The 144,179-nt window shown below is 45.6% G+C and overlaps 1 protein-coding gene across 4 annotated transcripts; it reads left to right on the top strand.

Annotated features, from left to right (window-relative positions):
* The first annotated feature begins 29,956 nt into the window (after positions 1 to 29,956).
* Positions 29,957 to 117,361, top strand: LOC147111071 (monoacylglycerol lipase abhd6-A-like). Of its 4 annotated transcripts, none has more exons than XM_086001560.1 (9): positions 29,957 to 30,256; positions 83,345 to 83,479; positions 90,669 to 90,825; positions 95,845 to 95,958; positions 99,091 to 99,223; positions 103,142 to 103,299; positions 108,968 to 109,022; positions 114,809 to 114,909; positions 115,902 to 117,361. In XM_086001560.1, exons 2-9 carry the CDS (start codon positions 83,361 to 83,363, stop codon positions 116,082 to 116,084), a joined length of 1,020 nt encoding a protein of 339 aa, XP_085857686.1. In that variant the 5' UTR covers positions 29,957 to 30,256; positions 83,345 to 83,360; the 3' UTR covers positions 116,085 to 117,361. The 4 variants fall into 4 exon arrangements, with proteins under 4 accessions (XP_085857686.1, XP_085857687.1, XP_085857685.1 ...); XM_086001559.1 differs by lacking the exon at positions 29,957 to 30,256 and adding an exon at positions 82,182 to 82,399; XM_086001561.1 differs by lacking the exon at positions 83,345 to 83,479 and having other exon boundaries at positions 29,958 to 30,256.
* Positions 117,362 to 144,179: the final 26,818 nt, after the last annotated feature.

Below are 144,179 nucleotides of genomic sequence, written 5' to 3'. Positions count from 1 at the left end.
GAACTTACCATTACAAATCTCACACCCAAAGACTCTGGTGAATATAGCTGCAAATCAAGTAATGCACAGACCGCAGCCACACTCACAGTTGAAGCTCCAAAAATAGAAATAATAGACCATTTGGAGGACGTAGATACTGAGGAGGACAGCAATCTAGGATATTCTTGTGAGTTGTCCCATGATGATGAAGAGGATGACTCATCTGAACCATTAACACCCCTTCCAGGTCACACACGTGGTCCCTCTGAACTGAGCCAAATCAGTCTGGAAGTAGGAAAACTTCCCAAGGTACTCGAGCCTTTAGAAGTCAGCAAGGCTGGTTCTGAAGTTACGAAAGTTCAAGCTGTTAAGTCCAGTGAAGGACTATTGGATGAGTCACCCCAGCAACGTGCACCTACTACACCACCGAGAACTACTACACCACCGAGGCGTTATCCGGACCGAGTCAGGAAGCGCAGGAGGCGCCTCCACAGAGACTGAATCTGTGAACTGTTTCCCGCAGAGACTGAATCTGTGAACTGTTTCCCGCAGAGACTGAATCTGTGAACTGTTTTTACATAAAGTTGGATATATATGTATGATGTTATGTTTAATGGGGAATAGGTATATTGTAAGCTAAAAAGGGAGGATTGTAGTGTATGTAACCGTTCCACCTTTAAGAGAACTATTGTATGTAACCGTCCACCTTTAAGGGAACTATTTTAACGGTTGCACTACTTTATCTTGGCTGCTGTATACTGTAATACCGGCGGTGACCACACCGGTATATAAGTGCTGTGTAATGATTTATTGGGCAGATCCGCCCTGACCTTCAACTAGTAAAGTCCTGTTAAAGTTTACTCTTGTGGTCTGTGTAGTAATTCGCAATATAACACACAGACTTAACAGTGACGTCACCAGAAAGTGGGTAAGTGATTGGTTGGTAAGTATTTCTCCCTTTTTAAGCTTAAATCTCTTTGGTTTATAGTTCCTAAGGTGTGATATTCACCATTTAGAATCGGGGCAGAGGGTATTTAAGAATAATATTAATAAATTTAATTAATTACATAGAATGGGAGATCAGGTGATGTGTTGCTGCTGCAATATGTGGGAGCTGGTGGACACCATTGATGCTCACGGTGATCACATTTGCAGTAAGTGTTGGCTGCTCGAGGAATTCCGGCTCCGTGTTGAAGAGCTGGAGTCCGAGCTTCAAACACTGAGACACATCAGGGAGGGGGAGAGTTACCTGGACTCTGTGTATCACGAGGTATTCACACCAATTAGATTAATTAATTCAGATGTAGTCCGTGGCCAGGGTCAGGATGGTGTGACTAGAAGTGAGGCAGGTACGGAGATCCAGGAGGTAGTGTTGGAGGAGCCGCAGCCCTTGCACTTGTCCAACAGGTTCGAGGCTCTTACTCCCTGTGAGGATGGGAACAGGGACTGCGGGGAGGATGAGCAACCTGGCCACAGCACCATAGAGCGGGGGGCCATTCAAGTGGGGGGAGTTAAAAGAAATGTTGTAGTGGTAGGGGATAGTATCGTTAGGGGGGATAGATAGAGTTCTTTGCAGCCGAGAGCGAGAGTCCCGAAGGCTGTGTTGCCTGCCCGGTACCAGGGTTAAGGACATCTCCTCTGGACTGGAGAGAAACTTGCAGTGGGAGGGGGAGGATCCAGTTGTCGTGGTCCATGTTGGTACCAACGACATAGATAGGACAAGGAAGGAGGTTCTGCTGAGGGAGTTTGAGCAGCTAGGGGCCAAATTAAAAAGCAGAACCACAAGGGTATTACCTGAGCCACGAGCGAATTTGGCTAGGACAAATAAAATTAGAGAGGTAAATGCGTGGCTCAAAGACTGGTGTGGGAGAAATGGGTTTTGCTTCCTGGGACACTGGCACCAGTACTGGGGCAGGAGGGAGCTGTTCCGTTGGGACGGGCTTCACTTGGCCAGTGCTGGGACTAGAGTCCTGGCGGATCATATAACTAGGGCTGTAGAGAGGGCTTTAAACTAACTAGTGGGGGGGAGGTTCCTAGAGAGCAAATAATAAAAATGACAACAGAGAAGGTCATAGACTTAGGTAGCAGTGGGGAAATTAAAAACCAGAGCGTGTCAGGAAGGGGCAGAAGGTATGGAGTAAAAGGTAAAGTAATAAAAAGGGCAAAAGCAGGAACTAAGTGTCACAAAACATCTTTGAAAGTTCTCTATCTGAATGCACGTAGCATTCGTAACAAAATAGACGAGTTAATGGCACAAATAACTACATATGGGTATGATCTTGTGGCCATTACAGAAACATGGCTGCAGGGTGACAATGCCTGGGAATTAAACATACCAGGTTATTTAACGATCAGGAAGGACAGGCAGGAAGGAAGGGGAGGTGGGGTGGCTATGTTAATAAAGGAAGGAATCACTGTAATACAGAGAAATGATATTGGGTCAAAAGATCAGGATAATGAAACAGTTTGGGTGGAGGTAAGGAATAATAAGGGGAAAAAAACACTAGTGAGCGTAGTCTATAGACCTCCGAACAGTGGCAACTCTGTTGGACGGAGTATCAATCAGGAAATAGTTGAGGCTTGTAATAAGGGAACATCTATAATTATGGGGGATTTTAACTATCATATTAATTGGACAAATCAAATTGGGCAGGGCTGCCTTGAGGATGAGTTCATTGAGTGTATTAGGGATGGGTTTCTTGAGCAGTATGTAACTGAACCGACCAGGGGGCAAGCAACCTTAGATCTGGTCCTGTGTAACGAGACAGGATTAATTAAAAATGTCCTAGTAAAGGATCCCCTTGGAATGAGTGACCATAACATGGTTGAATTCCATATTCAATTAGAGGGTGAGAAGGGTGGATCTCAAACAAGCGTGCTGAGCTTGAATAAAGGAGACTATGAAGGTATGAGAGCGGAATTGATTAGAGTGGACTGGGAAAATAGATTAAAGGGTAAGACGGTACATGCTCAGTGGTGTACATTTAAGGAGTTATTTTACAACTTCCAAAAAATATATATTCCACTGAGGAAAAAAGGGTGTAAAAGAAAAGATAGCCATCCATGGCTAAGTAAAGTAATTAAGGATAGTATCCGACTAAAAACAAGGGCATATAAGGTAGCCAAATCTAGTGGGACGATGGAAGATTGGGAAGTCTTTAAAAGACAGCAAAAAATAACGAAAAGATTGATTAAGAAAGGGAAGATAGATTATGAAAGTAAATTAGCAAAAAATATAAAAACAGACAGTAAAAGTTTCTATAGTTATATAAAAAGAAAAAAGGTGGCTAAAGTAAATATTGGTCCCTTAGAGGATGAGACCGGGAAATTAATGGTGGGAAACATGGACATGGCAAAAACACTGAACAATTATTTTGTATCAGTCTTTACAGTAGAGGACACTAAGAATATCCCAACACTGGACAAACAGGGGGCTCTGGGGGGGAGGAACTAAATACGATTAAAATCACTAAGGAAGTGGTACTTGGTAAAATAATGGGACTCAAGGCGGATAAATCACCTGGACCTCATGGCTTACATCCTAGGGTCTTGAGGGAAGTGGCGGTAGGGATTGTGGATGCATTGGTAATAATTTTCCAAAACTCCCTGGACTCGGCAAAGGTCCCGGCAGACTGGAAAACTGCTAATGTAACACCCTTATTTAAAAAGGGCAGTAGACAGAAGGCTGGAAACTATAGACCGGTTAGCCTAACATCTGTGGTAGGTAAAATTTTGGAGTCCATTATTAAGGAGACAGTAACAGGACATTTGGATAATCATAATTTAATAGGACAAAGTCAGCATGGTTTTATGAAGGGGAAGTCATGTTTGACAAATTTGCTGGAGTTCTTTGAGGATGTAACATACAGGGTGGATAAAGGGGAACCAGTGGATGTAGTGTATTTAGACTTCCAAAAGGCATTTGACAAGGTGCCACACAAAAGATTATTGCTTAAGATAAAAAATCACGGGATTGGGGGTAATATTCTGGCATGGATAGAGGATTGGCTATCTAACAGAAGGCAGAGAGTTGGGATAAATGGTTCATTCTCAGACTGGCAATTAGTAACTAGTGGTGTTCCGCAGGGGTCAGTGCTGGGTCCCCAACTCTTTACAATCTATATTAACGATTTGGAGGAGGGGACCGAGTGTAACATATCAAAGTTTGCAGATGATACAAAGATGGGAGGGAAAGTAGTGAGTGAGGAGGACATAAAAAACCTGCAAGGGGACATCGACAGGCTAAGTAAGTGGGCAGAGATTTGGCAGATGGAATACAATACTGGAAAGTGTGAGGTTATGCACTTTGGCAGGAAAAATCGTAGAGCAAGTTATTATCTTAATGGCAAGAAACTGGAAAGTACTGAAGTACAAAGGGATCTGGGGGTCCTGGTGCACGAAACTCAAAAGGTTAGTATGCAGGTGCAGCAAGTGATTAAGAAGGCCAATGGAATGTTGGCTTTCATTGCTAGGGGGATAGAATATAAAAATAGGGAGGTATTGCTTCAGTTGTACAAGGTATTGGTGAGACCGCACCTGGAATACTGCGTACAGTTTTGGTGTCCATACTTAAGAAAGGACATACTTGCTCTCGAGTCAGTACAAAGAAGGTTCACTCGGTTAATCCCGGGGATGAGGGGATGGACATATGAGGAGAGGTTGAGTAGATTGGGACTCTACTCATTGGAGTTCAGAAGAATGAGAGGCGATCTTATTGAAACATATAAAATTGTGAAGGGGTTGGATCGGGTGGATGCGGGGAGGATGTTCCCGATGATGGGTGAAACTAGAACTAGGGGGCATAGTCTTAGAATAAGGGGCTGCTCTTTCAAAACTGAGATGAGGAGGAACTACTTCACTCAGAGGGTGGTAGGTCCATGGAGTGTGCTGCCCCAAAAAGCTGTAGAAGCTACATCATTACATAAATTTAAAACAGAAATAGACAGTTTCCTAGAAGTAAAGGGAATTAAGGGTTACGGGGAACGGGCAGGAATTTGGACATGAGTCTAGGTTCGGATCGGTCATGGCCCTGTGGGTAGCGGAGCGGGCCCAGGGGCCGTGTAGCCTGATCCTGCTCCTATTTCGTGTGTCTAATTCTGTTAGATTCAGGAGATGGTTCTGTGATAGTGGATTGGCGGTTAGGATCAGATCAGCCATGATCTTATTGAATGGCGGAGCAGGCTCGAGGGGCCGATTGGCCTACTCCTGCTCCTATTTCTTATGTTCTTATGTTCTTATGAGCTTCCTCAACATGAGTGAGCAGCAGTGCCAAAGGAGGCTGAGACTTTCGCGAGAGGTAGTCGCTGACATCTGCACAATGCTGCACCAAGACCTGCAGCCCAGAGGAGCGGGTGGACACTCCTTACCAGTGGCTGTCAAAGTCACCACCGCACTCAACTTCTTTGCTTCAGGGTCCTTCCAGGGATCATCAGCAGACATCAGTGGCATTTCCCATTCGGCCGCACATAATTATATCATGCAGGTTACCGATGCCCTCTTTGCCTTGTTGCACAATTACATCCACTTCTCCACAGATGAAGCGTTACTGCGCGTGCGGTTGGCTTTGCAAATATGGCAGGCTTCCCAAGGGTGCAGGGCATCGTAGACTGCACACATGTGGCCATTAGGGCACCCCATCACAACCCAGCTGTATTTGTGAACCGCAAGGGCTTCCACTCCCTTAACGTCCAACTGGTGTGTAGCCACAGGAAGAACATTATGCATGTTTGCGCCAAGTTCCCTGGCAGTTGCTATGACCCGTTCATCCTGCAGCAGTCCACTGTGCCTCAGCTGTTCAATCCGCAAACCCAACTTTCCGGATGGTTACTTGGAGACAAGGGCTATCCCCTGAAGATGTGGCTAATAACACCGATGAGGAGGCCATCAAACGAAGCTGAGGAGTGCTTCAATGCGAGCCACATTTCCACCAGAAGCACCATAGAGCAAACCATCAGCATGCTCAAAATACACTTCAGATGCCTCGACAGATCTGGTGAAGCCCTGCAGTATGCACCAGCCAGAGTGTCCAGAATCATCGTGGTCTGCTGTGCCTTGCACAACATCACAGAGCAGCGTGGCTTACCGCTGTCTGAGGAACAAGTGGCTCAGTGCACAGCCTCCTCCTCCTCCTCCTCAGAGGAGGAGCCAAATGAGGCAGCAGATGAGGAAGACCTTGCGGAGACGGATGTGCCAGTGCCACCAGCACATGAGCACATTGCTGGCCATGAGGCAAGGGATACACTTATCCATGCCAGATTCATGTAACTTTATGCAGCAAACACATGTGGCTGGCACATGGAAATAAGTGTTTGCGCGACCTTCATTATACACCATACAGCTTCTTACTTCTTAGGCAGTCCCTCAGAACTGAGGATGACTTGCTTCCACATTAAAAATGAGCTCGCAGGTGACTGATTAGTCCAATGCGGGACCTACAGTCTCTGTCACAGGTGGGGCAGACGGTGGTTGAAGGGGCAGGTGGGTGGGGTGCTTGGGTTGACGTGCGCCCCTGGCGCTGCTTGCGCTTGGCTTCCGCTTGCTCCCGGCAAAGAGACTCAAGGTGTTCAGTGCCTTCCCGGATGCTTCTCCTCCACTTTGTGTGGTCTTGGGCCAGGGATTCCCAGGTGTCGGTGGGGATGTTGCACTTTTTCAAGGAGGCTTTGAGGGTGTTCTTGAAGCGTTTCCTCTGCCCACCTGGGGCTCTCTTGTCGTGCCGGAGCTCCGAGTAGAGCACTTGTTTTGGGAGTCTCATATCGGGCATGCGGACAATGTGACCTGTCCATCGGAGCTGATTGAGCGTGGTCAGAGCTTCGATGCTGGGGATGTTGGCCTGAGCAAGAACACTGATGTTGGTGCGCCTATCCTGCCAATGGATTTGCAGGATCTTGCGGAGGCAGCGTTGGTGGTACCTCTCCAGTGCTTTGAGGTGCCTGCTGTACATGGTCCATGTCTCTGAGGCATACAGCAGGGCAGGTATCACTGCTGCCCTGTAGACCATGAGCTTAGTGCCGGGTTTGAGGTCCTGGTCTTCAAACACTCTCTTCCTCAGGTGACCGAAGGCTGCACTGGCACACTGAAGGCAGTGTTGGACTTCGTCATCGATGTCTGCCCTTGTTGACAGTAGGCTCCCGAGGTATGGAAAGTGGTCCACATTGTCCAAGGCCTTGTCGTGGATTTTGATAATCGGGGGGCAGCACTGTGTGGTGGGGGCAGGTTGGTAGAGGACCTTTTACGGATGTTTAGTGTAAGGCCCATGCTCTCATATGCTTCAGTGAAGGTGTTTACAATGGTTTGGAGTTCGACCTCCGAGTGAGCGCAGGCGCAAGCATCGTCTGCATACTGTAATTCGACAAAAGAGGATGGGACGACCTTGGATCTGAACTGGAGGCGACGAAGGTTGAACATTTTCCCGTTTGTTCTGTAAATTAGCTCCACTCCAGTGGGTAGCTTACTGAGGGTGAGATGGAGCATTGCAGCAAGGAAGATTGAGAAGAGCGTTGGTGCGATGACACAGCCATGCTTGACCCCGGTTCGTACGTGAATTGGGTTTGTGGTGGAACTGTTGGTCAGGATCATGGCTTGCATGTTGTCGTGAAGCAGGTGGAGGATAGTGACAAACTTTTGAGGGCAGCCGAATTTGAGGAGGACACTCCATAATCCCTCACAGTTGAGTGTCGAAGGCCTTTGTGAGATCAAAGAAGGCCATGTACAGTGGTTGGTGCTGTTCCCGGCATTTCTCTTGTAATTGACGTGCGGTGAAGCTCATGTCCATTGTGCCCCTTAGTGGGCGGAATCCGCATTGCGACTCTGGGAGGAGCTCTTCGGCCACTGGGAGAAGACGATTGAGGAGGATTCTTGCGATGACTTTCCCTGTGGCAGATAGCAGGGAAACTCCTCTGTAATTACCGCAATCGGACTTGTCACCTTTCGTGAAGATGGTCACAATTACGGCGTCTCTGAGATCCCCTGGCATGCTCTCCTCCTTCCAGATAAGAGAAATGAGTTCATGAATTTGTGCCAGTAGTGCTTCTCTGCCATGCTTTAGTGCCTCGGCGGGGATTCCATCTGCTCCTGAGGCCTTGTTGTTCTTCAGTTGTCGGATGGCCTTTTCAACCTCATGCCGGGCTGGGGTTGTGCTGAGATGGTGGCGGGTAGCATGCTGTGGGATGGAGTTGAGGACACTCGTGTCAAAGACAGAGTCATGGTTAAGGAGATCTTCGAAGTGCTCCTTCCAGCGAGCACTGACTGCTTCCCTGTCCTTGATGAGTACCTCCCCGTTCTTGGCCCGCAGTGGGGAAGGGCCTTGGGTGCTTGGGCCATAGATGGTCTTGACTGCGCTAAAGAATCCATGCACGTCATGGTTGTCGGCTAGCTGCTGGATCTCCTGCGCTTTCTCCACCCACCATCTGTTCTTTAGGTCACGAGTTTTTTGTTGGACCTCAGCCTTCAGGCTTCTGTAGAGCTGCTTTCTTGCTCTCGAGTTCTGTTGCTGTTTCCAGATCAGGAATGCCTTGCGTTTGCGGCTTATTAGCTCCTGGATCTCCTGGTCATTCTGTTTGAACCAGTCTTGGTGTTTCCTGGTTGAGTGACCAAGCATCTCTTCACAGGTGCTGATTATGGAGGCCTTGAGTGCAGACCAGACGCGGTGGGCACTCTGTGTCTCTGCATCACTGGGAGTCGTCAGGTTGTTTGTGAGGTGTAGGCTGAATAGGGCTTTCTTCGCGGGGTCTTTGAGTGCTCCAGCGTTAATTTTCCTGCGGCATTGTTTCTGTTGCCACCGCTGTTTTGGGGCTACATTGATGGAGATGACAGAGTGGTCTGTCCAGCAGTTATCAGCTCCTGTCATGGCGCGGGTGATGCGGACGTCCTTGCGGTCCCTCGCTCGGACGATGATGTAGTCCAGCAGATGCCAGTGCTTGGAACGAGGGTGCTGCCATGAGGCCTTGTACTTGTCTCTCTGACGGAACAAGGTGTTGGTTACAGCATCTGTACAATAAACTGTGCATTCCTATCACTCTCCTCACCATTACTACAGATGAAAGGCGCCCTGACCCCTCACTGTGCAACCTCCATTTCTGAGCACATATAGGCCAACTCTTTGAATCTTTGACATCGCATTTCTTTAATACAATTGAGATAACGATGAAAACATAACTTTGTATGATATCAAAACACCCAAGTGACTACCCTTGTGACTATTTGTGTGTTAACTTTCTCTTACGCGTGCTTCTAGGTGGTGCTTCCCCTGTGGCTTCAGCAGATGTAGAGGCAGCTTGCTCACTTCTCTGCTGCGCCTGCTCCGACGCATTTGGCGGGTGTCCTCTGGGTTTGGGAGCCTGGGAGTGCTCCGCAACAGTCTGCTCCTCCTGCGGCTGTGCAGGGGCAGAAACGGCCATCTCAGTTGGATGAGGAATCTGGGGCTCTGACCGAGGGCTCCGCAGTGGCATGGGAGTGTGAGCGCTTGGAGAGGAGCCCACACTTCTTTGTTGTCGACCACCAACATCCCTCTCATGGGTCACCCACACTTCACTGCTAGCAAGTAGCTGGAGAGCACCTTGCTGCACATCAGTGGGGCCATGAGGACCCGTCTCTGTACTGACAGTCCTCATAACAAGGACACCCATGCACCTCTAGTTTCTCTCCTCAATAGATGCCCATCTATCCTCCATAGATGACCATCTATTTAGAAGTGTTACCATGTTCTGCTGTGTCTGGCGATTTATGTCTTTCATGGAGGTTGCCATCCTTTCCATGGCGGCACCTACATTTGCCATTGAGTGCACCACGGCATTGCTCATGTTTGACATGGACTCCTCCATTCTCTGCACACTCGCAGTTACCGTGGTTGCAAACCCTGTCAGAGACTCCTGCACTTGTTGCTGAATCTCCAGCACTGCTCTCTTTCTGGATGGCCCCAGAGGCACAGAGTCCACATGCAGCTGAGCAGACCCCCTGTGGCCTCCGCCGAGGACTCTCCACTGTTGTCCCTGTCTCCGCCATCTGCTGATGCTCACTTGGGAGCTGTGATACACCAGGTGACAACACTACTCTATCTCGCAAAGGACCCACCAAGGTGTGTGTCTCTGCGCTGGTGATGGGTGCACTCATTTCTGCTGACGTTGCTCCCTCAAAGGCTGCAGCTTCCTCTGAGGAGTCGTCCAGCTCTTTCTCCTGGACAGTGTGGAGGGGGGCTCTCGATGCTCCTGTGGGGGAGTAAAGGCATGAGTTAGACATGTGATATTTACATAGCAGACACATCCCATTGTGCAGATGATCAGAACTCAATCTGTATGAACATGAGATGCCATATCCGTCACTCATGAAATCTAAATGAGAAAGTTGCAAATCTATTCTGTGACCAGCTTGCTCTACTGCACCCGTCTCTCCACCCCCCACTTCCAACTCCTCTGCACTCCGACGATCTCGATAGCAGCCTCCACAGCGTTGGTTAAATGTACCATGGAAGGTGGGCCTCCTCCAGTCCTCCCGCTCTCCCTCTTATTGTGGGCTCTCTTTTCCTGCAATGAGGGACACAAGTGGAGATTGAGCAAGAATGTTGGAGTGAGTGTAGAGAATCCATAGCATAGATGCTTAGAGGGAGACAAAGATGGAGTGAGGTGCCAATACCAAGGGCCCTTCCTGTGTGCTGTCAGTTGTCATTGCATAACAGAGAGAGTGAGTGTGAGGGGTATGGTGAAGTGATTCTGTACATAGAGAGAGAGGGATGGTTAAGGGTGCAAGGGATGTAAGGGTAATTGAGAAGTGCAGGAGTAGGTTGACAATGCAGAGTGCTGCTGATGAAGAGATGGGGAGCAGATTGAAGGTAAGTGTGATGTTATACTCACTTTTGCTGAGCGTAGCAGATCATTGAACCTTTTCCTGCACTGAACCCAGGTGTGTGAACACAACGACCTGGCGCTAACCTCCTCAGGCTATCTTGGTTTGCTGAGGAAGCTTCCTCCATCCATTGGAGGGAAACAGAACCTCCTTGTGCCCTCTTACTCCCTCCATAAGAGCATGGAGGGAGTCATCATCAAAGCGGGGAGAAGCCTTGGTTCTTGCAGCAGTCATCTCGCAAACAATATCACTGAGGAGCATCCGAAAGTTAATAAAACCCAAAGGCTGCATGGCCCCCTTAAATGCAGCTGAATCGAAGACTTCAGCAGAGGCGAGCAGCAGACCTGAACCCACTGACTGGGCTGGGTAATGCGCTCGGTGGGCTTAATAAGCCCAGTTAAATGAAAATCCTTATCTCAGTGTAGCTGAAATTGGCAGCGGGACCGGAACCCACCGACCAGCGAACCCGACGCGAACCCTCCTCCGCTGGGAAAATCCAGCCCTCCGTGTTTTTCTGTTACCATCTAGATGCCTACTATATAGTGATATACTTCTGTTGCAATAGGAATGAATCCTTTTCAGTGTGTGTTCAAAGTTTCATGAATTCACTGAGTTCAAGAATTGATTAGATGATCAATCCCCACAGGAAACACCTACAGCTCTAAAGCTTTATATTTGTCACTTATTTAATAGGTTGTGGGTTCACTACCAAAAGCAGTGAAAAGTGTTTTAGCTATAGGTGTAACCACTGCCCTCTTCCAGAATTCCAGAAAGAACAGACTTTTGACTGAAAAACTGAATTTAACAGGTTTGTAAAGGAAATTCAACGGGAGATCGCAGTTATACAAAGATGGCAAACACTATTGTTAAAGCGAAATATTTTGCAACAAAATCTTTTTTTTTACTTAGCAATTGGCGCAGAAGGGGAGTGAATCCCCGAGCGAGAATGACAGTAACTTTTAAGTATCATAATGTAAGATAGCAAATTATCATAATTGTTTCGACAATTTTCCTGGTGTTTCTTATTTGTGTGCATTCTAGAGAATATATAGGGAAAACATTAAGTAATTATAGAAAAATTTCAAGACAATGGCCTAGAATTTCAGTATAGCCAGTTTTGGGGCGCTAACGTTAGCGCCCGCCCCAAAGTAGCGCCCCGTTGCCGGAAATTCAGTGGCTTCGCCCTAAGAGGTTGGTGGAGCGCTAAAAGAGGCGTTCCACTACTATCTTTAGGCGCTAAGCCGGCGGTGCAGAGGGATAGCGCCGAGGCGGGGCGCAGCGCGGGTGCGGTCATTTTTTGATTGACAGCAGACCCCGTGGCGCCGACCAGCTCTTAAAGGGGGAAGGGACGATTTGGCCTGCTGCCACGCCCTGCACACTGCAGCTTTGCAAACAGGCCTCAACACTGCTGCTCAGCCCCAGGGAGTCATGGCAACGCCAGAGAAGGCCCGTAAGCGTGCCCTGCGCTTCTCAGAGGGTGATCTGGAAATAATGGTCACAGCTCTGGAGCAGAGGCGCAGGATCTTGTTCCCAGAGAGTGGGAGGAATCCGAACCACCACGAATACACCAGAGCCTGGAAGCAGATCGCCCACAGGGTGACGTTCACCGGCAATGCCCCCAGGACCCACAAACAATGTCGTAAAAAATACAACGACCTGACCAGGATTGTCAGGGTGAGTACCCTTTCCAGTCTCCTCCTCATTCTTGCATGTACACCTGACATGATGGGCAAAGGGAGCTGAAAGTCCTAATGGCCAGCCCTCAGCCAGCAGCATTGGGACAGTCATGAGCATCAATTGCCCATTCTGCACTCTACACTCTGGCCAAGCTATTCCACCATGGGAGGCAGTGCACAGTACATCAGGGCTACACTCTGGCCAAGCTCTTCCACCATGGGAGGCAGTGCACAGTACATCAGGGCTACACTCTGGCCAAGCTATTCCACCATGGGAGGCAGTGCACACGACATCAGGGCTACACTGCGCACTTACAGCCCGCCCTTTCTCTTGCAGGCTAAAGTTGCCTATAATCGCCAGGCCCATGCCAGGGCCAGGGGAGGCCGCGCCAAGCTGCAGAAGCTCACTCGCCTGGAGGAGCGCGTGTGTGTGCTCATGGGAGCCCGGCTGATCGTGCCCACAGCGTGCGGAGTAGCCGACCCTCCACTGCCCGGCAATGGTAAGGACCTCGCCTTTTGGCCCTCTCGCGTCGCACTTGCGCATCCGAGCTACCTCCTTTGCCACTGTCCCACCAATGCGCTGAATGCCACCAGTCCTAACTCCCTCGCTGACGCCGTCTCCTCACTCTGAAGCTACTCTTGTGCATTCCTGCTTTCAGCTGGTGACGACCAGGACCCTGAAGCTGCCAGTGACAGCCCCTCCGAGCAGGAGGAGGAGGAGGAGGAGCAAGAGCAAGCCGGACTATCGGGGGAACACTCAGGTCCCGCAGGAGAGGACGAAATGCTTGACACGTCCTCACTGGACGAGTGCCTGGACGAACTGTCGCAGGGGAATGCAGCTTCTGGGACCAGTGGCGTCCAGCCACCCAGGAGCCGTGCGCGTGGCCCGCGGCCTTCCCCCCAAAGGGGGGAAGGATCAGAGGGGAGTGCTGTTGATCGGCACACTCGCCGCCACCAACGTGGCAAGGTTCCCCTAGTTCGGTCCCCTCCTCCCCAGCGGGAGAGTCGCGACTCCAGTCCGGACACCTTCACCTCGGAGGTGGCGCGGAAGCTGGACAAGATGGCCGAGGATTCGGACCGGCGCCACACGGAGCTCATGAGCGTGGTGGGGCACATGCCTGAGGCCATCGAGTCGCTGGCGACCAGTGTGCGCGAGTTCGGGGCATCAACTGCCGCGAGTGGCCGCATGCTGACTGATGCCGTCAAGACCCTGGCGGGTGTGATGCGGGCGCACACCAGGACAACAGGGGCACTCACTGCTGCCACACGCGCTGTGTCAGGCAGGCATCGCCAGGGCAGCCGCCGCGCTGGAGCATCCCAGCGAGCCGCCCCTCGGCTGATTGTTGCGGATCCTGCAGTGCGGGCCTGTCCGAGTGCCAGCGCGCCACAGCACCAGCCAGCGCATCCTAGACACCAGCTGGCCCACATTGCGCCATCCGTCGCCGCCATTCCCCCACTGGGGCATCAAGGGCAAGCGGCTGGAGCTGATGTTGGCCAGGCTCAGGTGCGCCACTCAGCAGACGGCCCCTCGAGGCCCAAAGGCCGTGTAGGCCGCCCCCCAGCGGCATCTGGCGGAAGGACATCTGAGCCTCAGGCGCCTTCCCCCAGCCTCGCAGCAGCCACTGGGCAGAGCTTGCGAAGGAGCAGCAGGCCGGGCAGGGGAGGCAAAAGGCTGGGCAAGGTCTCGCCCTCGCGGGCCACTCAGTAGAGGGTGTGGCCAGCTTTCGTTTTATATGGCGGTGGCCATCTTTCTTTTGCCCATGGTTGTTTGGTTCGTGGGCTTATTTTTTGCGTTAGGCCGAGGTTGAGGCCCGGTTTGAACAAATGTGGAGTGACTCCTCCCCAGTTTGTGGGAGTGAGTCGTTTGTTGGGCTTTTTGTGGGGCCCGTTGATTGTTTTTGGGGATTCATGTGGGAAGGGGATTTCATTTTTGCGTAATAAATAACTATGTTTATTCATACAGTCTCCATGGTTGTTCTTCTTAGTGTTTGATGGCTTCGCCGGCTGAGGGCTTGCGGAGCGGCTGCATTCATCTTCCCTCATGGCCCCAAGGCATTCCCTGACAGGGGGCTTAGAAGTACCATGTAATAAGGTGGCGTCGCGCGGCCCTTGGCCCTGGTCGCTCCCTCCTGGGAACGTACTCCTGCTCCTCCTCCTCCTCCTCATGCTCCTCCTGCTCCTCCTCCTGAGGTGCTGCTCCAACGTCAGGTGGCAGTGCCTGAGTCCTGCGGATAGCCAGGTTGTGTAGCATGCAGCAAACTACCACAAATTGGGAGACCCGGTCCGGCGAATACTGGAGAGCTCCTCCGGAGCGATCAAGGCAGCGGAACCACTGCTTGAGGACCCCAATAGTTTGCTCGATGATGTTGTGGGTGGTTTGATGGCTCTCGTTGTAGGCCTCTTCAGCAGCGGTCCTGGGCGCGCGGAGCGGGGTCATGAGCCAGGTACACAAAGGATAGCCTTTGTCCCCGAGTAGCCATCCTCTTGGGGGAGGCTGTGCCTCGAACATGTCATGCACAGTACTCTGCCGCAGGATAAAGGCATCGTGGCTGCTGCCTGGGAAGCTGGCATTGACAGCCATGATGCGCTGCTTGTGGTCACACACCAGCTGCACATTCAGAGAATGGTAGCCCTTCCTGTTGCGATACTGCTCGCCATGCTCCAGAGGGGCCCGCAAAGCCACATGCGTACAGTCAATGGCGCCCTGCACCAAGGGGAAGTCCCCGAGTCTGGCAAATCCCAATGCGCGCAGATGTTGGCTCTCCAGGGCCATGGGGAAGGAGATGAATTGGCTTCTCCTTCTGAACAGTGCTTCGGTCACCTGGCGGATGCAGCGATGCGCGCCGTACTGGGAGATGTTTGCTATGTCCCCAGCAGCGGATTGGAAGGAGCCGGTGGCATAGAAGTTCAATGCCACCGTCACCTTCACTTCCACCGACAGAGACGTCCTGCACCTGAGCTTTGGCCGCAGATCTCTGCGAAGCAGGTGGCAGATCTCTGCAATCACCTCCTTTCGGAATCGGAGCCTTCTAACACATCGCAAGGCACTCATGTTTAGGTAGGAGCGCTGCTGGCGGTATAGTCTGACTGGGTAAGGCCTACGTGGCCGACGCCTGTAGCCCCCTCTGCCTCTAGCCAGGGCTGCCCCTCTCACAATGCGTCTGCGAGCCCTACGGACATGGCGCTGCAGCTCCGCGTTGGCACCCCATGCAACCCCCATCAAATCCTGGCAAACACTCAAATTTCCAAAAGGCCACTTGCAGCGCTCTGGCCTGAGTCCAAAAATACCTGAGCTGTTGCTGCTTGAAACCGGTTAGCTATCCTCCTTGTTGTGTGTCCAGAAATGCGTTGCACAAGAGTGTTTGCTGAAAAATGGCTGGCCTTTATACTGGAGGGCACGTCCCCTTTAATTTGCGCCCCCCGGGGCCCGCGCTGGTTGTGTTGCGTTCCTTTTTTCAAACGCTCCGGCCGCCAGCCGCACAATGGGGCGGTCCGACTGAAGTTTGGAATCGGGGCGGCCAAAGGGCGTTGCACGAGGATGTGACATCATTTTCTGCGCGTGCATCCGGGCGGGCGCTAAAGTTTGCGCCGGCGCTAACGGCCAACTTAATTTGGGGCGAGGCGCAACCTGCGCTGCGCCCGGGCGCTACACGCATAGCGCCCGAAAATCACTTCTCTTAAGGCGCTAACTGCTGGCGCAAGCAACTGAAATTCTAGGCCAATGTGTATTATAAAGGAAAAACCTTTTCATGAAATGTTATACCTGAAGTGCCTTTTTCTTTGTTTGAAGTAGGACACCAAAATAGTGCTTTTTTTTGTAGATTAACCATACAGGGACAGGTTATAGCCCAACAGTTTTATTTGAAATCACAAGCTTTCGGAGCGCTGCTCCTTCATCAGGTGAAGTGGAGAGATGCGTAAAGACACAGCTTATATAGTCAGAGAATAATGCCAGATGATTACAGGTAATCTTTCTAACTGCCATTTATCACACCTCGGCAGAGAGTTAATCACAGCGATCAAAGGTGTGAATGGTGTCCAAACAGGTTAGTCAGGAAAACATTACATCAAAGAACAATGAGGTGGGGTCACAAGGGGTCAAATGTTGCAGATGCTGGGGTCTGTTTGAAAAACAAAAAACAGACAAAAAAACATTTTTTTTTGCTGGAAATCACAGCAGGTCCGGCCGCATCTGTGTAGAGAGAACAAGCCAACGACGACTTGAGTCTGGGTGACCCTACGTCAGGTGGGGTTACATGTAGCGTGACATGAACCCAAGATCGCGGTTGAGGCCATCCTCATGAGTGCAGAACTTGGCTATCAGTTTCTGCTCGACGATTTTGCATTGTCGTGTGTCTCGAAGGCCGCCTTGGAGAATGCTTACCCGAAAATCGGAGGTTGAATGTCCCTGGCTGCTGAAGTGTTCCCCGACTGGGAGGGAACACTCCTGCCTGGCGATTGTTGCACGGTGTCCGTTCATCCGTTGTCGCAGTGTCTGCATGGTCTCGCCGATGTACCATGCTCCAGGGCATCCTTTCCTGCAACGTATGAGGTAGACAACGTTGGCCGAGTCACATGAGTATGTACCATGTACCTGGTGGGTGGTGTCCTCACGTGTGATGATGGTATCTGCGTTGATGATCTGGCATGTCTTGCAGAGGTTGCCGTGGCAGGGTTGTGTGGTGTCGTGGTCGCTGTTCTCCTGAAAGCTGGGTAATTTGCTGCGAACGATGGTCTGTTTGAGGTTAGGCGGCTGTTTGAAGGCGAGTAGTGGAGGTGTGGGGATGGCCTTAGCGAGGTATTCATCATCATCGATGACATGTTGAAGGCTGCGAAGAACGTGGCGTAGTTTCTCCGCTCCGGGGAAGTACTGGACGACGAAGGGTACTCTATTGGTTGTGTCCCGTGTTTGTCTTCTGACACCATTCACACCTTTGATCGCTGTGATTATCTCTCTGCCGAGGTGTGATACATAGATACATAGATACATAGAAGATAGGAGCAGGAGTAGGCCATTCGGCCCTTCGTGCCTGCTCCGCCATTTAATGAGATCATGGCTGATCCTTTAATTCAGTATCCCGTCCCCGCCTTCTCTCCGTAACCCTTAACCCCTTTTGCCCGTAGAAATATATCTAATTCCCTCTTAAATATATTTAATGAGCTGGCGTACACTGCCCTCTGTGGCAATGAGTTCCACAGGTTCACCACTCTCTGAGTGAAGAAATTCCCCCTCATCTCTGTCCTAAATGGTTTAGCCCTTATCCTTAAATTATGTCCTCTAGTTCTGTTCTCACCCGCCAAGGGAAACATTCCTTCTGCATCCAGTCTGTCTAGACCTGTCAGAATTTTATACACTTCTATGAGGTCCCCTCTCAATCTTCTAAACTCCAGTGTGTACATCCCTAAACTACATAGTCTCTCCTCATAGGTCATTCCCGCCATTCCTGGTATCAGCCTGGTGAATCGCCGCTGCACCCCCTCCATGGCAAGAACATCCTTCCTCAGATGAGGCGACCAAAACTGTACACAGTACTCGAGGTGTGGTCTCACCAGTGCCCTGTACAGCTGCAGCAAGGTATCCCTGTTCCTGTATTCTAACCCTTTTGCTATGAAGGCCAGCATACCGTTTGCCTTCTTGACCGCCTGTTGCACCTGCATGCTCGCCTTCAGTGACTGGTGTACAAGAACACCCAGGTCTCTCTGTACTTCCCCCTCTCCCAATCTATTGCCATTTAAATAATAATTTGCCCTCCCGTTCCTGCACCCAAGGTGGATAACTTCGCACTTGTCCACATTATAGTGCATCTGCCATTTATCCGCCCAATCGCCCAGTCTGTCCAAATCGCTCTGGAGCTTCCTGGTCTCTTCCTCTGAGCCCACCCCACCTCCTAGTTTAGTGTCGTCTGCAAATTTGGAAATGCTGCATCCGACTCCCTGATCCAGGTCATTAATGTAAATTGTGAACAGCTGGGGGCCCAGGACAGATCCCTGTGGTACCCCACTTGTTACTGCCTGCCATTCAGAAAATGAGCCGTTTATTCCAACTCTCTGTTTTCTATCTGACAGCCAGTTCCCTATCCACGCCAAAACTTTCCCCTTTATCCCATGAGCCTCAATTTTCCATGCTAATCTTTTATGTGGGACCTTATCGAAGGCCTTTTGGAAGTCCAGGTACACCACATCTACTGGCTCTCCCCCATCTATTCTACCAGTTACTCCCTCAAAAAATTCCAATAGATTAGTCAAGCACGATTTACCCTTTGTAAATCCATGTTGACTCTGTCCTATCCTGTCCCCATTTGCTAAGTGCTCCGCTATTTCATCCTTAATGATGGACTCCAGCATTTTGCCCACAACTGATGTAAGGCTTACAGGTCTGTAATTACCTGCTTTTTCCCTACCCCCCTTTTTGAATAGTGGGGTAACGTTAGCTACCCTCCAATCCATCGGCACTGTTCCCGAGTCTAATGAATTCTGAAAAATCATCCTTAGTGCATCCGCTATCTCTAGGGCGGTTAGAAAGATTACCTGTAATCATCTGGCATTATTCTCTGACTATATAAGCTGTGTCTTTATGCATCTCTCCACTTCACCTGACGAAGGAGCAGCGCTCCGAAAACTTGTGATTTCAAATAAAACTGTTGGACTATAACCTGGTGTTGTGTGACTTCTTACATTTGTCCACCCCAGTCCAACTCCGGCATCTCCACACCATGGCAACCATACAGGGGTTCCTGCGATTTCTCCTGAAGTTCATTAGTGTTCTGATCTTCCAGTGATGATGATGTAACCAATATGTCTTTTTCATCTTTCTCTTCAAACACCACTGTGGTGACTTTGAGGGTGCCTTGGGCTGTGACTGACCCGGACTTCCTGAAACTCGCTATTGAAAGCAAGGTGAGAATACAACAACAATTGCAGGGGCTCAAGAGAACTCATGGAAATACTGCACTAAATACTCAGTACTCACACAGCTGCTTTATAACCTACAAGTAGGAAAGGGTTTGTTCACAGTACTTTTGCTGAGAGTTTAGTTTCTACGCTTTGGAGGTTTTCTGAACCACATCAAGATGGATGGCGCCTTGGCTGTCTTAGATTGGACCTTGGACGAGAAGCAATATGACCAGCGCTAGCAGCAGCAGTCTGCTGTTGAGAGACCTGCAGCTGGACATCAGAGAGGGGAACAACAGAGGGGTGCAACTCGCAGGAGGCACTACCCGCAACACAGGGTCTACAGGCAAAGGCCGAGTTTACTTGACATGTCAGAACAGCAGTGCCTCAGGAGGCTCAGGTTGTCGTGTCAGGTGATGTCAGACATCTGCAGCCTCCTAGAAGATGACCTGCTGCCTGCTGGACCTGGTGGCCACGTGTTACCAGTGGCTGTCAAAGTCACCACCACCCTCAACATTTTTACCTACGGATCCTTCCAGGGCTCTGCCGGAGACATATCCAGGATCTCTCAGTCGGTGGCCCACAAAGGCATTAAGACAGGTGACTGTTTGCCAGAGCCAGCAATTTTGTGAACTTCACCTGCGATGACGCCAGTCAGAATGAGCGAGCGCTCGGTTTACATCTCTAGCTGGCTTCCTACAAGTGCAGGGCTTGTGCATTGAGTGGTGCTGGAGTTTTGCTAAGTGGGAGAAAAATCATTTAAGTGTATTTTGTGAATTTTAGTGTGTTAAGAAGTCAATTATTTGAAGTAAGTTAAATTTTTTAAGGGTTTTGTAAACTCTTGGGCAGTTTAAACCGGAAGTAGAATCCGGGTATAAAAGGGGAGGGGCTAGTGCAGTGCACGGAGTGCCTTGTGCATTGAGTGGTGCTGGAGTTTTGCTAAGTGGGAGAAAAATAATTTAAGTGTATTTTGTGAATTTTAGTGTGTTAAGAAGTCAATTATTTGAAGTAAGTTTAATTTTTTAAGGGTTTTTTAAACTCTTGGGCAGTTTAAACCGGAAGTAGAATCCGGGTATAAAAGGGGAGGGGCTAGTGCAGTGCACGGAGTGCCTTGTGCATTGAGTGGTGCTGGAGTTTTGCTAAGTGGGAGAGTTCAGATAAGTGGGAGGTGAGGGTGTGTTTTTTGCTCTGTTTTGTTCCCCACTCCCAGGCTTGGACAACACTGCGGAGGCGGAGCAGCGAGACGAGTCAACCAAACAGGCCCCACAGACAGTATTCAAGGAGGAGGTTGGTGATCAGCTGGTTGGTTGGTTTTCTTCCTTCTCTTTTTTATACCTTTAAGTTGGTAAGTCCTTTGAATAGTGGTGTGACATTATCATCTATATCCGGGCAGGGTCTTCATAACTAATAATAAGAAATTTAATTAATTATATAGAATGGAGCAGGTGATGTGTTACTGTTGCGAGATGTGGGAGCCGGTGGTCCCCATTGAGGCTCACGGTGATTACATCTGCGACAAGTGTTTGCTGCTAGAGGAACTCAAGTTCCATGTTATGGAGCTTGAGACCGAGCTTCAGACACTGCGACACATCAGGGAGGGGGAGAAGTTCCTGGACTCTATGTTTCAGGAGGTGGTCACACCTATGAAGTTAATTACTGCAAATGTAGTCCGTGGTCAGGGACAGGACGGTGTGACTACGAGTGAGGAAGGTACAGGGATCCAGGATGTAGTGTTGAAGGAGACGCAGCCCTTGTTCTTGTCCAGCAGGATCGAGGTTCTTACTCCCTGTGAGGGCGGGAGCGGGGACTGCAGGGAGGATGAGCAACCTGGCCACAGCACCGTGGTACAGGGGGCCATTCAAGTGGAGGGAGTAAAAACAAATGTTGTAGTGGTAGGGGATAGTATCATTAGGGGGATAGATAGGGTTCTCTGCAGTCAAGAGCGGGAGTCCCGAAGGCTGTGTTGCCTGCCCGGTGCCAGGGTTAAGGACATCTCTTCTGGGCTGGGAAGAAATTTGGAGTGGGAGGGGGAGGATCCAGTTGTCGTGGTCCATGTTGGTACAAACGATGTAGATAGGACAAGGAAGACGGTTCTGTTAAAGGAGTATGAGCAGCTAGGGGTCAAATTAAAAAACAGAACCTCAAGGGTAATAATCTCTGGGTTATTACCTGAGCCACGAGCGAATATGGCTAGGATAAATAAAATTAAAGAGTTAAATGCGTGGCTCAAAGACTGGTGTGGGAGAAATGGGTTTTGCTTCTTGGGACACTGGCACCAATACTGGGACAGGAGGGAGCTGTTCCGTTGGGACGGACTCCACTTGGCCAGTGCTGGGACTAGAGTCCTGGCGAATCATATAACTAGGGCTGTAGAGAGGGCTTTAAACTAATTAGTGGGGGGGGAGGTTTCTAGAGAGCAAATAATAGAAATGACAACAGAGAAGGTCATAGACTTAGGTAGCAGTGGGGGAATTAAAAAACAGAATGTGTCAGGAAGGGACAGAAGGTATGGAGCAAAAAGTAAAGTACTAAAAAGGGAAAAATCAGGAACGAAGTGTTACAAAACATATTTGAAAGTTCTTTATCTGAATGCACGTAGCATTCGTAACAAAATGAATGAGTTAACGGCACAAATAACGACATATGGGTATGATCTTGTGGCCATTACAGAAACATGGCTGCAGGGTGACCATGACTGGGAATTAAACATACCAGGTTATTTAACAATCAGCAAGGACAGGCAGGAAGGGAGAGGAGGTGGGGTGGCTATGTTAATAAAGGAAGGAATCACTATAATACAGAGAAATGATATTGGGTCAAAGGAGCAGGGTAGTGAAACAGTTTGGGTGGAGATAAGGAATAATAAGGGGAAAAAAACACTAGTGGGTGTAGTCTATAGGCCTCCGAACAGTTGCAACTCTGTTGGACGGAGTATTAATCAGGAAATAGTTGAGGCTTGTAATAAGGGAACAGCTATAATTATGGGGGATTTTAATTATCATATTAACTGGACAAATCAAATTGGGCAGGGCTGCCTTGAGGATGAGTTCATTGAGTGTATTAGGGATGGGTTTCTTGAGCAGTATGTAACTGAACCGACCAGGGGGCAAGCAACCTTAGATTTGGTCCTGTGTAATGAGACAGGATTAATTAAAAATGTCCTAGTAAAGGATCCCCTTGGAATGAGTGACCATAACATGGTTGAATTCCATATTCAATTAGAGGGTGAGAAGGTTGGATCTCAAACAAGCGTGCTGAGCTTGAATAAAGGAGACTATGAAGGTATGAGAGCGGAATTGATTAGAGTGGACTGGGAAAATAGATTAAAGGGTAAGACGGTACATGATCAGTGGTGTACATTTAAGGAGTTATTTTACAACTTCCAAAAAATATATATTCCACTGAGGAAAAAAGGGTGTAAAAGAAAAGATAGCCATCCGTGGCTAAGTAAAGTAATTAAGGATAGTATCCGACTAAAAACAAGGGCATATAAGGTAGCCAAATCTAGTGGGAGGATGGAAGATTGGGAAGTCTTTAAAAGACAGCAAAAAATAACTAAAAGATTGATTAAGAAAGGGAAGATAGATTATGAAAGTAAATTAGCAAAAAATATAAAAACAGACAGTAAAAGTTTCTATAGTTATATAAAAAGAAAAAAGGTGGCTAAAGTAAATATTGGTCCCTTAGAGGATGAGACCGGGAAATTAATGGTGGGAAACATGGACATGGCAAAAACACTGAACAATTATTTTGTATCAGTCTTTACAGTAGAGGACACTAAGAATATCCCAACACTGGACAAACAGGGGGCTCTGGGGGGGAGGAACTAAATACGATTAAAATCACTAAGGAAGTGGTACTTGGTAAAATAATGGGACTCTAGGCGGATAAATCCCCTGGACCTGATGGCTTGCATCCTAGGGTTTTGAGGGAAGTAGCGGTAGGGATTGTGGATGCATTGGTAATAATTTTCCAAAACTCACTGGACTCAGCAAAGGTCCCGGCAGATTGGAAAACTGCTAATGTAACACCCTTATTTAAAAAGGGTAGTAGGCAGAAGGCTGGAAACTATAGACCTGTTAGCCTAACATCTGTGGTTGGTAAAATGTTAGAGTCCATTATTAAGGAGACAGTAACGGGACATTTGGATAAACATAATTTAATAGGACAAACTCAGCATGGTTTCATGAAGGGGAAGTCATGTTTGACAAATTTGCTGGAGTTTTTTGAGGAAGTAACATACAGGGTGGATAAAGGGGAACCAGTGGACGTAGTGTATTTAGACTTCCAAAAGGCATTTGACAAGGTGCCACACAAAAGATTATTGCTCAAGATAAAAAATCACGGGATTGGGGGTAATATTCTGGCCTGGGTGGAGGATTGGCTCTCTAACAGAAAGCAGAGAGTTGGGATAAATGGTTCGTTCTCAGATTGGCAACCAGTAACTAGTGGTGTTCCGCAGGGGTCAGTGCTGGGTCCCCAACTCTTTACAATCTATATTAACGATTTGGAGGAGGGGACCGAGTGTAACATATCAAAGTTTGCAGATGATACAAAGATGGGACGGAAAGTAGTGAGTGAGGAGGACATAAAAAACCTGCAAAGGGACATAGACAGGCTAAGTAAGTGGGCAGAGATTTGGCAGATGGAATACAATACTGGAAAGTGTGAGGTTATGCACTTTGGCAGGAAAAATCATAGAGCAAGTTATTATCTTAATGGCAAGAAACTGGAAAGTACTGTAGTACAAAGGGATCTGGGGGTCCTGGTGCACGAAACTCAAAAAGTTAGTATGCAGGTGCAGCAAGTGATCAAGAAGGCCAATGGAATGTTGGCTTTTATTGCTAGGGGGATGGAATATAAAAACAGGGAGGTATTGCTGCAGTTGTACAAGGTATTGGTGAGACCGCACCTGGAATACTGCATACAGTTTTGGTGTCCATACTTAAGAAAAGACATACTTGCTCTTGAGTCAGTACAAAGAAGGTTCACTCGGTTAATCCCGGGGATGACGGGGTGGTCATATGAGGAGAGGTTGAGTAGATTGGGACTCTACTCATTGGAGTTCAGAAGAATGAGAAGCGATCTTATTGAAACATATAAGATTGTGAAGGGGCTTGATCGGGTGGATGCGGTGAGGATGTTCCCAATGATGGGTGAAACTAGAACTAGGGGGCATAATCTTAAAATAAGGGGCTGCTCTTTCAAAACTGAGATGAGGAGAAACTTCTTCACTCAGAGGGTGGTAGGTTTGTGGAATTTGCTGCCCCAGAAAGCTGTGGAAGCTACATCATTAAATAAATTTAAAACAGAAATAGATAGTTTCCTAGAAGTAAAGGGAATTAAGGGTTACGGGGAGCGGGCAGGAAATTGGACATGAGTCTAGGTTCGGAATGGTCATGGCCCTGTGGGTAGTGGAGTGGGCCCAGGGGCCGTGTAGCCTGGTTCTGCTCCTACTGTGTTCTAATTCTGTGTTAGATTTCAGGAGATGGTTTTATTCCTGTTCCTGGCTGGGGTGGAGATCGCCTTTATAGAAGGTAAGTACTGTAGAAAATATATGGACATAGTGATCTCCTGGAAGAATTTCGATCGCCTAGATGGGTCGGAGAGGAATTTCCAAGATTTTTTTCTCCCAAATTGGCCATTGGGTCTTTATCTGGTTTTTCGCCTCTCCCGGGAGATCACATGGGTTCGGGTGGATGCACAGTGATAGAAGATTTGAGGTTAGGATCAGATCAGCCATGATCTTATTGAATGGTGGAGCAGGCTCGAGGGGCCGATTGGCCTACTCCTGCTCCTATTTCTTATGTTCTTATGTTCACAGATGGCAATCCACACAGCCCCAGATCAACCAGGAATATTCGTCAACCGCAAGGGCTTCCACTCCATCAATGTGCAGCTGGTGAGCAACCACAAAAAGATATTTCCACAGGTGTGTGCAAGATTCCCGGGGAGCTGCCATGATGCTTTCGTCTTGTGGCAGCCCAAGCTCCCTAATGTCTTCGGACCTGCCAGCAGACTTAAGGGGTGGCTGCAAGGAGACAAGGGATATACATTTCAAACTTGGCTGATGATACCCGTCAGAAACCTGACCCATGAAGCCCAACGAGCTACAATAAATGACATATGACCACCAGATGTGTGATCGAACAAGCCATCAGCATGCTGAAGATGCGCTGCAGGTGCCTAGACAGCTCTGGAGGCGCCCTTCAATACGCACCAGCTCGGGTGTCCAGAATGGTCACGGTGTGCTGCGCTCTGCACAAGATTGCGCTGTAGCGAGGATTGGGCCTGCACGAGAACCAAGGCGCAGAGCGCAGATCGTCTGCAGACGATTCTGAGGAGGAGGAGGAAAACGAGGGGGAGGAAGGTGATGAGGGCAATGGGGCAGCAGCTGGACCGGTTTCAGAAGCATATGCAACAGCCACTCTTCTGCATCCCCCCCAGTACCACTGACATAATGCAGTCCTGCAAACGACCAACCACCCCTTGCACATCCCCCCATTAGTCCCCGTCAATTCATGTCTTCCCATTTACCATCAAGTCAATTAAAAGACGACTTGCCATTGAATGTGCAACTGTACTCACCTTTCCTGACCTGCTTAGGCCATTAAAGTGCTTTCTGCACTGAATCCATGAGCGTGGCACCACGCTCCTGCTGCTGACCTCCTGGGCCACTTCCAGCCACGCCTTCTTTGTAGCAGCAGCAGGTTTCTTCCTCCCATTGCCAGGGAAGAGTATCTCTCGCCAACTCCTCACTGCCCCTGGCAGCACATCAAGGGAGGCGTTATTGAAGCGGGGCGCAGTCCTTGACCATTCCGAACCCATTCTCACAGTTCATCTTCTCTTGCTTCCAACTCCCTACTCCTCCAAATACCATCTTTGGATTAGCCCTTCAAATACGCCAGTTGAGATCGTGTCATGTGGGTCCTAATCACGCCTGCTGCCACGCAATCAACGTCAAACCTGAAAGTAAAATGATAATGAGGTAGCTGCATTCAAATGCCACTGACAGATGCGCTGAAGTCACTTCTGGGTTTCTCACACAATAGTGGACCCCCCCATTCACAACCCACCTCCGAGTTATTATCAGGGCTGTAATGTCTGTTATATTTTCAGTATTTTAATTATGCAGCAAGATTGCTAGCGTGACACTTTCGTGGTGGCACTGGAAGTCCAGGCCCAAGATTACATTAACACAGAGTTCTGGCATCACGAGGAGTTTAAAATCCTTGTAGTCCGTGCCTTTTACAGTCAGTGTTACCACACAGTAGCCCAAAATATCCGAAGTGTGGGGCTTAGCAGCCATAGCAATTCTGCTCCGTGTAGGGGTTACCGTTAATGAGTGCCGCCGTACCAGGCTAGGGTGGATAAAACTCTCGGTACTCCCACAGTCAATTAAACATTTCGTTAAATTCCCGTTTACCTGTATGTCCATCATGGATTTTGTCAACGGGTGTGGCCTGGATTGATCCACCGTGATCGAAGCCACTGTTGGGCCCTGGGCGGCCGTTGAGTCGGGAAAAGATGGCGGATCCCAAGATGGCGGCCCGCACGGCACGCACGAGGTGGTGACGGAGTTGGAAATCGGATTCCCCCTGCAGACTTTGCTAAAATGCCCCTTTTTCTTACATTTGAAGCATGTAGCGTCCTTCGCTGGGCATCGTTGTCTGGGGTGCTTGGCCTGGCCGCAGAAGTAGCATTTCGGGCCTCGAGACATTGCCGCTGTAGTAGGACTCCTGGGTGAACTTCTGTGTGGGGACTCCGGCGGCGTAGAGCTGGTCTGAGACCTGGATGGGGAAGATGGCTGATTCCAAGATGGCGGCCCCCTCGGCGCGCACGAGGCGGTGAGGGCCGCATGGCCGGAAGAATAAGAGTCAGAGTTTTTCTGGGCCACGTCCAGCGATCGCGCAGTGGCCACTGCCTTTTTTAAGTCCAGGACCTCCTTCTCCAGCAGTCTTTGCCGGATACAATTCGATTTGAGGCCCGTGATGAAGGAATCGCGGACCAATTCGTCAGAGTACGCGTTGGCCGTCACGGCCTTGCAGTTACAGTCCCGGACCAGGTCCTTTAGGCCCTGTAAGAAATCGTCCATTGATTCCTCTGGTCGCTGCCTGCGTGTAGCCAGCAGATGTCTGGCGTACACTTCGTTTACCGGCCTCTGGTATTGGGCCTTCAGGATAGTGATGGCCTCCGTGTAAGAGGTGGCGTCCCGGATGAACGAATAAATCCGATGACTTACGCGAGTAGTCAGTAGACTCAGTTTATCTACCTCGCTAGCGGATGAGGCCCCCGCGAAGAGTTCGAAGCATTTGAGCCAGTGTCCAAATTGATTTGATGCTTCAGCAGAATGTGGATCCAAGTCCAGACGCTCTGGTTTTAGGAGTCGATCCATCCTAGTATTCTTTAGTGATTAAAATTGATGGGCCTTCAATAACCACAAAACTAGAAGTTATAGACTTAAACAAGTTGGCTTTTAATCACTAAGATCAGAGCTAACATCTCAACACGCCAACTGGTTCACAGGAATGAGTCATACAGATCCTGGGATCTTTATGTAAGAGAAGTCAGGGGCGGAGCCAAGAGCCAAGACCTGGAACCTCCCAGGTTAGTCGGGAAAGAGGAAGTGAAACTATACACAGTGGGGGAGGGTAATATACATGAGTGCAAAACGAATACAGGATCAAGACAAACAGATTTCATTACAGTAGCCATATGCACCGTGAAGCTGAATACTTGATGTGAACTTAGGATTTGAACACAGTCACTCTAAGGAAAACATTAAACTGTTTTATGAAGTTTAAATTAAAACATTCCTCACAATGCATCAAATAATATTCACTAGATCTTTCTTAAGAAAATTTAATATTATTACTTTGTTATATTTTGGAGTTTCTTTAATCTTTTTTAACCTAGATTTTGTTTTTGGATTGAATGAGAGTAAAGTTTAACTTTGGCAGAGGCACAAAACCGGCGATGGCGGATCAGCACCTGATTTTCCTCTCCATTGACTTGCAACAAACAGAAAATTTGGGGGTGGGGTTGAGGGTATAACAAGCAGTCAGTTCACCACCACCTGTTTTGTGCCCTGACCAAAGTTGAATTTTACCACACCACATGTCTCAAAATTCTCTTATAGATGAGTCCTATCTCCCTATATCCCAGAGAGCACATATTCACTTACCCACATATAGCGGGGAATTTTAACCCCCAAAAATGGGTGGGTTGGGGTCTGGTGGGAGTGTTAAAGGGTTAAAAAACTGAATCCTCATCCCAACCCGCTTCCAGCCCGCCCACTTCTGGTTTTAACGGAGGCAGGATGGAGGGGTGGGGGGCAGCCAACCCGCTCCCAGAAGGCGGGTTGTCTATTTAAATATTATAATGAGGCTGGTGTGCCTCATGGTGATCCACCATTACAAATTTAACTCTGGCTGGTCGGGTTTCCCGGGCCTTGGGGAACCCGACAGCTAAAGGGAGGCGAGGACTGCTGGATCCAGTGTCCCTGCCTCACCAACACCCCAGCGATCGGAAACCCCCACGACTCTTCCGATTTTCCCCAATCCCCTCCCCCCCCCACGAGGCCTCCGATCTTCCCCCGACTTCTCCCCTGAAGCCTCCGATTCCCCCTCCAGCCCCCGATCGCCTTCACAGTTATCTCCCTCCGGCCCCAATGCTCCTCCGGCCCCCAACCACCATCCCCCCCAGATGTTCCTTCGGCCCCGATCCTCCTCCAGCTCGATTCATCACCCGCCCACCCCCTCCCTCTTCTCTGCGGCCTAGTGCCACAGGCCTAGCCACCCGACAGCCAGTCAGCCTCTCTATCTGGCTGGCTGCAGGCCAGAAACAGAGCTTTGAAATGTTAATCAGGTCCTGCCATTAAATTCAGCAGGGCCTGCAGGAAACCCATTCTCCCAGGTTTCCTGACCGCTTTCTAGCCCCCGCCCCTCCCTACCCGCCTCCAGATTAAAATTCCAGCCATATTGTCAGAAAGTGTATTTAGTGGGTTTGTGAACCTGTTATAAATTGGTTAGGGCTAGGCTTCCAACATCAGCCATGGTCAAATTGAATGACAGAACAGGCTTGAGGGGCTGAATGGCCTACTCCTGTTCCTATGCAACATTGGGTGGCATTTCCCGAAACAAGACCTCGCCAACCCAAACCCATTGTCTCATTCAGCTCCAACCACTGGTCCTTCAGAAACCCTCTCTGTTGAAAGCAGCTGATACATCTTGCGTACTCTGGGCTGGTTTATTGCTGCCTGGCACCCAGCGGCCAGGTAGTAGTATAGTGGACTGTAGTGAAAGCCGGAATATTGGGCCACAATAATGACGGCTTTCAAAGCAAGGATAACACGAGGAAAAAATACGTTGCCGAACTGAAGACTGTCACTCGTTAAGAATAACCCGCTCGGTTTGGCTAAAGATGTGACATACTTTGATGTACGACAGATTAAAAAATAAACATAGTTTGCAATGTGTTGTCACTCTAACCCGAGCATTAATGTCACTCCGAACACCAGGCTGATTGACGGCTCTGGCTCGGGAATCAGCAAATGGAATAAAGATTAAATGGGGAATTTGGAACCAACCAGGATTGATTGAAACACAGACGCGAGTGACGCGCCGAGCTCCTGGGCCGGGAGCGGGCGGTGTTTGTGGAAAGGAGCGGACGCGGCACCTTGTGCGCCCGGGGATGGGGCTCCGTGCAGCCGGGAGATAAAAACACTGGCCGTGGTGCGGCATTCAATCCACCTACAACATTAGTTCTGCCCCGGAAGTGTTTTGAAATTATTGCAAGACATTATCATCAACCAGGAGCAATTTACCGAGTCGGACTCTGGAGCCGGCTTCGCTGCAGTGATCTGACAGAAAGCGGTTAGTGCCTTTATATTGCTGACTACACCACACAATGGTTGGTGTCCTTATATTACTGGCTGCAAAACACAATATTACTGACTACAAAACACAATATTACTGACTGCACAGCAGAATGGTTAGTGTCTGCATTTTTGACTACACCGCACAATGTTAACACTAGGGGGTTAAATCCTTCCACAGACAAACATATCATTGGAGTCTCTAAGGACAGGGTGCGACAGGCTGGTTTAGTGTGTTCCGAAATAAAAACAGAAAATGCTGGAAATACTCAGCATGTCAGTCAGCATTCGTGGAGAGAGAAACAGAGTTACGTTTCAGGTCGTTGACCCCTTCCTCACTGACCCCTGAAACGCTAACTCTGTTTCTCTCTCCACGAATGCTGCCTGACATGCTGAGTATTTCCAGCATTTTCTGTTTTTATTTCAAATTTCCAGCATCCGCAGTATTTTGCTTTTGTATTAGTGTGTTCCGAGTTTAATGTGCTTGTGTAACCCATGCTCCTGTTCGACTGTTCCAATTGCGGTTATTTCCGTGTGTTGACATCGTTGTGTCAATCTCATGCTTGCTGTTGGGAGGTACAGTATTTGTATTGTCGTTTGAATGTCGGCCACCAGCACCTGTTTTCGGTCTATGACATTTATGTTTGTGCTGGATTGTCGAATTATTAAAGAAGGACAGCGTTGTCAATACAGTGCCACAAACTGCAAAATCAAAAAAGGAGTTCGCGCAGATCCACGTGTACTCCTAATTTAAGGAGTCACTGTTTGTATCCTGATGTGCAAATTGTTACCCGATCCCATTTCTGTTCCTTAGAATTACACCAGTGACGTTGCAGTCATTTCTATTAGATGAATGTCTGCATCTTAGCAACATTGGCCCACACACATTGCATTCAAGGAATTCAGTGTTTAGGCTTTATGAGAACTTGCAACTAAGTCTACAGTTATACTGCAGCTACTAGTGAGACCTTGGTTTCCTTGTGTCCATTCGCATGCGTGTTTTGGCTGGACCCGAGCCCATCACTTCTATTTCCACTTTTCTGTTTCTTTTCTCTTTACCCCTCTCTCCTCTCCTAGACCCCTCTTTACCCCTCCTAGACCCCTCTCTCCTCTCCTAGACCCCTCTCTCTCCTCTCCTAGACCCCTCTCTCCTCTCCTAGACCCCCCTCTCCTGTCCGTCATGCCTCTTTCCCATTTCTCCCCTCTCTCGGGTACCTCTGCTTCCCTTCCCCCCATCCCTACCCCAACCCTTCAGCACTCCCTCAACCTTCCGACTCTCCTGCTGCTGTCTCGGGCTTGACTCCGTCTTGGATAAGCCTCCAGCTTCCCTCCATCTGTGTCTCTCTTGCCATCCTCCAATGGGCCCATTGAGGCATTTGTCGCTGCCTCCTTACGAGCAGCAACCCCAACTGCCCCACCCTACTCTCTCGCCGACCTTCCCACCCAGTGCGCCCGCTGGGGGCTAATCTTGCCAATCTTTTGTCCAACTCACCCCCTCCCAGTGCTGACCCTGTGGACTCTGCCAGCAGATCAGCTATCACCACCTCTCTCCGCATCTCCCTCCACACTGTCTGTTCATTTGTGAACAAGGCCCTTGCCATCCAGGAGCTTATTGTGGATGATTGCATCAACATCATGGCCTTGATGGAAACCTGGCTGAGGGGTGATGACACCTTCCCCCTAAATGAAGCCTCCCTGCCTGCCTATACCTTCCAGCACTTGCCCGTCCAGACTGCCACGGTGGTGGTGTGGCTCTCATCACCAAATCACCCCTTGGTCTGGCTCCCTACTCTGGCACTTTCTTCTTTGAGCATCTTACCTTGTTCCACCCCTCTCACCTTTCATTTAAAATCCTCATTCTCTATTGCCCACCCAAGTACCATGACAATTTTCTCACCAAGATATCTTCACTGCTTTCCTCCCTCAGCCTCTGCACTGAGCGACTTCTCATCCTCGGTGATATCAACCTCCATCTCAATTCATCATGCTCTCTCTCTCTCTCTCTTCTCTGAGTTCACTGCCCTCCTATCCTCCCTTAATTCCTTCCTCGATATAAACTCCCCTACCCATATTCACAGCCACCCCCTTGACCTTGCCTTCTCTCGTGGCCTTGCTACTCTCATTGTGTCAATTGCAGATAAGGCCATCCCTGATCACTTCCTTGTATTGCCCTCCATCTCCATCCCCTTCCCATCTCAACCCTACTTCCTTCCGTGTCTGCCCCTGAAAAAACTCTCTCCCAATTCACTTACAACTGCACTTTCAAAATCCCAACTGTCTAGCCTTTGGCCCTCCATTCACCACGACATTTCTGCAGCTACCGATCTGCTCAGCCATACCCTCACCACCACCTTTGATGCCCTGGTCCCCATTAAAACCATTTCTCTCTCACCCTGGTCGTTCCCCTGGTACAGCCTTCATCTCCGCTTCTTTAAGTCCAAGGGACGCTATTAAATCCGTGTGTTAATGGAGACACGGAATGCAGGAGTTGGTTTAACAAGTCTTTACTGAATGGAGACAATCTGGAAACTAAAACAACAGAAGCCTGCCAGGGCCTTTTATACAGGGATGGTCACTGCCGGTACTGCAGTCTGAGACCAGTTATTCCCTTAAAGGGACATGCACAACAATTCCTCCCCTTTTAGATAAACAGTACATAACATTCATTTAACAACTAAATAATAACTAATTACAATTACGGTTGCTAGATACATTAGTTGAAGTTAAGCAATTATAAGTTCAGTCTTTGAGGAGGCTTCCTGATTCTGTCTGGGTAACGCCTCTTTGGGATATCAGGTTCTTCTGGCAAGGTTGAGTCGGGATCAATGTCGTTGTTTGGTTCGTCTGCTTCCAATATCACCGATTCTGCGGTAGATGCAATTGGTACTTCAGTTTCATCGCCAGGTGTATCGGATTGTGGTGTGGAGTTGAGGTTTTCCAGTGACTGTAGAATCTGGTCAACATGGCGTCTTACAATGCTTTCTCCAACGTCCACGGTATACATTAGAGGTCCTTGCCGTGTACAGATCGTTCCTGGCTGCCATTTCTCTGTGCGGCAGTCCTGGGCCAAAACTGGTTGACCTATCTTAAAACTCTTGGTCGGCCTTTCATTCATATTCTGAAACTGCCTGTTCTCCACATCTCTTCTGACGTTTGGCTTAACCAAATCCAAGTGGCATCGTAGTCTTCGACTGAAGAACATCATGGCTGGAGTTTGGTTGGTAACCGCATGTGTCGCATTCCGGTAGGCAAACAAGAAGTTATCCACCTTGTGTTGTAGGGGTATATCTTCATTACACATTGCCTTGATAGCCTTCTTATTGTCGTTGGTCTTCTTCTCAGACCTGCAAACTCGTGCAATGTGTCCCATCTTTCCGCATTGCCTGCATATTTTGTCCTTGGACCAGAAGTCCTTCTGGTCATGGTTTGTTCTGCCGCAGCGATAACATTTTGCAAATCCCCGTGTCATTTCATGGGTGCCGTATTCCTGTGGCTTTTGTTGTATTTCCGCAGCTCCTCTTGCTGCTGCTTCGTACGATACTGCCACGCTGAAAGCCTTATCTAGCGTCAGCTCTTTCTCTGAGAGTAACCTCTTCTGGGTTCCTTCACTCAGGAGTCTACAGACAAATTTGTCCCGTAAGGTATCTGCCAGTCCTGCTCCGAACTGGCAGTGCTTTGATAGCTTGCGTAGTTCCGTAAGGTAGTCAGCATTGCTCTCATTTTTATGCTGATTTCTCCTGTGGAATTTAAATCTTTCTGCTATCAGCAGCGGTGTAGGATTTAGGTGTTCCTGTAGGATAGCAACAATTTCGTTAAAACTCTTCGCCTTCGGTTTGGCGTCAGGTCCCGCAATAGGCTGTACGTTCTTGCGCCCATTAAATTTAGCAATACCGATGCCTTTTTCCCCTCGGCTATTTCGTTTGCCTCGCAATATACCTCGACTCTTTCCACATACGTGGTCCAGTCTTCTATTGCATTATCGAAGGCAGTGATATCGCCAGTCTTTGGCATCTTGAAAATCTAAGATGGCGTCTCCCGTGCTTTTCCTTTGTCTCCGATGGATCAAAATGGCGCCTCCCGCGCTTTTCCTCCTTCCCCGCCGAGTTAAGATGGCGCCTCCCGCGCTTTCCCGCCGCTGCCGCTGTTGTCAACGCCGCTCTCCGCGGTATTTTTATTTTTAACCGTTCCTGTCGTGGAGCGGACCCTCTGGGACACTTCCCTCCCTCTTCTTAGGTCCGAACGCTGCCCTGTGTGCTCCACCCTCTCTTTGCTTCCCGACTCGCTGCCCGGCCCCGTTGCAGAGCCACCCGATCGAGCTCTAGCCTGCCGCAGCCCAGGAAGGATCAGTGCACTACCTGCCACCAGCCCGATTAGCTGGGAAACCACAGACTGGGGAACCAAGCCTGGCTCTTGACAGTCTCCCCTACAAGTTTTCAATCCGATGATTTGGAGGACGGTTGCCCACGGTCGACGCCCGTTTCTCGAGTTTCTTTGGATTTTTTTTTTCTTGCTTCGACCTTCAATAACGTCGTCTGAGGTGCTGCCGAGTTGCAGGTATGTTCGTTTCTTACTCGTCGCCAGTATTAAATCCGTGTGTTAATGGAGACACGGAATGCAGGAGTTGGTTTAACAAGTCTTTACTGAATGGAGACAATCTGGAAACTGAAACTACAGAAGCCTGCTAGGGCCTTTTATACAGGGATGGTCACTGCCAGTACTGCAGTCTGAGACCAGTTATTCCCTTAAAGGGATATACACAACAGACGCAGACTTGAACGTATATGGCAGACAACTGGTTTAACCATACATCACCAGATCTGGCTGGACCACATAAAGCACTATCGGGTCCTGCTCTCCATTGCCAAAACTGCTCACTATTCCAAGATCATCCTGGAATTCAAAGATAACCCCCCCCCCCCCCCCCCCCCCCCCCCCCCCATCCCGCTGGCTTCTTGTCTCCACTACAAACCGCTCCCGCACCGTTATCTTTGGTGTCCCCCAAGTATCTATCCTTGGCATGCTGCCCCTCGGCAACATCATCCGAAAACAGAGTTAGCTTCCACATATACACTGACAACACCCAGCTCTACCTCACCACCACCTTTCTTAACCTCTTCACTGTCTCTAAATTGTCAGACTGCTTGTCCGACATCCAGTATTAGATGAGCAGAAATATCCTCCAACTAAATATTGGAAAGACTGAAGCCATTGTCTTTGGTCCCCACCGCAAACTCCCTTCCCTAACCACCTACTCCATCCCACTCCCTGGCAACTTTGAGGCTGAACCAGACTGTTTGCAACCTTGGTGTCATATTTGATCCTGAGATGAGCTTCTGACCACATATCCGTGCCATCACGAAGACTGCCTATTTCTACCTCTGTAACATCGCCCGACTCCACCCCGCCTCAGCTCATCTGCTGCTGAAACCCTCATCCATGCCTTTGTTACCTCCTAGACTTGACTATTCCAATGCACACCTGGCCAGACTCCCATCTTTCACCCTCTATAAACTTGAGGTTATCCAAAACTCGGCTGCTCGTATCCTAACTCGCACCAAGTCCCATTCACCCATCACCCCAGCATTGGCTCCCAGTTGAGCAACACCTTGATTTTTAAAATTCTCATTCTTGTTTTCAAATCCCTCCATGGCCTCACCCCTCCCTATCTCTGTAATCTCCTCCAGTCCTACAACCCCCCCCCCCCCCCCCCCCGAGATATCTGCACTCCTCCAATTCTGGCCTATTGAGCATCTCCAATTTTAATCACTCCACTATTGGCGGCCGTGCCTTCAGCTGCCGAGGCCCTAAGCTCTGGAATTTCCTCCCTAAATCTCTCTACCTCTCTTTCCTGCTTGAAGACACTCCTTAAAACCTACTTCCATCTGCCCTAATATCTTCTCCTAGTGGCTTGTGTGTCAAATTTTGTTTGATAACCCTCCTGTGAAACGTCTTGGGACTTTTGACTGCATTAAAGGTGCTATATGAATGCAAGTTGTTGTTGGTTTCAATGAATATGGGCAACCCCTTGTTATGTTGCACACTGAACTCTGTTTGACTGTGCTAAGATGTAACAACATTGAAGCTTAGATTCATGAGCTGTGCTTTTTTCTGACTAACTTTTAACATTGGGTGATAATGGAACAAAGTCTATCATTAAAATAACTCGAGGTTTTAGAAGTTTCCACCAGATCCAACGGGCTGGAGCTATACTGCAGCTGGAGTGAACTAACCCCAGTGTGAGATAGCTTATTGGAGAGGAGCCACACCTGGCTTTAGTGGGCTAAGGAGTCATATTGTGATTATGCTGCCACTCATCATATTGATGCACACTTGGAAGCAACATGCATATACCCAAAAGTAGCAAGATAACTGCACCCTAGAACATCTTTCTCGGCTCTCAACATTTTCCTACCTCTTAAATTTCATTGGAATTTTTTGAGGGCTTTATGTGAGCAAAATATGTATGCATTAAATCAGAGGAATACAGAGGTAGAATAACATTACAAAGTAACAATCACTTGTTTGGATCTTATACAATGCACCATACTAAAAAAAAATCTGAAACACTTTCCAAAATAACCCTTCATTTCAAAAAGTGTGATGAGCGATTTAGTAAATATGTAGACCAAGATTCACTTGTTTCTAACCATTTGTCTTTGAAGCAAATTTCATTTCAATTTAAGCACAAAGCAACAAAAGATGAACACTTAGATTTTCACTAATTTCATTGCATCAGGAATGTTGCTCCATTCAGTTACAAGGCAATTGAAACAGGTCTTGAGTGAAATTTATTCCTGTACTAATGCAGTTTTACTATATTCACATTCACTTTTAAATAGGTATCTAATTGGCCAATCCAATTGTATAAACACTGTTGATGAATGGAGTATGCAGAAGTGTGCATGTACAGCAAAAAATTATTGGATGTAGGGGAGCTTTGATGTTGAAGTATCTGTTCCATAATAATTGGAAGACTAGTTGATTTTTAAACACTACATGAATCTAATGTAAACATGCGATTCATGATCTTCCATCTGTTCAGTTCACTGACTGAACCAGTTGTTTCAGCTGACAAATATCAGCCATTCCCTCCAGCAACAAAATAGAGTGACATCTTATATGGAGAACAGAAGTTACTTAGAAGAAGACTTGTATCTCACTATACCATTGATGACAAAAGCAAAACAAAGGCAGGGCTGTCATTTTCTTATCACAATAATGTGTGTAGCTCCTGTTATATCAGGGTTACACAACCATTCAAACATACTTAGACACCACTCTAAAGCTAGGATACTGCAATATTCAAAAGTAAACATGTGTAATTTAAAAATGTTAATAGTTAAGTTGTTTCAATTAGCTTAATTCTGGCTAAGTTGTAGCGTGTGAATATCTTGCTTGAATCATCAGTTTCTCTCATTAATAGTCTAGAAATGATTGCCTTTGGATGATTAGATTGCTGAAACTGTTTTATGACTGAAATTATAGCAATGGAGGAAATCTGCATGACTTGATGGTAAGTTCCTAAAGTATTAAAAATTAAATGTTGAGGAGGCCTTTAATCAAGTTAAATGGAAATGTCTCCAGTTCACACTTAAAGCTAGTATTGACTTGAACTTTTGTTGGATGCATCTAGGGACCTCTAGTCCCTAGATTGGGCTTACTGCAAGATCAACCATTTTCTGTTCTCTATGTAGAGTAATTTCCTTTGCTTATTTGTTTTAGCAACGGATGACCATTGTCACTTTGAACAGGGCAATAAATGCTGGCTTTGCTAGCGATGCCCACATCCCATAAACTAACAATTTAAAAAAATTATGTACATGCCAACCTGGGCAACAAGTAAAAGCTGATGAACAGCTTCAAAAAAAAAAAAAAAAAGCTGACGGAGTCTCAGAAAAGATGACAAATTAAAACCGCGCTGAATATCGACCTATGAAAGCTTATTGCGGCACAAGCTTGTCTCAACGCCAGCTCTGGGTATACCCAACATTCCTTGGGTATTGAAGATACTAAAACTTGTGATAACTTTTTTTCATTTGTTCCAAACAAATTATATGAGCTATAAATACTGGTGTTGCTATCGATGCACACATCCCGAGAATGATTTTTTTAAATGCTAAAATGTACTAATTCTAAAATGTACTAATTAACCAGTGTAGAACTGAGAGGATGGAGAAAAGCACCAGTGTGTTCTGAGAGGCGAGGAAGAGGAATGAACTATTATGTATATGTGTAGGTCCTTTCTACTTCTAAATTAGATTTTTAAGCCAATGTTTATACAATTGTGTCATTGTAACATGGAGGAACTATTCTCCCAATCTCCCAGCGCACAGAAGTACTCTTCATCACTCCCACCCCCAGTTCATGCTGGAACTCTTCTCTCATTGCCCTTCAGTTCATGTCAACATCCTACTTCCCTCTTTCATCTCATGCTGCCCCTCCTCTCCCCCCTCTGTAATTCATGCTTCACCTTCCATCCAGTTCACCTTCCTCTGGGCTGGAGAGAAACTTGGAGTGGGAGGGGGAGGATCCAGTTGTCGTGTTCCATGTTGGTACCAACGACATAGATAGGACAAGGAAGGAGGTTCTGCTGAGGGAGTTTGAGCAGCTAGGGACCAAATTAAAAAGCAGAACCACAAGGGTAATAATCTCTGGATTACTACCTGAGCCACGTGCAAATTTGGCTAGGGTAAATAAAATTAGAGAGTTAAATGCGTGGCTCAAAGCCTGGTGTGGGAGAAATGGGTTTTGCTTCCTGGGACACTGGCATCAGTACTGGGACAGGAGAGAGCTGTTCCGTTGGGACGGACTTCACTTGGCCAGTGCTGGGACTAGAGTCCTGGCGAATCAAATAACTAGGGCTGTAGCGAGGGCTTTAAACTAATTAGTGGGGGGGAGGTTTTAAGAGAGTGAAAAATAAAAATGACAGCGGAGAAGGCAATAGAGCAAGGTAGCAGTGGGGGAATTAAAAACCAGAGCGTGTCAGGAAGGGACAGAATGTATAATGATAAAGGTAAAGTAGTAAAAGGGGTAAAAGCAGGAATAAATTGTCAGAAAACATATTTGAAAGTTCTTTATCTGAATGCACGCAGCATTCGTAACAAAATTGACGAGTTGACGGTACAAATAACTACACATGGGTATGATCTGGTGGCCATTACGGAAATATGGCTGCAAGATAATCATGACTGGGAACTAAACATACAAGGGTATTTGACAATTAGGAAGGACAGACAGGAAGGAAAGGGAGGTGGGGTTGCTATGTTAATCAAGGATGGAATCGCTGCAATAGTCAGAAATGATATTGGGTCAAAGGATCAGGATAGTGAAATAGTTTGGGTGGAGATAAGGAATAAGAAGGGGAAAAAGTCACTAGTGGGCGTAGTCTATAGGCCTCCTAACAGTTGCAACTCTGTTGGTCGGAGTATAAATCAGGAAATAGTTGGGGCTTGTAATAAGGGAACAGCTATAATCATGGGGGATTTTAACTTTCATATTGACTGGACTAATCAAATTGGGCATGGCAGCCTTGAGGAAGAGTTCATAGTGTATTAGGGACGGGTTCCTTGAGCAGTATGTAACTGAACCAACCAGGGGGCAGGCAATCTTAGATCTGGTCCTGTGTAATGAGACAGGATTAATAAAAAATGTCCTAGTAAAGGATCCCCTTGGAAAGAGTGACCATAATATGGTTGAATTCCAAATTCAGTTTGAGGGTGAGAGTTGGATCTCAAACCAGCATACTGAGCTTAAATAAAGGAGACTATGAAGGTATGAGAGTAGAATTGACTAAAGTGGACTGGGAAAACAGATTAAAGTGTAAGATGGTACAAGAGCAGTGGTCTACATTCAAGGAGATATTTCACATCTTTCAAGATAAATATATTCCACTGAGGAAAAAGGGGAGTAAAAGAAAAGACAGCCATCCGTGGCTTAGTAAAGTAATAAAGGATAGTATCCGACTGAAAACAAGGGCATATAAAGTAGCCAAATCTAGTGGGAGGATAGAAGATTGGGAAGCATTTAAAAGCCAGCAAACAATAACTAAAAGATTAATTAAGAAAGGGAAGATAGATTATGAAAGTAAACTAGCAAAAAATATAAAAACAGATAGCAAGAGTTTCTACAGCTATATAAAAAGAAAAAGGGTGGCTAAAGTGAACGTTGGTCCCTTAGAGGATGGGACCGGGAAACTAGTGGTGGGGAACATGGAGATGGCAAAGACGCTGAACAAATATTTTGTATCAGTCTTTACAGTAGAGGACACTAAAAATATCCCAACACTGGATAAACAGGGGGCAATGGTGGGGGGGAGGAGCTAAAGACGATTAAAATCACTAAGGAGATGGTACTCAGTAAAATAATGGGACTTAAGGCGGATAAATCCCCTGAACCTGATGGCCTACATCCTAGGGTCTTGAGAGGAGTGGCGGTAGGGATTGTGGATGCATTGGTGATTATTTTCCAGAACTCCCTGGACTCAGGAAAGGTCCCGGCAGATTGGAAAACTGCTAATGTAACACCCTTATTTAAGAAGGGAAGTAGACAAAAAGCTGGAAACTATAGACCAGTTAGCCTAACATCTGTGGTTGGCAAAATGTTGGAGTCCATTATTAAGGAAACAGTAACAGAGCATTTGGATAAACATAATTTAATAGGACAGAGTCAGCATGGTTTTATGAAGGGGAAGTCATGTTTGACAAATTTGCTCGAATTCTTTGAGGATGTAACATACAGGGTGGATAAAGGGGAACCAGTGGATGTAGTGTATTTGGACTTCCAAAAGGCATTTGACAAGGTTCCACACAAAAGATTACTGATCAAGATAAGAAATCATGGGATTGGGGGTAATATACTGGCATGGGTGGAAGGTTGACTATCTAACAGAAAACAAAGAGTTGGGATAAATGGTTCATTCTCGGGCTGGCAATCAGTAACTAGTGGTGTTCCACAGGGGTCAGTGCTGGGACACCAACTCTTTACAATCTACATTAACGATTTGGAGGAAGGGACTGAGTGCAACATATTCAAGTTTGCCGACGATACAAAGATGGGAGGGAAAGCAGTGAGTGAGGAGGACATAAAAAACCTGCAAAAGGACATAGACAGGCTAAGTGAGTGGGCAGAGATTTGGCAGATGCAATATAATGTTGGAAAGTGTGAGGTTATGCACTTTGGCAGAAAAAATCAAAGAGCAAGTTATCTAAATGGAGAGAAAGTGCTACAGTACAAAGGGATCTGGGGGTCCTGATGCATGAAACACAAAAAGTTAGTATGCAGGTGCAGCAGGTGATCAGGAAGGCCAATGGAATCTTGGCTTTTATTGCAAGGGGGATGGAGTATAAAAACAGGGAAGTCTTGCTGCAGTTATACAGGGTATTGGTGAGGCCACACCTGGAATACTGCGTGCAGTTTTGGTTTCCATATTTAAGAAAAGATATACTTGCTCTCGAGGCGGTTCAGAGAAGGTTCACTCGGTTGATTCCGGAGATGAGGGGGTTGACGTATGAGGAAAGGTTGAGTAGGTTGGGACTCTACTCATTGGAGTTCAGAAGAATGAGAAGTGATCTTATCGAAACATATAAGATTGTGAGGGGGCTTGATCGGGTGGATGCGGTGAGGATGTTTCCACTGATGGGTGAGACTAGAACTAGGGGGCATAATCTAAGAATAAGGGGCTGCCCTTTCAAAACTGAGATGAGGAGAAACTTCTTCACTCAGAGGGTAGTAAATCTATGGAATTTGCTACCCCAGAGAGCTGTGGAAGCTGCAACATTAAATAAATTTAAAATGGAGATAGACAGTTTCCTAGCAGATAAGGGAATTAGGGGTTACGGGGAGAGGGCAGGGAAGTGGACGTGAGTCTAGATTCGGATCAGCCATGATCCTATTGAATGGCGGAGCAGGCCCGAGGGGCCGTATGGCCTACTCCTGCTCCTACTTCTTATGTTATGTTCATACTGGCACTCTTCGCCCCCTTTCCCCATCCCCCTCAGTTCATGTTGGCACTCCTCCACCTTCAATTCAAGCTGACACCTGTTTTTCCCTTCCTCACCTCTCGGATCACACTGGTGCTTTTCTCTATCCTCTCCCAGTTCTACGCTAGCTGATTAATAAGTTTTTCTGTACTTAAAAAAACAAAAAAAACAAAACATTCTCTGGATGTATGGATCGCAAGCATAGCCGGCATTTATTGTCCATCCCTAGTTGCCGTGCAAAGGTGGTGGAGGCCTGCCGCCTTCTTCTTCTCTGGCTGTGTGGTGAAAGTGCTTCCACTGCTGTCGGATAGGGAGTTTTGCAGGATTTTGACCCCGTGACAATGAAGGAACAGTGATTATGTCCAAGTAAGGATGGTGTATGACCTGGAGGTGATGGTGTTCCTATGCATCTGCTGCCCTTGGCCTTCTAGGTGGTGGAGGTCATGGGTTTGGCAGGTGCTGTCGAAGAAGCCTTAGTGAGTTGCTGCAGTGCATCTTGTAAATGGTACACATTGCAGCCACGGTACAAAAGGCAAAATACTGCAGATGCTGGAAATCTGAAATATAAATAGAAAATGCTGGAAATACTCAGCAGGCCAGGCAGCATCTGTGGAGGGAGTCTCTCCACAGATGCTGCCCGGCCTGCTGAGTATTTCTGCATTTTCTGTTTATATTGCAGCCATGATACACTGGTTGTGGAGGGGTTGGATGTTTAAACTAGTGGATCAACTGCCGATCAAGCGGACTGCTTTGTCCTAGATGGTGTCGAACTTCTCGAGTGTTGTTGCAGCTGCATCCTTCTCGGCAAGTAGAGGGTATTCCATCACATTCCTGATGTGATTCGTAGGTGGTAGAGAGGCTTTGGGCAGTTAGGAGGTGAGCCACGTGTCATAGAATACCCAGCCTCTGACCTGCTCTAATAGCCACGGCTCTTCTGTGGTTGGTCCAGTTGAGATTCTGTTCAATGGCGACCCCCAAGATGTTGATGGTGGGGGACTTGCTGCATGCAAGCATAGACTACTTCCATGTGAGGAATTTCAAATGGAGCTGAACACTTTGCAATCATCAGCAAACAGCAATCAAGTTCATTGATGAACCCGCTGTAGATAGTTGGGCCGAGGACGCTGCCCTGATGAACCCCTGCAGTGATATCCTGGGACATTTCAGACTGCTTGATTGGCAACTCGTCCATTAGCCTAACCATCCACCCCCTCCACAACCAGCGTACTATGGCTGCAGTGAGTACTATCTACAAGATGCACTGCAGCAACTCGCCAAGGCTTCTTTGGCATCATCTCGCGACTTCCGCCACCTAGTTTGGCCTCCAACAACCGTCTTCCTTTGTGCCAGGTCTGACTCCAGTTACTGGTGAATTTCCCCCGATTCCCATTGACTTCAATTTTACTAGGGCTCCTTGGTGCCACACTCGGTCAAATGCTGCCTTGATGTCGAGGGAATGCACTCTCACCTCGCCTCTGAAATTCAAGTCTTGACCAAAGCTGTAATGAGGTCGAAGCCGAGGAGAATGCGTATGCAGAAAATGCATATCTGATGAGTCTAACTGCATAAAAAGGAAAAGGTGAGCCAAGTGATTACTCTGTGCACATCCTCTCGATTTAGAATAATTGGATTACCATAACCTGCTTAAGGAAGAACATTTGGTGCAAGCTGCTTTACTCTATAAACCACCCAACACATATCGATAAACACAAAGGAAAGCAGTAGACTGGTAACTAGTTACTCAAATGTCTTTAGATACATGAGAAGTGAGATGGGTTGGATTGAATATTCTGAATAATATGTTTTCAAGTGCACTTTCTGAATATAATTTTTTAATCTTTTAAAAATTATTTTGCCACTAGATGAAACTGTTGTAACTATTGGCTGATATAACATGATTCTTACTAGAAATGAGGAATACATTTTTGGTGTAATTTGGAACCAAGAGGGAACAAAATATTGGGTCTGACTGTCACCATAAGTGTTTTCTAACTTGGACATTTAAATCATGATTGCTCAAGGTGAATGACGTTGTCCAGGATGTGAACATCAGTGTGCTTTTGCCCTTCAGAATGATGTACAACTGTAGGTGATTGGGGTAAAGAAATTCTGCAATGCTTCAGGTCAGCTGGAAGTATAGTGAACAGTGAGGAGGATAGGGATAGACTTCAAGAGGACATATAGACAGACTGGTGGAATGGGCGGACATGTGGCAGATAAAGTTTAATGCAGAAAAGTGCGAAGTGATGCATTTTGGTAGGAAGAACGAGGAGAGGCAATATAAACTAAAGGATACAATTCTAAACGGGGTGCAGGAACAGGGAGGCCTGCGGGTATATGTGCACAAGTTGTTGAAGGTGGCAGGGCAGGTTGAGAAAGCGGTTAAAAAAACATACGGGATCCTGGGCTTTATAAATAGAGGCTTAGGCCCTGAATTTGCGGTCGGAGGCTTCCCATGGGGAAATGCCGCCGATCTGCAAATAAAATGCCCGAGTACCTGGGGCCTCGGTATCCACGGAGACTCGTGGTCCTGGGGTTCCCTGGGTACCCGCGGGCAGAGGCCCATGTATCGCGGGGGCGCAGGCAGTCCGTGAGCGCCCCTGGGATCACGTGGGCCGGACCAACAAATGACAGAAGGGAATCCCCATTCATGCTTATGGGAATTCTGTATAGAAACATAGAAGATAGGAGCAGGAGTAGGTCATTCGGCCCTTCGAGCCTGCTCCGCCATTCAGTGAGATCATGGCTGATCATCCAAATTCAGTACCCTGTCCCTGCCTTCTCCCCATATCCCTTGATCCCTTTAGCCTCAAGAAATATATCCAATTCTTTCTTGAATATATTTAATGAACTGGCCTCCACCGCCCTCTGTGGCAGAGAATTCCACAGGTTCACCACTCTCTGGGTGAAGAAATTCCTCCTAATTTCAGTCCTAAATGGCTTACCCCTTATCCTTAGACTATGACCCCTGGTTCTGGACTCCCCGGCCATCAGAAACATCGTTCCTGCATCTAGTCTGTCCAGACCTGACAGAATTTTATAGGTTTCGATGAGATACCCTCTCAATCTTCTAAACTCCAGTGAGTATAAGCCCAATCGACACAATCTCTCCTCATACGTCATTCCTGCCATCCCAGGTATCAGCCTGGTGAATCTTCGCTGCACTCCCTCCATGGCAAGAACGTCCTTCCTCAGGTAAGGTGACCAAAACTGCGCACAATACTCAAGGTGCGGTCTCACCAAGGCCCTGTACAACTGTAGCAAGACATCCTTGTTCTTGTACTCGAACCCTCTTGCTACGAAGGCCAACATACCATTTGCCTTCTTAACCACCTGATGCACCTGCATGCTTATCTTCAGCGACTGGTGCACAAGAACACCCAGGTCTCTTTGCACTTCCCCTTCTCCCAATCTATTGCCATTCAAATAATAATCTGCCTTCCTGTTTTTGCCACCAAAGTGGATAACCTCACATTTATCCACATTATAGTGCATTTGCCATGTTTCTGCCCAATCACCCAACCTGTCCAAATCGTAGTGGAGTTTCACGACATCCTCCTCACAGCTTACCCTCCCACCCAGCTTTGTGTCGTCTGCAAATTTGGAGATATTACATCCAATTCCCTCGTCCAGATCATTAATATATATTGTGAACAGCTGGGGTCCTAGGACCGATCCTTGCGGTACCCCACTAGTCACTGCCTGCCACTCGGAAAACGATCCGTTTATTCCAACTCTTTGCTTTCTGTCTGCCAACCAGTTCTCTATCCAAGTCAATACCTTGCCCCCAATCCCATGTGCCTTAATTTTGCATGCTAATCTCTTATGTGGGACCTTATCGAAAGCCTTCTGAAAGTCCAAATACACCACATCCACTGGTTCTCCCTTATCTATTTTACCAGTTGCAACCTCAAAAAATTCCAGTAGATTAGTCAAGCATGATTTACCTTTTGTAAATCCATGTTGACTTTGTCCGATCCTGTCACTGCTTTCCAAGTGCTCTGCTATTACATCTTTTATAATAGACTCTAGCATTTTCCCCACTACCAATGTCAGGCTTACCGGTCTATAATTCCCCGCCTTTTCTCTACCACCTTTTTTGAATAGTGGGGTAACATTAGCTACCCTCCAATCCTTGGGTAGCGTTCCAGAGTCTATCGAGTTCTGGAAGATGACCAGCAATGCATCTACTATCTCTAGGGCCACCCCCTTAAGTACCCTGGGATGTAGACCATCAGGCCCTGGGGATTTATCGGCCTTCAGTCCCATCAATTTTCCTAACACCATTTCCCTACAAATACTGATTTCTTTCAGTTCCTCCCTTTCATCAGACCCTATGTTCCCCGGCATCTCTGGGAGGTTATTTGTGTCCTCCTTTGTGAAGACAGAACCAAAGTATGTATTTAGTTGGTCTGCCATGTCCTTGTTTCCCATTATAAATTCCCCTGATTCTGACTGTAAGGGACCTACGCTTGACTTCACCAATCTTTTTCTCTTCACATATCTATAAAAGCTTTTACAGTCAGTTTTTATGTTCCCAGCTAGCTTACTCTCTCATTCTATTTTCCCTTTCTTAATTAATCCCTTTGTCCTCCTTTGACTCCTAAACTGCTCCCAATCCTCAGGTTTACTGCTTTTTCTGGCCAATTTATATGTGCTCCCCTTGGATCTTATGCTATCCCTAATTTCCCTTGTTAGCCACGGTTGAGTCACCTTTTTTGTTTTATTTTTATGCCAAACTGGGATGAACAAATTCTGTAGCTCATCCATTTGCTCTTTGAATGTACGGAATCCCCATAAGCATGAATGGGAATACCCCCAAAAATACACCTAGACATCAAATAATTTTTTTAAAAAACTATCACATATTTAAAATTAATTAAAATTGCATTTAATTAAATATTTAAAACAAAAATTTAATTTTTTGAAAAATAAGTTTACATGTTTAAAAGGGGCTAAAAAATAAACTTACCTTATTTAACAAGTTTTTAAATGTATAAATTATTGATAAAATTTTATTTTTCTGTTTTTTAAAACTCTTACGCTGGTAAAAGCAGACCTTACGCCTGCTTTTACCAGGTGTAAGAATTTCATGAGCCAACTCTCCGCCCACGGATGCCCTTCTCCCGGGGATGCGGCTGTTCTGTCAAGAGAATTCTTGACAGCTCAAGTTCCGGATTTTAGCGCATGCCCAAACCCGGAACTTGTGCGGCCCCTAAGGGCGTGTGCGCACCTCGTACGCACCTGTAGGTGCCGCAACTTATGGCCCATAAGGTACAAAAGCAAGGAAGTTATGATGAACCTTTATAAAACACTGGTTTGGCCACAACTGGAGTATTGTGTCCAATTCTGGGCACCGCACTTTAGGAAGGATGTGAAGACTTTAGAGACGGTGCAGAAAAGATTTACGAGAATGATTCCAGGGATGAGGGACTTCAGTTACGTGGATAGACTGGAGAAGCTGGGGTTGTTCTCCTTAAAACAGACAAGGTTGAGAGGAGATTTGATAGAGGTGCTCAAAATCACGAGGGGTCTAGACAGAGTAGATAGAGAGAAACTGTTCCCATTGGCAGAAGGGTCGAGAACCAGAGGACACAGATTTAAGGTGATTGGCAGAAGGTCCAAAGGCGACATGAGGAAAAACATTTTTACACAGCGAGTGGTTAGGATCTGGCTGCACTGCCTGAGAGGGTGGTGCAGGCAGATTCAATCGTGACTTTCAAAAGGGAATTGGATAAGTACCTGAAGGAAAAAAAATTGCAGGGCTACAGGGAAAGGGCAGGGGAGTGGGACGAGCTGAAGTGCTCATGCAGAGAGCCAACACGGGCTCGACGGGTTGAATGGCCTCCTTCTGTGCTGTAACCATTCTATGATTTAAAAGTAGTGTGAATCCATCCATTGATGGTATTTTGCATATTTGCCCCCACGTATTGAATAAAATTCGAGCTGGAAGTGCCTTTGAGGCCAACCATTTTAGAATCAAAGTCTAGATCTTAAATAATTTTCCAACTTATTTCAAAATCTTAATCCTAGAAACTGACAGTCAATTAAACTTGTTTGAGCTGCATTCTTGTTTTTAATTTGCCTGCTTTTGCACTTATTGAGGGGGATGAAATACCTGCTGTTGCCACGACTAGTGTGTAAAATGGGGAGTATCACGTTGTACTCAGACTATGTTTTTGCTAAAATGAGAGAAGACAGAAATTGCACCCCCATTATTGAGTCACCGTCTGTATCCAGACTTCCTTCAGTGCTGTTTTCCAGCTGATGGGAAGTCATCAGTGTGATCTGGGGTGACCAAACCTCCACTTTCTTCTTCCCTCTAATGAAGCTTCTGGCCTCTGTTTGGGATCTCATCCTGTGGAGAAATTTTAAGTGCCAATCTGACCTAATCACCCCATAGTTCTTTTTAATAATTTTTAAAAAAGAAACGTTAGCTAATCTCCTGTGTTGCAAGCCGGAAGTCAAGACCAAGTGAAGTATTTGGGGTTAGAGGGTGGGGGGGGGGGGGCTGCTATCTGGACTAGGACAGGGAGGGGAGGGGAGAGGTAGAGGATGGGGGAAATGGACAGGGGGAGCGGAGGGTACAGGGAGGAAGAAAGGATGGAGAAAAGGGGCAATGTAGAAGGAACGGGAGGAGGGAATAGGTGAAGGCAAGGGGGAATGAGGGAGGGTAGGAGGAGAACGGGGAAAGGGGGGTAAATGGCGGGGAAGGTGAAGGGGGCTGAGGAGAAGGAGATTGGGGGATATGGAGGTGAGAGGCAGAAGGGAAGGGAATAGGGATGTTTGAATGATTATTGGTGGGGAGAACCAGTTCCTTAGGGCTTTTGATGTTCTGTGGAGGAGGCACTAGTAGGCCAGGGACAATTCCGTACCACATTGAAGGGGAAGGGGTTCCGGGTGTGATGAAATATTCCATTCATCACTGCCTGTGACTGTGGTCGGTTTCAGTGTCATTTCCCTTCCCCCAGTCCTCATTGTATTGTTTATTGGAATGTGCTGGAATGTGCTGTGTGTGTAGGGCTCCGCCCATACCTGGCCCCTTTTGTAAGCTAGCTCAGTCTGGCCTCAGTCTCCAGAAGGAAGATACCTCTCTCTCTTACGTGTTACTTTCTAAGTTAATAAAAGCCTTGTTTTGTTTCGCTAACATCGAGTCTCGGAATTATTGAGGCACATCACCGGGTGATTTCCCTATTTGGAGGGTAGGAAGGGAGTTAGTGTGGAATAGTTTTGATCCCCCTGCACATGGGTGGTGGGCGGGGGTGATAAAATGCAAATCTTTGGGAAAAGGGGCTGGGAGCCAATGGCTGAAATGCTACTAAGTGGGGAGGTGGATTCATTGTCAATGGGGGAGGGTGGGATAGGATGGACTGTTCAGTGGGGGAGCGCTGGGGTTCATGTCATAAATATTACAGTGGAAAGAACCAAATGATGTGAAGTGGGAGGGGGGGTGGGGGTTGTGTAATGTTACTCTGAGGGGGAAGAGACCTTGGGTAACAGCTTTGCTCCATGCAGACAAATTACATATTGAAGCATTGGTATTGAAGTGATGTATAAATAGGAGGCCTCACCCACTGAGAGCACATATTGGACTCAAAGGTCTGAACATTACTCATATATTCTCAACAAAGCATTTATAAGGGGGGAGGTGCATTGATGCCATAATTGTGCCTATTTGTACAGTAGTTTAGTATGCTTCAGAACTGGGTTCAGACATAGGGTGAGGAGGTACAACTTGACAGGCGTCCACAGGGGTTATCTGGCTTTTTCTATGCACAGCTGGGGTCCAATGTGCTGTCATTAGCAACCAGCTGTCGCTCCATCTGCAAGGCTACATTGTGGGGTTAAGAGGGGACTTGTTGTATGAGCCTCTCGACAGGGGGTCTAGACTGCTTGATACTGTTCCGGTTCCAGCTGGACACCTCACGTCGCACTGTCTGACTGGCACATATCCCACGGGTGTTTAATCCACATGTGTTTTTTTTTTTGGCAGGGATACGTTTTTACCATAGTAAGGGGATGCTGCATCTTCTTGGCACTAGCAGTGTGATGTGAGAGCTCAGGGAGATGAGGCATCCCTGTCTGGTTACTTGTTGGCGGGGGATTGCACAGTAGGTGTGGCTGTTGGTACATATTGCAGAATTATGGTATGAATAGAAGGTCCCGATCCAATTTCTAAAGCCTGTGCTAAATGCCGTTCTCTTCCCCCATCGAATGCCTTCTTTGTATCCAGGGAGAGCACCAGTGCAGGGATTCTGGTGCGATTGCAGTGGTGGACCACATTAAATAGCTGCCTGTAATTAATTATAGGAAACTCTCGTTTAAACGGCACCTAAATATCCGGAATTCTCTATTAACCAGCAAAATTCATACTCCGAAAACAACACCTCAATAACCGGAAATGTTGCAGAGTCCGAGTCTCCCGCGGTGGCCGAGTCAGTGGGGGTAGTTCTCCAAACTGCCACTACTCGGCTTCTTGGCGCTGTCGGAAGTCCGAACACCTCAATAACAGGAGTCTGACTCTCCCACACTGCCAGTAGTCTCTTCCGATCCGCCATTTTTCTGTTTACTGTACAAGTTTTGTTTTACTGTTAAGTAATTAAAGAGTTATGATTACCCTCAACTGGCTGTACTGTACTTAATCAAGCATCTTCCACCATCCATTTAACACAACATTCTGTAGGTGAGTACTCAATTACTGTATACTGCACATTTCTTGATTTGTTTTATTTTTGTTTGTTAAAAATAGCCTTGGTAGATAACCCTCTTTGTCATTCGGAATTTTTAATCAACCGGCACCATCCTGGTCCCGTCGGTGCCGGATACCAAAGAGTTTCCTGTAGTATTCTATTATTTTATAGTTATTATTGAGCAGGCTTTTTTTCCAAATATTTATTCTTCAGTTGTGGGCAGTACAGGTAAGGCATCCATAGTTGTCCTGACGGTGTTAGGAGTTAATGTGGGACTAGAGGCACGTGTAGGCCAGAGTGGATAGACTGGCCGGCTCCTGAGCAACATTAGTGAACCAGTTGGATTTTTAAAACAGTACAGTTTGCATGATCATTTTTCTGGTGCTAACCCACAAATGACCAGATTTGTTAAATTCAATTTCACATCTTGTATTTGAACTCATCATGACTGTACCATAACAGTCCAGTACCACAACTATTAGGCTACTACTCCTAGCAAGCAGTGCCGTGGGATCTTTCACATCTACAGTATACTTGACAATGTACTTCCTCAGCAAGTGTCAGCCTAGAGTATGTACGCAAGTACTTTACTGGAGCTTGAACCCATGGCCTTCTGACTCGGAGGCAAGAGTGTTACTACTGAGCCAAACTGACTCTTGTGTGTCTGTAGAATGCACATGAGATGTACTCTTTGCCTTTCTTGTGTATCAGTCTGATTGTGGCTGTCCTGAGTATACCTGAAAGGGCACTTATGGCTTGTATGTGATGGAATAGGTTCAACAGCATTGATGTAGCTCCAGGATTAGAACTTTATAGAATTCATTGGGGAGCCCATCAGGCCTCAGTGCTTTGCGAGGCTGCAGCCCATTTGTTGCTGCAATCTTGCAAAATAACACTGACCCCTGTTACTATATGTGACCAATCCCACTGCCTCACTAGCTGTCATCTTCCAACTAATCCAGGAGTTTTGCCAACTTTTAGGTCACAAACTTAATTATGCCAAAATAGAGGTCATGACTTTCTCACAAGGCATTCATGCACAAATACAAATACAGACATTCTACCCCTTTGCCTGGCCAATCACAGGATTCAGATACCTGAGCTGAACAATAACTCCTACACTTTGACCCTGTACAAGAGGAACTATGTTCCACTCAGAGTAAGACCTAGATACAGTAGATGGAGTAACCTTCCAATATCAGGCGGGATAGTGCAATAATAATGAAGGTGCTGCTGTGGCTCAGCTGCCTGTTCCTAGTGCTACTTATTGGGATACTGGCCTAACCGTTCTATGATTTGGACAGATGTATAGTGTGGTTCTTTTGAGCAGTTAAATGACAGTCCCATCTGTCCAGGTTGATGTATATCCTCTGACTGGAAGGTAATTGCTCTTGTACAAATGTAGAATTATTGTTATGTCCAGATATCTGAACAAAGATGCCTGCAATTTCCCAAGCTCCAGAGAGAACTGGTTCTCTCAACCCTTAAATGCAATTAGTGGGCAGGCCAGCTTGGGTTTTATGGCTTGGAATGCAGAATCTATGACTAAGTACAGAGGCTGAGATCTCCCAACCTGCCCCGCAGTCTAACGTGCCCTTCATACATCCTCACAAGCAGTCAGAGAGTGTGAAGAATCATTCTATAGTTACACCAAAGTTATCAAATTGGAAAGAAACATGTGCAAGACTGTCAATTCCACTGGGTCTGTTAGCCCTTTCCCTAATCTGGCACAACAAAAAACTTCCAGATGGACTGATCACAAGTGAATTCATACCCTTGGAGTGAAGTGTTGGTCAATTTCTTTACAAAGATATGGTCTTATCCTTTCAGCAATTAATGGACAAATCCCACCTAACTCAGCAAAAGATGCTCTGGTTCCTCCAAATCAAACACCTCTTCTAAGGACCAGAAAACCTTGCAAACTTCAGTGAGACCCAACCCTTCTAGAGCCAGTTATTCTCAGTCGTCGAAGTACCAGTGAACTATATCTCTGCCATGTACACTGTGCTCACCTCCATATTGATAAAATCTATGGAAATGTAAGAGGAGGTGTAAGTCACCAACTAGAAGAAAATCTGGGACTAAACCCCTTGCAGCAAAGTACGTGAAGATCAACTCGTACACCAAATGTAAGCTTAATAGATTCTGCCACTCCTGTCAGATGAGTATTGTAGAGGATATGTCCTGAATGGCACATTTGTACACATCATCTGATCCTGATGCTGAATCCAACCATTTTGAGAAACAACCTGAATGGAGTGCCATAATACCCATGATCAGCATTGACAGTCCCTCAGATGCGCTGTGCTGTCGACTTCATCTGTCCCCAGGGGTGTGAGGTCTACCTGAGATACTGATTAGCACAACTCATAGAGGCACATTTTTAAATGTCGGTAGAAAAGTGTTATAAATCTGGATTTTGAGCCCAAGCCTACAAATGTGGATCATGCAAGTTGAATTTGAAGCTTGGAAATATGAGTTTGCTGTCGGTAGGATCTCAGTTATCCTGTATATTGTAATTGAGCTTCATTCTCAATATAAAATACATTTGCAGTATGATAGACCATTTTAGCACTAGATTAATTTACCAAATGTATATTCCACTTGTGTTGTGGTAGTTTGGACTATTGTGACTGCCCGAAGCATATGCCAAGAAAATCGCAACTCCATGAATTCAGAAACTATAAATGTGTGATTTTTCAGAAACTGTCACACATTAGGGTACAAAGGATATATAAGCTCAAACATTATGGTCCATGTGTGGCCTTTACAATAACCAGAGCTACACAGTGATTAAGTTTAATGAGATGTTAAAGTAACCTATGGAGAAAAAATGAACTGTTATCTGACCTTTGCGAATAAATGAAGTGTTGAACTGAGGTACATAAAATAACAAAAATTAAGATTAGTCTTTGCAGAGGTGAGCTGTGAAGCAGTTCTTCTGCCTTGCTATTGTGTGTGAACTTCAAAACAGGACCACAAACTCCTTGGTTCAATTCCTTGTCTGTGCTGAATTATCTAGTGTAAATACACTTAAAACATCGCCCACACTACACTCTCCTCTAACATTCACACTGGGAGCCAGTCTCCGTAGGTGCATTGGCTTCGCTATTTCGTGAAGGCCCTCCATAACACTGCATACAGCCAACGATATGGCTTCTTCCCACTTCCTCCTTTGCAATGCTTCAGTTTAATCTTCAGGCTGCAGGATTTCCAGAATCAAACAGCTAGGACTCCCCAATAACACTCTGCCACCAGTCTATGTTGTCAAACAAATCTTCCTTTATTGAGTCCACCCATTTGCTTTCTGTGGGACCTGTAAAAGTGACCTGACACCTGCTCCCTTTTCCTAATGGCAGAATTGTAGACCAACATTTTCATGGCTCTCCATGTCATTGGGGTAAGGAAGCCAGGTTTGATGACAGTATGGACTGCAGTTGACGGCGGGAAGCAGGTCTTTCTCCATTGGCCGCACTCACTTATTAAAATGCTATTTTTTAAACAAATACTAGTTCTGCACTGTTGCTTGTGGCTGAGATTCAGGCCAGACAGATTGTGTTGGATGCGGGGGCTGAGCAAGAGGATGGGGTTAAGGTGGGGTGGGAGCAAGTGACTGATCAGGGCCAAGATTCATCAGCAAAAAGGAAAGGTCAAGGCTGGTTGTAGGAAGCCCGGATTGAGTGGCAGGAAACCGACGAGCAGGCTTTTTTTATAATGCTGGGCTGGTTGTGAAGTGATGAACTGCCATGGGAGCCGCATCTTGGAGAAAAATGTTCGTAACCAACCAGAAACAGTGCACCAATCTAAGAGCTCAAACATGAGCCTCCAGACAGTAAACACTACAAACACACAAAAATGGTCTTTCTGTACCAGATATCCTTGATGAATGTGAGCATGAGAGGCAATGTGCTCCCATATATTAGTGAAGCAGCCACTCATTGATGATTGACAAACTATTCTCCTTTCCATTTTCTTTTGCTTTTAGTGCAGAACTTCCTGCTCTCTGCCCAATAATTTCACACAGTAATTTGCAGAAATTGGTAACTGAGTGTATAGGTGGCCATGAGCACCCTGTGACCTCATACCACCACCCTGTGGCACTAATTATTGGTTCTCCATGTTGCTGCAGCACCATTCTATCTATGGCTCTCCGAGCTCATCTTGTCCATGAGACCCACCTCAACCCTATTCCCACCAAATTCCCTTCCTGGTTCCTATATTAGTGTCAGCTGTGACTCAGTAGGTAGCACACTCTCCTCGGAGTCAAGAAGTTTGTGGGTTCAAGTCCTACTCCAGGGACCTGAGCACATAAATCTAGGCTGACACTCCAGTACAGTGCTGAGGGAGTGCTGCACTGTTGGAGGTGCCATCTTTCGGAGGAGACGTTAAACCGAGGCCCTGTCTGCTCTCTCGGGTGGACTATTTCGAAGAAGAGCAAGGGAGTTATCCCTGGTGTCCTGGCCAATATTTATCCCTCAATCAACATAACAAAAACAGATTATCTGGCCATTATCACATTGCTGTTTGTGGGAGCTTGCTGTGCGCAAATTGGCTGCTGCGCTTTCCCACATTACAACAGTGATTCCACTTCAAAAGTACTTAATTGGTTGTCAAGTGCTTTGGGACACCCGGTGGTCGTGAAAGGCGCTATATAAATGCAAGTCGTTCTTTTATTAGTTGATGTTGTTAACGGCTCCCTCTCCTCGGGTACTGTACTCCCCTTCAAATCTCCCCTCAAAAAAAAAAAAAATCCCTTGACCCCCTCTGTCCTTGCAAACTACTGCCTCATCTCCAACCTCCCTTTTCCTCTCAAGTCCTTGAACAGGTTGTCACCTCCTAAATCCGTGCCCATCTTTCCCACAATTCTATGTTTGAATCCCTCCAGTCCGGTTTCCACTCCTGCCACTGTACTGAAACAGCCCTTATCAAAGTCACAAATGATATGCTATGTAACTGTGATCATGGTAAACTATCCCCCCTCATCCTTCTTGACCTGTCTGTAGCCTTTGCCATGGTTGATCGCACCATCTTCCTCCAACGCCTTGCCTCTTGTCCAGCTAGGTGGGACTGCCCTCGTCTGGTTCCATACTTCTCTACCCAGTCGTAGACAGAGAATCACCAGCAACGGCTTCTCTTCCCACTCCCGCACCATTGCCTTTGGTGTCTCCCAAGGATCTATCCTTGTCTTGCTTCTATTTCTCATCTACATGCTGCCCTTTGGTGACATCATCCAAAAACACAATGTCAGGTTCCACATGTACGCTGTCGACACCCAGCTCTACCTCACCACCACCTCGCTTAACCTCTCCACTGTCTCTGATTTGTCACCCTGTTTGTCAGACATCAAATACTGGATGAACAGAAATTTCCCCCAACTAAATATTGGGAAGACTGAAGCCATTGTCTTCGGTTCCTGCCATAAACTCCATTCCCTAGCCACCGATTCCATTCCTCTCCCTGATCACTGTTGGAGGTTGAACCAGACCGTTCGCAACCTTGGCGTCCTAAGTGACCAAGAGATCAGCTTCTAACCGCATATCTAACCGCATATCTGCTCTATCACCAAGACCGCTGACTTCCATCTCCGTAACATTCCCCAACTCCACCCCTGCCTCAGCTTATCTGCTGCTGAAACCCTCATCCATGCTTTTGTTCCCTCTAGACTTGACTCTCCTGGCCAGCCTGCCATCTTCCACCCTCCATACACTTGAACTCATCCTGAACTCTGCTGCCCTAACATTAAGTCCCGTTCACCCAGCACCCCTGTGCTTCCTGCCCTACATTGGCTCCCAGTCTGGCAACGCCTCGATTTAAAAATTCTCTTCCATGTTTTCAAATCGCTCCATGGCCTTGCCCCACCCTATCTCTCTAACCTCCTCCAACCCTACAATCCTCCGAGATCTCTGCACCCCTCCAATTCTGGCCACTTGGGCGTCCCCAATTTTAATTGCTCCACCAATGGTGCCAGTGCCTTCAGCTGCCAAGGCCCTAAGATCTGGAACACCTTCCCTAAGCCTCTCCACCTCTCTCTCCTTTTAAGATGCTCCTTAAAACCTACATCTTTATCCAGGTTTTTGGTCACACGTCCTAATATCTCATGTGGCTTGGTGTTTGATAATGCTCCTGTGAAGCACCTTGGGACGTTTTACTACGTTAAAGGCGCTTCATAATATAAATATATAAGTTGCTGTCAGTTTAAACCACAACAATTTGTTTTCGATAGGGACAGAAGGAAAAGACCTAGCTATGGCAGTAATGCATTAAGATTCTTCCACTGTATTTATCACTGATTACTGTTCATTCTACTATCGATGTGGTTAGCAAGGTGCCAATAAAAATGACTACTTGCCCCATACCTTTTCTGACATGTTAATTAGTGTAACTGAAGTCATGGGATTGAGTTTGAAGCATTCTCTTCATAATTGGATGGTTATTGTGTTGGCTGTATGGAAATCTGTTGTGTACTTTTAAATATTAAACTGACTACATGGAACAATGGTTCTAACGGAGGGTTGCACCTGAAACCTTGACTTCGTTGGTAATGTGCCTTTTCCCATTACAGATGCTGACTGATCTGCTGTGTATTTGCAGCATTTTCTGTTTTTGTTGTAGAACTAGTACCACTCTTCATCTCCTTGTTAATTGGTACTTTAATTTCTCTCCACGGATGTTGCCTGACCTGCTGAGTTTTTCCAGCATTTTCTGTTGTTATTTCGGATTTCCAACATCTGCAGTATTTTGCTATCGTACTCATTACTCACCTCTGGCCACCAGGACGTTGCACAAGTACTTTCGGGCAGTTTCTCTATTGCTGCTAAAAACTTCAGGCATTAAAATTCCTGGGTTGGGGGAGGGCATAGGTCAAGATTTGTGCCTTTTGTGGGGGCAGGAATTTCTGACGGGGCCGATTTACCCGGGGCTGTGGCTCCACTGGAGATGCACCCTGGCAGAAATTTCATTCGGTTTCAGGGTGGGCTGAGGAAGTGACCACCCTCACAGTGGCAGCCACAGGCAAATGATGGAGTTCGGAGGGATGATATCAGCTGTCCCAAATTCCAGGACTTCTGCCTTCCCATCCATGGGAATGTGTGCCACTGTTTAAAGGTGCAGTTTCCTAGGACCTGTTCATCAAGGCTGAAGTACTTTTGTTAAAAAGTCTTTGCTCACTGAAATGACTTGTGGAGGCTTTTAACGATAGCTTGGGACCCACTGCAGGTATTGTAAAAAAAAATTCACTCTTCTACTCGGGAAGCCTTCCCCTACCACTGGGAAACACTATTTCAAGAGAATTATTCACTGAGGATCTAAGTTCAGCACAATGGGCTTCCTCATGGGAATCCCACTTTACATTATCTATATGCTGGAGGAAGAGGAACAACAGAAGATGCATCTTTGTTTCTTGGCTATCAAACTAATGTACAAAGATCATCAGATTATTTTTTAATCACTGGCCGAGATGTTAGTACTTTACTTTAATTTTGTACATTCATTATATTTATAACAACACTGAAAAGCGGAGTTGATGGCCATTTCCATTATTTAGACCTACTGATGTGAAAATCAAACCCAGTGGGGGAAAAAGTCATCAAATTCGATTGTGAATAACAAAGAAGTTCAAATTCAGTGATTTTTAAATTGATGGGGGGAAAAAAATGTCCAAATGTAATGGCATAACAAATAAATCTCGTGCCAGTTAACTGAAGAATTGCTGAAGCAGAAGATTTGGCTGAAAGTGTGGTTCCAGACTGAAGCAATAGCTCCCATGATGGCCCAGCTGAAGTAGCCTTTCAGACCAGGAGAGTTCCAGGTTTGATCCCAGATCTGTGCTGAGTTAGCCAGCATGGCAGTTGGGGAGGTCCAAATAGCTCCAGCAATTTAAAACGTTAGCAAAATCTAAACATGTAATCGAATTCTAGAAGGTTCTGTGGGGAAGATTATAAGGCTTCCCTTGAGAAGGGGAGATGTTATTTGGCAAATGGATTGCTGACCTAGAATAATGAATGTAAGAAGTCACACAACACCAGGTTATAGTCCAACAGCTTTATTTGAAATCACAAGCTTTTGGAGCGCTGCTCCTTCGTCAGTACTTCACCTGACGAAGGAGCAGCGCTCCGAAAGCTTGTGATTTCAAATAAAGCTGTTGGACTATAACCTGGTGTTGTGTGACTTCTTACATTTGTCCACCCCAGTCCAACTCCGGCATCTCCACACCATAGAATAATGAAGGTTACTGCAGTTTGATAGAGAATTTCATAATGGGATGTTTTCATGTGAGAGGTTTCTGCTACATGCTGTTGCCCACCACTTAATGGACCAGGTGATGGTGCTCTGTGTGTTGCTGCATTTTTGTTACACTTTGAAGCTCCTGGGGATTTGGTGCTTAAATTATTGAAAAGGAGGCCTGTATCCATGTGGGTTGATGAACTGAGCCAATGTGACCATCTGGTAAGTAAGAAATGTCATGTGCATTTATCCTTGAATCCAGGTTTTGGCATTGGTGTCACTCTGATGTCAAAAGAAAAACGACAAGCCACAAAACGTTGACGGAATGAATCCATCCCAGACACTGTATTCGGCAGATCTTCAGTTTAATCTGGTATAAATACCTGATATCACTGTAAACAGCTCCCAACATTCTGGTACACTGTAGAAGTGATTCCTTAACATATCTGGCTACATAGCAGAACATGTAAAGTCTTTGTCTCTTTATTCAAGATTAATCTACTCATTTATCTATTTAGAGCCATAGAATTATACAGCCGAGGAAGCAATTCGGCCCATCGTGTCTATGCCAGCTCATTGCTAGAGCAATCTAAAACTAATTACTCTCCTCCATTCTCTCCCCATAGCCCTGCATCTTCCTCTGCCTAAAATATTTGTCTAATTTTCCCTCAATATATACAATTGTCTCTGCTTAAAGCATTCCATGGTCCATTAACCCTTTGAGTAAAGACATTTCTCCTAATTTCTCTCATCCCTCTCGGTGACCATCTTAAATTGATGACCCCTTGTCACTGACTCCCCAAACTGAGGAAATAGCCTTTCTTTTATTGTATATTCTAAAGATTTGGCTGTATCAGTGTATGTTAAAGTAATACCAATTGTCTATGGAATTACTATGTTTCTGGAGGGAAATCCAATGAGTAAAAAAGATAAATAACAACAGAAAATGCTGGAAAAACTCAGCAGGTCAGGCAACATCCGTGGACAGAAATTTGAGTTGACGTTTCGGGTCGAACCCTTCTTCAAAACTGGACAGAAAAGATAGATCGGAGGCAGGGCTGCGATCGGACAAAAGAATAAAAGAAACAAAAGAAGTAAAAAAGAGACAATAAAAGGTGTTGGAAGCTAGACGAGATGGTAATAGGCTGAGATTGGGTGTAAAGTGTACTGGCAGGGCAAGGGATAGCTGCCAGGTGTGAGAGCGAAACAAAAGGAAAGGGGGGGGGGGGAAAGGAGTGGAAAAATTACAAGAAAAAATGAAATAGGGGCCGAGGTTATGATCTGAAATTGTTGAACTCGATATTGAGTCCGGATGGCTGCAGAGTGCCTAATCGGAAGATGAGATGCTGTTCCTCGAGTTTACGTTGAGCTTCCGTGGAACAATACAAGAGGCCAAGGACGGTGAGGTCCGAGTGGGAATGGAGCGTTGAATTAAAATGACAGGCGACCGGAAGCTCGGGGTCACCCTTACGGACTGAACGGAGGTGTTCCGCAAAGCGGTCACCCAATCTGCGTTTGGTCTCCCCAATGTAGAGGAGACCGCATCGTGAGCAGTGAATACAGTATACTAGATTGCGAGAAGTACAAGTAAATCACTGTTTCACCTGGAAGGGGTGTTTGGGGCCCTGGACAGTGGGAAGGGGGGAGGTATAGGGGCAGGTGTTATATCTCCTCCGCTTGCACGGAAGATATATTGAATGAGAGAATGGCCAGTCTAGAGGGCGGAGCATTGGACTCCGAATGCAGTTTTAATTAGTATTCAAACTGAATTACAACCAGTGGTCGAGCCTCTACAGTTTTTTGATTGAGTAACTCAGTGGACAAAGGAACTGAATTCCAGAGGGGAGGTGAGAGTGACAGCCCTTGACATCAAGGCAGCATTTGACTGAATGCAGCATCAAGGAGCCCGAGTAAAACTGACGTCAATGGGAATTGGGGGGAAAACGCTCCACTGGCTGGAGTCATACCTAGCACAAAGGAAGATGGTTGTGGTGGTTGGAGGTCAATCATCACAGCCCCAGGACATCGCTGCAGGTGTTCCTCAGGGCAGTGTCCTAGGCCCAACCATCTTCAACTGCTTCATCAATAATCTTTCCTCCAACATAAGGTCAGAAATGGGGATGTTTGCTGATGACTGCACAGTGTTCAGCGCCATTCACAACTCCTCAGATAATCAAGACCTGGATGACATTCAGACTTGGGCTGATAAGTGGCAGGTAACATTCGTGCCACACAAGTGCCAGGCAATGACTATCTCCAACAAACGAGAGTCTAACCACCGCCCCTTGATATTCAACGGCATTACCATCGCCAAATCCCCCACCATCAACATCCTGGGGGTCACCATTGACCAGAAACTTAACTGAACCAGCCACATAAATACTGTGGCAACAAGAGCAGGTCAGAGGCTAGGTATTCTGCAGCGCGTGTCTCACCTCCTGACTCCTCACCATCTACAAGGCACAAGTAAGCAGTGTGATGGAATACTCTCCACTTGCCTGGATAAGTGCAGCTCCAACAACACTCAGGAAGCTTGACACCATCCAGGACAAAGCAGCCCGCTTGATTGGCACCCCATCCATCACCTTAAATATTCACGCCCTCCACCACCGGTGTACCGTGACCGCAGTGTGTATCATCTACAAGATGCACTGCAGCAACTCGCCAAGGCTTCTTCGGCAGCACCTCCCAAAGCCATGACCTCTACCAGCTAGAAGGACAAGGGCAGCAGGCGCATGGGAACACCACCACCTCCAAGTCACACACTATCCTGACTTGGAAATATATCACCGTTCCTTCATCGTCGCTGGGTCAAAATCCTGGAACTGCCTCCCTAACAGCACTGTGGGAGTACCTTCACCACACGGACTGCAGCGGTTCAAGAAGGCGGCTCACCACCACCTTCTCGAGAGCAATTAGGGATGGGCAATAAATGTTGGCCTTGCCAGTGACGCCCACATCCCATGAACAAATAAAGAAAAAAGAAAAAGTGACAGGACCCGATATGCTGTCTAGTGGCGCACCTTCTTTAGGCTGATAACAAGGCAGCATTGAGGATGGCCAGAACCTGGACCCAACTGAAAGAAGCATGGTGTCAGTGGAGAATAAAGGAAGGAAAAGAAAAGCGAAGACAGCAAATGATTTCAAATCAAAGTGAAAGACACCTGTAATTACTGTGGATGTACAGAAAGATGTGAACAAGTGACTGGGAGTCAATTTTGAAGAGTTTATGTTCCATAAATATAGTTTCCAATTATTTTCTGACAATTCCTTGCCTGCTGGAGGTTTTCTTTTCGGTTGCTGGGTGAGTTAGGAGAAACTAGGCTGCTTTTAAAATGCTCGGGACGTTGTAGCCCACAGACTTCCTTGCAGCAGATTCTTGCTGCTATAACGCATGCCTTGGTTTTTTTTTTACTTTATGCCAATACTTATTGAATGAAAACATGGACTTTTACTCCCTCATTTGTGCTGCCTAATAACCTAGTGGGTGATCTCTGGTCACTGCTTTAAAAATGTGAATTTTTCAAAGCCTCCGAAGTGGCAAATTGTGAATTGCACACAGGACGTGGGATTAGGGTGGAGTTTCCACCTTTGCGTGTTACACTGCATTTACAGCAAATCTTTTTGGAACAGTGTTGAAAATCTAAAAAGATTACATGCTTTCGAAATAAATTGAACTGTGATGTGAATCCAGTGTCTCCAATCTTCCTTTTGTAGTTGAATTACAGAACACTCCTGCTGTACTGAAATTATTACTCCCCTATAATGAGCGTCTGAATGCTGATCTTTTGAGTTATTAATTATGTAGCCGATGGAGCAGTGGAGCTGGTCCTGAGCGCTGGGGGTTCCAATCAAAAACAAAATGGTCAATTTTACTGATTTGTCTTCCTAGCGTAGACCATCACCCGCTGGAAGTATCAGGAATTGGGGCACGAAGGTTAATGGAGGGAAACCTCACACACAGCCCACTGAAGGCTATCCCTGAATTTCTGAAGCTCAGTGTTCGGAGTTTGTAAAATTCCCCCTTCAATCTCGGCCCGTGGACTGACTGAATCTCAAATTCCATTTTGAACTTGTAAATCTAGTAAAGGAGGTCGTCAGTAAGTCTGACTTTATTTCTGTTTTTTTGTTTGCCTTCTCCAGCATTGCCAGGTTCAGTTCTTTTGGACATGAGGTTTTTTGAGGAGAGGAAGGCATAAATCTGCAGGTTGTGTGCTGTCATTTTAATGACTGCAATGCTGTGTGTGCTGGGGACAGTGAATGACATTTTCACTGTTGTGAAACATTGGTGGTAGGGACTGTAGAAAATATACACATATTTGCTGTCTTCCCCTTTATTGCTACTTTTTCTAAAGTCCCTATTTATATGATAGTACTTAAAAAGAAATTGTTGCTTTTCTTTGCTTCCTCTCTGAAGGTACTGATTCATGTTGAGGTCATGGTTCAACAGGCACTGATTGTTCTCCAGTACCTTGCCCATGAGTGAGCCTTTTGTGTTGGCCGGCTACTGAGCCTCTGCAGGAGCATTACAGCTGAGCCTGATTCTGTTCTCGCCTGATGCCAACAAGGGCACTTTCCATTTGGAGTCACTGGAGGAGGCCCAGGTGAAGGAATCCTGGCGCTCTTTTTTTTCCTCTCCTCACCTAAAGCATGGCAAGACCAGCATCCCCCTACTGCTTCCTCCGCTAACTAGACCAGAGATTGAACTTGGACTTTCCTGGCCTGTATAGCTCATTTCCACTCTAGGCAGTGCTGTTGCCAACCGAGCTATGGGGACAGTATCCCCTTTTATTGCAAATATCAACCTTGTGACTTTTTACACCTTTGTGCCACTTTTTCTCCCATTTAGTTGCAGGTCTACAGCATTTTTTAAATGGTGAGTCAGAATTAGTGATGATAAATTGCAGAAATTTAAACTGCAGAAACATGCATAATATTGATTCTATTATAAAATGGAGCATTGATAGGCAAGCTACATCCTGCAAGAGCGAAATCTTGTAATTGTCACTGTTTGGGTTGCCAAACTGAAAGAGGCAGTAAAAGGAATCGGCTACATTTCCAAGCACAATCAAAAATTGTAAGCACTGTACACTGGTGGGGGAGGGGGGAAGGTATCCTAGAGATTCGGAGCTGATGTTTGTAGGTTCCAAGTATCTGATTTTGTGAAAAGCTGTAGAGGTCACATCAAGATTGCAGTTACGCTGGTTTCATGCACGTATTCTTTAGAAGTATCCATCTTTTTTATATTGGCTGTGTCCAGTTCACTTTTTTTCTCCCCCAGACCCATAAACAGGTTCTGTCTGTGTGAAAAGAACTCATCTGCTGACAAATATCACAGTGTGGATGCTCTTACTTTGTTTCTGTGTTGCTAGGATACAAGGTTGCTAAGGAGAATGGCAATGCGGGACTTCAGAAGACTGCCGCAGTGAAATTTCGAGCTGCCCTTACAGAATTGCTGAACTGTGTAAAACAGTGTCTCCTAAACTAGGAGATTTAGGATGCCTGCGCTCAGTAGTGTCCTTGCTAACATTTTAGACATTAAATTTGTAATATAGATGACATTTCCTCACATTCATTATTGCATTTAAAAGCTGATTGGCTTGGTGTTACTATAGTTAGTATCATTGATCTGTGTCAGACTTGTGCAAGGTAACAGATGTCTTACTAGAGATCAGTAATAAAATCCAAATTGTCATTTGCCTTTAATTTTTGATTTTTGTGCCAATAACATGGTGGCAAATGACAACAATTAAATAGATCCCCAGTCCAATTTAAATAAGCAGAGACGCCAGGACTACCTTAACAAGGATCTGCATTTACATTCCCTTTTAATGTGACTTCATGCAGTTTGTTAGTTGTTGCTAACACTCTCTGACCTAGAAATTCAGCTGCGCAGTGCCTGTTTTTCTCCGATAGATAGTTTGGCTGCAGTCATGGTTGGTCTCATCGGGCTTCTTTTGGGGCTGGGAGGAGGAGGACACTGCGCAGGAGGCCATATCCACGGTGGGTATTCAGGGAGCACGTCTCCTACATTTAAGTTTACTTAAGAGCAATGTCTGAGGGGCCTTCGGTTTAACCAAGGAGGTTGTCACTGAGCTCTCTCACCTGCTGCAGCCACAACTTGAGTCTTGCACCAGGGCATGGACAGCACTGCCTGTGGCGGTCACGGTCACCGTGGCCCTCAACTTTTATGCCATGGGCTCCTTTCAGGCTGCAACTTCTCCCAGTTCACAGAACACTGATGTATCTGGGAGGTCACCGAGGCACCCTAAACTAGGAGAAACGCCAACATCTCCTTTCCTATGGACAGAGCGAAGCAAGCCGAGACAGCACTAGGCATTGCCCACATGACAGGCTTCCCCAGGGTGCCATAGACTGAAACCCACATTGCCGTGCGTGCTCCTCATCACCAGCCTGGCATCCTTATCAATTGTAAGGGATTCCACTCGGCGACCATCAGTGCCCCTCTATGCCAGAGCTCTGAGACCAGTTCATCAAGGAGTGCTTCACCTAAATCAGCCCTCCTATTCTCAATACACCAACAGTCCCACAATCCTTACCACTTTCCTTACAACCTTCCTTCAGATCAAATTTATGGGTCTTGCCCTCACTTCACTCGAAAGATAAACACTAAATACAGAACAAAAAACAAATTTATCAATCAACTCATTTACATCTCTACTTAATAGTTAACAGAAATAATTAAGAATCACCCTTGTGTCGGTCTTGCGTGCTCCTTTCCCTATCCTAATGCTCCTATGAGCTGTTTCCCCTGTGGCTACAGCTTGGGAGATGGAAGGCTGCTGAGCTTCCATTGAGGACAATTCAGTTGGGTGTGGAGGATAACCATGAGCAGCTCTGGGCTTGGAGGGCCCGGCTGCAGACTGCAGCATCTCGGAGTGGGCCAGGGCAGCCTGGCCCGGCTGGCTGTATGGCAGTAACAAGGGCACTGGCACAGTGGGCGGTGGGGGAGCAGGCAAGCTGTCATTCTGAGAAGACAGCACATGCCTCACCCCTGGAGCCAAGGCCACTGTCCTTGGATAGCACCTCGGCACTCCTAGGGTTCCTATGGGAGAATGAAGTGCAGGACTGCTGTGACACTTTGGAGGTCTCTGTCAACATTGGCCCTCAGAGCCAAGATGCCAGTCTCCGTCAGCAGAGGTTCCATCATGGTTTTTTTTTCCGTTCGTGGGATATGGGCGTTGCTGACAAGGCCAGCATTTATTGCCCATTCCTAGTTGCCCTCGAGAAGGTGGTGGTGAGCCGCCGCCTTGAACAGCTGCAGTCAGTGTGGTGAAGGTACTCCCACAATGCTGTTAGGGCGGGAGTTCCAGGATTTTGACCCAGCAACGATGAAGGATCGGCGATATACTTCAAAGTCAGGATGGTGTGTGACTTGGAGGGGAACTTGGAGGTGGTGGTGTTCCCATGTGCCTGCAGCCCTTGTCCTTCTAGGCGGTAGAGATCGTGGGTTTGAGAGGTGCTGTCGAAGAAGCCTTGGCGAGTTGCTGCAGTGCATCTTGTCGATGGTACACACTGCAGCCACGGTACGCCTGTGCTGGAGGGGGTGCCAATCAAGCGGGCTGCTTTGACTTGGATGGTGTCGAGCTTCTTGAGTGTTGTTGGAGCTGCACTCATCCAGGCAAGTGGAGAGTATTGCATCACACTCCTGACTTGTGCCTTGTAGATGGTGGAAAGGCTTTGGGGAGTCAGGAGGTGAGACACTCACTGCAGAACACCCAGCCTTTTACCTGCTCTTGTTGCCACAGTATTTATGTGGCTGGTCCAATTAAGTTTCTGGTCAATGGTGGATATTGATGGTGTTTCCCTGGTATCTGCAGCCAGATTACACCTCTGCTTTAAGAAGTTCTAACTGCAGTTTCAGTGTCATCCTAGATGCCCGATATCCACCCCCTCTACAGTGGCTGCAGTGTGTACCATCGACAAGATGCACTGCAGCAACTCGCCAAGGCTTCTTCGACAGCACCCCTCAAACCCACGATCTCTACCGCCTAGAAGGACAAGGGCTGCAGGCACATGGGAACACCACCACCTCCAAGTTCCCCTCCAAGTCACACACCATCCTGACTTTGAAGTATATCGCCGATCCTTCATCGTTGCTGGGTCAAAATGTAGCCAATGAGTCGCGCAGGTAGTGTGGCTGCACGCCTGCGTGATTAAAATGATCAGGCAGCACAAATATTGTAATAGGCACGTGCAGTGCATGCCAGCATTCCCTGTAAAGTGCGCGGCCCCGCACTGCTCCAGGGCACCCGCGCAACTGGCTTGCCGGCATTTCAGTGTAAAAACTGCGCATGCGCGGTATTTTGAGTGGCCCGCATAGCCTCTTAAAGGGGCCACGCAGGGCCAAAAAAAATTACAGGGAACATAGGTGCACGCTGTGCGCCAGATTCCAGGCGCAATCAGATTTCTAGGCCTCTTAGTTCATACACACTGCTGAATAAATACTAAATTCACAGCTCTCCTTGCAAGGTTCACTTAAGGACATCTGACAAGTGTTATAGATCTACAGTTAAGTGCATAATCAATCTCATTCTTCGCTTCATGACTGCACCGCAAACTGTAATTTATTCATTTAATGAAAAGCAAGCGTATGTGGAATAATTTTATTTAAACCTGACGTTACATTCTGATGACGGTGATGCACACATTGTTATCAGGACAGTGCAGCAGCTTGTGGCCACGGACCAGAGACTGGACTGCATGTGACTATCTGGTATTGCAAAGTTATTGCAGACTGCTTCAAGAGACCTGCACTGTGCTGCAGTGCTGCTGACGATCCTCTTGCTGCTGGACAGGTACAGGTCTGTGAATACTATTGAATCCTGGCATTATTGACATTTACTGTCAGAACTCTGTTCAATCAGAATAAAAGGATCTGCTGGAGTGGAAGAGTTCTGTTGTTGCATGATATCTCCAACGCAGGGTTTTTGGAGCACAGTGTGCTGGTGAGTCTGCCCAGGAGGTGCCTACAAACAGATGAGGATGTCACATTTAAAACATGTCTTTGGGAAGACAAAAGGATAATGTTAAAGCAATTGTCAATCTTATTATTATGAACTTGCTACAATTTACTGCAGTCAGATATCATAAGTTGTTGTAAGTTTATGCCAGTTCCTAATGACGTCGTAATAATATTACAACAGTGCAGATTAGTTCTTTCAAATTGATTCATTACAAATATAATTAGCAAAGTCTGAAGTAAATGGATTTCCCCAAGGCCAGTTAGTATGTACAGGTTGCAGTGCTGTACATGTCATCAATTCGGTTGCCCATGTCCCATTTTAAAGGTGGTGATTTGGGCGGGGGGGCTCCCTAATAGCTCTGGAGTGAAATCCTGAGTTATTCAAAGCAAAAGGATCCCTAGTTTGTGCTCCGGAATCGGGAGCACAACAGTTGACGTCGGCAACCTTGGTCAGGGAATTGAAAAAGATCAGGCTAGGAAAGGGAAGGCAGTTCTTGTGTCTGATCACTGTCGTGACCCAGCAGTAACGGTTAGGATGTAGCCTTTGGGCGAGGTTAGGATTGTACTTGACTGTGATGGCACCTCAATGAAATAGATGCTAACACTCACTTTCTAAGCTCACTCCTGCAAAATGGGCAATTGGATGAGCAGTGACGTAACTGCTGGCACATGAGTCCCTACTTTCCCAGGAGGAAGGGACAAAAAAAAATAAAGTTGGTGACATTGTGAAGTACATAAAGTATGGAATGATAAATGGCCATTCTGTGTACAATTTGGTTTCATGGACTCTGCCCAATTTATTTAATCTGGGGGAAAGATCTGCAAATTTTTCCCAGTTCCCAAAAGGTAAACATGCATAACTCCAGAATGTTTATTCAGCCTTCCAACCTACATTGTTTAAATTTTATTGCTCGCTTTCCGTTATCCCGGAACCCAAGGACTGTATATTCAACTGTTGAAGGAAAACGGAAGTAATGTCCATCTTTTATCAAAATTTATGATCCACAAACAGAATCATGGCAATGAACGGATTAAGGATGTGATTCCTGAGAAGCCGATCACAGTGCAGCTGCGATAATAATCCTTTAACACTTCTCTAGCAGCTCATAAGCCACTTAACTAGTATAACCGGCAGCTCTGGAGCATGATATTTTTCTGATAAATGTATTGATATTCATTTCTAAAACCACATTTTGCCATCCAGGTCCTGGTCTCTGTTGTAATGGAGAAACATATGCAGATTTTTGGTGGAGAGAACAACTTGCATTTATATAGTGCCATTAACATATAAAATCATCCCCAAAGTTCCTTACAGAGGGTATATTTTTTTAAATGGACACTGAGAAGTGGGAGAGTTCGGAGAGGTGATGGAAAGCTTGGTTGAAAAGATGAGTTTTAAGAAGGCTTTTAAGAGTGGAGAGGATGGTTTAAGGGGCGAGATCTAGAGAGTAGATCCAAGGTGACTGAAGGCTCTGCTATCAATGATGGGTTGCAAGAAGGAATGACAGATTTCGAGAGCCTAAGGTTACAAGAGACAATGTAAGGCTGAAGGAGGTTGCAGTGGTAGTGAGGTGAGGCCATGTCAGAGTTTAAAGGCGAGGACAAGGAGTTAAATTTCAATGCATGTGGGATATGGCCCCTGACATAAACTCCGTTCCCTAGCCATTGATTGCATCCCCATCCTTGACTCGGGCTGAACCAGACTGTTTGCAATCTCTGTGTCCTATTTGAGCCTGAGCTGAGTTTCCAACCCTATATCCTGTCCATCACAATGAGTGCCTACTTCCACCTCCATAATATCGCACATCTCCGCTTCTGCCTCAGTCCATCTATACCAATGCTTTCCTGGCTGGACGCCCATCTTTCACCCTACATAAACTTCAGCTCATCCAAAACTCTGCTGCCCGTATCCTAAATCGCACCAAATCCCGTTCACTCATCAGCCCTGTGCTCGCTGATCTACCAACGGCTCTATTTTAAGATTCTCATCCTCCTGTTTAAGTCCCTTCATGGCCTCACCCTTCCTCGTCTCTATAACCTTCTCCAGCCCGACAACCTCCCCAAACTCTCCATTTCCCCAATGGTAGCTGTGCCTTCAACTTCCTAGGCTGAAAGCTCTAGAATTCAATGCCAAAGCCCCTCCTCTTCTCATTTACCTTTAAGACCCTCCTTAAAATCCACCTCTTTGACCAAACTTTTGATCACTCCTTCAAATATCTCCTTTATCTCGGAATTTATTTATTTCCGATTACACCTCTGTGATGCACTGTGGGACATATTTTTACATTAAAGGAGTGCTATAATTGCAAGTTGTTATTGTTGATGTGTCTGTGTATAATAAGACACAGACTGCAGGAGAAACGGTACAACAGGTGTTTACCCAACGTGGCTCACAGTGGAACTGACTGTACAGATTACTACTCAGTGCTATATACAGGTGTGGTCACTGCCGGTACTTACAGTATACATGAGCTGTAAAAAGTAGTTCCCCCCCCCCCCCCCCCTTAAAGGTATATACATTACAATTCCTCCCCTTTTAGATTAACAGTACCATAACACTCATTTAACAATTAAATATCAAACTAATTACAATTAACACTTTTAACATGCAACATTAGCTGAAAATAGTCTATTTATATATTCAGTCTTTGGGGAGGCTTCCTGATCCTTTCTGGATAGCGCCTTTCCCGAGTGTCTTGCTCTTGGTGCGGAGGCGATTCTGGCCCCCTGTTGTCGGTTGGTTCATCAGCTTCCGATGCTACTGTTTCTGGGGTAGATGCGACCTGTACGTCGGGGTCATCACCAGGTACGTATGGGCGAGGCATGGGGTTGACTTGTTCCTGTGACTCTAGGATCTGGTCAGCATGGCATCTCACGATGCTCTCCCCAACGTCCACTGTGTACATTAGTGGGCCCTGCCGTGTGCATATCGTTCCTGGCTGCCATTTTTCTGTTCGGTAGTCGCAGGCCAAGACTGGTTGCCCTACATTGAAGCTCCTTGTTGGCTTCTCATGGATGTGCTGGAATTGCTTACTCTCAACATCTCTTCGTACGTTTGGTCTGAGCAAATCCAGGCGAGATCTTAGCCTTCGGTTAAAGAACATCATGGCTGGGGCCTGGTTGGTGACTGCATGTGTCGCATTCTGGCAGGCGAACAGGAAATTGTCCACCTTGTGCTGCAGTGGAATGTTGTCATTGTACATAGCCTTTATTGCCTTCTTAAAGGTTTGTACAAACCTCTCAGCCAATCCATTTGTGGCTGGATGATACGGGGCGGATGTGTAATGCCTTACCCCATTCTTTTTCAAGAACCTCCGGAACTCTTTGTACACAAACTGTGGTCCGTTGTCGGAGCAAGCCATTCCTGGCAAAAATGGTCCGTAGGACTGCAATAGTTTTCTCCGTGGTGGTGGAGGACATTTTGATGACCTCAGGCCATTTCGAGTGCGCATCCACGGCTATTAAAAACATTGAGTCCATGAATGGACCAGCAAAATCAATATGCACCCGTTGCCATGGAGATGAGGGCCACTCCCATGGGTGTAGAGGGGCCTGTGGTGGTGCATTTTGGACTTTCTGGCATCCTGAGCAGCTCTTGGTCAGGTCCTCGATTTGTTTATCGATTCCCGGCCACCACACATAAGCCCTGGCTAGGCTTTTCATTTTTACCCCTCCCAGATGACCCTCCTGAAGCTCATTGAGCACTCTATCCCTTAACTTGGGTGGAATTACCACTCGGGATCCACACATCAAGGTCCCCCGGCACACTGGCAGCTGTTCTCTCCTTGTCGAGAATGCTGGCAACAGTGAGTCGCCATGTGCTGGCCATCCCTTCACCGTCAAATCATATACCCGAGACAGTGTCGGGTCATTTCGGGTTTCCTTTTCGATACAAGCGTTAGTTACCGGTAGGTATTCAACTATAGTCGAATGGAATATTTCGACAGGAACCACTGCTGGTGCTTCCTCCGCAGTAGGCAGTGGCAGGCGTGATAGCCCATCAGCATTTCCATGCTGTTTCGTGCCCTTATATTCAATCTCAGTGGTGCGCCCCTAGAAAAAGTGACCATCTTTGTAGTCGTTGCGCAGTCATCACCGGAACGCCCTTCTTCGGATTAAAAATGGAGACAAGAGGCTGGTGATCAGTCAGCAAGGTGAATTTCTGCCCGTGCAGATAGTGATTGAACTTTTTCACTCCCCACACTAGGCTGAGGGCCTCCCTGTCAATCTGGGCGTAGTTACGCTCGGCTGAGGTTAGTGATCGTGACGCAAAGGCTATTGGCCTCTCTGAGCCGACCGAGAATTTGTGCGACAGCACCGCTCCAATGCCGTAGGGTGACGCATCACATGCCAACCGAATTGGTAATGCTGGGTTGTAATGGGCCAATACCTCTTTCGATGTGATTAGTGTTTTGCTCTTCTGGAAAGCTCATCTACATTCGTCACTCCACTTCCATGGCACCCCAGTTTGCAGTAGGGTGTTCAGTGGGTGTAGTATTGTAGACAAATTTGGCAAGAACTTATGGTAGTAGTTTACCAGCCCGAGGAACGACCTCAGTTGTGACGCATTTTCCGGTGCTGGAGCCTTGACTACTGCCTCAATCTTCTCTGGGGACTTATGTAACCCCTCATTATCGATTAACGTGGCCACAATACGAGATCTGTTTTCTAAAAAACTCGCATTTGGGGTGGTTAGCTCGGAGCCCATATTCCTGCAATCTAGTGAGCACTTGCTCCAGGCTGGCAAGGTGATCACTGTCATTTTTGCCCGTGACCAGGATGTCGTCCAAATAACACTGGGTCCCTGGGATCCCTTGCAGGACTTGTTCCATTGCCCTCTGCTAAATAGCCGGAGCTGATGCTACCCCGAATACCAGCCGGTTGTATTGGTAGAGACCTTTATGGGTGTTGATTGTGAGGTATTTTTTTGATGCTTCTACCTCCATTTGCAGATACGCCTGGGCCAGATCAATCTTAGTGAAGCGTTTCCCTCCAGATAGCGAGGCGAAAATATCTTCAATCTGCAGAAGTGGATATTGTATGGTGTGAAGGACCGGGTTCACTGTTACCTTAAAGTTCCCACAGATGCGAACCTTCCTTGGTTCCCCAGGCGTGCTGCTCAATGACTTTTTCATCACAGGGACGATGGGTGTAGCCCACTCGCTCCAGTCTACCTTGGACAGTACACCTGAACGTTCCAGACTCTCCAGCTCTGCTTCGACGGCTGGGCGGATCGCATAAGGTCTGGCCTTAAAAAAATTTTGGACTTGCGTTTTCTTCAATTTTAATCGTCGCTGTCATGCCTTTTAGTGTTCCGAGTCCTTGCTGGAACACTTATTTCGCGTCAGTTAGGATCTTTGACAGTCGCCCAGGTGTGACGTCGTCATCCTTTTTGTCAGCCACAGTCAGTGCCTGTATGGAATGCCAATCCAGTTGTATTTTCCGGATCCATTCACGTCCCAGTAATGGTGGTCCTCCATCTTGCAATACATACAGGTCTAGTTTTGGTGTTTCCTTACCGTTATATATAACGGTCACCCTTATTTTTCCTTTGGGGTAGACTTTTTGCCCCGTGTACATCTTCAAAATAATTTTTGTGTCTCTCAAGGGTATGTGTGAGAATAGCCGCTCGTAGTCCCGTCAGTTTATGACTGTTAGGGCTGATCCTGTGTCCAATTCCATCTTTACCTGGACTCCTATCTTGAAAGTGACCCAAATGGTTCGGTGATCCTCCGTTGTGATCACAGTATGTAGTTTCAGACAACTCAGTTCCCTGCTTTCGGAGTCGTTATCACTCTTTTGTTCGTCTGAACTATTCTCTGTCATCTTATGTACCACCTTGTACTTTCCTTTGGTAGGTTTCTTATTGCTGGTTTTCTTTCCCGACCTGCAGACTCGTGCTATGTGTCCTACTTTTCCACACTGTCTGCACACTTTGTCTTTGAACCAGCAATCATTCTGGTCGTGTGTTGTTCTGCCGCAGCGATAGCACTTCTCTGTTCCATATGATATTTCGTTTGTGCCATATTCTTGCGGTCCCTGTTGTATCTCTGCAGCGCCCCGTGCTGCTGCTTCATATGATACCGCAATGCTGAAAGCCTTTTTCAGCAGAAGGTCCTTTTCAGATAAAAGCCGTTTCTGGGTTCCTTCACTTTGAAGCCCACACACAAACTTGTCCCTTAAGGTATCTGCCAGTCCCGCTCCAAACTGGCAGTGTTTCAATAGTTTGCGCAGTTCTGTTAAATAATCAGCATTGTTTTCATCCTTATGCTGGTTCCGTTTGTGAAACTGGAATCTTTCTGCTATCGGCAGCGGTGTGGGGTTTAAATGTCCCTGTAGTATCGTTACTATGTCTCCAAAACTCTCTTCCATTGGCTTCGTTGGGGTTACTAGATTTTGTAATAAACCATACGTCTTTGCACCCATTAAATTTAACAATACCGACGCTTTCTTGTCATCTGACACCTCATTTGCCTTGCAGTACACCTCTATTCGTTCGACATATGTAGTCCAATCTTCGACTTCATTGTCAAATGCGATGATACTGCCACTCTTCGGCATTTTGGGTGTGGTTTAAAATGGCGTCTCCCGCGCTTTCCTTCCTCCCCCGCTGCTGCCAACGCCGCTCCTCGTGGCAAAGGCGGCGCCCTGTAGGTTTCGCGCGCTTCTCCTGCGCTGCTGCCAATGCCGCTCTCGGCGGTCCTCGTGGCAATGGTGGCGTCTCGCGGGTTTCTACGCGTCTCTCTCTCCCTCTCTTCGACGCTGCTCGGCCCCTGAACACCGGCTGCGCCCTGTGCGCTCTGCCCTCTCTCTCTCCCCCGTCGACGCTGCTCGGCCCTTTGCTGTGCCGCTCGGTCGGGCTCTAGCCCGCCGCTGTCCGGGAAGGGTCTGCGCACTACCTGTTGCCAGCCCGTTTCGCTGGACCACCTCGACTGGAAAGCCAAGCCTGGCTCTCGACAGCCTCCCCCGCAATTCTGGAATCTCTGCTGGATGACTGGGCGGTTGCCCGTGGTCGACGCCCGAGTCTCTGGCCTTGACCTCCAATCCACTGACCTCCGGAACGAATCCCCGGGAGGTGATGCAGAGTTGCAGGTAGGTTCGAACTTGCCTCGTCGCCAATGTTGTGTCTGTGTATAATAAGACACAGACTGCAGGAGAAACGGTACAACAGGTGTTTACTCAACGTGGCTCATAGTGGAACTGACTGTACAGATTACTACTCAGTGCTATAGACAGGTGTGGTCACTGCCGGTACTACAGTATACATGAGCTGTAAAAAGTAGTCCCCCCCCCCCCCCCCTTAAAGGTATATACATTACAGTTGACAATACAGTAACCTGTTTAGCTAATTAACCTGTGTAATAATGTAGGTAATGGCATCACCTCCAGCGTGACGCCCTCCCCTCCCCCTCCCCTTTCAGCATTCCGAAGGGACCGTTCCCTCCACGACACCCTGGTGGACTCCTCAATCACACCCAACGTCCCCTTCCCTTCCCATGGCGCCTTCCTGTGCAAGCGCAGGAAGGTACTACTCCCCTTTTACCTCCTCCCTTCCCACCGTCCAAGGCCCCAAAAACTCCTTCCAAGTGAAACAGCGATTTACTTGTACTTCTTTCAATTTAGTATACTGTATTCGCTGCTCATGATGCAGACTTCTCTACATTAGGGAGACCAAATGCAGATTGGGTGACCGCTTTGCGGAACACCTCCATTCAGTTCGCAAGCGTGACCCCGAGCCTCGGGTTGTTTGTCATTTTAATTCTCTGCCCCACTCCCGCTCTGTCCTCGGCCTCCTACATTGTTCTAACGAAGCTCAACAGAAGTTTGAGGAACAGCACCTCATCTTCCTTCTGGACTCAACACTGAGTTCAACAATTTCAGATCATAACCACTGCTCCCATTTTTTCAGACAGCAACTTCTGGTAATGATTCTGCTGTTGTCATTTACAGTTCCTCTGGATCCATCTTTTATTTCTTCTTGTCCCATTACCACCACCTTTTGCCTTGCACCATCATACCTTTTGTCATTTAATCACTCCTCCTTCCACCCTATCACAGACCTCTTATTCTTTCTTCCCCTCCCCTCTTTCCCTGCCCCTGCACTTGCTTAAAACCTGTTACATCTCTAATTTTTTTCCAGTGCTGATGAAAGGTCATTGACCTGCAATGTTAATTCTCTTTCTCTTTCTCCACAGATGCTGCCTAACCTGAGTATTTCAGCATTTTCTGTTTTTATTTCAGATTTCCAGCATCCGCAGTATTTTGCTTTCGTAATAATGTAGGTCATGGTTTATTGCTGCATTACTTGTACTCTGCTTACTAACCATCTGGATTTGGCCTTGTACACTGTGACCATCAATAAATGTGTTTGAATTCCTGTGCTGCCAATCTTGGTAACATCAATAAATTAGAAGTGCAATAATTTACCTTTGACTGGTTGTTGCGATTTACTGCAGAGCTCCGTTTGTTTCACTGGTTTCGTGACTGATATTTCACAGATACGTAAGTAAAATATAGTTTACACATGTGAAGTAATGGTTAGAGGTTGGTAGTTGTGGTGAGTCTTTGCAAAATGAACGAAAGTCAGTTATGCTACAGTTTATCGCAGTGGTCCGTCAGCAGGCCCGAGTTAGATTGCTGGCAGCACCTCACACTGAGCTCGGGGACCAAGGGCTTTTGCCTTGGTGTGTTTCAACACATGCAGCTCTCTGGGAGGTTGATTTTTAATGTTGAGAGAGCAGGTAGCAGCAATGCTTCTTTTGTAACATTAAAGAGTGTCAGATGTAAGTTTAAAAAGATCTGAAGAGATCATGTGAACACTTTTTTTTAAAGCACCAAACTGAAGTTTTACAGCTCCAGTTTGAAGTCCAAGCAGCGTGGGACCATTCCTTTTGCTTCAGTGTACTGGGTGGAGGCATGGAGATGCAGTTGGATCACTAACTTAACTCCAAGCTACTCTACCACTTTTCTATTGATGATCACCCAAAACTGTTTGCACCAACACAAAAGTATAACTGCTGCCTCTGAGTCAGAAGGTTAAAGTCCCACTCCAGAGACTTGTGCATATAATCCAGGCTGACACTCCAGTGCAGTGCTGAGGGAGTGCTGCACTGTTAGAGGAGCTGTCTTGCGGATGAGACATTAAACCGAGGCCCCGTCTGCCCCCTCAGATGGGTATAAAAATACAAGGACATTATTTTGAAGAAGAGAAGAGGGGTTCTCCCCGGTGTCCTGGACAATATATATCCCTCCGCTTACATCACTAAAACAGATGATCTCATTGCTGTTTGTGGGAGCTTGCTGTGCGCAAATTGGTTGTCACGTTTCCTGCAGTGCAATGGTGACTACACTTCAAAGTACTTCATTGGCTGTAAATTGGATTGGGACTTCCTGAGGTCTTGAAAGGTGCTATTTAAATCCAAGTTTCATTTCTTTTGAAGAAGTGTGAAAGGTCTGTAGGCTCACAGTTGCAGAATAAACAGGCTATTTCAGCAGTCTTTATGAAATATGCATGTTACAGAAAATTGCATTTCCTGATTTATAAACCAATTTGTAACAAGCCAATGAACAGCAGAAAGCAGTTGTGTAAATTCCCATGCTGATTTGTGTGCCCCGGTGTGTGTTAGATCTGCCAGGTCAAAGTGTATAGTGGCATGTGTAAGTGCCTTTAACCAGACTATCACTGTGGTAATTTGCACTGTTTGCCATTACCCTGTGTTTGCACAGGGGATTATCGCAGCTCATTTGAATTCCTGAAGCTGTAGTTCAGATGACACTTTATTGATAGCAATAAACTAGTCGGGCATTCAGGCACTTCCTCACTGCCATTTCCCAGCAGTTCAGCTGGAATGCCGTAGATCTTGTGACTCCGCTGTGTTGTGTATGTAATATGTGTGCTACTTTGAACCTATGGACAGGACTGCACTACTTGTTGGGCGTAGTGATACGCAGTACCACTCCTGGCCATAGGGGTATAAATAGTACTGTGGGTACTGATCTCCCCTCAGTTCCCGCCTGTGGGCATGAAGTAAAGACCTATGTATAGTCCCTACCTCCAACCAGTAAAGACCTGTTTGAGTTATACGTTTAAGTCTTTGTGTTAATTGTTCAATACAATACACATACTTAACACTGGCGACGAGTCAGGTTCTTACCCTGCGGCAGTTGAAGAGAGGTTTCAAACATCACCACCCCACTAGAAGCGACAGGCTTTAGGACTCTGAAGCCTCCATCAGCGACTGAGCACTGGAGTGCAGCAAACATCCTGACAGCTTCCAGCGACTGACAGAAGTCTTTCTGCAGTTTCCTTGTTCAACCTAGGTGGTGGGGTAAGCCGTGCAGTGTTGGCTGCAAAGACAGGGCTGGGGAAGTTGGAGAAGATAAGGGCGATCGCAATCCCTGATAAGAGCCGCGGTGAAACGCGCGAGCGGGTAAGCCAGAGCCCGGGAGGGAGCGAGCAAGAGCCGCGGTGAAACGCGCGAGCGGGTGAGCCAGAGGCCGGGAGCTGCTTCAAGTGCGAGGCGCAGCGCGGGCCAGCGATCGGAACCAAAGATAAGGGCCGCACTCGGGGGCTGAAGGGAGACGGCGTCGGGGGACGGGTGAAGACCGCCAAGCGCGGGAAAACCGCCATTTTGTGGGCGGAGGACGACGGCAAGAGCGGGAAGCCGCCATCTTTGATAACAAGTAAACAAAATAAAATCTGAGAAATTGCAAATCTACAATGCCTAAACACGGGAATATTAGCACCTTTGATAGTGACCTCGAAGATTGGGCCATATATGTTGAAAGAGTAAAAAATTATTGTAAGGCCAATAAAATTCATGACCAAGATAAAGCTCTAACATTATTAAATTTAATGGGTGCGAAGACATACGGGCAATTGAAACACCTGTTATCACCAGATGAACCGGCGGATAAGACGTTCGATGAGATTGTTACTGTCCTGAAAGATCATCTAAACCCCACGCCGCTGATGCTAGCGGAACGATTTAAATTTTACGACAGAAGGCAGCTACAGCATGAAAGCAATGCTGATTATTTGCTGGAATTGCGTAAATTAGCGAAATATTGCCAGTTTGGAACGGGACTGACAGAGGCACTTCGAGACAAATTTGTGTGTGGTTTATTTAAACAGGATACACAAAAGCGACTGCTCGAGGAGAATGAGCTGACGCTTGAGAAGGCGGTCACTATGGCAGCAGCACACGAAGCCGCAGCGAGAGGCACGGCAGTAATGCAGCTACGGTCACCGGAGCTCAGTGCACACAAATTGGGTGTGAGTTCTGGCAAATGTTATCGTTGTGGAAAGACAACGCATGATCAGAACCAGTGTTGGTTTAAAAACCAAGAATGTAGAACTTGTGGTAGGCTTGGACATATAGCTAGAGTATGCAGGTCAGGGAAGAAGACCAGCAACAAGAAGTCACCGCAAGGAAAATACGCAAAGGTACACAAGGTGACCGAACAGGAGTCCGATTCAGACGCTAGCAGTAATGAACTGGCTAGCTTAAGCTGTAATGAACTGGCTAGCTTAAGAGTACTCAACGCTGGTAAGGGTGCAGACCTCCAGACAATTTGGGTCACTCTTCAGATAGAAGGAGTCCAAGTAAAACTGGAATTGGACACTGGATCGGCATTGACGGTCATAAATAAGAAAGATTACGGAAAGTTATTCCAACATATTCCCCTACAGGATACGGGGATTATATTGAAAACATACACGGGGCAAAGAGTGTACCCCATCGGGAAAATAGAGGTTGCAGTGGTCCACAAGGGCGAAGACAGTCAAATAATGGACTTATATGTGATATCTGAAGGAGGTTCTCCACTACTAGGACGGGAGTGGATTAGGAAAATGAATATGGACTGGCATTTCCTACAAACAATAACGAGTGAGAACTCGGTGAAGATAGTCGGCCCAGACTCTGGAACGGATGATGGTAAGCCCAACTCAGGTGCAAAAGACAAAGTTTCAGCACAGAATTCCACTGAGCAACAACAACATAGTTTAACTGTGGATTCTGAGTCTGGCAAGTCTACTGATGTGCCCACTTCTGAGGGACACCGGGCTCGAACTCAACTCCATTTCAAACTACAACAGCAATTAGAACAAATGCTTCGCCGTTGTGAGCAAGAGTTGAATGCAACGAAAGAGTTCTTTGATATAGAGTTGGAGAATCTGGAAAGACAACAGAAGCAGCTGATGGAGAAAATGGAGCAGGAGCACACAAAACGTCTGATGTCAGAGGAGTTAACGGTCAGCCAACTCCTGCATATGCTGAAGGACAGGACTCTGAAATGGGAAAAACTTGAACACGAACTTCAATATTCAAACGAAAGGGGTTCGGAGCTCTCAAAGGTTATTGGAAGAGCTGAGGTGGCAACACAGACTGAGATGACTGCAACAGAGCAGCCCTTGGATGCCAAAAGTACGCTGACTCACGTCAACGTAGAACAACAGACCGCTGAAACAGCTGCTCCGGTAGAGGGATTGAATAGTCCGATCAATCAATCTCCAAAAGAAGTTGAAGTAGTAAAATCTCAAATGAGGTCATTAGTAAACGACTTGCTGAAAGCCCAGAAAAAGCTGGATGAAGAGGTACGCATGAAGAAGTCTCTTCAGGAAAGATGTCTGGACTTGGAACAAAAGCTGGCTAACGCCCAGCTGAGTATGGAGGAAATAGAAGACCCTCTCGCTGGCCTAGATCAGGACGACACCGAATATTACTATGTCCTGTCCTGCCCAACTTGTAACTTCGACTCCCACCATACAGAAATCATGGAGGAGCACCGAAAGTCTACGGAACATCGGGAGAAGGTGGCTCTACTATGGAAAAAGGAGGGAGAGAAGGAGGAACTGCGCATGCAGCTGGCAGCTGACAGTGGAGCCCAGAGAGTCTCCAAGAAGCAGAAAAGGAAAAGTCGAAACAGAAGATGACCCATCTGAACCATTATTACCTCTACCAGATCACACACGTGGTCCCTCCGAACGGAGCCAATTCAGTTCGGAAGTTCAAACTGTTAAATCCATGGAAGGACTATTGAATGAGTCACTCCAGCAACGTGAACCGACTCCACCACAGAGATTGAATCTGTGAACTGTTTTCCGCAGAGACTGAATCTGTGATCTGTTTTGACATGAAGTTATCTATGTATCTATGTTATTCTGTTATGTAAACCTGAAGTTATATATGTATATATGTTATTACGTTATGTTAAATGGGGAGATGACTGTAAAGCTAGGAAGGGAGGAATGTTGTGTATGTAATATGTGTGCTACTTTGAACCTATGGACAGGACTGCACTACTTGTTGGGCGTAGTGATACGCAGTACCACTCCTGGCCATAGGGGTATAAATAGTACTGTGGGTACTGATCTCCCCTCAGTTCCCGCCTGTGGGCATGAAGTAAAGACCTATGTATAGTCCCTACCTCCAACCAGTAAAGACCTGTTTGAGTTATACGTTTAAGTCTTTGTGTTAATTGTTCAATACAATACACATACTTAACACGCTGTTGTACCACTGGCTCAGTGCCCTCTGCACTTGAGCCCAAGTAAGTGAGAGGTCATCTGTTCTTTGTTGTTTGTGTATCTGGTAACAGCAACTGGATTGTGGGGTATATTTTGCTCTGTCTATAGTTATAAAAAAATCTGATCAGCCTATTACTGTAAGCCAATCATAATTCAGTACAATAATTTTGCAAATAGAGCAAAATATACTCCATGGTCTGCAAACAGTGTCTCAACAAGAACTGGGAAAGGACATGCTGGCAAATTGCAGTTCGAGATGATAGCCGGCACTCAAACTATGGATGTATCCCAGAAAACATCCATCCTACGAGATGCCCACAGTGACTTTTCACTCCTGTCGCAAGCTTGCAGTATTGCTAAGGTTCTGGGCAGTTTTTAATGCTTCCTTATTTGTGATGTAATAATTCTTATGTTTCAAATTTGGAAGGTTCTAGAACACCGCGCTCTGTACTGTTAAAAGTGCCGGTGGTTTTAGTAATTACCACTGCACCAGTTCCATACAGTTAGATTTTTCTTTCAATGTTTATTTTTAAAAGCAATCCATGATAGAGTTGGAGTGGATCTGTTTGGAGGACATTTCCTTGGGTTACATCTCCCCAGGATTTCTGCTCTACTGTTTCAATGATGTAAGGTTGAACACAGGACTCCACCAAGGAGTCCTGTAAACAGTGCATTTTTCACGTCGTTTAATGTATCTATTTGGTTTTACTAAACTGGCTGGAGCTTCTCTCAGGTAAGTACTTCAAAATACATCCTCAATTGGCTTCCCATTTAAAATGATTTTCAACTGATTCCTCATGAGAGCAAATGATAAAATGTGGCAATAAAATAACTACAAACTTCATTGTACATTTCTGTTTGGTTTCCTGAAGGATACAAACACGTAAACAGTAAAACTACATAAAAGAAGCATTGTCTTCTCAAAAAGAAGTGTTTACAAGACTCTGTTTGAAGAGAGGGAGTCAAAGAACCAACCGTTATCTTCATTGTGGTAACATCGTGCAAAAGTAATGTGATGCCCCATTTTAACACAGATTGCATCATGTTTTATGTTTGTAAACAACTGCAAGGTTTCCCAAATACTTTTTTGATGAGAATAGTGCTAAATGCATTCAGTTAAACTGACATTACAAAAGTACTGTAAATATGTTTTGAGATATTCAGAGACTCCCTCAAAATCTAGAAATGCCACATTAATTTCAAGGAATTGTGTAACAGTAATCTCGCGAGCTCTGTCATATTCAATCTAGTTGTTGGATAAAGTGCCCACTGTGAGGCCACCTTTTGTACAGTGTGCTAGTCATTTAGTTACTAAAAATGGTGAGATTGTGAGCACTATGAATAGTATGTGACATTAAACCTGTGTTATATATCTTCATCCTGCTGTTCAGTTGTAGTAAACTGCTGGTACAAAAGTGTCCATTTGTTCCCCATTTAGATGTTCTCATCTGTGATTTTTAAGAATAGCGGATACAATCATTTCAAGAAAGTTTTGTTTTTGTACTCGCGTTGCATTTGCTTACAGTAAATATGTCGGACAGACTGCTGCTTGTAATCCAGAGGAAATATATTGGTGCATCTTAAGACCCAAGTTGTTGCAGAGCAAGCAACCTCTAAGCAGAAACCCTTTCCCTGCATTTCACTCTTGCTTTTCTTCCGTTATTCTTCATTCTTTCAGATCTGACAGTGGGAAAATGGATTTGGATTTAGTGAACATGTTTGTTCTAGCAGGAGGCACACTTGCCATACCCATTCTAGCTTTTGTAGCCTCCTTTCTGCTGTGCCCTGCTGCACTCATCAGATTCTATTACTGGTAAGTGTACATTTGTTCAGCTTTAGCGATGGTTGTGAAATGCTCTGTGATTGCTTATTCTGCATGAACAAAATGAATATATAAACAGCTATTTGGGCATCATTGCTGTAAAATATACAATGGCCTAGAAATCCACAGAGGTGGTTATGCTGACCCTGGTGAGGTTTACAGGTCATAGGGAAGGGTCTCCACGAACATGCCTTTGGCAGTTTGGGGGGCACATCCAAGGTGAATCCCCACGCTTAGAACCCTGGAAACGCCATCATAAGCTGGCCGGCTGAGGTGCGGGTCAGGTTCCGTTCCGCGGTGAAGGAATCTAGCTACCCCCGGGGCCTCCTGTATCATGGGGCCTCTTTAAAATTCCCTAGCCCCACCCCACCCCGATCTTCAAGGGTCTGTGGCCTTGACCCTCAGGTGGCCTCACTCTGCCGTTATTAACAGATATGCCTAGTGAGACCAAGCAGACCTGTGCTGATGGTACACCAAGTCTCAACTGAGGGCTGGGGTGCAGTACTCCTTTCCCCCCTCGTATGTCCACCCTGGCAAGGCCATACAGGAAGCTTGCACTTAAGACTAGGACCGGGTGTATAAGGGTCCTGGCCAAGTTTGAAGCCATTCCATTGGACCACTGCCTGACTTTGAGGTGGGGGGAGGGTGGAATCCATTGGAAAGGCTACGCACTTTTTCACTATTTTCTGGTACTCTGTGGGGTGAGCTATCCCAGTTTTGCCCAGGACCTGATTGAAATTTTGGGTCCTGTAAATCTTGTGTTACTGCAGCCCAAGTTTTGGGATATGAATTTTACAGCAATAATTCTGCTCACAGCAAAATCCCAAACTTGGCCAGACACTTCCGCACAAGGGGGAGGAAAAACTGGAAATACACTAACCAGGGATGTTGGTGTACTCTCCTTTTTAGGAGTTAGTTACAGTTTGCATTGGTGTAGGCATGCTCCTTTTCTCAAGTCAAATAATGGTGACTGGTGCAGGCGGGCTGGCCTAAGGCAGACTAGAAGGGTCCTTGGTTCAGTCTATGGTCTGTGCTGAATTAGGTGCTCTGTCAGGGCATATAGTTAAAAGGCATCAAAGGTTGGCCTGGTCACTTCCATGGCATATCAATCTTCAGGTACCGAGAGGCGGTTTTCAGCCAACCAGCGACCCAGGTTTTTCAATGTGGGTCCCATTCTCAAATTGCACAGTAAAACTACAGAGAGAAAGGAAAATGGATAAAATGTTTTAAACCTTAAAGTAAAACTAAAAGCTATAGAATAGATGGAATAATTAGAAATAAAATGGAAGAGAAGGGAACGGGGATAGGAAAGACAGAGTGAACAGAAATAGCGTTTAAAACTAATGGTTTCTTGAGGATTTATTTTATTTATAGTTAGTATTACGGTTATAAAACCCCATACATTTCAATAGCTTTTTTACCGTAACATTAGGCCATCACCAGAAAATTGGAAATGCTGCGAATTGGGCATACTGATTATCTGTTACATGTCTGTGCTGGACAGTGAGACTCAGCACCAGGAACAAAGCCTGATTGAATGTAGCCTGTATACAGCACTAGTGGATTGGATTAGATTACCTCACAATGCTGGGTCACTGATCCTGTGCTCCTAGTGGGAAGGTGCACTCAAAGGGAGCACAGGCCTGAGCACAGTGTTGTAGCCCCATCTCCAACCAGCACTCCATCGAGCATGGTTCCCTGCTGGGAGTGCGGGACCAGTGAATTGGGCCCTACAGTTTACCCAGTAATTACATAGGATATACGGCACAGAGACAGGCCATTCGGCCCAACCAGTCCATGCTGGCATTTATGCTCCACTTGAGCCGCCTCCTGTCTTTCCTCATTTAAATCTATCAGCATAACCCTCTATTCCCTTCTCCCTCATAGGCTTGTCTAGCCTCCCCTTAAATGCATCTATACTATCCGCTTCAACCACTCCCTGTGGTAGCGAGTTCCACATTCTCACCACTCTCTGGGTAAAGAAGTTCCTTCTGAATTCCCTATTGGATTTCTTGGTGACTATCTTATATTGATGGCCTCTAGTTATGCTCTTCCCCACAAGTGGAAACATTCTCTCTGTATCCACTCTATCAAAACCTTTCATAATTTTAAAGACCTCTATTAGGTCACCCCTCAGCCTTTTTTCAAGAGAAGAGAGACCCAGCCTGTTCATCCGTTCCTGATACCCTCGCATTTCTGGTATCATCCTTGTAAATCTTCTCTGCACCCTCTCCAGTGCCCCTCTATCCTTTTTATAATATGGCGACCAGAACTGCACGCAGTACTCTAAGTCTGGTCTAACCAAGGTTCGATACGGGTTTAACATAACTTCCCTACTTTTCAATTCCATACCTCTAGAAATAAACCCTAGTGCTTGTTTTTTTTTTATGGCCTTGCTAACCTATGTCACAGACGCTTGCAACTTGTGGCCATTGTTCTGAAGCAAGCAACAGGGTTTGTTGCTTTATACGGAGCTGTCAGCTCCGTATCTTTTACTATAGCTTTCGGTTATCCGGAATTTTTGATGAACCGGCACCACGTCGGTCCCGTCTGTGCCGGATTTTAAAAAAAGTTTCCTGCATGTGTATTTGTACTCCAAGATCCCTTTGTTCCTCTACCCCACCTAGACTCGCACCGTCCAAGTAATAAGTGACCTCCCTATTCTTCCTACCAAAATGTAATGCCTCGCATTTATTTTGTTGAACTTCATTTGCCAATTATATGCCCATTCATTAATGTCCTCCTGTAATTTGTTGCAGTCCTCTTCAGTATTGACTTCCGCCCCCCCGCCAAATTTGGTGTCATCCGCAAATTTAGAAATTGTGTTTTTGATTCCAAAGTCTAAATCGTTAATATAAATTGTGAACAACAGTGGTCCCAGCACTGATCCTTGTGGAACACCACCACCCACCTTCTGCCACCTTTTACCCCTACTCTCTGCTTTCTGTCTTGAAGCCAGCTAGCTATCCATTCTGCTACTTGTCCCCTGACTCTGCATTCTCTGACCTTGTTCATCAGTCTATTATGTGGTACCTTATCAAATGTCTTTTGAAAATCTAGATAAATTACATCTACTGCATAACCATTGTCTACTCTCTCTGTTACCTCTTCAAAAAATTCAATGAGGTTGGTCAAGCAAGACTTTCCCTTTTGAAATCCATGCTGAATATTCATTACTATGTTTTTGGTTTCTAGATGTTCTTCTATTTTCTCCTTTTAGTAGGGATTCCATTATTTTTCCTACCACCGATGTTAAGCTGACTGGTCTATAATTCCCTGGACATGTTCTATCCCCCTTCTTAAATATAGGTCTTACGTTAGCTATCCGCCAGTCCTCTGGCATCACACCTTTTTCTAACGACTTATTAAATATGTGTAGTAATGCCTCTGCTATCTCTTCCCTAGATTCTTTTAAAATGCGTGTATGCAATCCATCCGGACCAGGGGTTTTATCCTCCGAGTTTGATTAGTTTATTTAATATATCCCCTCTTTTTATTTTAAATGCACTTATCTCATTACTAATTTCATCATCCAGTGTCATGTCCACCTGTTCTATCTCCCTGGTAAATACTGAAGCAAAATAATTATTTAATATGTCTGCCATCTCTCTATCATTATCTGTGGTATTATCCTGTCTATCCCTTAATGGCCCTATTCCCATCCCAAACTTCCTTTTTTTTATTGATGTGCCTGTAAAATATTTTACTATTTTGATTTATGTTCCTTGATAATTTAATTTCATAGTTCCTCTTTGCCTTCCTAATTGTTTTTTTGACTTCTCTCCTAATTGTATTCTCCCTTATCATGCACTCTCCTGCTGTCTGTGTACTTAATGTATGGCTCTTTCCTTACCCTCAATTGTTCCCTTTTGGCTTTATTCATCCATGGAGTTTCATTAGTGTTTAATTTGTTCTTTCCTTTTAGCAGAATATATTATTCCTGCACTCTGTTGAACACCGCTTTAAATGTTTCCCATTGCTGTTCTACATCGTTGTTTGTTAATATTGTTGCCCATTTTATTTTCCCAAATTCTATTCTCAGCCTCTCAAACTCAGCTTTTCTCCAATCTATTACCCTGGTTTTCATCCTACTTATGTCCTTCTCCATTATCATCTTAAAGCATATTATATTATGGTCACTTGCCTAGATGTTCCCCCAACTTTTACTTCTTATCTGCTCTGGTTCATTTCCCCATTACTAGATCCAATAGCAAATCCTGCCTTGTTGGGCTTTTTACATATTGGGTTAGAAAGGAGTCCTGTACACATTGTAGGAACTCCATTCCCTTATCTCCTTTACCTACCTCTTCTGTCCAATTAATATTGGGCTAGTTGAAATCCCCCATGATTATTCTATTTTTTTACGCATTTCCCTAATTTGTCTGCATATTTCTTCCTCCACCTCCCTTCCACTATTAGGTGGTCTGTAGACTACACCTATTAGTGTGATTGATCCTTTATTATCTTTTATCTCTATCCGTATGGATTCTATTTTTGTCTTGCTGATAGCTGTGTCACTTTTTTCTACTGCCATTATGTTATCCCTAATAAGTATGGTTACTCCACCTCCCCTTTTCCCCTCTCAATGGCCCAGAAATTTGGGTCCCCACGGATGAGTACGCGCTGTGTACTCACCCGTAGGGCCAACGGAAGTGCCGGTTTCGCGTAGGCACTGAGCCTGCGCTGGAACTTCTGTTCTCTTGCAGGAAGGGGTTCGGAGGTCAACCGCGTGCGCCGGAGAGGCAGCGCGTACGCATCGAACTTCTGCTTTTTTCTCAGTTTTTCAGTGCGGCTAAGTCCCTAGCAGCTGCGCGTGGGAAAAGCAACCACAAGGCCTGCTTTTAACAAGGTAAGAAGTGAAGTAAGTAAAATTAAAACATTTTTTCCACAGGTTTATCATTTTAAAATACTTTAAAAAAAGGTAAGTTTATTTTTAGCCATTTAAAAACTTTAATTACCTTTTTCAAAAATTTAAATTTTTGTTTAAAATAGTTAATTTATGTAATTTATAGTTATTTTAAAAATGTGATTTTTAAAAAATGTATTTGAAGTTTTACTCCGGTTTTAAGGGGCTGATCTCTATTCATAGATTTAACATGTCTTCCTGTCAAATCTATGAATGGAGATTCCCTGCTCCGATTGGCTCCCCATGGCCCACGTGATCCCAGGGATGCTGTGAACTAATTTGTGCCCCTGAGATACGCGTGCCCTGCGCACCGGCAGCTGGAGCAGGCACATCAAATGAATTCCACGTGGGCCCAGAGCACAACGGCAGGTCGGGGGCTTGCGCCCGCGGGAAGCCTCTGACCCAAATTTCTGGGCCATGTAGGATATTCATTTTTTTAATGGGATGTGGGCGTTGCTGGCAAGGCCAGCATTTATTGCCCATTCCTAATTGCCCTTGAGAAGGTGGTGGTGAGCCGCCGCCTTGAACTGCTGCAGTCCGTGTGGTGAAGGTACTTGCACAGTACTGTTAGGTAGGGAGTTCCAGGATTTTGACCCAGTGACGATATACTTCCAAGTCAGGATGGTGTGTGACTTGGAGGGGAACTTGGAGGTGGTGGTGTTCCCATGCACCTGCTGCCCTTGTCCTTCTAGGTGGAAGAGGTTGCAGGTTTGGGAGGTGCTGCCGAAGAAGCCTTGGCGAGTTGCTGCAGTGAATCTTGTAGATGGTACACACTGCAGCCACGGTGCGCCGGTGGTGGAGGGAGTGAATGTTTAAGGTGGTAGATGGGTTGCCAATCAAGCGGGCTGCTTTGTCTTGTCTGGTGTCGAGCTTCTTGAGTGTTGTTGGAGCTGCACTCATCCAGGTAAGTGGAGAGTATTCCATCACACTCCTTACTTGTGCCTTGTAGATGGTAGAAAGGCTTTGGGGAGTCAGGAGGTGAGACACTCGCCGCAGAATACCTAGCCTCTGACCTCTTGTTGCCACAGTATTTGTGGCTGGTCCAGTTCATTTTCTGGTCAATGGTGACCCCCAGGATGTTGATGGTGAGAGATTCGGTGATGGTAATGCCATTGAATGTCAAGGGGCAGTGGTTAGATGCTCACTTGTTGGATAGTCATTGCCTGGCACTTGTGTGGCATGAATGTTACCTGCCACTTATCAGCCCAAGCCTGAGCATCGTCCAGGTCTAGTTGCATGCGGGCATGGACTGCTTCATTATCTGAGGAGTTGTGAATGGCACTGAACACTGTGCAGTCATCAGCAAACATCCCCATTTCTTATGATCTTATGTTGGAGGGAAGGTCATTGATGAAGCAGCTGAAGATGGTTGGGCCTAGGACACTGCCCTGAGGAACTCCTGCAGCGATGTCCTGGGGCTGTGATGATTGACCTTCAATCACCACAACCATCTTCCTTTGTGCTAGGTATGACTCCAGCCAGTGGAGAGTCCCCCCCCCCCCCCCCCCGATTCCCATTGACTTCAGTTTTACTAGGGCTCCTTGATGCCACTCTCGATCAAATGCTGCCTTCATGTCAAGGGCAGTCACTCTCACCTCACCTCTAGAATAGCAAACTAATACACAACAAACAGCTTTTCGGCAGTTAATTTTTAAACAGGTGAAGCAAAGTAGTAGCATGGACACCAGTCTACTAAACGCCATCTTAATTTCACACCTCTTCATTCACTATTGTCATTGCATTTTGCGTTCTGGATATTGACAGTCAGCTTTCCTTAGTGTTATATTTTCATCTTTGAAATTAAATAGTTCTTGATATTGTTACAAGAAAAATAGGTTTGATTTTCTTTCCACCCACTGACTATCAATTGAAGGGTAAGTCTACAGCAGGGAAACTTTGATGGACCCTGCTAGATAAAGGTGTTATCGTGCTCTGGTTCAATATGACTATTATTGTACAGTGTGATAATATTGCATTTGAGACTATTTCTTCCTTCTTGACTACTCCTGTAAATCAAATATGTTGAGACTACAGAACAATTGCCACAGTTTCCAGCTAGCTACAGGAAGCAAAACAGTTTCTTTCTGTGAGACCTGTGTCTTATGTGAACTCTCATGGTTAAAGAAAACGCTGATACACTAAACCCATGAAGCCTTAACCTCTTTGGTCATTCATAGCAAGATCATATTGGAAAAACTTGCAAGAAATAACAGAACAGCTGTCACTTGTGTGTGATGGACTTGCAGGTAAACTGTACTGTTGTGTTTTGCACAGGTACTGGCGAACAACATTAGGTATGCAAATTAAATATGCTGACTATGGCAACTATCGATTCTGCTATTCAACCCGTGGGAAACCTGGTAGTAAACCTTCCATTTTGATGTTACATGGATTTTCAGCTCACAAGGACATGTGGCTGTCTGTAGTGAAGGTTAGTTCCTGCTCTAACCATTAATTCTTTCTGTCAATTTGACAAAATATCTAAAAGGTGTTTGCTAATTGATGGGAGCGACCACTGTGTTTATAAATGGTAGCTCCTTTTGTCATTTCATTATTTCCTCATTTTCTCAAATCCCCATTCTCCCTGTGCACTCAGTCACAGTTTATATGAACATATGAACAATGGTGGACAGGAAGAGATCCTCTGATCCATCCAGCCTGATCCCACACAATTGTGATACCTCGTGTATCACAATAAATACACTCTCCGCCCCACCCTAAATACACTCTCCACCCCGCCCTAAATACACTCTCCACCCCACCCTAAATACACTCTCCACCCCACCCTAAATACACTCTCCACCCCACCCTAAATACACTCTCCGCCCCACCCTAAATACACTCTCCGCCCCACCCTAAATACACTCTCCGCCCCACCCTAAATACACTCTCCGCCCCACCCTAAATACACTCTCCGCCCCACCCTAAATACACACTCCGCCCCACCCTAAATACACTCTCCGCCCCACCCTAAATACACTCTCCGCCCCACCCTAAATACACTCTCTGCCCCACCCAAAAGCCATGTGATCTCCTGGGAGAGGCAAAAAAAAAATAATTAAAAACCCAAGCCAATTTGGGGGGAAAAAATCTGGGAAATTCCTCTCTGACCCATCTAGGCGATTGAAACTAGTCCAGGAGATCACCCTGGCCCTGAATTCCCTGCAGTACCTACCTTCTGTAAGAGTGAATTTCCACCCCAGCCAGAAACAGTAACAAGTACTGTGAACAGTTCTGGGCACCACACCGTAGGAAGGATATATTGGCCTTGGAGGGAGTGCAGCGTAGGTTTACCAGAATGATACCCAGGCTCCAAGGGTTAAGTTACGAGGAGAGATTACACAAATTATGGGTGTATTCCCTAGAATTTAGACGGTTAAGGAGTGATTGGATCGAAGATTTCAAGATATTAAGGGGAACAGATAGGGTAAATAGAGAGAAACTATTTCCGCTGGTTGGGGATTCTAGGACTAGGGGGCATAGTCTAAAAATTAGAACTAGACCTTTCAGAAGTGAAATTAGGAAATACTTCTACACATAAAGGGTGGTAGAAGTTTGGAACTCTCTTCCGCAAACGGCAATTCATGCTAAATCAATTGTTAATTTTAAATAGGAGATTGATATCTTTTTGTTAACCAAAGGTATTAAGGGATATGGGCCAAAGGCTGGTATATGGAGTTAGGTCACAGATTAGCCAAGACCTCATTGAATGGCGGAACAGGCTGAAGAGGCTCAATGGCCGACTCCTGTTCCTATGTTCCTAGCTCTCGCTTGAAGGAATTCAGCAAATCAGCATCCACCACCGAACCAGCAGCCAGTTCCAGAGGTCCACTATTCTCTGAGAAATGAATCACCTCCTGACATCTTACCTAGATCTGACCTTATACAATTTAAAATTGTGACCCCTGGTCCTCCCTATACTATTTAATTGGAACAACTGTCAACTGGAACACTATCTATCCCCTTCATCATCTTATAAACCTCAATTAGATTTCCCCAAGTCTACACTTCTCTAAAGTGTCGAGTCCCAACTCATTTAGCCTATCTTGATAACTAAGATGCTTTAAACTGGAAATTATTCTTGTGGCCCTCCTCTGTACCCTTTCCAAAGCATCAACATCACAAGTGAGGCCTGACCAAGATCTTGTACAAGGACTAAATAGCATGGCTTGTCTTATAATAAATTGTCCTATGAATGCACCCCAACACCTTATTCGCTCTAGCTATTGTTTAATGGCATTGCTCTTGAACCTTTAGAGATGTATGCACTAGAACACCCAGATCTCTTTCTTTCTCCACCTTCTTTAATGCTTTTCCCTGAAGTGTGTATCTGTGTTGAGCCTTTGACCTGCCCACATGCATAACACTGTACTTTTCCAAATTAAACATCATTTGCCCAATACCTCAACATATCAAGATCTGCCTGAAACAGTAGAGCATCGTCTACATTCCTAACACCTGCACAGATCTTAGTATCATCTGTAAATTTGCAGATGGTGCCCCCAACACCTACATTTAGATCATTAATAAAAATAGTAAAGAGCAATGGTCCCAACACTGATCCCTGTAGGACACCACTAGTGCCTGGTCTCCAAATAGATCCAAATCCATCTATAACTACTTTCTGCCTACGTCCTTCCAGCCAGTTCTCTATCCAGCTCAGTATATTACCACGAAGACCAGAGGCTTGGATCTTGTGGCATCTCAGTAGACAATGTCTACTGGGCTTCCCTCATCCACCACCTTGGTGACTTCTTCAAAAAATACAATCAAATTTGTAAGACATGACCTTTTTATGAAGCCATGTTGGGTGCCCCTAATATGTCCCTCCCTATCCAAGTAATCATATATTGCATCTCTAATGATTCCTTTAAGCATCTTTCCTATTACTGATGTCAAACTAATTGGTCTACAGTTACCTCAGTCCATCTTGTCACCTTTTTTAAATATTAGCCTCCTTTTAGTCTAAAGGAACCGTCCCAGAGTGCAGTGAGTTATTAAAAATATGGGCTAGGTAGGAAGGTGGTTGTGTAGAGTACAAGCATTGCCTCTCAGTCTGTAAACTTGAATACCAAAAGTTGCGAGTTTAATGGATTTATATGGCTCCACAAATACAAATTAAGCTGTTTTTATATTGATATCAGAGGGGTGCTTGCACTGCAGTTTCCTAAAGCGTAGGTTTCCAGAAACAGTAAGCAAACTCAATGAATTTGTGGATCTGGCAGGTTTAGATGGAGGGGTTGCTGCTAGCTACACAAGATCGGTGCTGCAGGAACCAGCAGCGCTAACACCTCACTGACATCAATGTAAAAGCAGCTTAAGAGAGTTTTGGTTTGATCTCCTTTAATTATGTACTTACTCGGGGAAGTCTGAGATGTTTATTTATTTCACACTCAACCATAAGGATTAGCATCGTATTATGTTTTGATGGTACATAGTTTAAGTTTCAAACAATCCTTCTGATAGAGAAATGTGCAAAAAACCTAAGTATTTCAGACTTGTGTGTGGTATTACACACCAGAGATTACTTGGGGTGACCACGACTCCAAAAGGCAGTAAATATCAAGCTGTCACACCATGTTGTTCAAGGTAAAACTAATCGTCAAATTTATTTAAAAATGAATAATGGCTTTACTCTGTGGAAATTATTGTGTTGGACTGCTGCATGCTCTGTGATCGAGTTTATGTACCATGATGCAGTCCTGTGTCAGTGTAGAGGTGAGTGGTTGGTGCATGCCTTATGGAATGGTAGGTAACAACTGAACATGTTTCATTTCTTCCTCCCATTTCTCCTTTTCTTCTTTCTTGAAGGTGGTGGTTCATGCTGAGGTACAGTTCTGTGGCCACTGGCAGCCATCCAGTGCCTTATACAAGAGGCCATTCTTTAGTGAGTGCCGCCAGGCTGCTGCTGCCCAATTTTATCCTCAACCAATGCGTACAAGTGTCTATTAGAGGGGTCATTGGATTGTGATCAAGATGGGGGAGCATTGGTTGATGTGCCTCCCTCTTCTTACCCAGGGACAGTGAAACCAACTGTACTGCTCCAGCTGAAACCAACTAACACACCACTGATTACAGTTCAAATTTCATATGGCACCAAGCATGTACTTACACTCGATCATTAGGAAACCTTGTTTTCATCTCTCTTTATTGTAATTAATATGCATGAATGGAGGTTTATAGCAAAGATTAAATAAGTATAACCTGTTTAAAAAATCACTGAAGCAGGAGGGAGCAGTATGTAAGATTGGTATCACTGGGTTTGTTGGTGCATGCATCATGGCGCATTGTATAATCTTAGGAAACAGTTGACTAACAGTTTCAGAAATAATACATTTCCACTAAAGCAATAGGCTCTGAAATTCCTTCTTTGCAATGTGAAGTGGGGGGCAAGTATTTTTTTCTGGCCAGCATATTGGGGAGCAAGCCATTCCTGCCAGTTTTCTGCCCCATAATTGACCCCCTCTCCCCAAATATTCTTGCGCATATTTGGCCCTTGCTGCGATCTGCTCGCTGCAACCCCGTGCACCTAAGTAACATATATTAAAATGAGACAATGGCAACATAGCCCCAAATTTCCTCATTTTGCACTTAAAATGCTCTATTGATAAGTTAGAATGAAAAATATAGGGTGCAGCTGTTGCCAGGATCAGTTGAGATTGGCAGACATGAGTTTTTGAACCTGCTGAAAGTTTGAGTCGTGATTACAGCCCCTAGGAATGATGTTTTAGAACAATTCCGTTGGCATTGAGTCTAGACAGCCTTGGACTTGCTTCTGACTGCCTGTGGGAGTGTGAGACCACTGGGGGATTTTGAACACACAGTGAGGCCTTCTCAGGTGTGGGTTTGTTCCCTATGGGCATAGCTTTGTATGTCATTATCATGGTGGAGGAAAAGAGAATGAGGCAGCACTGAAATTGTCAGTTCTTCTTTTGTTCCTCAGATTCCCCCCAGTGGAAAGCATTCCTGAAAAGTGGGACAAAATCGCACATGAGCCATCAGCTACCTGACTGAATTATGTAGCTCCTTACCTCTTGCTCCCCCAGCCTGCAGCTGCAGTCATCAGCCTTGTAAAAGGCTGTACTTTTTAAAGGCTGTGTACTCTAATTTCCAAGCACCCCTAGCACATTACTCCCATTTTACATGAGATTTGTGCTAATCAATTCTCTAAAGGATATACAAATAAACTGAGCCAAGGCATCTGGGTGATGCAACTCTGCAAGTCCAGATGCACCAACGCAAATCTGGTGCAACTCACCACGTGGATTTCCGGGGCTATAATCATCTGTAGCATAAAGTATCTTTTATGTAGTTTCTGTACTAATGAAGAACCAATAAACAGTGTATGTGATATCACTGAGAGTGGTTGAAGTGGGCCAAGACTCTGCCAAATGCCAGTCTAGTTCTTGAACAAAAGTAGCTTAAGATTGTGCATTGTTCTTTCACACAGTTTCTGCCTAAGAACCTGCACCTGATCTGTGTTGACATGCCAGGCCATGAGGGCACAACCCGTACTTGTATAGACGATTACTCCATAGAAGGACAAGTAAATAGGATTCACCAGGTGAGTTATTCTTTTACTGCATCTTTGAACTTTTAGTTACTTGTGTGTCTGAAATTAGAATTTCATCATATCATTGTGGCTTAGCTGAAATGCCAACTTTTCCATGATGCCCTTATTCCTGTGCCTGGCTTTCTGCAGTAGATGAGGGGTGTAATCATTTGCCTCTTGTTGCAAGCATTTGTTGCATAGGTCTGTTTGAATTCCTCCAATATGGGATGTATTTTCATTAACATTTCTGATCTTTGGTTTCTGTCAGCTCTGTTATCCATTTAAAAAAAAAAAAATAGATTTGTTTCTAATATCTCCTGCCATCTTCAGACAGACTGCAAATCAAAATATATTCATGTGCATTATGAGATTCCTTTAAAGTCAATGAAAAATATTCAACTATATAATTAAATCAAGGGCAGAATTCAAACACAGCTTTTATATGAATAGAAGGAAGAAAGGACTTGCATTTATATAGCGCCTTTCACGACTTCAAGATGTCCCAAAACGCTTTACAGCCAATTAAGTACTTTTTAAGTGTAGTCACTGGTGTAATGTAGGGAAACACGGCAGCCAATTTGCGCACAGTAAAGTCACATAAACAGAAATGAGATAAATGACTGTTTTGGTGATGTTTGGATGAGGGAGTACTTCCCCACTCTTCCTTGAATAGTGCCATGGGCTCTTTCACTTCCACCGGAGAGGGCAGATGGCACCTTGATTTGGAAGGTTATTGAAGCCCTTTAAAGTTTCTTTAAAAATCTTTAGAATGATACCAGGGCTTAGAGGGTTAAGTTATGAGGACACGTTCCATAAACTTGGTTTGTATCACCTTGAGGGGTGACCTGATTGCAGTGTTTAAAATGTTGAAAGGCTTCAGTAGGGTAGATATAAAGAAACTATTTCCTCTGGTGGGGAAATCAAGAACAAGGGGTTATAATCTTCAAATTACAGCCAGGCTATTTAAGAACGAAATCAGGAAGCACTTTTTTGCACAAGGGGAAGTAGAAATCTAATTCCTTCTCCCAAAAGGCTGTGGATGCTGAGACAATCAAAGCTCAAGACTGAGCAATAGATTTTTGTTAGGTAATGGTATCGAGGGATATGGAGCGAAGGCGGATAAACTGAGCTGAGGTACAGATCAGCCATGATCTAATTCAATGGCGGAGCATGCTCAAGGGGATGAATGACTTATTCCCTATGTTCCTAAATTGATGCTCTTTTGGTAGCAGTTTTGTATTTCTACTTGTTCCTTTAGTGCTGAATTTGCCCCTTTTATACTGTGTCTTAGACAAGATTTGAACGTACACAGTTACTCAAAGATTAAATGATGATCCATATCGCTAGGCTGATTGGACAGGCTGATCACAACCAAAATTACTTGCTGTCAGAAGAGCCCAGGGACATTACCTTCCGAGGAAAGCTCGGTGACTTAAATGGCACTTAACTTTAATTTTTTTCAAAAATGCTTCTCCCCAGTTTTCTCCCCTCCTTGTCTACGTTGACTGCTTGTCGGGCACCGAGTTGCCTCAAAAGCCAAGTATTCATTATTCATCCATGAGCTTTGACAGTGAATGCTGGCAGATTATTTATTTATTGGAAGAATTACAGCTTAGCTCAATACTATTCTCACACACACACTTCAAGGAGGGCTAGTGACCAGAAGCAAAATTCTTAGCTGATTTCCCCTTCCCTTCCCTAACCCCATGGGTGCTGAGGCTAATTAAGGTTCAGTACTCATGGGTTAGGGAAGGATAACTTGGCCAGGATTGCTGTTCCTAATCACTATCCTGCGACTCTTGCTGGAAGTGTGCGTGTATGGATAACTAGTGAGGACAGTATCTAGGTCAGGGGTGATGTCGCCATGATCAAGTAGCCTACTAACATTCACTGTCAAATATATTCTGCCATGGGATCAGCTAACTCAGCACAGACTGAAGATCAAAGCTGGGGCCCTCCTGGTCTCTACAGTGCATCTAATTCACTGTATAAATCTGCAAAACCATTGGAAGTTATAATTATACTTTTGCTATTGGAATCAAAGTAGAGAGAGAATTAGAAATGCCTGATGTCAAACATTAGTAAAGTTCTAGCTGCAAATGGAATAGACTGCTTACTGAAAATGGATGTGGAAGTCAAGTAGTTGGATTGAGTCTGCCAGAATTTTTAATACTAAATGCTGTTATGGTTTTAGGGAATCTTTCTAAAATGCATTAATACAAGACCCACTTTTGCAACTGTTCAGTGTACAGCTCTGAGCCAGCTCCATCTGCCAACTGCCAGTTGTTAGCACAAAGCTGCAGCCGGGGCCTAATATTCTTAACGTTTCTCAACAGAAGCTTATTACTGTACTTGATTCAAGCATGAAACGCTTGCTGACACAGGGTTTTTAATTAACACTCTGAATAAATGAACATGGGCTCTCATGGTAAATGAGCTTATCTCCATGGTAACTTGTACCTTCCTTTTAACAGAATCAGACCTATTTTGATGTCTTTAATACAATTAATTACTACAGCTAATACTAAACACCTGTTCAGATGTTGACTGTAGCTAGGAGCTACTCTAATGAACTTTTTAATTAAGAAATTACTGTACTATGTGAGCAGAAAACAATGCACAATTATTTACCATATATATGATAGTAAAATCTTCATAATGCTTTAACTTTTTATATAACTGGGCATCATCCGCAAATGCGAAACGGATTGCTCCTGAAGCTCATTAAATTCATAGGCTGATCTCTCCTTTTCAGTAAGACTGCAAAGGATAATCCTTGATTCATAGTCATGTGATGGATTTTCCAAAACAGATAATGTTCTGGAAGCTTCCAGTAAATTTAAAAAGGAAATGCACTGAATTGCCATGTGTATTCTGTACTCATTCAAATTCTTTTTCTAGAATATTGTGGCTTAGAAATTGTGCGAATTTACTTTGCAGAAGGGCTTGTTGATCTGCCCTATATGTAAAAGCCACAGTATATTTATATTTATTCCATAGATGTAGAAGCAGAGGCATGGTTGTCTATTTAAAAACTGTTATTCAGGTCACATGCTTGTTTCTGAAGACAGAGTCTGAGGATCGAGGTCAACTTGGTTGAGCTGAACTGTAAACCTTGAATATTTGTTTTCTCTCTTTTTCCAGTTTGTTGAATGCATTGGTTTGAATAGGAAACCATTCCACCTGATTGGCACATCAATGGGTGGTAATGTTGCTGGTGTTTATGCTGCTCGGCACCCAACGGACATCTGTGGCCTAACTCTCATCTGTCCTGCAGGTAGATTCTTACTGACTCCGAACTTCAGTTTAAGACAGTGGAACACTGACCGATACAAAAGCAAAATACTGCGGATGCTGGAAATCTGAAATAAAAACACAAAATGCTGGAAATACTCAGCAGGTCAGGCAGCGTCTGTGGCGAGAGAAACAGAGTTAACGTTTCGGGTCGACGACCTTTCATCAGAACACTCGCCTATGATGTTTTGTCATTTTCATGATTCATGACCAAATTCTCGCAGCATTATATTAAGGCAGGGGTTAACCTTTGCACCTTATGCTTCCAGCAAAAGGCTGCCTAATACTTTTGCCATACTCTCATAATACCAGGCATTTAGCGCTTACTGGTAGTTAATATTGGAACTTGACAAATGTAACGGTCGTTAATTGAATTTGATTAGCGAGCACACCACAGAGTGAGCTGGTAACGGAATGTCTTTGGAACAGAGTGAAAACAGGAATTTAGCTAGAGTGGGTAGAAGGTGCAGAGTAGTTTAATTGAAATTTAAGCAGATAACAATATAAACTTAACTAATATTTACATTAAGAATGGCAGCACAGGAAGGAACAGTGATGTGCGGTTCAACAACTTATATTTATATAGCACCTTTAACGTAATAAAACATCGCAAGGCGCTCCACACAAGCGTTATCAAAAAATATATTTTTTTAACACTGAGCCATATAAGGAGATGTTAGGGCAGATGACCTTGGTTGAAGAGGTAGGTTTTAAGGAGCGTCTTAAAGGAGGAAAGAGAAGTGGAGAGATTTAGGAAGTGAATTCCAGAGCTTAGGATCTAGGCAGCTGAAGGCACGACTGGCAATGGTGGAGCATTTAAAATCAATGTTCAAAAGGCCCGAATAGGCAGCACGCAGAGGTCATGGGGGATTATAGGGCTGGAGGAGATTACAGAGATAAGGAGGGGCCAAGCCATGGAGGGATTTGAAAACAAGGATGAGAATTTTAAAATCGAGGCATTGCTTAACTGGGAGCCAAAGTAGGTCAGCGAGCACAGGGGAGATGGGTGAGCGGGACTTGGAGCAAGTTAGCATACGGGCGGCAGAGCTTTGGGTGATCTCAAGTTTATCGAGGGTGAAACTAGGGAGGCCGGTCAGGAGTGCATTAGAATAGTCAAGTCTAGAGGTGATAAAGGCATGAATGAGGGTTTCAACAGCAGATAAGTTGAGGTAAGGGCAAAGATGGGCGATATTACAGAGGTGGAAATGGGCAGTCTTAGTGATAGAACGGATATGAAGTAGGAAGCTCAATTCGTGATGAAATATGACACCAAGGTTGCGAACAGACTTGGTCAGCCTTGGAGAGTTGCCAGGGAGAGAGATCGAATGAGTGGAAAGGGAACGGAGTTTGTGGCGTGAACCGAAGACCATGGCTTCGGTCTTCCCGATATTTAATTGGAGGAAATTTCTACTCATCCAGTGCTGGATGTTGGACAAGCAGTCTGATAGTATAGAGATGGTGGAGGGTTCGAGAGAGATAGAGCTGGGTATCATCAGCGTACATGTGAAAACTCACGTCGTGTTGCCAGATAATGTTACCGAAGGGCAGCATGTAGATGAGAAATAGGAGGGGGCCAAGGATAGATCCTTGGGGGACACCAGAGGTGACAGTGCGGGATCGGGAAGAGAAGCCATTGCAGGTGATTCAATGGTTACAGCTGGAAAGATAGGAATGAAACCAGGCGAGTGCAGTCCCATCCACCTGGACGACGAATGGAGAGGTGGCGGAGCAGAATTTTGTGGTCAATCGTGTCAAAGGCGATAGTTTGCAAGGACAGAGAGGGTCAAGGGTTGGTTTTTTGAGGAGAGTGGTGATGACTGCAGATTTGAAGGAAAGTGGGACAATACTGGAGAAGAGAGAACCGTTAACAATATCGGCTAACATGAGAGCCAGGAAGGAAAGTTGGGTTGTCAGCAATTTAGTAGGAATAGGGTCGAGAGAGCAGGAGGTGGGTCTCATTGATGAGATGAGCTTTGAAAGGGCAAGAGGGGAGATAGGAGAGAAATGAGAGAAATATGCAAATTTAAGGTTAGGGCAGGGGGAAACCGAAGAAGGAAGTAAGGTCCGGTGGGCCAGAGGAAGGAAAGGAATTGAAAGCAGAAGAGTTGAACGGATGTTGTCGATCTTTCTAATAAAGAAGTCCACAAGCTCCTCGCATTTATTGTTGGAGGTGAGGGAGGAGGAGGCAGGGCAGTGTGGTTTGAGAAGACAGTTAGTGGTGGAGAAGAGAAGCTTGGTGTTATTTTTGCCGTCTTGGATGATCTTAGAATAGTGGTCGGTTTTAGTGATAGAGAGCAGGACTTGTATGATATAGTGCTTTATATGATCTAGCCAAATCTGGTGATGGATGATTAGACCAGTTGTCCGCCAAAGACATTCAAGTCTGCATCCCTTGGACTTAAGGGAGCGGAGATGAGGGATATACCAGGGGAACGACTAGGGTGAGGCTAGGTTCCTGCAGGATTTGGGGGTTTTGAGTAGATGTTAACTCCGACAATCACATCTGCGCGAAATGTCTCCAACTGAGATTACTCGAGCTCATGATCGCCGAACTTGACGCAGATTTGGAAACAATCCGACACCTCGGAGAAAGAGAGGTTTCTGGAGCAAGAATTTCCGAGGGCAGTCATCTTATTGAGAGATACCAGTGGCAGAGGAAAAACAAGTGACTAACAACAGGTCAGGAAAAGTGAGGAGGAACGACCCAATATCTAGGCCCCGGTGTGTTTATATTGCAGAACTGATGTGTTAAGTCCTCGGGTTTCACCTCTTTAGATTGTGGAGTAGAATTTAGATCAACGCTTATGAAACGACATGTGCGCAGTTGTCTGCAGTCATGACCACAACTTTACAGCAACTGTGCACGTTTCATCTTGTACAAAAACAGTAGCTTCCCAGTCATAATTACAACTTTAAATTCCTGGCCGTGGATTTTCCTTTTATATCAAGAACGTTTATGCAGGCCAGCAAAGCAAAAACACTGTCACTGTCCTGTGCTGGGAACTGAAAGCTCATTCCAAAAACAGCTAGAACAAAATTTTCGGCACATAGCATCCCGCACTAGCAGCGGCACCCATTTATATTTGCTGCTAATAGCTTAAGGAGAAACCACTTCTTGAAATGGTCCTCCATTCAGTCAGTAGCACTGGTGCCCCCTTTCTCTGGCGATAGCACACAGCAATGAGTCAAAGGGTATAATTCATGCTGACTAGTTGTTATACTAGAACAGCCAGGCTGCCTGAGCGATTGAATTTCAGTCATTTGTCCTCGGGACTGTTAGACTGAAGTCATTCTTCTTGTAACATCCTGGCACTGTCAGTGCAAGAGTGTTATCTTTCCTTAGGCTACAGTGGAAAATCAGTAACGGAAACTGTAAAATCAGGCAGCTGTGCCACCTAGCTTATTGTAGTATCTGTTTTTGTTTCTGTACTGTATTCCAAGAGCTTTGTAGCAGAGTGTGCTTTGTAGCTGGCAAAGGATCATGAAAATAATGAAAAGAAAAAAATGTAACCGAGCAGGCAGATAAAGTGCCAACTAATTTTAAATGGTTTAAATTTTAAGGTGACATTTGAGATTTAATGAAGGTTATTGTAGCTCACATGAATCCAGTGCACATGATCCATTTTATCTGACTTTGCCTCGGGCCTATACTGCAGCAGATTGGGAGCAATCAAGCTGTACAAAACATGCATTAACGCATTGAAGTCCTCTGTTGACTGGAATTGTATTCTTTTTCATAGGGAGAGTCCAAAGCTATGATGAATCCTCATTCACAGGGCATTAACTCATGATTCACTAGAAATTGAGTCTGCAAAACCCAACTAGACCATGACCTCAGAGTGATTGTTTGACATGTAGCTGTTTCATTTTAATGAGGAGAAATCTTTCTTTCTGGGTGTAGGTCTGCACTATCCCAATGAAAGTAAATTTGTGAAAGAACTGAAGACACTGGAGCAGACAGGAGATGTTAGCAGCGTCCCCCTAATTCCATCTACCCCTGAGGAGATGGAAGAGATGTTGAAGCTTTGTTCCTATGTCCGCTTCAAAGTACCTCAGCAGGTATGTTAACAGGCAGTTTTTAGCCTAATCCCTATTTTGAGGGGTGTCGTGTGGGATTCCCGATGGCTCCAAACCACGCCAGGTTAGAGCAGGCGGGGCCGCCTGGTTGAAAGACTTGGAGGGGTCGCGATGTCGGTGTTCAGGTGAGTGATGGGCGCATAAGTGCAAAGGTAAGTGTGTTTGGTGTGTCTAAAGTGTGTAAAGAAGTTTAAATTATCTGTACTTACCTTTAACAGCCTTTCTTCCTCTAGGTTTCGGGAGTCCATCACTCAGCCGGCACTGAAAGCAAAATGGCTGCAGTCTGTCAAAAGTGACAGCCTTCAGCTTTCATTGCCGGTGAGACTTCTAACTGAGTCTGTGTAGAAGGACTCGGGTTAGAAGTCAGACTGTCAGTGTTTGACAGCTTCAAACAGCTGTGAAACACTGATATTTCATCTGTCAAGACCTCTTGACAGATGAAATTTCAGTCTGTGACGTCACCTGTTGCCGGGTGGCCCTTAATTGGCCTGCTGAGCCCGCTGAGTGGGCTCAACAAGGTCAATCAAGGGAAAATCGCGTGGATTGGCCGGACGTCGATGTAGGCGGGACTAAAACCCGAAAGTTGTAGTCCAGCCTCCTTCCCGACTGCTGAATGAAAATCGACCCCTTTTTGGGTGAAGCTCTAGACACACGCTCAGCTGACATCAACTATATGTTCTCTCTACCAAGAAATGTTCCCACCGACAACGGAGGTCAAAATCCTTTCTATTCCTCAATACCAGCTGAGTACTGTAGACCAACTCTCAGTTGCACATAATTAAAATATTGGCCTGTACCAAGACTACATTGATCCTGAAGGGTATAATAAACCATCTCAGTTATAGTTTTAGTATTATTTGTATTCTTGCGAATTTGATCTGCCGAAACAGGACACTCTTCATATGCCACATCTCCACACCTGGGCCGTTGCAAGCACACTTGTCGCCGCTGCACTTTCTTTTTTTTAATAAACAGCAAGGAAGCAATTATTTGACAGAAAGCAGGAGGAACACAGCTGACCTGATTTCCTTCTCTAAAGTGGCTGAACGCACTGGCACCATCAATTATGACTGGACATGTTGCAGGGGGATCTCTGTGCCATGAATCACTCTGACCCATCTGCCACACTGCAAATAGCTCTATATGGAGCTCCACACAGTCACCCTGTAACCAGGATTTAAAAAAAATAAAACATTTTTAAAGAGAACATGGAGTTGTGTCATGGATAAGGTTTAGAATTGATAATACATCCCTATAGTTACATTTGCCTTTCATTTCTGTTGCACATCCTAAGGTTTCCTGTGGTGTTACTCAATGGTCATTTTGGGTCTGCAGCATTGTGGTGATGTTTAGCTGTTGAGAGGTTGTTGTGTTCAATCAGGCCTGTCCTTTTTAAAGTTAATGTCCAGGTACTCTCTGTGGGGTATATCCTGAGGTCATAAATGGCATATCCTGAGTTTAACGAGAGGCTTATTGGGAGAGAAGTGCCTGCACATATCAGCTGCTTATAAATTCCTGGCACCTGGGCTTGGGGAGAGGCCAAGTCATCAAGGTCAGAAAGATAGCAGGAAATGTTGGTTCTCTTTTCCGCCTTTTTAAAACAAAAATACTTTTAAGCCTGCCGTTTGAAGTGACATGTCACTGATGTGTTGGAGATGTAAGACTTTTATTCATTTTTATGTATATGTAAAAAAAAAAAATTTAATCTGCACGCAATTTCTCTACCCAGGGCTTTTATTAAAAAATGTAATACCTAAAATGAATGAAAATATAATAACAATCAGCCACTGATTTACCCTTCACCCATAATCATGGAATCTGATCTATAAATACCACGAGTACACCTCCAATACAGTGTAGTAATAATTGAACTTTTCAATAATTTGCCCCAATTAACACATTATATGTCCAATAAAAATTGATTTTTTTCAGAGTTTAGAGGGTATCACCACATTACACAAAATCTCCACTTCGTAAGTTGGGATAAAACAGCATATCCTCTGACTCACTGAGCAATGCCATGGGAGATCTGCCAGTGTTATAGAAAAGTAAATTATCACTCGGAACTAAAAAGCGGTGTTAGAACTAATAAAGTGGAGGTTTTGTGTAAGGTGGTGTTCCCCTCTTTGAACTCTGAAAAAATCCATTGTAATTGAACAAAAACACAAATATGTGCCCGTAAGAAGTGAACCAATTGAAGACAATGGCCTGACTCTGGTTTTGCTTTAATCTAACAATCTGCAAAGAACCTTTTATTTAATTAAAGAAACTATAAAAATAGTGATGTGAAAACAATCTTTATCAAAGTACCTCTGAAGAACAGGATAGGTATTGACCACTAAAGGAAACTGTTGTCCACGATCATTGTGGCTGTAAATAGAAAGGAAGTGTGTGCTGATAAGATTACAGAATCGGTGTCTTAAAATTAGACACTATCGCCTTTAGCGAGTCATTAAATGAGGCAAAGACCATTCCAAATTTGTTTACTGTTCCAAATCGATCATAGTAGCCCCATCCTGGTGATTAAATAACAACAGCTTTAGTCTATATAGTACCTATTGCATCTTAATGTGTCCCAGCAGCCAACCTTAGTGAATCTGGCAATTTTACCTTGGGATAAAAACAGAAAATGCTGGAACACTCTAAGTCAGGCAGCATCTGTGGAGAGAGAAACAGAGTTAGGGTTTCAGGTCGATCACCTTTTCCTGTGAAGAGGGAAACCGAGTTAACGTTTACTTTGGGGTTGTGAGACCCACTCTCGGGAGCTGGTAGCTTTAGCATGGGTCTTGTGCAATATAAATACAAATACTTCCTTTGCTGACCTTGATGATCTGGCCTCTGTTTATGGTGGTGTTGGAAAAGCTGACTATATAATAGAAGAAAGTAGCGGGGTGTGCAGAATGTGTAATGTCTGAATTGGACCACATGTAACTTCAATGGGTTCAGTTTCAATCTCCTAGTTTCAGATTTCAATTTGGTTCCTATCCTAGTTAGTCACGTTATTTTATATCCTTAAAGGAATACTCCAGGAAAAGGGCCAAAAATAAATGGCCTTAGTAAAGAAAGAAAAGGAAACTTGCATTTATATAGCACCTGATCACACCTCAAGTGTCTCAAAATGCTTCACACACAATCAAATACCTTTGAGCTGCAGTGACTGTTGTTAAAGAAAAAGAAAGACTTACATTTATATAGCGCCTTTCACGACCACCGGACGTCTCAAAGCGCTTTACAGCCAATGGAGTACTTTTTGAAGTGTAGTCACTGTTGTACTGTGGGAAACGCGGCAGCCAATTTGCGCACAGCAAGCTCCCACAAACAGCAATGTGATAATGGCCAGGTAATCTGTTTTTGTTATGTTGGTTGAGGGATAAATATTGGCCAGGACACTGGGGATAACTCCCCTGCTCTTCTTCGAAATAGTGCCATGGGATCTTTTACGTCCACCTGAGAGGTGACCTCGGTTTAATGTCTCCTCCGAAAGACGGCACCTCCGACAGGTTTCCTTAGTGCTACACTAACAGCCATTTTGCATAGAGCAAGATCTCACAAACAGGAATGAGATGAATTACCAGTGAATCTGTTTATGGTGGTATTGGTTATGGGTGGAATGTTGGTCAAGAGAAACTCCCTGCTCTTTGAATACATCGTGGGATCTTTAACATCCATCAGAATAGGCACAGTTTAACATCTCATCTGAATCATAGAATGGTTGCAGCACAGAAGGAGGCCATTCGGCTCGTCGAGCCCGTGCCGGCTCTCTGCAAGAGCACTTCAGCTCGTCCCACTCCCCCGCCCTTTCCCCATAGCCCTGCAAAAAAATTTCCATCAGCTACTTATCCAATTCCCTTTTGAAAGCCACGATTGAGTCTGCCTCCACCATCCTTTACATCCTTAAAGGAATACTCCAAGAAAAGGGCCAAAAATAAATGGCCTTCGTAAAGAAAGAAAAGAACACTTGCATTTATATAATGATGGCACCTCCAACATGCAGCACTCCTGCAGTACCACACTGGAGTGTCAACCTTAGATTATGTTCTTAAGTCCTAGACTCAAGCTTGAATCATTGTACACTCGTCTCGGAGTCAGAATCAGCTGAGGCAAACTGACACCAAGTGATGGCTGCATTCCTGATTGGGGCACTATCACTTAACAAATTTGCAATGGTAAGTGCTGAAATGTGATTTTTCTCAACCTTGGTTCCCATAACCCCTTCCCATCTCCTCACTAAAAAAAATTCAATTATCCAATCATTTGAATTCAGCAGTAAAGTGAGAATTTAGTCAAGAATTTGAAATATCAGATATTTTGAATTAAGTGAAGCAGGCAGAATGTACTGCATTTTTCAGGTATTACTAGTGCTGCAAGCCTAACACCTTCTGAAAGGGGAGGCCCATTCAATCATGTTCTCTAACCATGGACGGATGGATATGGCAGCTTGAATGCACTCAAGCGTCTCACTTTTTCCAAGTGTCAGTTTGACTAAGTGGCAGTGCTCTTGTTTCAGTCAGAAGATTATGGGCTAAAGCCTGACTATAGGACTTAAGTACCTAATCTGAGCTAAGACTTCAGGGCAGCACTGAGGAAGTACTGCATTGTCAGAATATATTATAGATGTAAAATATCCCATGGCAGTATTTGAAGAAAAACAGGGATATATCCTGGCCAACATTCCTCCCACATTAACTCATTGCTTTTTGTGGGACTTTTTAGTTGTTGTGTTTGCCTACATAACAGTGAGTACTCTATAATAAGTAATTCTTTGGCTGTGAAGTGCTGTGAAATTTCCTGTGGACATGAAAATCACTATATTAATGCAAGTTCTTTTTCCTTCTCTACTCCCATCCTCAAAGGAACCATTTCATGTCCTTTCAGGGCCTCCCCAGACACCAAAGACTGAAATTGGCAACTATGCTTTATGGGGAATCGGTAGTTCAAACCCACAGCCCATCACGGTGGCCTAGTGGTTAGCACTGTTGCCTCACAGCGCCAGGGACCCGGGTTCAAATCCGGCCTCGGGTGACTGTGTGGAGTTTGCACATTCTCCTCGTGTTTGCGTGGGTTTTCTCCGGGTGCTCCGGTTTCCTCCCACAGTCCAAAGATGTGCGGGTTAGGTTGATTGGCCATGATAAAAATTGGCCCTTAGTGTTAGGGGGGATTAAATATGTGGGGTTACGAGGATAGGGCTTGGGTGGGATGGCTGTCGGTGTAGGGACCGAGTGCTAGGGTTTGGATGATCAGCCATGATCTCGTTGAATGGCGGAGCAGGCTCGAAGGGCCGAATGGCCTACTCCTGCTCCTATCTTCTATGTTTCTATCACTGTGACACTATATAACATGCACTTGTACATTTTTCTTCTATCCTGTCTCGGATGTATTAATACAATTTGTATGTCTGTTGGTTCACCTAATGAGTGAACAAATGATGCCATCAACTCCTTCAGTGAAAATTATGAAACCACATAAATAATCGCCAATTTCTGAAATCTCTGGAATTACAATTGTCAGGTTGTAAAATGGACATGTATCTAATAACTTGCTTAAATATAAAACTAAAAGTAAATTGGATCTCCACTAGGATGCAATCTTAACTGTGGAATGTACATTCCGTCAAATGTGATTAAACCTATTAACCTTGTGTCTTTCTTAGATTCTTCAGGGTCTTGTAGATGTTCGACTGCCTCACAATGACTTTTACCGTGAACGTGAGTAAGACAGTTTTATTTTAATATATGTGTAGCTCTTTACTATAAATTAGTCAATTTGAATCTACGACTGCTCAAGATTAGTGGAGAAGACGGGGTTCTGGGGCGGTTTTCTTTGGGAGATATTTGTCAGGACACTGGTGCTATTCCTGATTCTTGGTGATTAGTGCCATAGTATACTCTTTGTCCATCAGGACAGGTATCCACGCTTTCATTGTAACATCTTATCCAAAAGGTGGCACTTTCAATAACATTGCCCGTTAACACTGAGTAAGTATTATCCACTACACACTTAGAAGGTGCTCTCGAGCCACTTCCATGCGCTGGCCCCTTCTGGCCTATGCAGCTTCAGGTGGGTGAGCAGCAGCCTGGCGCTCCTGTTGCTGCTGCTGCTGCTGCTGTTGTTCCTGGTTCTGCTGGTGCCACGGCTGGTGTTTGAGCTCATCTAATGCCCAGAAGGGAAGGAAATAAATGGCTCCCACGCTTCTGGTATATGCCTCCGTTGAGGAAGCGCTGAGTGAAGGTGGCAAGCGGGGTTTCCCAGGAGGTTACACTGGAGAAGTGTGTGAGGCTCCAACCTTCCACAGGTGTGGTTAAGCCTGGTAAAAGTTGCCCCAGGCCTGAAACAACAAAGTCCTGCCACCTGCAAATGATGACTGATCAAATCTCCTCTTTAATGGTTGACCTGCAGCTGATAGTCAGCAAGCCAATAGTGCTCACGCCAGGTTTCACAGGCGTGATCCCCACCAGGCGTGTTTTACGTGGGAAATGCAAGGGCCTGTTGAAATGGGATTATAAAGGCCAATTATTGCTGATTAAGGGCCTTAAAGACCAGTCCCGCCTGTTGGAGGCGGGACTGATTCGGGACCATCAGACACGCCTGGGTTAAAATGGCTCGGGGTCGGGAACCCGGCGGGGGTGGGTCCTGGCCCCCAGTTTGTGTGATTTTTAACCCCCCACACGCCTCAAAGCCCGCCTCCCCGGCTGAGTTAAAATCGACCCCATAGAGTCATAACGGCACAGAAGGAGGCCATTCAGCCCAGAGTCCGTGCCGGCTTCCTGCAGAGCAATCCAGTCAGTCCCATTCCCCCGCTCTATCCCCATAGCCCTGCAAGTTTATTTCCCTCAAGTGCCTATCCAGTCTCCCCTTGAAAACATTGAGTGTCTCCGCTTCCACCACTTCCGTCGGCAGCGAGTTCCAGGTCCTCCCCACTCACTGCGTAAACAAGTTTTTCTCCTCATCCCCCTGAATCTCTTGCCCAAAACCTTAAATATGTGTCCCCTAGTCCTTGTACCATCAACTAGTGGATACAACCTTTCCCCGTCTAGCCTATCCAAACCTGTCCTGATCTTGAACACCTCTATTAAATCGTCCCTCAACTTCCTTTGCTCTAATGAAATCAAATCCAGCTTTTCCAACCTGTCCTTATAGCTAAGATCCCCCATCCCCAGAACCATTCTGGTAAATCTCCTCTGCACCCTCTCAAGGGCCTTCACATCCTTCCTAAAGTGTGGTGACCAGAACTGGACGCAATACTCCAGTTGTGGCCTAAATGATTTATGTCCATATATAAACCAAAAGTGAAAGCAGAGTTCTTGCATAGAATGTACAGCACAGAAACAGGCCATTCGGCCCAACTGGTCCATGCTGGTGTTTATGCTCCACACGAGCCTCCTCCTACCTCTCTTCATCAAACTCTATCAGCATAACCTATACTTTTCTCCTTCATGTGTTTATCTAGCTTTACCTTCCCCTTCTAGTTCTTGGTTTCATTAAACATATAAATAATTTAATGAAGTAATCTCTGTGTGACTATGTATTTATAGGTGGAAGCTAAAATAAAGCTATATAAATATACTAATGTTCCATTCATTCTAACGGAGAAAACTGTCCTATCCTTCAAGCTTAAAAGTGTAAGTATTGATTACATATTGGATAGCTGTGATGTTTGGAAATTACACCACTGGGTGATGACAGCCCTATAATACTTCTTGCATGCTATTGTCAAGACCAGTGTTTTGGCCCACTTATTAGCATCGCAAAGTAGGGTCTTCAACATTTTCCAAACAAACCCCAGAAACAGTTACATACAGAAGAATAATTTTATAATAAATGGTAACCGTGGCACAGGTAAGCAACACCAAAGTTTCACCTCTTTCTCCTGACTGAACTTTCCAGGTTTCGCCTTGCATATAGGGGTAGGAGTTGCAGCTCCACTTTCCCACAGCCCAGCCTCTCAAGATTATTACATTAGACAATAACATTTTTCATTTTGTCCTCCAATGTTCCCGCTAATTTCCTGTCCTTACTCCTCTTCTACTCATGCCTGTGACTCCTGTTAGGATATGGTTTGCTGAGCGTGTCCAAATGGCCGTTCTTCATTTGTGAGCCTGGGCAGTCAGTGTCAGCGGGTCATATGTGCTAATCGTCACTACTGCCCCAGCTGTTATTACAACCTCTATTATTGTGGACCCATCTCTCTGGTAGCCTAATGTGCACCTATGAAAATTGCTATTGCCAGATAGCTGGGTTAAGAAAATGGGTCAGTGGCAAAAAAGAGTGGGTCATTTTGATGTCTCTTGAAGCTGGCGATGCAGAATAAAATTTCCAAATGTTTGCATTGTTGCCTCCTTCTGATTTAAAAGAATGTACGTACAGTATATGGGGTTGTTATTGAAGTGAATGAACATAACGTCCTGCTGAGTTTCTAGTAATTCTCTGTAGCTTTTGTTGGTGGTCTTTTTCACAGATTTATGTTGCGTAGGTAAGGCATAAACCCACAACATCGGTGTTCAGTGGTAAAAACACTGAACTAACAGCAGGAGTTAAGAGCAAGATGTTAATAGGAATGAAGTTGGAAAATGTCAAATTAATCTTTCAGTGCTGAATTTTCTGTCATTAAACAAATGAATAATTATTAATTGATAACTCATGCATTATTTATAGTTGAAGTAAAGTGCTACAGTTATGTTCTCTCCTATTCTTTAGTTTTTCGTGTAAAACAATGGATAATGATGGTATGTGACAAATACCTCACTTAAGTGCCCAACCTTCGTGTGTAAGCCTGGGTATTGTGTCGTTATGCGATTTGACTGTGTGGGCCACCACAGCTTAGCCTGATTCTGTCCTCCCCTGACATCCGCACTGATCACAGGTCATTGGATAGCAATCAGGAGCAAGGACCCTGTGGCTAATTTTTCTCCTATCCAGCCCGGGGTTATTGAGGCCAGCTATAGTGCCCCTATTTTCATCCCAGCTGAGATTATTAACTCTGCAAACACCAGGAATCAAACCTGGGAAGAATGTATTGCTTTTATATGCAGTTTATGCATTTACTCCATCTTGTGGCTGTTGTGTGCAGAGCACTAACCCTTGCTGTTGCTGATGTGTTTAGCAGCATTACTTCATCATGTTTTAAAAGCAAGTCTAAATTAAGAGATGCACCACTTAAGTTATGTATGTTTTTTGTGATGGATAGGACTGTAATTTTGTCCGAGTAAACTTTTGGAAAATCATGAATTAGTCATTGTAAAAATGTCAAGTCATGGCAATCATAGTAAAAAAAAATCATAGTTAAAAAAAACATAGTCACGGTTTTCTGGTAACTAAACTACCTTTTATTTTGCTGTATTTCTCTCACTCACTCTCTTCAAGTCTGTTCACTCTCCTACTTCATTCACTCATTCATCGCTTATTTGTTGAGAGGAACTTTGAACTTCAGCAGGGCATAAAACAGGTGGTATTGGATTGGCCGCTCATGACACAACCTGCCTCATTTTCCTTTTTATTGAAGGCTTCTTCAGCAGCACTTCCCAAATCCATGACCTCCACCAGCTGGAAAGATAAGGGCAGCAGGTGCATGGGAACACCGTCATCTTCAAATTCCCCTCCAAGTCACACACCATCCTCACTTGGACATATATTGTCGTCGCTGGGTCAAAATCTGGAATTTCTCCCTAACAGCACTGTGGAAGCACCTTCACCACGCAGACTGCAGCGGTTCAAGAAGGCCCACCACTACCTTTTCAAAGGGCAGCAAGGCAATAAATGGCGTCCTTTCCAGTGATGCCCACATCCCAAAATTATATATATTTTAAACTATGACTTAATCATTGCCATATACAAAGTTATCATTGCCTCTTTGCTCTTTTGGCCTTTTTCATGGCTTTATCTACATCTGCAGTCATGCTTTTAGCTAATTATGTATTTGAACCCCATGGGGTTTTTGTTCATCTACACCTTGCAGCATCTTTTAATTGACTATATACTTCCATTCTCTGTATTAAACTATATCTGTTGTCTGTCTGACCTTCTACTGACAAGTCTAGGTCTTCCGAAAATCTTTTTATATTTCACCTTGCTATTTGCCAAAATCCTACATTTGTGTTACGAGCAAATTTGGATATTGTGCTTCTTATGCCCCAAGTCCATCCTATTGAGAACTAAAGTAGACCCAACGCTATAAACCTTGGGGTAGATTACTTCTGACTCTTCTCTAATCCAGGCAACATCCATTAACTCTAACCCTTTGTACTCTGTCCATCAACCAACTTTCTATCCATGCTGCTACATTGGTCCATACTTTGCTTTGGCAGGGCATCTAATGATGTCTGCTGTTAGTTAGACTTGCCCTTGCCCGTATAGGTTTTTAAATTTTTTGCGTGGCAAGTTGCTAAAATTGCAAGCTGATAACATCGCAGCGAGGGAAACCGGGCATCTGGGACCTGAGTGAACAGGGAAAGCAACTGTATATCTCCTTAACCAATCAGATTGAAGGATTGTGGAATTAACAGCGCAAGGACTGAGAAGTGTAAATTAGAGTGGGTGAATTCAATGTCAGATCGGGTACAGAAAGTGAAATAGAGTGTTGTATCCGTGTGTTAATGGAGACACGGAATGCAGGAGTAGGTTTCACAGGTGTTTACTGAACAAAGTCTGGAGGTGAACTAACAGATACAAGACACTATACAGGCTTATATAGCCCGAGTGGCCACTACCGGCATTACAGTATACAGGGGCTCTTAAAGGCACATACACCACAGAGAGGGAAAGAAAGGATTAAGAGAGAGAGAGTAAAAAGAGACAAAGAAAAAGTAAAAAAAACTTTACATTTAAAATTTAACATTTTTAAATCTCCAACATCAATTAAAACCTGAAGTAATAAGACTCCACACTGGTAATTGTTAATTTTCAGTGCCAGTGAGGTTCATTGGCAGTATTTAACACTTAGCACATTGTTAAAAGAATCTTTGACAACCAATCCAGGCTTAATTATATATGCGCGGATCTTAAATGGCTCCAAAACAGGCTCCTTGCGTAGACCAGCCCTAACTTTCTGTGGCATGTTTAATTCGTATCTACGAGCTAAAACAACAACTTCACGCCATTCAAAGCATTTCACTGGTGAGCCAGACAGTGAGATGGCGTTTTCGCGAAGCTAACAGTGGAGCGGCGCATCTCAGACAGCAACTTTTGGATTTCTACGTTTAACCTCGCATCTGCCCTCGCAAGAATTTGCTGTAGCATTTGCGCATAAATAACGGTGAGCGCCATCAGCATTGCCATTATTTTGGCAAATTATGGCCCTTTGCCCTTTATATCATACACCTGAATTTTTGTAACCAGCCTTCTTATCAAATGAGGCGCAATACAGTTTTGAATGTTGCCATCAAAAAGCATTTTTAATCTATGATAGAAAAAAGCCCTTATTACTTTGTTTAAAAATCTTGCAGTTAAGTTTCTAATTTGTGACTTTTTCAATTCTATCTCCTGTGACTATGGATAGTGTTTCTGGAAATAGTTGGAGAAAACTCGAGACACACTTTGCAGGAAAACATGAACCTAATCACCGCTCCGACTCAGGTCATTTGGGGAAAGCAGGACCAGGTAAAATCTGTAATTATTATTTTTATGTTCGATTGCAGTTTAAATTACTGGCCTAATAACATATTGACAGCTAAAGAGTCTCTTATTGAAACTTGCTGTTCGTTACTTGAATTTGTGACTTAAATTCTAGTGCAGAAATTATTGGACCTATTTTTCTTAGAAGGAAAGAACTTGCATTTCGATAGCAGTTTTCACAACCTCGAGATGTTCCAAAGGGAAGTGTGCAGCCAATTTGTGCATAGCAAGGTCCCAGAAACAGCAGTGCGATTAAAAAGCCAGACAATCTGTTTTAGTGATGTTGGTTGAGGGATAAATGTTGGCCAGGACACCGGGAGAACTCTTCTGCTCCTCTTCAAATAATGCCATGGGAACATTTAAATCCACCTGTGAGGGCAGATGGGGCCTCGGTTTAATGTCTCATCCGAAAGACAGCACCTCCGACAGCGCAGCACTTTCTCCGTACTGCACTGAAATATCAGCCTAGATTACGTGCTCAAGCCTTTGGAGTGGGGCTTGAACCCATGACTTTATAAGAGGTGAGAATACTACCACTGAACCAATGCTGACACCACTTGATAATATCATCAGTCAAACAAATAATGATGAGGAATATTACTCGGAACCCAACCATGACATCATTAACGGATAAATCCACTTTTTTTTGCTCCAATTATATTCTCCTCCTCTCCTGAAGGAAGTGACTCCTCCTGGGGTACAATTCCATAGGTACCAGCATTCCTCTGATACCACAGCCACGTGGTCGTACTATCATTATGATCCTAGACAGTGCAGGTAGAATAGGGATCCTGTGGCAGAATCGATTTAAGAGTCGGTGCAGTAGCATAAAATTGACGGCATATATTTAGGATTTGAATTTTTTTTGTGTAATATTTAAATAAGAGATCTATCACTTTCTATTAATAATTTAGAATGGGGATTTCATTTAATGTAGTGACCTAAAGATTCCTGTTCTTTGTCCTTCTTGTGACTAGGTACTGGATGTTTCTGGAGCTGGCGTCCTTGTTGATAACATTCCTGGCTGTAGAGTGGATCTCTTGGAAAACTGTGGCCATTCTGTGGTGATGGAGCGGCCCCGCAAAAGTGCTAAAATTATCCTGGAGTTTTCAGCTTCTCTGCAAAACACAAGATCAGAAAGCAATAAGAAATTAGCCTAACATTTATAAATGAAAGCTGTATTGCTTTGGATTGCAAATAAAATGTGATGCTGTAATAATTCCCCAGGAAACACTGACTGGACTGAATGCTGATGCCCCTGATTTATATCTATTAAGAGCGTTAGTTAACAATGTTTGGTGGTGCATTCAAATTACATAAACAAGATTTTGAAAGACTCGGAGCATTGCCAGCAAATAAAAGCATGCAGTATATAAAGAGTAACCCAAATCACAGAAAAGCACTGTTCTTTACCAGATTTCCCCCACTATGTCAAATCTTCATTTTAGCAATTTTTGTTTTGCTATTTAATGGCAATAACAATGCAAGCAATGCAATATTTCCCAATTTTTCAGTTCAAGGCTAGTTTCATAAAATGCACAAAGCATTACCATAATTTATTAAATGTGTCATTTATATTTTACAAGTTAAAATTATTAATGTTATTTTTGACTGCTTGGTACTTACTTTTAAATCTGTAGAAGGTGGTTACACAGCTTATGTGGATAGTAGTAACTCTTTCAACGATGATGTTGTGGGGGGGTGTCACTTGCTATCAATACTGTTTCGTGGAGATTTTCTTGTAGTTTTGATAGGGAATTGCATTCGTGTGGCTATTCGTTTGTAACAATGTATCATTCTAAAAATTTCTCTATAAAACAGTTGCTAAAAGTCACTACAATAACATGTTCAAACATCGTGCACAATATCATCTGCTTTAACAGAGACAACAGAAGCTGGGGAAGAAATTATATTAACTTCAGAACATTTATTTGAATTGATAACAAATTGACTGGTTCAATTTAATATTTAAAAAATAAATCAGTATTGGGCAAAGATTTCTTTAAGTGGATTAAACAACAGAAAACACAAGATATATCTTCAAGAATAGAAGCCTTTTCTTAGTAAATTTTAATCTTACAGATAAATTTTTAATGTAAAGTATGTTACTAATAAGTAAGACGCTGCTTTGTCCAACATGGATCTGCTTTAGTTCATTGTCTAGACTTTTTTCCCCCTCTGTTATTCAGCTCAACTGAGATGACTGTAGAGTTTCAAATAGCTTTCATTTCACAGTAATGTTGTGTACAATTACAGTCTGAAGTGCATCCTTGTAAATTGGAAAGTTGCAGCACTGCACAAATAGGCTATGGCTGTTTTCAGAAATTAATATGTCCTGGTTATTATCTCGTTAATCTATCAATGAATTATGAATTCTGTGAATTCTATTAATGTTATTGTAATGATTATACTTAATGAAATATTTGTAATGCATAAATATTCCGATGCCAGACAATCTTAATTTTTTTTTAAAAATTGTGGAACTAAGTTCAATTGTTCTAGCAGCAGTCAAGTGCTGGATCCCATTTGGGGTTGAGGGGAACACATGCATTTTAATCATACTCGTAACGGTCAGTTGAGTTTGTCTGTAGTCATTGGGCAAGTTGCACTAACTGTTGAATTATGACTGTGGCGTGTTGTATTTCCAAAGAGAGGTTATACGAGCAGCACCCATCGTGCTTCATTCCAGCATGCCTCTGGTTAGCAATTGATGGTGGTGGAGACATTCACAGTCCCGACCCTCTTGGATGAAGCAGTAGGTGTGATACTGAATTGGATATAATTGGAAGAAATATGGTTTACTGTGGATACTGTTTATGACTGAGATTGAAATGCCCTTGTCAGTGGATATTTTAAGATCAGGCTAACCATCCACAGCCTGACGTAATATGAGCTTTTCCATGAAAACTATCTTTTACTTAAAGCATTGTAAATATGTTAATATTGGCATTGTTTTGCAGGATTGGATTCAGCAACATCCTTTCATTTCTATGACCAGGGGTTGAATACAACACTCAGGAAAAAATAGTTTCCTTCCTCATTTTCTCTCTCTCTCTCTCTCTCTCTCTCTCTCTCTCTCTCTCTCTCTCTTTCTTTCTACCTCTCCCACTGTTAAAGGGTCTAACTGTAATGAATTGAAGTAAGCTTAGTTCATTGCTCAGTAATATGGCTTTGCAGCAGCAAACTGCTTTCAAATGTGATACAATGGGCAAGTTCACTTACAGTCCATGAGGTTATGCAGTCAAGGAAAAGAATGTATCCTGTGGGGATGATTTTCTGGAGTTGATGCACCTGATTGGGTGAATTGGGGGAGCTTTGCGTTTTCATAGTTTGTTCTGTTTGACCTGGCTATACTTTGTTCTGTTTGACCTGGCTATACTTTGTTCTGTTTGACCTGGCTATACTTTGTTCTGTTTGACCTGGCTATACTTAATACTGTTACTACCTATAAAATGAGTACGTTTCATTTTTTTTTATTGTTTATCAATCTCAGCATAAATACAAAGTAGGAAAAATGATTAATATCTTTCACTTTTTAAAACTCTTTTCTGGCTGAAAATATTAAATATTAAAAAGATGTAGCATAAATAAATGGTATTTGACCATATAAAGATTTTACCCCAGCCTTCCTATAAGGTACTATTGAGTAGTTTTGATTCTGTTTATTGTAGATTTGTGAGTACAGCAAAGGTGCAACTGAAAAAATCCATTAAACTCATTCAAGAAAATCGCCTTGTCTGCTAGAATAATCTTACGGGGGAAAAATTGTTATTTTTCACAAGAATGGGTTTAATGAATGTGGTTTCTTTGAAAAACCTGAGTCAGTGTTCAAGACCTGTTGCAATTGCTAACAAGTGTTTTAGTTCCCCTCGCCAGCATTTGTATTATCTAGATACATGAGTAAATAAACGCTCCATCATGGAGTACAAAAAGTTGGTTCTAAAGAGGGTTGACAAACTCTTTTTTACCTCTTCCATTTTGGCTACATCCAATAAAGATTAATGTATAGTAAGAATCTTAAATATGCATGTTAGAGGACAAAAATAAAAACTGATGGAACAAATATCTTGTGACCAATGTTGTTACTCTTGGGAATTTCATAAGGAATTCTGTGAATTAATGTGGTAATATCAGATTTGAATAGATTCTCCGAAATCATGATTTCTAGTCTCTACTATAATGGAGTCACTCCTTGTACAACTCATTTTTCATTCCATTTTGAGTATCCTTAGTCCCAGGTAATCCTGTACCAAAAGGAAGAATGGGCCAAGTGGAATTACCACCCTGTCCAAGACCTCTGATGCCCTTTTTATGGTAAGGATTAGTGTGCTAGGAGTGCACATTCCTGGGTGAGAAAATGATAGATTTTTCCCTCATTCATCATCAGTGGAAATTAAATCTATATGTTGATATCTCATTGCATGGCAGCTGGCCAGTTCATCCAGCACTGTTGAACACTAGCTCGGCTGAAAATAGCCACAAATCATTAAGCATTGTTACTGGGTGGGAATGCCAGCTTAAACAGTTGCAAGACAGCAACTGCTTCCCTTATTGTATACATGTGCAGAGGTCCCAATCATTCCTGATCTTCAGAATTGACTTTGAATTTCCACAAATGTCCTGTGACCAAAACAATTCCATTTGGGCCCTAATTGATAGCCCACAATTGGATGAAAGACAACACGTGTGTAAAAACAGCTCCACCCCTTATTCAGGGTCACTTTAACGGACAATGTCCCAAGTATGTTCACAAGCATGTTGAATAGAGACTTGCAGTATTTTGTACAGTGTTGGTGGGAGTATTGGTGACTGGAAAGTAATTCTTATAATGGGATTTTGAAAGTTGAGTTGCATGCTATTACTACTTAAAATATAAATTATGAAATACATGCCAAAATTTTAGAATGCTTGAAAGGATGCAAGCTTTAATTTTGTTTGTTTTAAGATGTACATTTAAAGTTGCATGTTTCACACTCCGACAGACCAACCTATTTTATGGAGTGTCCACAAGGGCAAGTGAGTGACTTTTTGTATGTGCTTGTTAGCAAGAGATGACCATAAACAGTCCAGCATGGTGACATCATAACAATTTATGCACATTCCCAGGAGTGCATGTGTGCTGGGAATAACTTAATAAGTTTGCACAATTCCAGAAAGCGCACAGCAGCCCAAGCTCAGTACCAAGGCATGTAAGCCTTTATACAGAGCCACTGTATGAGGCCTAGAATTAATTAACACAAACACTCTCATGGATTCTCAGAAATTGGAGACTTGTATTCGATAGCAGCTTTAGATAGAACTGATAAATAGATCACCAGATATTATTATTGCCTAAATAAAAAGTATGGATTGACTTTCCATGAAAGTTCTCCCGGTCGTCCACCATAACTTCGGTCGAAGACCCTTGGAAACCAAGGAGAAACAGCCATTTAAAAGGTGTTTCTCTGGGGTCTCCACAGATCTTCCACTGAAGTTATGGCGGACAATCGGGAGAACCCCACGGAAATTAATGGCATACATCTCTTACCACTGCAAAGTAAATCCAAGTAAACATTACAAGCATACTGTGATATAGCTTCTTAATCTTGCTGAATATATTCCTAAACTGAGTTTAGTTTGAATCCATAAAAGAAATTACTGCTTGAATGTGCAACCTCTTATAATTTATACTGAAAAGGTGTTTAATAAAGTGGCTCAGGAAATTACTCAACAAAGCACAGAAGCATCAAATATCGATAACCATTTTTTTTTAGAGCCGAGTAGTATTGACATGTGATCCACTTTATATGATATTCTCATTGAAACTACTTTATGCAATTTAGAAGCACTGACTTTTGCATGTAAATCAATGACGTCAGATTTCTACCAATATGAAAACTTTCCAGTGAGGTGACCTTTGTGCTGCATTAACCTCAGAATTACCTAAGTATAAATTCACTACTTGGGAATTGTGGTGTATGTGCCTTTAAGAGCCCCTGTGTACTGTAATGCCGGTAGTGGCCACTCGGGCTATATAAGCCTGTATAGTGTCTTGTATCTTTTAGTTCACCTCCAGACTTTGTTCAGTAAACACCTGTTAAACCAACTCCTGCATTCCGTGTCTCCATTGACACACGGATACAACAGTGGCGACGAATTGGAAACGGACTTACCTGCAATTCGGCAGCACCTCAAGGAGATCGATTCCTCAGACGAAAGTCGAAGAAAAAAAAACTGTGGTTTCACCAGCTAGCCGGGCTGGTGGCAGGTACTGCAATAATCCTTCCTGGGCGGCGGGCTGGGGCTCGATCGGCTGGCTCTGCAGCGGGGCCGAGCAGCGAAGGCGGAGGCAAACAGAGACGGAGGGTGGAGCACTCGGGAGACGGCCAGTGCTGCAAAGCAGGTCGGCGTTCGGACCAAGCAGAGGGAGGGAAAAGTCCCAGAGAGAGTCCGACGGGAACGAGTCTCCAACTATTAAAAATATCTGTATAAATAAAAACTGCGGAGAACAGCGTTGTCAGCAGCGGCGGGAAAGCGCGGGAGGCGCCATTTTTTCTCGGCAGGGAAGAAAGGAAGGCGCGGAAGGCGCCATTTATTTTCAGGATGCCTAAGACTGGCAATATTACTGCTTTCGATAGTGATGTAGAGGATTGGACCACATATGTGGAAAGAGTGGAGGTATATTGCACAGCGAATGAAATAGAGGATGATGATAAGGCATCGGTACTTCTAAATCTAATGGGCGCAAGGACATACGGCTGTTACGAAACTTAATCACTCCAGCCAAACCGATGGACAAGAATTTTAAGGAGATTGTTGATACCCTACAGGAGCACTTAAACCCAACACCGCTGCTGATAGCGGAACGATTCAAATTCTTCAGGAGGAATCAGCACAAGAATGAAAGTAACGCTGATTGCCTCACCGAATTAAGGAAGCTGTCGAAGCACTGCCAATTTGGGGCAGGACTGGCAGATTCTCTTCGAGACAAATTTGTCTGCGGTCTCCTAAGTGAAGGAACACAGAAAAGGCTACTTTCTGAGAAAGATTTAACACTGGACAAGGCTTTCAGTGTAGCTGTATCATACGAAGCAGCAGCAAGAGGAGCTGCAGAGATACAGCAAAAGCCACAGGACTTCGGCACCCATGAAATGACACAGGGTTTCGAGAGATGTTATCGCTGCGGCAGATCCACCCATGACCAGAGGGACTGCTGGTTCAAAGACAAAGCATGCAGGCAATGCGGAAAGATGGGACACATTGCACGTGTATGCCGATCTGGAAACAAAAAATCCACTGACAGAAAAAAAATCAATAAGGAAAAGTACAGAAAGGTACAAATTATGACGAACCGTAGCTCCAAAGACCAGAAGAGCGATAGCGACTCCGGAAACAAGAGACTAAGCTGTCTCAAATTACATAATGTAATTGCCAAAGCAGATTACCAGACCATTTGGGTTACCCTCACGATAGCGGGGTCCCCAGTTAAAATGGAGCTAGATACAGGATCAGCTCTGACCGTCCTAAGTCGACGGGATTACGAGCGGCTATTTCCGCATATACCTTTGAAAGACACATCCATTATATTGAAAACATATACGGGGCAGAAAGTATACCCCAGAGGGAAAATAAGGGTGCCTGTTGTATACAACGGCAAGGAAATACAGAAGTTGTATTTATACGTTCTGCAAGATAGTGGTCCACCGCTGTTGGGACGTGAATGGATCAGGAAGATATGTTTAGCCTGGCACTCCATTCAGGCACTGACGGTGACCAGTAAGAAAAAAAATGATGATGACGTCATACCTGAACGATTAAAAGACATCTTGGCCAACGCCAAAGAAGTGTTTCAACAGGAACTAGGAACCTTGAAAGGCATCACCGCCTCAATAAAAGTGGAAGATGTGGCAATTCCCAAGTTTTTTAAGGCAAGGCCGGTGCCATACGCAATTCGTCCAGCAGTCGAGGCAGAGCTGGAGAATTTGGAAAAGGCAGGCGTGTTATCCAAGATAGATTGGAGCGAGTGGGCAACACCCATCGTCCCGGTCATGAAGAAAACGTTGAATAATGATAAATCTGAAGAACAGAGAAAAATTCGCATCTGTGGGGACTTCAAGGTGACTGTAAACCCGGTCCTTCACACGGTACAGAGGATAGAAGATATTTTCGCCTCACTATCCGGAGGGAAACGTTTCACCAAAATTGACTTGGCACAGGCATATCTACAGATGGAGGTTGAGGAGGCCTCTAAAAAGTATCTCATGATAAACACACACAAAGGCCTGTACCAGTACAATCGACTGGTTTTCGGAGTAGCATCAGCTCCAGCTATCTGGCAAAGAGCTATGGAGCAAGTCCTCCAAGGGATTCCGGGGACTCAATGCTACCTAGACGACATCCTTGTAACAGGAGAAAACGACAACGAGCACCTTGCCAATTTGGAGCAGGTGCTCACTAGGCTGAGAGAACGGGGCCTACGAACAAATCGCCCCAAGTGCGAATTTTTCCAGAAACAAATATATTGTGGCCATATAATTAACGAAGAAGGGTTGCATAAGTCACCTGAAAAAATTGAAGCGGTCATAAAAGCCCCAGCACCTGAAAATGTCTCTCAATTAAGGTCGTTCCTGGGATTGATAAATTACTATCATAAATTTTTACCGAACTTGTCAACTGTTCTGCACCCTCTTAACGAACTGCTACAAACGGGAGTAATTTGGAAATGGAGCGAAGACTGTAAACGTGCCTTCCATAAATGCAAAGGCTTGATCATGTCCAAGGAAGTTTTGGCTCATTACAACCCATCACTGCCAATCAGACTGGCGTGCGATGCATCCCCTTATGGCGTAGGAGCGGTATTATCGCATAGATTCCCTGATGGCTCGGAGCGGCCGATAGCTTTTGCATCACGCTCATTGAACTCAGCTGAGCATAACTATGCCCAGATCGACAGGGAAGCACTCAGCCTGATATGGGGAGCGAAGAAATTCAACCATTACTTACACGGACAAAAATTTACCTTGTTGACTGACCATCAACCCCTCGTCTCCATATTCAACCCTAAAAAGGGCGTTCCCATTATGACAGCGCAAAGGCTACAGAGGTGGTCCCTTTTGCTAGGGGCACACCAATATGACATAGAATACAAAGGATCAAAACAGCATGGAAATGCTGACAGTTTATCGCATCTACCGTTGCCAACGGTAGAAGAGGCACCTACAGTGGACCCAGTGGAGATGTTCCACTCAACCATAGTGGAATGTCTACCAGTAACAAATGCTACCATTGAAAAGGAAACGAGAAATGACCCGACTCTCTCACGAGTCTACGATTTAACGGTGAAGGGATGGCCAGCACATGGCGAACCACTGTTGCCAGCATTCTCGCAAAGAAGAGAACAGCTGTCAGTGTGCCAAGGAACCTTGATGTGTGGATCCAGAGTGGTGATTCCACCCAAACTCCAGGATAAAGTGCTAAAGGAGCTTCACGAGGGGCATCTGGGTGGAGTGAAAATGAAGAACCTAGCCAGAGCGTTTGTGTGGTGGCCAGGTAGCGATGGAGACATCGAAGAAATGACCAAGGGCTATCTAGGATGCCAGAAGGTCCAAAACGCCCCACCACAAGCCCCTCTACATCCATGGGAGTGGCCCTCATCTCCATGGCAAAGGGTACACATCGACTTTGCTGGTCCATTTATGGACTCAATGTTCTTAATCGCGGTTGATGTACAATCCAAGTGGCCGGAGGTAATAAAGATGTCCTCCACCACCACGGAAAAAACCATCACAGTATTAAGGACCATATTTGCCAGGAATGGGCTGCCTGAATAGATCTGTTCTGATAATGGACCGCAATTTGTGTCTGAAGAATTCAGGAAGTTCTTAAAAAAAACAATGGGGTTAAGCACTACACATCCGCCCCATACCATCCCGCCACCAATGGATTGGCTGAAAGGTTTGTCCAGACCTTCAAGAAGGCCATAAAGGCCATGGGTAATGAAGACATAAAAATACAGCATAAGGTAGATAACTTCTTGCTTGCATACAGGAATGCAACACGTGGTTACAAACCAAACTCCCACCATGATGTTTTTCAATAGAAGACTAAGATGCCGGCTGGATTTGATCAAGCCAAACATCAGAAGGGACGTAGAGAACCGGCAATTTCAAGGCATGAATGAAAGGCCAACTAGAACCTTCCAGATAGGTCAACCAGTTTTGGCCCGGGACTACCGTACCAAGAAATGGCAGCCTGGAACTATTTGCACACGACTAGGACCGCTGATGTATACCGTGGACATTGGAGAAAGCATAATAAGGCGCCATGCTGACCAGATCATAGAGTCATCCGAAAAGGGACAACCTACACCACAACTCTATACGCCTAATGATGAAGCAGAGATACCCATAGTATCTACCTCCGATCCGGTGATACTGGAACCAGATGAACCCGACACTGGCATTCAAGCCGAATCGACCTTGCCAAAAGAACCTACTACACCACCGAAAACTACTACACCATCGAGGCGTTATCTGGACCGAGTCAGGAAGCCTCCAGAGAGACTAACTTATAATTGATTAACTGCAGCAAATGTGTAGATTATTGTTCTTGTAAACATGTTAATTAATGATTACTTAAAAATGTTATGTACTGGTTGTCTAGAAGGGGAGGAATTGTGGTGTATGTGCCTTTAAGAGCCCCTGTGTACTGTAATGCCGGTAGTGGCCACTCGGGCTATATAAGCCTGTATAGTGTCTTGTATCTTTTAGTTCACCTCCAGACTTTGTTCAGTCAACACCTGTTAAACCAACTCCTGCATTCCGTGTCTCCATTAACACACGGATACAACAGGTATGATCACACTAGGATGTCTAAGTAGTGATAATGCTATCAAGGTGCCAGTCTACTTTTCTGACGTTACCTTGATCTCTGCATGTTTCAAAGGGAACTGATCTTTCACAGCCTGTAATCTTCGAGCGCAGGTGCCCCAGTATGAGAGCAATGCAAATGGCACAGTTCTGAATGAAATCAACTTCATCACTGAGTAGAAATGGGATCTAGACTTTAAAGGTGGAGCAATGCATTTTTGTGTTTCTACCAAAGTGCTTTCAAATGAGAATTCAGAGATTTTACTCTCTCTAAACTTTCTTGCATATGTAAAATAGTACTGCACTGTATAAACAAGAGAATCAAAGTTTACAAAGCAGTTCAATTTGAAAAAGCACTCCAAAAATAATGTGAAGACTCAAGCCAACTGAAATGTCCGGTAAGGGGATAGGAAATACCAACAAAGACTTGATGAAATACATTATATAATTTGCTTGGCAGCACCAATTTGATCATTCTAGCTGTGCCCACTAAAGCACACAGCTGAACATTTAGATTACTGCATAAAGTTTATAATTAAAGCTGATCTCACCCACATCTTGGACTTTACAATGTTTTCATATCTATATACAGGGACTTGAGCACATTAAGCTAGGCTGACACTCCAGTGCAGTGCTGAGGGAGTGCTGCACTGTCGGAGGTGCCGTCTTTTGGATGAGACTTTAAACCGAGGCCCCGTCTGCTCTCTCAAGTGGACGTAAAAGAGCCCATGGCACTATTTCAAAGAAGAGCAGGGGAGTTATCCCCAGTATCCTGGCCAATATTTATCCCTCAACCAACAACAAAAACAGATTATCTGGTCATTATCACATTGCTGTTTGTGGGACCTTGCTGTGTGCAAATTGGCTGCCACGTTTCCCACATTACAACCATGCCTTCACTTCAAAAAATGTACTTCGTTGGCTGTAAAGCGCTTTGAGACGTCTGGTGGTCGTGAAAGGTGCTATATAAATGCAAGTCTTTCTATTTTCAGTTGTAATAGAATTTTAAAATATTTTGATGGACAAACTGGTCTTTACCTGCCCATCAATTATGTATGTTCGTATGAGCCTTTTGATTTTGATATGTAATAGCCTTAGGAGTTTTGAACTTATTTTTTGTGCCCCCTACTGAGTAAAAGTTATGAAAATTGGGACGTTTTTCTAAATTCTTTGGTCGAACCCTGCTCAATTTAGTTGTGTATCATTTTACTTTTTGTAATAAGTGAAGACACATAATTACACTGTAATTCTAGACAATTTTATTGACTGATGGGGCTAGATTTTCATGCAGCCGCCAGGCGGGGTTTCAGGCGTATTGGGGGGGGGGGGGGGGAATCACGAATTTGGGGGTCCCAACACCATCCCGCCCCATGCAAGTTTTAGGGGCAGCGGGTACCCGCCCCGCACTGGGACCTGCCGAAACCAGGCGGGAAGGGATTAGTGCCAATTAACTGCCTGTTAACAGGTAGTTAACAGGCAGTTTTTAGCCTAATCCCTATTTTGAGGGGTTTCGTGTGGGTTTCCTGATGGCTCCAAACCACGCCAGGTTAGAGCAGGCGGGCCGTCGGGTTGAAGGAGTTGGAGGGGTCGCGATGTCGGTGTTCAGGTGAGTGATGGGTGCATGAGTGTAAAGGTAAGTGTGTTTGGTGTATCTAAAGTGTGTAAAGAACTTTTACTTACCTGTACTTACCTTAACAGCCTTTCTTCCCGTAGCCGTCGGGAGCGCATCACTCACCCGGCACTTAAAGCTGAACGGCTGCGATCTGTGAAAAGTGACAGCCTTCAGCTTTGAGTGCCGGTAAAAGTTCTAACTGAGTCTGTGCAGAAGGACTCATGTTAGAACTCAGACTGTCAGTGTTTCACAGCTTCAAACAGCTGTGAGACACTGATATTTCATCTGTCAAGAACTCTTGACAGATGAAATTGCAGTCTGTGACGTCACCTGTTGCCGGGTGGCCCTTAATTGGCCTGCTGAGCCCGCTGGGCAGGCTCAACAAGGTCAATCGAGGGAAAATTGCACGGATTGCCCGGACGTCGATGTAGGCGGGTCAAAAACCCGAAAGGGGAGGTCCCACCTTCTTCCCGAAAGGTTCGGGAAAATCTATCCCATGGAGTCTGACATTATAGGTGTTGTGTATGTACCTTTAAGAGAATAACTGGTCTCAGACTGCAGTACCGGCAGTGACCACCCCTGTATAAAAGGCGCTAGTGAGCCTCTGTTGTTTTCAGTTTCACTATTGACTTCCATCAGTAAAGACGTGTTTTGTTCAACTCCTGCTGTCCGTGTCTCAATCATTCACGGACGTAATACTGGCGACGAGCAGATACGAACCTACCTACAGTCTGCACCACCTCCTGGGATCCATTCCTACAACGAAGTGAGCAGAGGTCGAGGCCAGAAAGAAAAGAAAGTAAGAGGCAGTAGAAACGGGCGTCGACCGTGGGCATCCGCCCTGTGTTGCGGAGTTTAAGATTGCTGGAGAAGCGGTCGGAAGCGGGGCCTGGTTCCTGTTGATGGTGCTTCTGCTAATCGGGCTGGTGGCAGGTAGTGCACTGATCCTTCCTGGGCTGCGGCGGTCACGAATTCGAGCAGGTGGTTTGCAACGGGGCCGAGCACTGTTGTCGGTAAGAGGAGAGGGTGGAGCACACGGCGCGGCCGGTGCTACGAAGCTGGGCTGCGTATAGACCCGCGAAGAGGGAGGCAAGAGTCCCACAGGGTTGTTCCACGACGGGAAGATAATTTTAAAAAAAAGAAATATTAAACACGCAAGAAACCGCGAGGAGCTGCAGGTTGCAACGGGAACCGCGGGAAGCAGCGCTAACAACAGCGGGGAAGAAGGCAAAGCGCGTGAGGCGCCATTTTAGATTTTCAAGATGCCGAAGACTGGCTGTATCACTGCTTTTGATAATACGTGGTCCAGTTCTCTATTGTATGTGGAAAGAGTCGAGGTATATTTCGAGGCAAACGAAATAGCGGAGGAGAAAAAGGCATCGATATTGCTAAACTTAATGGGCGCTAGAACGTACGGCCTATTGCGGGACCTGATTACTCCAGCCAAACCGAAGGCGAAGAGTTTTAACGAAATTCTTGCTGTCCTACAGGAACACCTAAACCCTGCACCGCTGTTGATAGCAGAAAGATTTAAATTCCACAGGAGAACTCAGCATAAAGATGAGAGCAATGCTGAGTACCTTACGGAACTACGCAAGCTATCAAAGCACTGCCAGTTTGGAGCAGGACTGGCAGATACCCTACGGGACAAATTTGTCTGTGGACTCCTGAGTGAAGGAACACAGAAGAAGTTACTCAGAGAAAGAGCTGACGCTAGATAAGGCTTTCAGCGTGGCAGTATCGTATGAAGCAGCAGCCAGGGGAGCTGCAGAAATTCAACAAAAACCACAGGAATACGGCACCCACGAAATGACACGGGGATTTGCAAAATGTTATCGCTGCGGCAGAACTAACCATGACCAGAAGGGCTGCTGGTCCAAAGACAAAATATGCAGGCAATGCGGGAAGATGGGACACATTGCACGCGTTTGCAGGTCTGGGAAAAAGACCAGCGACAACAAAAAGGCTACTAAGGAACCGTACAAGAAAGTACAAAAGATGACGGACAGTAGTTCCAAAGAGCAGATGAGCGATAGTGAATCCGGGAACAGGAGACTAAGCTGTCTCAAACTTCACAATGTAATCACAAGAGGATCACCGAACCATTTGGGTCACCCTCACGATAGCAGGGTCCCAAGTTAAAATGGAATTGGATACAGGAGCAGCGCTAACCGTCATGAATCGACGAGACTACGAGCGGCTATTTTCACATGTAACCCCTTCACGGTTCTTTAGATATGTGAGATGTGGTCTCTGTTGTAGACAGTATTCTATAGTCCAGTAAGGAGATCACTACTACAATGGCTTAATTCTAACTCTCTTACTTTATAGTTTTAACATCAGACAGTATAAGAAGATTACAGGTCAATGAACTAAATTAGACATTTGCATACATTAGAATGACTCTCTAGACATAATAAACATACATTCTCCATTTACATGGATTCAAAGGACTGTCCCTGTGTCCAAATTCGAGTGCACTCTTTCGTTGGCGCGCTTAAGTTGGAGCTCATGGTATGTATAATGTCTGCAAGACTTATGACTCCGAACCCCTTCGTTGAATTCTCTTCACGATCACTGAATCCCACTTTGAGTTCTGGATGCAGAGCACACAGCAGCCGCTGGAGTTGGTGACTCACTCACTCTCTCTCTCTCTCTCTCTCTGCAGCTTTTCCAAGTAGCTCCCCATCAGCACGAGGCAAGCAGCTCTCCCCAGACCTCTGCCTTGCAGATCTGGGTTCAGACGACGATCCCCCGGTACTGGTGACTTGCAGCCAGCTCGTTCAGGATGCAGTGCTACTAATACGAAGGGCGGTGGCCGAGTTTGGAAGCCCGGGATGGGATGCGGCAGCCATTTGCCTCCTGAGCCCGCTTTTCAGAGCTCCTGCCCTCTTCTCTTCCAGTCGCTCTCTGCAGCTTTTCCCGCTCGAAAAACCCGACTCCACCCCTTCCTCCTGGGGTTTCTGCCTGGAGACAGCGCAGCCTCACTGTCTGCAACAGTTGATACTGGTGCAGAATTATGGAAAGTCTGCTCTTAGTCACATTGTGTCCTTAAAAGTTCTTGCCATACCTTCACATGGCAACTTTAACCCAGGGATTTATAACAATGATAATAGTGTCTAAGTTAAAGATTGATAACCATACTGATATACCTATCAATTCGTCCAATAAAAAGCGACGAGTTAGGAACGTAACTAAAGGTTTTTATTGACTAAATAACAGAGCCCACCCTCGTGGGTGATCGGGTCCAACAAGGAGGAATACCAGCCAGTCGACTACCTTTATACCTGGGCAGGTAGGTGGAGCCATGGGCGGAGTCGGAGGTGGTCAGCCCAGGTATAACAGCGCGACAAGAGGCGACCTCGTATCGTGATACAACAGTGATAACGGTGATAACAATACAACAGTGATAACTATAGTGTAACGATAAAAGTGGTTTACCACATTCACCCCTTGTTTAGATTTGAGTCCGGCGGGGTGAAGTGTACTACCAGTTCTGGTATGTCAGTCTGTCCGGAGGCCTCGTAAGCCTCTCCGATCGTCGCAGCGGCGGTGCTGCATTATCCGGTGTTAGTGCTGGTGTCTGCGTGGTCGGCGAAGGCTCGTGGGGTTCCGGCATGCCGTCTACCTGGGCTGGAATTGGGGGGGTGGTGGGGGGGGGTAAAGGTGGTGTCTCTGGAGTGCCCGAGGGTGCGAGGTCTCGTAAGGAGACAGTGTCCTCCCGCCCGTCTGGGTAAGCCACGTAGGCGTACTGGGGGTTGGCGTGCAGGAGGTTCACCCTTTCGACCAGGGGGTCTGTTTTATGGGCCCTCACGTGCTTTCGCAGCAAGACGGGCCCCGGAGAGGTCAGCCAGGTTGGTAGAGTGGTTCCCGTAGTCGACTTCCTGGGGAAAACAAACATTCGTTCATGGGGGGTGGCGTTAACGGCAGTGCAAAGTAGTGACCGGATGGAGTGCAGCGCTGTCGGGAGGACTTCCTGCCAGCGGGAGGTTGGGAGGCCCTTAGACTTTAAGGCTAAGAGGACGGCCTTCCATACCGTCGCGTTCTCTCTTTCCACCTGGCCGTTCCCTTGGGGGTTGTAGCTGGTGGTCCTACTTGCTGCAATACCTCTCGCTAGTAGAAACTGACGGAGTTCCTCGCTCATGAAAGAGGAGCCCCGGTCACTATGTATATAGTTTGGGAACCCGAACAAGGCGAAGAGGTCGTTCAGGCATTTAATGACCGTGGTACTGGTCATGTCTGGGCAGGGGAAGGCAAAGGGGAAACGGGAGTACTCATCAACAATGTTGAGGAAGTACACATTACGGTCAGAGGACGGGAGGGGCCCCTTAAAGTCGATGCTCAGGCGCTCGAAGGGGCGGGTGGCCTTGATCAGGCTTGCTCTGTCCGGCCTAAAGAAGTGCGGTTTGCACTCGGCGCAGGTCTGGCAGTTCCTGGTTATGGTCCTGACCTCCTCGATGGAGTAGGGCAGGTTGCGGGCCTTAATGAAGTGGTAAAGTCTGGTGACCCCGGGGTGGCAGAGGTCGTTGTGGAGGGTCTGAAGTCTATCACTTTGCGCGCTGGCGCATGTAATTCGTGACAGAGCATCGGGGGGTTCGTTCAGCTTACCTGGCCGGTACAAGATATCATAATCGTAGGTGGAGAGCTCGATTCTCCACCTCAAGATCTTGTCATTCTTGATTTTGCCCCTCAGCTTGTTATTAAACATAAAAGCGACCGAACGTTGGTCGGTAAGGAGGGTAAATCGTTTGCCTGCCAGGTAGTGCCTCCAGCGTCGTACCGCCTCCACAATCGCCTGGGCCTCCTTCTCGACCGACGAGTGTCGGATCTCAGGGCCCTGTAGGGTCCTTGAGAAGAAGGCCACCGGTCTCCCCTCCTGGTTAAGGGTGGCGGCTAGGGCGAAGTCGGATGCATCGCTCTCGACTTGGAAGGGGATGGACTCATCCACTGCGTGCATAGTGGCCTTGGCAATGTCTCCCTTAATGAGGGAGAAGGCTGCGCACGCTTCCTCCGTAAGGGGGAAGGATGTGGACTTCATGAGGGGTCTGGCTTTGTCCGCATAATTGGGCACCCATTGGGCATAGTAGGCGAAGAGCCCCAGGGTTCTCTTAAGTGCCTTAGGGCAGTGGGGGAGGGGTAGCTCCATGAGGGGGCGCATTCTTTCGGGGTCGGGGCCGATGAGTCCGTTCTCTACTACACAGCCAAGGATGGCAAGGCGCGAGGTGTTAAACACACATTTCTCCTTATTGTAGGTGAGGTTCAGCCGTTGGGCTGTACGGAGGAATTTCTCCAGATTCACGTCGTGGTCCTGCCGGTCGCGGCCGCAGATGGTGACGTTATCTAGGTAGGGGAATGTGGCCTGCAGTCCGTTCTGGTCAACCATCCGGTCCATCTCCCTTTGGAAGACCGAGACCCCGTTGGTGACACCGAAGGGGACCCTAAGGAAGTGGTATAGGCGCCCATTCGCCTCGAAGGCGGTGTACTGGCGGTCCTCGGGGTGGATAGGGAGTTGGTGGTAGGCCGACTTAAGGTCGATGGTCGAGAATACGCGGTATTGTGCAATCTGATTGACCATGTCAGATATGCGGGGAAGGGGGTATGCGTCCAGCTGGGTGTATCTGTTTATGGTCTGGCTGTAGTCGATGACCAGGCGATTTTTATCGCCGGTCTTAACGACCACGACCTGGGCACGCCAGGGGCTGTTGCTCCCCTCGATGATGCCCTCCTTCAGGAGACGCTGCACCTCAGAGCTAATGAAAGCTCTGTCCCCAGCGCTGTACCGCCTGCTCTTGGTAGCGACGGGTTTGCAGTCGGGGGTGAGGTTAGCGAACAGGGAAGGTGGCGGCACCTTGAGGGTGGATAGGCTGCAGGTGTTACGCGGTGGGCGGTTTAACCTTCGCTGGTTGTCGACTGTGAGTGGGGGGAGGGGTCCACCATATGCTAGGGTTACACTTTGGAGGTGGGATTGGAAGTCCAGCCCTAGTAGGACGGCAGCGCAGAGCTGGGGGAGGACGAGGAGTTTAAAGTTTTTATACTCTGTACCCTTAACCGACAAGGTCACAGCACAGTAGCCGCTAATGTCCGTGGCGTGGGACCTCGATGCCATCGAGATTCGGTTGCGCGTTGGCAGGACAGGGAGGGAGTAGTGGCTCACCGTGTCTGGGTGGATGAAGCTCTCCGTGCTTCCGCTGTCGAACAGGCAGGTCGTGGCGTGGCCGTTTACTTTGATGTCCATCATCGACTTGGACAGGTGGTGTGGGCGGGCTTGATCCAGAGTGACGGAGGCTAGCGTGTAGGTAAGCGAGTCGTTGTCGTCTGCGGTCGTCGGGTCCGGGGGCCCGGTGGCAGTCGGGCGTGGTGGGTAAAATGGCGTCTCCCACGAGGTAGGACAAAATGGCGGAGAAGATGGCTGCCCCCATAACTCACATGAGGCACTATTGGGGTCGGTTGCCTTGATCAAAGATGGCCGCCCCCATGACTCACGTGTGGGGATACTGGCCTCAGTTGCCGTGAAAGAAGATGGCCGCCCCCACAGTTCGCATGAGGCACTGCTGGCCTCTGAAGATCCGCTCCTGCAGGCCTTAGAGAAGTGGCCTTTCTTCCTGCAGGTTGTGCAGGTAGAGTTCCTGGCTGGGCAGTGCGACCTCGGGTGCTTCTCCTGGCCGCAAAAGAAGCAGCCGGCGGCCCGATCGCGGGTGCCCGATGTCGGAGCCGGTACCGGGGGTGGCGGGCCCGGTCGGGTCCGGGACGCCGACGCTGAGGTAGGTCCCGGGGGCGGCGCTGCGAAGGGTATTGCGGTAGGGGTCGGGCCCGAGTCCCAGGGTCGCGAGCAGTACCTGGAAAACGCCTCCTGGTCCTGATGGGCCACCTCCAGGGAGAGAGCGAGGGCTTCAGCTTTGTCCAGGTCGAGGTCTTTAGCTTCAAGCAGTCTTTGCCGTGAGTAGTCGGACCGTAGGCCTTTCACAAAGGCATCGCGGATATTATCTTCCGTATTTTCAACAGCCGTCACCGCTTTAAAGTCACAGTTCCTGCCGAGTGCTCTTAGCGCCCGTAAAAATTCAGCTACAGACTCTCCTGGCTGTTGCGGGCGGGATCTTAGGAGGTGCCTGGTGTACATGTAATTTACCGGGCTGCGGTACTGCTGTTTCAGTAGGTTGATAGCGGCCTCGTACGTAGTCGTGTCCTGTATGAGTGCGTATACTCTCGGGCTCGCTTGGGCGTTCAGAAGTCTTAGTTTGGATCTCTGCGGGGCGCCGGATTCTTCCAGGTAGGATTCGAAGCAGTCCAGCCAGTGTTTGAAGTTGAGGGCTGCGTTTGCTGCCTGTGGGTTTAGATCCAGGTACGGTGGTTTGAGGGCTTGCAGCCAAGCCGGCTGGTGTGGCTGTGCTTCTGGGAGGGCTTCTGGCTGGCCAGTAGTAGACATCTTTAAAATTTAGTCAATAAAATTGATATACCTATCAATTCGTCCAATAAAAAGCGACGAGTTAGGAACGTAACTAAAGGTTTTTATTGACTAAATAACAGAGCCCACCCTCGTGGGTGATCGGGTCCAACAAGGAGGAATACCAGCCAGTCGACTACCTTTATACCTGGGCAGGTAGGTGGAGCCATGGGCGGAGTCGGAGGTGGTCAGCCCAGGTATAACAGCGCGACAAGAGGCGACCTCGTATCGTGATACAACAGTGATAACGGTGATAACAATACAACAGTGATAACTATAGTGTAACGATAAAAGTGGTTTACCACACATACTTAGCGTACATAACATTTCCAGTGGGTATTACACTCCTCCCCCCCCCCCTACCAAATATAGGCATGTCCCCATGACTAATTAACTTTACACATAAGTGGTTGCATGCTTCCCAACCATGTATAAAGGGAGGTAACATATCGAACCATAGGGGCTATCATTACACTTGGCACTCCTAGTCACTTTGCATGTGAAACAGAGGAGCAACTCTTTTAGTAAAGTCTTTCTCTGGACACAACGTGCACAGGACTTGCAGAACTCCTCAACCGCAGACTTCATACACGGCCAATAGAATCTGTCCTTGACCATCCCATAGGTCTTATCTACTCCCAGATGACCTGCGTCATCATGCAAAGACTTAATCACTATTTCCCTGTACTTTTCAGGCAGGACCAACTGTGAATGACATGGTTTAGTGGGTGGGTGAGTGATTCTACACAACACTCCCTCTTTAATTTCCAAGCGGTCCCATTCTCTTAGGAGCAGACGACAGTCAGGATGTTTTGATTTGTCGATCTGTGTAATATCACCCAGACGGAGAGCTGAAAACACCTCATGAATACAGGGATCCTCCTGTTGTACTTTGGATATTTCAGATGAACACAACATGGGTAGGTTTTGTACATCCAAACTGGAAAGGTTGCAAAATGCCTGGGGAACAGCATGCATTGACGCTCCCAAGTGGTCAATCTCTCGGGCATGAAATGAATTCTTTGGTCCAGATACCACGGACATCTGACACATTACTTTCACATCTGCTGAAGCAACATCTTTCCACTCTGGTTTCTGGTAGTGTGGGCGACGAGACAGAGCATCTGCGTCAATGTTCTGTTGGTAATTACGTGGTGACCCTCGGCGGCGAGGGTTGTAGCGACGGCAACGATTTCGGTCCGCGGCATATCGGCTTCCTTGAACTGGAACTCCACCTGGACCAGTGACATTTGCCGCCTCTGCACCCTTTTCACCTTCCACTACGTCAAACTCCACAGTTTCACCGTCGCCAACACTGCGTAGATACTTCCGTGGGTTATTCTTCTTTATGGCAGTCTGAGGTACAAATACATCTTCCTTTGTATCATTCCTGTTGATGAATCCATAGCCATTTCGTACGTTGAACCACTTTACTGTTCCAAGAACCTTTGTTGCGATGACTTTCTTCTCCCCTCGTCTATTATTGCACTTAGCGGAACGTGTCTTAACTACAGGGACAGCAGGCCGTTCCGTTACTGTGCCCCTTTTGTAGTTTCCCGACTTCTTGGTAAGTTTTATGAGACGGTCATTTACTTTTTTTAGATTTTCCTCACCTCTACATTCTCGCTTGAAATGTCCATCCTTTCCACAGTTATAACAAAAGACTCCAGGTCTATCTCCTTCATGGGGATATCCTTTAGAGGAATCATTCATTTTGCTGTTAGACTTCGCAGGGTGTTCAACCTTTTGCACCCGTGAGTCATCCCTTTCTGTGTTGGGCTTAGACCGAAAATATGCCATCTCGGCTCTCATGACATTTATTTCCTTCTTCAGCTGTTCCATCTCAGGGTTGACATCACCCTTAGGAGTAGGAACTGTAACAGGAGTCACAAGCTTGGACATCACAGCACTCTTTGCTACATTCCGGGCCTGAAGCATATCCTCCTCCTCTCTGACTTCCCTTAGCAGCTCAGGTGAAGGTAGGTGGATCTCGCAACTTATGGGTCATGCGTATGCGAAGAGCAGTCACGTCTTTGAGCAATGCACCTTGCACCTGTTCAATGCGGAACCGATTCATTTCAGGCAACTCGATCCCTCTTTTCCGTAACATACAATGCAGCAGTTTGTCTATTCTCAGCAGATAACTGGACAGCTTCTCTCCCTCACACTGGAATGTGCTTCTGAATCTGACCATCAAATCTGAAATGGTTTCAGTACTTCCAAAGGCAGTTTCTAGAGCCTGCATGTAGTCAAAGGAAGTAGCAGAGCTGTTCTGCGCCTTTAAGAATCTTACAATGTCAGCAGCAGGACCCCTAAGGCCCTCCACTACTCTCTGCCTCCTCACATCGTCACTGCACTGCCACTCCTCCAGCAGAGACAGGGTCTGCTCAGCCCAGGTGCCGCACTCCTCCTCCCCACTGGGAGTTGGTCTCACTCCTGAGAACATACGGAGCTTACGGTATCCCTGAGTCTCGAAGGGCAGATTGGTGCATTTATCCACCAGAGAACTAATGGCACTGACCAACTGAGTGTTCATATCCAAGGCCGAAGGACCTATCGGACCTTTGACATCAGCAACAGTCTTTCCTTCTTGTCTCAAGAATGACAACAACTTGGTTTGAAACCCCCCTTCTTCCTTAATAGTAATAGGGACAAACTGAACTGGCCAGGGACCAGCCTCTTCAGAAAGCCCAACTGCCTCAGGTAAACCATGACCTCTCAGGTTCTCTGATGTCTGGATCAACACAAACTGCTTCTTGGTAGCTGTATCCAAGCAGCGCCCAACTATCCCAACCTTTCCAAAGGCCCTGACACAATTCAGAGCCCTTAGCAAGACATCATTAGGGTCATCGTTAGCAACACCATTCAGCACAATGGCATGGGTAGTAGCTATCTGCTTCCGTTTGCACCAAGCTTCAATCTCAATAACATCCAACTTTTATGCTCAAACAGCCCAGTAGAAACCACAAACCACTCTCTTAGCAATGAGCATTCAATACTGTTAGTTTACTGACATAAATAGACCACAATCCCGGACGAGCCCCCAAAATGTAACCCCTTCACGGTTCTTTAGATATATGTGAGATGTGGTCTCTGTTGTAGACAGTATTCTATAGTCCAGTAAGGAGATTGTGATGAAATATTCCATTCATCACTCATCAGTATTTCTCTGCCTGTGACTGTGGTTGGTTTCAGTTTCATTTCCATTGTATTGTACTGTGTGTAGGGCTCCGCCCATACCTGGCTCCAATGTAAGCTGGCCCAGCCTGCAGCACATCCAGTACGGCAGACCTCTGGATGGAAGATACATTCTCCTCTGTGTGTTACCTTCTAAGTCAATAAAAGCCTTGTTTTGCTTCGCTAACATAGAGTCTCGGATTTATTGAGGCACATCAGAGATCACTACTACAATGGCTTAATTCTAACTCTCTTACTTTATAGTTTTAACATCAGACAGTATAAGAAGATTACAGGTCAATGAACTAAATTAGACATTTGCATACATTAGAATGACTCTAGACATAATAAACATACATTCTCCATTTACATGGATTCAAAGGACTGTCCCTGTGTCCAAATTCGAGTGCACTCTTTCGTTGACGCGCTTAAGTTGGAGCTCATGGTATGTATAATGTCTGCAAGACTTACGACTCCGAACCCCTTCGTTGAATTCTCTTCACGATCACTGAATCCCACTTTGAGTTCTGGATGCAGAGCACACAGCAGCCGCTGGAGTTGGTGACTCTCTGTCTCTCTCTCTCTCTGCAGCTTTTCCAAGTAGCTCCCCATCAGCACGAGGCAAGCAGCTCTCCCCAGACCTCTGCCTTGCAGATCTGGGTTCAGACGACGATCCCCCGGTACTGGTGACTTGCAGCCAGCTAGTTCAGGATGCAGTGTTACTAATACGAAGGGCGGTGGCCGAGTTTGGAAGCCCAGGACGGGATGCGGCAACCATTTGCCTCCTGAGCCCTCTTCAGAGCTCCTGCCCTCTTTTCCAGTCGCTCTCTGCAGCTTTTCCCGCTCGAAAAACCCAACTCCACCCCTTCCTCCTGGGGTTTCTGCCTGGAGACAGCGCAGCCTCACTGTCTGCAACAGTTGATACTGGTGTAGAATTATGGAAAGTCTGCTCTTAGTCACATTGTGTCCTTAAAAGTTCTTGCCGTACCTTCACATGGCAACTTTAACCCAGGGATTTATAACAATGATAATACAGTGTCTAAGTTAAAGATTGATAACCATACTTAGCGTACATAACATTTCCAGTGGGTATTACACACACATACCCTTGAGAGAGACATCCATCGTCTTGACGACGTATACGGGGCAAAAAGTATACCCCAGAGGAAATACAACGGCAAGAAAATACGGAAATTGTATCTCTACATACTGCCAAATGGTGGACCACCGTTATTGGGACGGGAATGGATCAGGAAGATAAACTTAGATTGGCACTCCATTCATGCAATGACGGTGGACGGTAAAAAAGATGAAGACGTCACTCCTGGACGATTGTCAACAATCTTAGCTAACGCCAAGGAGGTATTTCAACAAGAACTGGGCACGCTTAAAGGCATAACCGCCTCGATAAAAATAGAAGAGAATGCAGTTCCCAAGTTTTTCAAAGCAAGACCGGTACCATATGCAATTCGCCCAGCCATCGAGGCAGAGCTGGAGAAGGCAGGCGTGTTGTCTAAGGTCGACTGGAGCGAGTGGGCGACACCCATCATTCCTGTCATGAAAAAAACGTTAAGCAATAAGTCCGGGGAGCCAAGGAAGATTCGCATCTGTGGGGATTTCAAGGTGACGGTGAACCCAATCCTTCACACAGTACAATATCCTCTTCCAAGGATAGAAGACATCTTCGCCTCACTGTCTGGAGGGAAGCGTTTTACAAAAATTGACCTAGCACAAGCATATTTGCAGATGGAGGTTGAAGAGTCCTCTAGGAAGTATCTCACGATAAACACTCACAAAGGTCTTTACCAGCATCATCGATTGGTATTCGGAGTAGCATCAGCTCCGGCGATATGGCAAAGAGCGATGGAACAAGTCCTGCAAGGGATTCCGGGGACTCAGTGTTACTTGGACAACATCCTTGTGATAGGTGAAGATGACAGTGAACACCTTAACAACCTAGAACAGGTGCTCATTAGACTACGGGAACATGGGCTGCGAGCCAACCGCCCCAAGTGCGAATTTTTTAAGAAACAGCTATCGTATTGTGGCCACGTGATTGATGAAGAGGGGTTACATAAGTCCCCTGACAAAATTGAAGCAGTTGTTAAGGCCCCAGCACCTGAAAATGTGTCGCAACTGAGGTCATTCCTCGGATTGGTGAATTACTACCATAAGTTTTTGCCGAATTTGTCGACAATTCTGCACCCACTGAACACCCTGCTACGAACAGGGGTAGCATGGAAATGGAGCGATGATTGTAAGTGGGCCTTTCAGGCCTTTCAGAAGAGTAAGGACTTAATCACTTCAAGGGAAGTATTGGCTCACTACAACCCAGCACTGCCGATCAGACTGGCGTGTGATGCGTCTCCCTACGGCATTGGGGCGGTACTGTCACATAAATTCCTTGATGGTTTGGAGAGGCCGATAGCTTTTGCGTCACGCTCGTTAACTTCTGCCGAGCGTAACTACGCCCAGATTGAGAGAGGCCCTCAGCCTAGTGTGGGGGGTGAAGAAGTTCAATCACTACCTGCACGGTCAAAAATTTACTCTACTAACCGATCATCAACCTCTTGTCTCCATTTTCAACCCTCAGAAGGGCATACCGATAATGACAGCACAACGGCTGCAGAGGTGGTCCCTTTTCCTAGGGGCACACCAATATGACATCGAGTACAAAGGAACTAAACAGCATGAAAATGCTGATGGATTGTCACGCCTACCGTTGCCGACGGTGGAAGAAGACGACCTTGCAGTGGATCCAATGGAGTTATTCCACTCGACCATAGTCGAATGTCTCCCTGTGACGAATGCAAACATAGAAAAGGAAACACGGAATGACCCAACACTATCACGGGTCTATGATTTAACGGTGAAGGGATGGCCAGCACATGGCGAACCACTGCTGCCAGCATTCTCGCCGAGAAGAGAACAGCTGTCAGTGTGCAGAGGAACCTTGATGTGTGGATCCAGAGTAGTAATTCCACCTAAGTTGACGGATAGAGTGCTCAATGAGCTTCATGAGGGTCATCTGGGTGGGGTTAAAATGAAGAGCTTAGCCAGAGCGTTTGTGTGGTGGCCAGGAATCGATAGAGAAATCGAAGAGATGACCAAGAGCTGTGCAGGATGCCAGAAGGTCCAAAACGCCCCACCACAAGCTCCTCTGCATCCATGGGAGTGGCCCTCATCTCCATGGCAAAGGGTGCACATTGATTTTGCTGGTCCCTTCATGGACTCGATGTTTTTAATTGCGGTGGATGCACATTCAAAGTGGCCAGAGGTAATAAAAATGTCCTCAACCACCACGGAAAAACCTATCGCAGTTTTACGAACCATATTCGCCAGGAATGGGCTGCCTGAACAGATTTGCTCTGACAATGGACCACAGTTTGTGTCTGAAGAGTTCCGGAGGTTCTTAAAGAACAATGGTGTTAAGCATTACACATCTGCCCCATATCATCCAGCCACTAATGGATTGGCCGAGAGGTTTGTCCAAACATTCAAGAAGGCTATCAAGGCAATGTGTAATGAAGATATACCCCTACAACACAAGGTGGACAACTTCTTGTTTGCCTACCGGAATGCGACACATGCGGTTACCAACCAAACTCCAGCCATGATGTTCTTCAATCGAAGACTACGATGCCGCTTGGATTTGGTTAAGCCAAACGTCCGAAGAGATGTGGAGAACAGGCAGTTTCAGAATATGAATGAAAGGCCGACCAGGAGTTTTAAGATAGGTCAACCAGTTTTGGCCCGGGACTACCGCACTGAGAAATGGCAGCCAGGAACGATTTGTGCACGACAAGGACCTCTCATGTATACCGTGGACGTTGGGGAGAGCATTGTAAGACGCCATGCTGACCAGATTCTAGAGTCACTGGAAAACGTCAACTCCACACCACGATCTGATACACCTGGTAATGAAATCGACATTCCAATTGCAGCTACCGCAGAACCGGTAATATTGGAAGCAGATGAACCAAACAACGACACTGATCCCGACTCAACATTGCCAGAAGAACCTGATACCCCAAAGAGGCGTTATCCAGACAGAATCAGGAAGCCTCCTCAAAGACTGAACTTAGAATTGCTTAAACTTAACCAATGTATCTAGCAACCGTAATTGTGATTGTAATTAGTTATCATTTGGTTGTTAAATGAATGTTATGTACTGTTCATCTAAAAGGGGAGGAATTGTTGTGTATGTACCTTTAAGAGAATAACTGGTCTCAGACTGCAGTACCGGCAGTGACTACCCCTGTATAAAAGGCGCTAGTGAGCCTCTGTTGTTTCAGTTTCACTATTGACTTCCATCAGTAAAGACGTGTTTTGTTCAACTCCTGCTGTCTGTGTCTCAATCATTCACGGACGTAATAATAGGTATTCTGGGAATAGTTTTTTTTAAATCACTGGCAATAATGCACTTGGCTTTTCAAGCTAAAAAATCAATAACTAGATGTTTCTGAATTTAAAAAAAAATACAATTCTTACCTTTTTCTCATCCTGCTTTTTGTCTCGTTATTGTAGGTGACTAAACTTTGTTTGCTTTACGGTTGGTTCTTTTTTTAAAGACCACCAACAGAAGGCACTCTAGCAGCTCAGGAGATGAGATGAAATGGTTTGCTTTTTCTTTCCCTGTTTTTACAGCATTTATTTTCTCCTTTTTTGATCTTTCCACACCACAAAATCCCAAGTAGAGACAGTGGGCAGGTAGCTTGTTCCAAACCCTTCAACAATAGCACTACTGATTCAATCATTAGGGGGCATAGCAGAGTAACCCAATTTCAGGTGCTCTGATTTTTCCTCCATCTCAATGGGAAGCACCTTGTTCACCTTTACTCAGTACCACCTGAAATGAAGAATAGATTTGCCTTTCTAATCTAGGCTTTATTAACTTTAAAAATCCAGTAGCACATCTTTCAACACCAGTCTCCAACCATGACTGGAGAGAACTGAATTTAAGATGGCCACCACAAATCACCTGACATCCACTACCAATGAGTTTACAGCATATATCTCAAGGTAGAAACAAACAACCAATTACAATACTTCTTACTAACAGAGAACAACCACCCCATTCACCAATCACAATACTTCTTATTAAACATAGGAAATAATCACCACACCACCCCAACAGCATAGTGGGATCTTGGTATGTAGAGAATCACAGGTGTGAAGCAGCATTCTACCATTCTGTGTTACTGTACACTGGAGCTATGTTTGGATCATTCTTCCCATATTTTAATGTTTATTTAATTTGCTATTTCACCAGGTCTTTGGAGGACCACTAGTTACGCATTTTGTCCCAACAGACAGGTGTAAGAAAGGGTTAATTTGCTCGAAAGCTTGCCAATAGCATTTTTAAGTAACTAACTGACATAGTTAGCAGCTAGTGTGTAGAGAACAGCAAAGCCAGCAAGCTGTTTCCTGTTATTGAAGCCGGAACTAACCTCTGTTACAATGCTAGGAAGTCGTTCGGCCCGGTTGCCTGCCTCTCTCCTATGGCCACGTTCGTGCCTGGGTGGCCCTGGAGATGGAGCACGCGGTGTCTGCCGGCACGCTCGAGGCCTTCCGTGACTGGTGGGCGCCGCAGGGACTGGAATGCACCGTCGCCCCGGCCAACAAAATTTTAATTTAATTTAAGTTTTATTTAAAGTTTTATTAGTTGCAGATCATTTGTTTTAGCACCCAAATCAAGAGCACAATGCTAGGAAGACAGGACATGATCAGAAATTTGATTGGTGCAGGCATATAGTGTGATCAGAGCAAGGAATATTAAGGAAAAGTGGTACTTGCTGATTGGTTTAGGCTGTGTGTAGTTCTGTTTTCTGGTGTGTAAAGGACAAGGGCTCAAGGCTGTTCAGTGTAGAAGCATTTCAAGGCAAAAGGAAGCACCCAAGAGGAAGGGAACAGACCTATCACAAAGTAGCAAGAGGCACACTTCTATCCCGAAGCGGGTGATATACTTTCTGCTTGGTTCCAATGGACAGGCCACATCATCTGCATGCCCGATACGAGACTCCCAAAACAAGCGCTCTACTCGGAGCTCCGACACTGCAAGAGAGCCCCAGGTGCACAGAGGAAACGCTTCAAGGACACCCTCAAAGCCTCCTTTAAAAAGTGCAACATCCCCACTGACACTTAGGAATCCCTGGCCCAAGACCGCACAAAGTGGGGG

The sequence above is a fragment of the Somniosus microcephalus genome, chromosome 11, assembly GCF_052327205.1.
Source record: "Somniosus microcephalus isolate GS21.2 chromosome 11, FLI_Smic_1.0, whole genome shotgun sequence".
In the NCBI taxonomy this organism is placed as follows: domain Eukaryota; kingdom Metazoa; phylum Chordata; class Chondrichthyes; order Squaliformes; family Somniosidae; genus Somniosus; species Somniosus microcephalus.
This window is presented reverse-complemented; position numbering and strand designations above follow the sequence as displayed.

Coding starts and splice junctions, on each gene's coding strand:
- LOC147111071 (XM_086001559.1), top strand. CDS start 82,356: ATGTATCTATTTGGTTTTACTAAACTGGCTGGAGCTTCTCTCAG. Junction 95,959..99,090: donor AAGTAAATAGGATTCACCAG/GTGAGTTATTCT, acceptor CTCTTTTTCCAG/TTTGTTGAATGCATTGGTTT. Junction 103,300..108,967: donor GCTTCAAAGTACCTCAGCAG/GTATGTTAACAG, acceptor TGTCTTTCTTAG/ATTCTTCAGGGTCTTGTAGA.